The sequence below is a fragment of the Chamaea fasciata genome, unplaced genomic scaffold (assembly GCF_029207755.1).
Source record: "Chamaea fasciata isolate MVZ Bird 193981 ecotype frontalis unplaced genomic scaffold, bChaFas1.0.hap1 SCAF_4, whole genome shotgun sequence".
Classification (NCBI taxonomy): Eukaryota; Metazoa; Chordata; class Aves; order Passeriformes; family Sylviidae; genus Chamaea; species Chamaea fasciata.
Genome location: NW_027094089.1, coordinates 42,003,326 through 42,147,504, shown reverse-complemented (window position 1 = coordinate 42,147,504; position 144,179 = coordinate 42,003,326). Strand labels below are relative to the sequence as shown.

The following is a 144,179-nucleotide window of genomic DNA, read 5'->3' as shown; positions in this document are numbered from 1 at the left end:
TACTAGTTTAATCAGTGCATGTGCAAACCACCAGAGATAAAAAGTTTAGCCTAATTTGTCTCACTAAATTGTAATGCCTCCAGTAAACAAATCTTGGCTTGAAAGGAAACCAAGAAATCTAAATAAACACCCTCCACAAAATGTTTCTCTCCTCTTTGTTATACGTAATACTGCTGATGTTTTATAAACTTTGGCTTTTGATGCAAGCAAAACAGAAACCTATGCACTGTATGTTTTAGCAATTACATCAGATAGTTGCTTTCAAATATTCATGATTGCTTTTAAGCACGAGTAATTTCATACTATTACAGAAAAATAATGCAAATAATCAAATGGCAGAATGAAATACTATATTACAACAACTGTGCAGTATATGATCAGAAGAGATTAATTTTAATTTCCCTTTCTATGATTTTGAAATCAATACAGTTTTGCAGCTCATAGCATGCAGAATTTCTTAACTTGGTATAGCTTTATTGCTGTTAGTCTTATCTTCCTCTCACTCAAGAGAACAGTTTTGCCACTCACTTTGAGAGAAGTAAGTTCAAGCCATTAAGCTCTGCTTCCACAAATGTGGAAGTGCTTGGCATAAAAACATGTACAAATGTGTGAATCTTTGCAGAGTAGAGACATAAGACAACAAATAATCACTGGCTTGAAAGCATCCTGGGAATAAATTAATTCAGACCACTCCATGCATTTCTGCAAAGTTAAATCCTTGAATGCAGAGGACTGCATTTAAAAATCCACAGGTCTAATTCTGCAACATGCAGTGGCTCAGTTTTTGAAGGCTATTTCAATGTCTATATTTTGCTTATTTTTCTAAAAAGGCCTATCAGTTGGATAAATCTCATTAAAGGGACTTGCCCTTATAAGGCTTCCAGGATCCAGACTTTCTGGGCAACTCAGATTAGAATCTGATCTCAATAGCTAGGTTTTTCAAAATACATCTGTGTGTCATTACTTATAAAACTAATCCCAGCAACTTGAATCAGACCTTGCATGTGAGGAAATGAGACTTTATTTTCAAATACTTGCTGGATTGCCCCCTAATAATTTTCTTTTTTTTATGTCTAGAAATATTTGGTATATGTATCACTGCATAAAGCTTGATCCTGTGTCTCCTGCTCTAAAAGGAGAAGAGATATTTTTAAGCAAAAAGAGTACAGCAGTATCTATAATAGGGTCATTGATTGACATCTTGTTATAACACAGCATCTTTGCCAAATATATATGCACTGGAAGGAAAATATGCTTTCTTCCTAATTAAGAAATTAGAGAGCAAAGATAAAAGTAGAGCATCTCCATTTCTGGAGAACAGAGACATAACTCATGTCAGATGCTGCAATTCTTATCACTTTCTCATTATGCACATTTATCTTGGTCATTCATCTACTTATCAGGTCTGCACGATGGTACAAACATCAAAAAAGCACAAACAGCCACAAAGCCTCTAAAGGAGCATGACTTTGTACCTGACCTTTGAAAATATATCAAAACCACTTGATGTTCTGTCTCAGAGACAGCAAATGATGTAAATTTCAAAGATTAAAGACAAGCCTAGAGAATATATATGTAAAACTCTATTTTTAACATACTTTTAATGGTCTGCATCTCTTTTTTCATTGCTTTCCTTGGTAAGCCAGCCTCTCAAATGTTTTAAAGCAAAGTCACAGCTGTGCCAGTTTACACAAACTAAGGATCAAACCCATGCTCATTTCTGAAAAATGATCAGGTCTGGATCCTGTCGTTCCAGGGCATTAAGAGAACCTGACTACACTCTGGGAACAGCACAACTATATCAGTGACAAGGTCGGAGCAGATCCTCTCCAATGACCTCAATACTACTGTGTGTGGAAACACCATAGCCCTTTTCTGTGTGCAGAGCCTTTGTGCAGAGACCATTGTGGCCTGGCTACATGGATGATCAGATAAAAATAAAGGTTTGTCTCTGTTATCTTTGACAAGTGGTCAGCAGGTTCAATAAATCAGAACCATATCCTCTAAAAAAATCTAGCTCCACTCCCAGAGCAAATTGACAAACTGATTTTTGTAGCGGTTCTTTGTAAGGATGACTGTCAGAAGGGCAGTGCACAGGGCATAATTAGGAGACACTAGTCTGAGACTTGTTGGTTACTACTACTGGGAGCTGTTGGGAAGCAAAGGAAATGGCTGAGCTTCAGCAAGCTGGTGTCCTTGTATCCATGTTGTACATCCTTTGATCAGATGCTGGGGGAAATGGCAGCTGAGTAAGGGCATCGGGCTTCCTTACCCTATAAGGCACAGGCAAGGTAATGTGGAATGGTAGAAGCCACTGAAGCAGACAACTGTCCACCCTCTCTGGATTACTCCTCACATCTCCTCAGGGTCTCAGCTTGGGAGCTGGCAGCCAGAGGAATGTGCTAGGTACAGGCAGTTCTCATGGACACTTGGAAACTTTCTGACACATTGCTTATGAGTACATTTCTACAAGTTCATATGAATGAGAAAGAAGAAAGAGAACACTGACCAAGCATTTTTCTTACAATGAAATTAAATGTGAGTAAGGCACCTGACATGCATGCAGCTCATTTCTGTTTTTGACACAAAGACACACAGTGATTATGAGACCTCAGACATCAATTTAGATTTCTAGGTATGAATTACAGAGAATTGAACTGAGTGTTGAAAGCAATCTAACAAACGTAGCCTTTTTGTGAGATGTTTAAGAATAGATTATAATTTTCCAAAATTATAAGTAGCCTAAATTTTGCAATGAATAGTTAATTTAGTTGATTTAAAATAAAAATACAAGTTGCCTATTTACAGCTTTTGCTGCAAATGTCATATCACTTGACATTCTGTGTGACACCTTCACTGAATGGCTTCAGCACGGTACTTGTAATGAACACCTAAAACATCACAAGGAGTTGGAAAATGATTAGAAAAGAGCAGGCAAGGTCTCTTGACTTAGGCTTTAACTTCCAGGCACTGCAAAAATACATGTACCATGGCTGCTTTAGTATTAAAAAATGTTGTGCCACAAGTACCTAGCTAAAAGGATGGTTGTGTTCATGGTCCTACAAGAAACAATTTCAGATGGGAACAGTGTCAGTGGGAGCTCCAGCTTAGACCCCTTTGATGTGATCTTCTGAAGACATGGAATGACATCAAATACAGCTGTTGTTAGCAGCTCCCCAGTGAGTGTCATTAAACAATATGGGATGTATGACCTATAATGGAGAGATGAGGATGGAACAATAAACATGAAGGAAAAAAGAAGGTAAAGTAGTAGTCTCGGAAATCACAAAGAAAAGGATAGAGAAAGTCTTTTCCCTTGATCTGAAAATCACAGAACAGGACTTGTCAATGTCTCCAGCCTAACAATGCTGCCTTGCAGGAACAAAGTTTGTAAGAAAGTCCATAACCTGTAGAGCTATTAACACTCAGACTTTATTTTCCTGAGAATGATAGAAAACGTCCAAATAAAAATGTTTGTACTTTTGCTACAGGGATGATTGGCTATGATAATGAGGATGCCATTATAATGACATGCAAAATAGGTCACCAAAAACCTACCCTTTGGTACATATCACTGCATAAACCTTGATCTTGTAGAATAAGGCTATCAGTGGCAAGTGAAAGCAGACAGCACAAAACTCTTATGAAAGAAAACCTGGGTTTCTGTTACTGTTCCCATGAGACCACACAGCCCATTGTTTCTGTTTTTACTGGACTCTCGCTGGGGCTCTGCAAGGATTTACAACTTTAGCACACGATAATCAATTCAAATACTCTGAAAGCATGACTCTGAAACTATCCAATCAAAACCAAACTGACAGCGACAAAGAGATAAAGTGTGTTTGGAAGCTGCACACTGACATTACCAGAACTAGAGAATGTAGTTGGGGCATTGTGCCACCAGGCAGAATCAAAAAGTATGGGCAGAAGATAGGCCACTAATGCACACAGCAGAAAGAGATTAAAACTGAAAGAGGACAGGTTAAACATCACTATTTTACAGACTGAAGGCTGTGCAGATGGTTAATGATGCTGAACCTTTTACACCACTTCCCACACGTGTATAATGGGCCTAAAGCCTAGGGGGAAAAAGGAAACATCCCTGAGATTGTAATATAGCACCAAGTTCTCCTTTTCGCCCATGTTTGTTGGGTTTTTGTTGTATTGACAGAGTGTATCACATACAACCTATTAGCATTTTACAGAAAACACTGAACCTAACATAAAAGTCCAGTAAGTTATGCACAGAATATTCTGAGAGGGTTCAATGAAGAAAAATATACTTTAAAGTTTAATAAAGAGCAGTTTGTTTAGGTTTTTTTTAAGAGAGACTTACAGTCCCAAATGCCTATAAGCAGATCATTCAAACCCCAGAATGGAAAATGCAATATAAATTCATGATTGGAAATTTATGTAGTTGTATAATCCTTCTTCAGTGATGGTGTTAATATGATCTGCTGGTATTAAGTATGAAATCTTCTGTGAATCTCAAATCTAATTTGGGGGAATTAGTTTATTACTATTTTTGCACTGCTGTAAAGCATAGGCTGCATTTCTTAATTTTCTGCTCCTAAAATATTTACCTTCCTGGAGGGTTAGGTCACAGGGTAAAATAACTTGTAATGAAGAAGGTGGTTGTATAAGTAATAAATTTAAAAAGAACGGGAGTGAAAGCTGTCATCTAACAGATCTGCTTTGTAGATATGCAAATCAGAACAATTGAAATAAATTAGTAACTCCTGCAGCTTTATACAGCTACCAACTAACGGCAGCAGACGCTCACACTGAGACAAGATTCACAATTCTTCTAGGCAGATCATTGGCAACATTTATTCAATCAGAACAAGATCTGTTTGAGTATGAAATTTTAAACACACAAAATTAACGCCTAGAGATCACTGTAGGAATATATAAATATTATTTATAGAATATACAGAATTTAAAAGTAAGTGTTATCTTGGCTAGTGACAGAAGCCCTCAGTTGTGTTGCGGGCTGCCAAATGGTATAAGCAGTATAGACAAAGCATGATGGGGCAATAGATCACAGTAATAACATTTGCAATAAACAATAACAGAACAAAGCAGACATCTATAAAAATCCCATGAGGAATTCGCCTTATTCATAATTTTTCTTTACATTTGAGAAACTGTGTCAGGAAAGCCATTACAGCCAATGGCACCAATTAATTTCGGCAACTTTTAATGACATGTTTCTGGGTAAAAACCTCAGATAATACCCAGGCTCATGACTGATAGAAGCCTGTGTTTGATTTGTACCAGACTGTTGATTTTTTTAGTATTTTTAAAGAGTCCCAGTGCAGCCAATCAAGCAATCAACATGAAATACTCAGATCTTCTCTTGTAGAGTACAGGAAAACAGAAAGACAATGGGACTTCCTTCATAAAGTCGACAGAATACCAGTGATTTTATTTCAGTAGCTCTCCGGGTGATGGATGACCCAAATTTTTATTCCAGAAGCAAATGATAGCCAAAAAGAAACCCTTGATTCTCTCGCCATTCTGGATATTTTACATCTAGAATGTCTGTTGAGATGCAGAGGAGATAAAAATAATTGATTTTGAGAGGTGAACATGAGAATAAACTGATTTAATTTTTTGTTTTCTGGTTTTCAGCTAACCAACAGGTTTCAAGCATGTAAAAAAATTCCAGCTTGGATTTTTTGTTTCTCTCTCCCACATAAACATGTGGAGAATTTAGAAAATGCAAACATAATTCCCAGTTATTTTTCAGAAGTGTTCATCAACATCATTCTCTTATACTTTGAGATCAATTATAGAATTAAACTGCCTGAAAACAGAGATAGGTGCATCTTTGCCGTCTACTGGGCTTCGTACACCCATTGTGATAGATTCTTATATCTCCATCACTGTAACAGTAAGAGGTACATAACCACTGTGATATTGCAATTAATTAATTACTGAAATCTCTCAGTGAATACAGGGAAAATCATGCGTTTGTGAACCGATTCCACAGGGGAGCTGAGCATGCAGGAAAAGTGTTCGTACATGTAGCCCTCTCTATGAGTGTGAGTGCTGGGGGTGATGCCTGGATCCCACAGCTTTCAGCACGAAGAGAAACACAGAGAAAGTAGCAGGGGCTGGTTTTCTTAGCTACCTGCACATCAGTGAGGGCTGTAATCATCCCTCGCTGTTCTCATAGATAGCCAGTCAGGCCAACAAGCAGCTCTGAGATAGGGACGACAGGCCTGTGAAATCTGGTTTATTGCAGTGTCCTGCTGGGCCGCAGGGAGCAGCACACAGCCAAAAGACCTCAGAAAATGTCAGAGGGCCTGGGCAAGTCAGACTGCCCATGTCCAAGGCTTCTGATGCAGGCTTGGATTCATATCCCTCAGCTGCCCAGGCACTTCCTGGAATCTCCACCGTGACCTCTCTGTAGATGCCTGCCTCCATATGCCTCCTAAATTCCCACAGAAGGAATGTGTGCCCTCACTTTCTGTGGAGAACACACCACAGGATGGTCCCCTTGAAACTTAACTCTTAGGACACCCTCACAGTAATGTTTCTAGTTATGAACTCAGTTTAATTTCTGAGATCTGTGGCTTTGACATTTGATGATTTTTAACTGCCAGTAAAGATTCAACAAGAGCATGGATCTCACTCATGAAATTGCCTCGAGGGAGTTCCAATAGCACAAATTTAATTGATTTACTTGGAATATTTTCTGAATGCTGGAAAGTTTTGAAATACTATAAATAAGAAGACCTAGCATGAGCAGCAAATAACGGATCGCAGTAATGATCTTTGGTGCATTGTACTTCTCAAGATTAGTACTGATACTGGTACCATACTACTGAGACAGTACTTGTTTTATTTTCCTCTCGCTGCTGATTAAGATTTCAAACTTCAGATAGAAATCATAATAAACTGTTTGGCTAAGCCCCCTCATCTGGACAGCCAGGAAGGATCATACCAGCTCAAAGAAAAGGGTAATCCTAAAAAATTTAGTACATGGTGGGGAGTTCAGAACTGCAAATCCTACGAAATGAATATATCTCATTCCCTCCATGCCTTGCATGCACAGTAGTAGAATAACCCCTTTTAAAAGACCTCTCTGTCACATTATGCTGATCCTAATCAGTACTCCCAAGCTCTTGGAAATCAAAATAACTCTCCCTAAAAAAAGTAATTTCCTTTTACTGTTTTCATTCATATAAAAAACCCAAACTTGTCTATAAGTCACTCCCAGCCTTAAAAAGTTACAGTCTTCCCTCCACAAACAAGCAGATTTTCATATTTCCTTTGGACCAAAACATTTTCCATGAAAGTCTTTGTTTAATACTTCTTTCATTACAGGAAATCCTTGTTGTATTATCTCTCACAGGGGTCACATCTAGTATCAGTACCTAAAATAAAACTGTCATATAGCTATAATTTCACTTGAGGTTAAAATTTGACTCTCTTCTACAAGATTTTTCTTGTCCCAAGCATTGTCCCTTTAGCATTTCCTTAGTGCCTTCTCTTTGAAGAATAATTATCTACCATAGAAAAACAGTATCTGCTCTCAGGTGTATCAAATATGAAATATTCAAAGGCTACGTGTATTAATTAATAACTATGTCTAATTTTATTGTCAGAGCTATGCAAAAGAATACCCCAGGAGCAAGCAGCAGTTCTCATATTAATTACTGTGTAATGACCAGAAAAGAGATTTTGGAAAAAATGCCACTAGATTTCAGATACAGGCATCTTATTTTTCTTTCTTGTTGCCTTTGTGGCAAGTACTGGGAATAATCAAACGAAAAGTTAAATAGGTCACAGATGACTCAAGCAAACCTGTGTTTGTTTTGTGAAAAGACGGGTGTTTCATCCCACAGCCTAATTCAGTAGATCTATCTGCTACAATTACAGTGCTTTGATCACTCCAGAACAGGTGGTGTAGTGTGGGGTGTAGCTGTCCTTTTCCAATTCACTCTCCTTATCAGGATACATGTCTGTTGATTTGTGGGAAGCTGGCTGGTTTTCGTTCCTGACAAACTCCAGTGATTAAAATGTAGTGGCTTGCTCTTGTTCCCCTGATAAAGGTGACAGCTGCAGAGTTTTCAGTGTTAGTGGATATGGTCCATGCAGATTGCTTTTTAATGAAAGCAATATATTATCTTACCTAGAGGCCCTGCAGCCTTACCTTGTTAATGTACTCTAGCTTGGCACCACATTCATCTATAAATTAGTTGTATTAAACATGCTTCTTACTATTTATCCAGTCTCTAAAGAGTTGTGGTTCTTTTGAATGGTGTTTTTTGTTTTTGAGGGTGCGGGTTTTTTAGTTTATTTTGTTTGTAACTCAGCTTCATACCTGCTCTAGCAGCACCATCATACACACAATGAACAGTGGTGCAGAGTTTTCAGAAAAATATCCAGGATTAAATAGTACAGTCATAGACACTGTGAGTCCGTACTTGATGACTTCACACTTAGCCATTAAAATATGCACTTAAAGAATGTGGAAACAACAACATTTGATTATAAAAGTCATCTCTCAGAAGGTTTTACTCTTCAATTTTAAAATCAAGGTGATTGGGGTAATTATAAAATAAAACAAAACAAAACACAAGGTTAAGCTAAACGAAATTGTGGTTCAATTCTGTAGTCATATCTCTTTTGAACTGTCTGAAACACAGCAGATTGAAAATTCCAGTTGCATTGTATGCATTAAGAAAATACTGCAGGTCTCTGGAACACCTAAATGTCAAATTCATTATCACCAAGAATAGTCTGTTCTTCAGATATAAGCAGTGTCACTGCCAGTAATTTATATTATTTTCAACAGCCTTCGTCTTGAACTAAATTTCAAAAAAGGACTGGAATAGTACTTAGGGACCATCTTCTGTTTTTCCATTAGAAGTATTTTTCTAGCAAAAGATAAATATATTAGCTGAATTTCTCTCATAAAATACACATAAAAATAAAGCATTTGAATTATATTTCTGTTACTTATTTCTAAATTATAATGAGACTCTAGTACATTGGTATAATCCAACGGTGATCATTACATTATTTTTACAATTCTTTTGTATTTATCGTAATTAAAAAAATAAGAAATGATTTAATAATTCCAAAATATGTGAGCTGCTAACTACTGTGAGAAGATTTTATTAATCTTAAAAACTAACTATGCCTGGGTCAGTTCAAAGATTTTTCAGTGGTGGGCATTCGGCATTTTGTATTTGAAATACTGGAATTTAACTCCTTTAGAATGTCTGTGTGTCTTTGCTCTGTTTGTATCTTTTTTAACAATGTATGTACAGTAGGCAAGATAAGTAAGGGATTAGTAAAGGATTAAAGGAAAGCCTTTGATTTATATACACTCTGAACACTGCCTCCACAGTTAATTTTTTGAAACTTTGCCTTTTGTTGGAAAGATAACAAAATAGAGTAAATTTTTATTTCCTTTGTCTAAACCAGCACCCTTCTTATCTTCCCATTTCACTAAAAAAATTCCTTTTCTAGATATTTTATAAAAATAAGGATACTCTCTGCAGCAGCTTTGATGTGAACTATTTATTTCTTTTCTGTCTTGCTTTTGTTTACATGGTAAATTTTAAAGTCATCTGGACTTGTCAAGTTTTCTTGTTTCAAGTGAATAAATTGTCATGTTTTTGTTAAATACCTAGCATACACTGAGCCTGTGAATACAGAGATAAAGACAGAGAAAGAAAGCATGTAAACCTGTAATTCTGAGAAGGGCCATAAAGCCTTCTGGTCACTTAACCCGGAAATACCAATTCGCAGCTGGGGTGGGAACTGCACTTTCTCATGCTCCCTTTTTTTCCTTTTTTTTTTTTTTTTGGCAAGGTTTCTTTCTAAAAACAGATTAACTTTTTTCCCTCGACAAATATGTGAGAGGTATTAAAGATACAAGTACACTTCATGCAACCTTGTACTCTTTTACATTCCCTTTGAAATCAACAAAAAGTCTCCACCTTCCTAAGCCACTTCAGGCATGTTTTCTTCCTGTCCTGAAATACAATTTATTTTTGTTTCCTTTGTAACCATCTAAAGTGATGATTACACCATGCTGATGTCTAAATCATATGTAAATAATTGAGGTTGTGGTCAAAGGTCTAATTCTTAAGCTGGTAAATTAATAGTATGGGTGAATTTGTGTCTTCAGAAGCCAATTTGATTTTTGCTTTTGTTGGGAACAGTGTCATGAATTCATACAGGTACAAACCTGAGCAGCACTAATTTAACATTTTATGCCCTCTGCAGCTATGTAAGAAGGCTGCTTGCATGTACTATGCATCATCATTCAACTGCTTAGTACTCAAGTTAATTTTTTGAATGAGTGCCCGTTCTAGTAGAATTGGTTCTAATAAAATGGAAAAATTTTTGTAATTGAAAATTTTTTAAGCATTCACTTACAGATTTCTCTTTCTATTTTGTATGATAGCATTAGTATTGCTGTCGCTCCACTGCCATATTTTGTGGACAGTTCATAGTAAACCATGTGTTTCACAAGTCTAAAGTGGCATTTTATTTCATTTCAGTAAATTCTTGCATTTCTTTCTCATAAATAAAGAACTCAGTAAGTGATCAAGTGATCAATAAAGAGCTCGTAAAATTATGTATTATGAACTGCAAAGTTTGATAATTGTGTAGAAAGCAATCGTATGAAGCACTGGCATTCCCATCCCACTAGGAGATATTACGGGCCACACAATATATTCTAAATCTTACCTTTTGCTTGCTTACATAGTGTCTTGAGGACACAGCCTCGAACCTTTAGGATGCATTCCATCCTCTTTTTGTTCATTGTCCGTGCCTCAGGGACACACAGCCAGCAAACCAGACAAAACTATCTGGGCCTCCCCCAGCCTCCATCAGGGAAACACAATAGCCAGGCCTTGAATCTACTCCTTCTGTCACAGAGAAGGCTAGAAAGATGAAGCGATGTGATGCAGCAAAGACAGAGGATATGACTCCACCATCAGGGAAAAGAAGGGAAAAGTACAAAGGCTCAAAAGGGGAAAAAAAATTAGTTTTCATTTTGTGCCCACTAATCATTTAGATAACTGTAAAAGTCCACAAAACATACAGAAGCAAACCCATAGAGTGCTGATTGTAGCATTTGTTCTTTACATATAACCAACCATTGCTTTGCAAATTGGTTCCTCTGATATTTTTTGCCATAAATAATCTATTTAAAGTAAACATCAGATATACTATATGGGCTGTTCTCCACCATCTTTTTTGTATATTGCCATTGCACAAAGAGATTTTGATTGACAAAATAACACACTGGTATAAAACAAGCAGAAATGCCATGTCATAAATCACAACAGAAAGAAAAGAGATTATCAAACAACTAAATAATGCAACCCACAGCAAAACATACCAGTTAATCATACAAAGCAGGGTAAATTAGATAACACTGTCCATATAAAATTACACCAATTGGCTCCCACAACAGCCTTTAAATGTGACATGTTATTTGACATGTATGCAATTAGGGCTTAAAATCAATTTTTTCTATTCCATTTAAAATAAAAAATGTACTATTTCCAAATCAAATGCTACCTTTTTAGTCAAGATGGACAAGAAATAGTAGCAGGTTAGCAGCAGCATCTCAGCAGCATAATGCAAGCCAGAAAGGGATGGCTTCCCTGAATGGTGTGAAAGACCAGACCTCAGATCATTATTCAAGAACCCTATTCATGCTTATTTATTATTCCAACCTCTTTCCCCCCACTGAGGGTTTATTGTAAAACCAGGACCTACTGAAAAGTAAAAACTCTAAAGCAAGATTATGTGGATGACACATGAAATATCAAGGAAGGCTTAGCTCCTTCCAGATAGATATCCAGGTCAGAGAGCCATAGCATCTCTGGTGTTCAGCCCATGGGAAAGTGACAGAAGTGACACCCTGGTACAGCACTGAGCATGGAGCTGGGAGGAGGTACATTGCAGATGTGATGTTTCAGGGTGTCTTGGGTTTTGTAACCAAAAAAAAAAAAAAAAAAAAGTTTATTATATTCCATCTATTGAAACCCAGTTGGGGAGATTTTTGTCTACTGTAACTCCAGGAGGGAGGGGGCAACTGCCTTCTCTGATAACAAGTCGGCTGTTAAAGACGGGGTGGAGCAGTGTTGCTTATCTCTGCTCAGATGGGGCAGTGTAGCTTATCTCTGTTCATTCTTCCACTATCCCCATGGGGATATCTTCTGTTAATGGACCATTAAAGCTCACCAATGACATGACACATTACCTCATACCATTGCAAGATGCTCTACCCAGGGAGGAGGAGCCAAACCATCTTCACCTAGATAAAAAGAGCCACAAGTGTCACCAGTCATTGGGTTTTCCACTGGATTCCTGGAGGAAGACTGGACCCATCTCACCATTACTGGACCCTTTTTTCTACGGGACCATCTCTACTCCAATAGAACCACATCTGCCACTCCAGGAGGACTTACTCTGGACTGCTTCCAACTCCCTGACCAACAGGGCATCAGGTTGTATTTCTGACTCTGTCAGGGTATTCTAGGATTTGTTTGTTTTTTTGCTTGCTTATTCTTCTGTACTACAATATTTGTATTTTTATATCCCTAGTAAAGAACTGCTATACCTATTCCCAAAATCTTTGCCTGACAGCCTTTTAACTGCAAATTTGTAATAATTTGGAAAGGGGGAGAGGGCCTTACATTCCAAGGGAGACTCCAATCTTCCCTGGCAGATACCTGTCTATCTAAACCAAGACACAGGGTCGTCAGATTCACATACCTTCTCTGCCACTGTACTTTTATCAGAAAACTCAGAGCAGCAGTGCTTTGCCTCCTTACCCAGTTTAGAGAAACATTAGAAACATTGACTTGTTTCAGTGAAAGTTTGAGCATGAAGGTCACTAGAAACTTGTTCTGTGTCCAGCATCACTGGGTGATAATTGCCAGCCTAGTCCCAGCCTCCTCATGCATTTTGGCTATCTGCAGACATGTGGGCACATCAAATGGCTCCATGGCTTCAGGCTGACAAATGGGTGACATGATGTCACCTGAAGATTGCAGAGACATGTGGGTGCAAATAAATGGTCTAGGTTTCTGGCTTTTCCTTACTTTCACCTGTTGTCTTTCCAGCCAAAAAGAGAGCCTTTCATTCTCCATGTTCACATTCTGCTTGCTTGGCTCTTCCAAAAGTAGTCCATTCTCTCCTCCATGGCTATTCTGTCTTCTCCTGACTCCACTTCTGCCACAACTGCTCAGACACCCTCTGCCTAGGGAGAGGAAGGTGGACAAGCATGCTTACAGAAGGAGCTGACAGTAGGTAGTGGACCATGCAAAAACAAGGGACCCGCAAAGGATCCTGTGCTGCAAGGAGCCACAAATCCAGTTTTAGATCCCAATCTCTGTAGAGTTTATGTTGCAGGGGCACGTTGGCATATCCATGCTGTGCTGTGGCATGCAGCAGACTGATGCCCCAGCTGGCTGTAAGTAAGTTCAACTTGGTGATATCTTCTCATGCTTTCCAGAGACGGATTAGCTGCACAGCTCTGGAGAAGATAGGTAACTTTGATCTCAAATTCATAAGTTGTACTTTTCCTCATTTTTGCGTCCCTAGAAGACATCTTCTGTCTGGCTTCTCCCTGTTTATCCAAAGCAAGTTATGCTGACAAAACAATTCTGAGAGTTTGAGGACTCCATTTGAATCATTATCATAAAGTCAGCATCATTCTCTCTATCCTCATTGTGTCTGGCAGAGAAACTAAAACTTTCTAATCCCCAAAAGAGAAAGATGACAAAATTATTCACACACACAAAAATCTTTTTAAAATAGTCAGCTTTCCCTTATACTTAAAAAGATGTACTCTATAAAGATCAGCTGTGCACTAATGTTGACATTTCTTGTACACTTTCCTACAGAGAAAAAATTCTCCAGAAGTGCACACTATACATAGCTTTTAAATAATTCAATGGCTACTTTAAGACACTCAAAACCAATATTATCTCCTTTATGCATAAAAATTATTGTTATTGGAATAGGAATCCTATAGGAATAGGATTATATATGTATGTCCTGGTGATTTTATTTTTTTTTTCTTGCAGTCTATTTATTACTTTGACAATTTTAAAAAAGGTGAAAAGGAATCAGTTTACAATTTCCACACAAATTCTTTTCCAGGTCATCATGAAACTTTCTGCTTATTTGAGGAATCAAATATAATATATTGCACCTGAAGAGAGCCCCCAAAACTGAGATGGTTGCACAAGGTAGAAACCCAGTGAAATGTTAAACATCACAAGTAAATAAAAATAGGGGGCCTTGCCATTCATTCTTCCTTCCCTTTTTGTGTTTGTTTTGTCTCTGGATAGCGGGGCTGTTGCATCAGGAATTAGTTTTATGATAAGGTAAACAGTACTTGCTTATTAAATACAATTGGAACAAGTTTGAACTATACGTAACAACTCTTCACTCTTTTATTCCTCTAGAGAACATGAAATCTCCAGAAACGATAATTATGAAAACAAACTGCTCTGCAGTGATGACTGTAATCATGATCATACTTTAAGACTGGGTATTACAGTGGTTTCCTCTCAAATGCTTCTGTGCACTATCCTGTTGGCATTAATGCTGTGCTGTGGAATCAGACTCAGAGATAAAACGAGTTCTAGTGATGAGTGATAAATCAATTCTTCACTGCCTTTCCTTTGATTCTATGTATGATTAAAAAATGCTGCCTTCTTAGAGAAAGCTCTTTCTGTATCTTTTTAACCATTTTCATTCAATACACTTGATAAGCAAAGGACAAATATTCTGGAGAGTCCTCATTTCAAACTCTCGATTTATGATGGTTGCAAACAAATTACTTTCCTGGAAAATCAGACAACACTGAGAAAATTACACCCTTTGAGGACAGTTTTCCTGGATACACAGGAAGCAATTAAATCTCACTGCATTTCTCTTACTTTCTCTTTGAGGCCTGCCCGTTCCAAAAACATGCAAGACCCAACTATGCCTTAGTATACGTGGTTGAACCACCGGACGTGCTTGCACAAGTCGCTGGACATGATGGGGAAAGGCGTTTTCTCAGACTGCCCTGTTGCAGGGCAGGAGGACTGGGGGGGAGACACGGAAAAAGACATCTGCTCACACTAACGCGTCTCCTGGGTTGCTTGGCCTAATTTTATTTTTGCAGTGGACAAGCACGCTACCTCCGACGGCAGGAACGCTCCAGCGCACCCTTTAACTCAGGGACAGCACGTGAAAATTCTATTTCCTTCCTCCGCTTCTCTCGGTCCCCGCTGGCAGGCAGCGAAAGAAGGCGACGAGCGAGAAGGGCTGGGGGGCAGAGCGGAATGTCCGAGGGGCGGGCGGGCTTCCTGCGGCACCCGGCGCCTCCCGCGTTCCCGTGGGACGGGGACAGCCCCGCCGCCGCCTGGCCTCTCCGCGGGGAGAGGGCCCCCTCTGCTGCTTTCCTGGAGGAAAGGAGCTTCCGGGGAAATGGGCGCTCCCGCACACGGCCGGCGGCGTTGCTTCAGGACGGAGGTTGGAGCCTCGCGTCTCACCTGCTGGGGGGGATGCCCGAAAGAACGTTTGGCATGTCTTCTTTCCAGCGCGGCTGACTGGGAAGAAAGAGGTGATTAGGTCACCTCGCAGGATATTTTCACCTCCTCTGCCCAAAGCTGCCCACCTGGCCGTGCCTCATTCTGGCGCTCTGTCATATGAAATGGCTGGGCGTTCTTTCCCCCCCTTCGTAGCTGCTGCTACAAGAGCCTTGATGTGAAAACACGGTAGGGCACTCTTCACGTATAGGCAGTTCCTCATCTTAGCTATGAAAAAGTAGGCAGTTTTACAGTCCTTATTTATGATGTTAGCAGGAAGTCAATATACCATACAATCAATACACAATCAATTTTCATAACTGGAGGCAGGCAGAAGGGCAGAACTCAGCAGTCAGCTTCCCAGTTCTGCAGTGACAAATGACTATGTGGCAGTTCTGCTTATAAAACAGTGCTGGCAGATCACATAAAAGATCAGGTCACCTACTTAATGCATGAGAAGGGAACTGATCTTACCACGTTAAACCAGTTCTGGCCCAGTCTGCCTTCAATGTTGTGATGGCAGCTGTATTTACTTGAGGAGTAACACAGCTTCTTATTGAACCTCCTTGCTTTGCCACTGTCCTTTGATGAGTTTATTTGCTTCCAGTCTCTGCATGGGCATCTCATTGCTCATGGCTATAGTAAGGAAACCCACAGAAAAGGTTCAGATAGGATCTTACCAAATATTGGAAATGCACCCTCTCCTCGCTTTTACTCTTTGATTGGCAGCTGCAGACAGTGCTGTAGGAAGCTCAGAGACTGACAGGAATTGAAAGTTCATCATACCAAATAGCAAAAGAGCAAAAGTTGAGAGAATCTAAACTCAGATAAAGAAAAAAAACATCACATTATGGAATACCCTCACCTCTCTATCTCCTAGAGGCTACTCGAGATATTCTCTGGGTTTTACCAAGTGTGCTATTTAGGCCTGATACATTCATGAAAGTACAGCAAGTGTAACTGTAGAGACAGCCCCATCTGACTACAAGTATGACAAGCTTGTGAAGACTTGTGGTCATTGCATAAGCAGAAACAGAGCTGAGAAGCTGTTGTGAGAGAAGTTGTTACTATACTTGTGTCTTTTTTAGGTAGCAGTGAAAGAGAAAAGATGTTTTAGATTGGGTCACCTGTAATAACTACCTGGGTTGTCAGGTACTGGTGTAAAAAACAGCCTTAAGAAAATTGTGGTCGTCCAAGCTGATTCTTCTACAAGTGGACATGCACCAATTTTTCTGGCTAGCAGAAGAAGTCAAACCAGGACACTACCTTTTCCTCCATGGCTAAAAAGGTTGTGTTGCTACCTGAGAAAAAAGAGGAGTTTTCTTCCAAAATATGTTTTGCTTTTCTGTCATTAACAGTAAAAACAGTCTGCTTCTACTGAGATCCTTTGTGGTTTTCATTTTGTAATAGGTTTGGTTCCATGCTTTAAACTGCTCTGATAAAGGTGATAAATTCGGGTGTCATTTGTCTCTGAAACAGATCAAAAGCAGCAAAGCAAGTTCATCTCCAGCAGAGTCCAGTGCACATTTCAAAATACAGCATGTTGCCAAAGGGTGTTTCAGAGGCCTGAACAGGCATGTTTCTAGAAGTGCTGTCAGCACTCTCTCACAGCAGACACAGTGCTAACATTTGGCACCACCCCTCAGTTCCTTGTTCATTATTTCATAGTCCTCTCTTCCAATTTCTTTCTTTTTCTGCAGTTCTGCTTCACAGTTTCTTTTCTGACACCAAGTTTTGTATTTGTCAGTGCATCAATAGAACCAGGACTATAAAAATATTCTGCTTGGCAGCCAGCCTTGGCAGTTCCAATCAATTAGGAAGTCATGATGGGATGGAGAAGGCAGCCCAGGCCCAGCATGCATAAATGTTCTCGTGGCCCAAAAATTCTCTTGGCAACCCCAAGCGATTCAGGCTGCTTAAATTACTGTGTTTTCCAGTGTGTCTGTGCTGGTCCATTTTGCTTGCCTCATACTTCTCAGGTTAGTGGTACCTCAACAATTGTTTCTGTGGTGCTGACAAAGCATCTACTTACCTTGGGGCCTGAGGGTGAGCAACAGGGTTATCATAAGAGAGGTGGTTGACAGATCTCTGGTGAACATTGCCTGTGGATCAGTATGGGTATCCTGAGGCATAAGATAGGAGAGGAGCTGCAGAAGCGCATGGCTTTCTGGATGGCTTTCTGAGGTTATGGTCAGTCTTCACAAAAATGGAGAAGGTGGCACTTCCAGCTCAACTCCACTTGCAATCTGTTCAGCTTCTACAATGAAGCATGGTGCAGCCCAGACAAGCCATGGAGAAAAGCCCCATAGGATTTACATTAAAAGAAAGAAACAGTGGTGGTGGTCCAGCCAGCAACTCACTCTTTCCCTCTGACTGCTCACTGAACAATTCCTAGCACAAATTTTACTGACATGTAGTGCAACACAGAGTAAATTAATATTAGTCATTACTCGGAACTGTGCTGGTATCTACTGCACAAGTGACTTACAATCAAGATAACTTAACTGTATGTTTACTTACTTGTCTTCTACAGACTCAGCCACAGGGATAAATGGTGTTTCTGACAGCTACCCGTCTGTCCACAACTGGATGCATGCATTGCAACATAGTGTTCTGTTAGTTCATCTCAGATGCAGGGCAGAGCAACACGGAAAAGCCAGGACCAAAACCAACTACATTACCACTGCAGCTATGGATTCCTTTGTTTCACTTGGCGGCTGATGCACTTTGCCCAATATAGGTTCAATTTCCCCCTAAATGGGGGTTGCCTTACCTGATACCAGCTCTTGTTGGGTAAAGCAGAGTGTAGTAGTGATTAAATCAAGAACAGAAGAACTTGAATTCATCTGTTGGCTCAAAAAAGAGTTTAGTTTTGAATTATCAGTCTATTGCTAGTAAGAAAAAGAAAGCATTCGTTCTCAAAGCTCTGTCTGTACTGCAGCCAGTGGGTACCTGTGTGCAGCACTGACTGTATACTGTACACAGAGAGCTCTGTGTGTGTTACATACTCGTGGTAATAGCCGCTTCTTTCTATCAGATGCTAAAATGTTAGTTTTGGAAAACCATTCTGCTGGAAAAGGTGCTCCGGTTTCAGCAGCAATCTTCCTTGGCAGAAATGGTGGTTCCAGACACTGTTCTTGTGGACATATTAGTCTCAAGTTACGGGAACGGCCAGACATGACTGCATCCTGATCTTCAGCTCCCTTCCTCAATCTGGTAATTTCAGGCAGCCCTCCTCTGTTCTCAGTACAGTTCCTAGAGTTTCCACCTCCAAACAAGCCTTAGACCAAAATTATTATCACAGGTTCCAGGCAACAGATTCAGATACCCTCTCAGAATAACTGCAATGGGAGTTCATCCTCTTGGTTGCTGGTTACTAACTGTAGGCTACTTTGTGGCCACCCTCTGTTAAAATTCATAACAGACTTGTTCAGTGAAGTGTTTTCCCAGTTTAGCTTCTTGCCCTTGAAATGATACTTGAAATGATACTGAAAATGTACTTGAAATGATTTTTTTTTCTTTGTTTTAACACTGGCCTTTTTGGCCACTATTAACTTCTTTTCTCCAGTAAAGAAAGTCTACTTTTGTGTCCTTATACTACATGTATTCAAGTTCTCTCTTAGGCACTGCTTAAGTTTTGTTAAACCCTGTATTGCTTACTTGCCCAACAGATACGCAACCCTCATTTACCTTTTACAGTAACCAAAACTGAAATTATTGATTACCTGTTTCCTTCAGGACACTGTGTTAAACTGCTTCACTTCCAAACCAGAGAAACTGCACACTGCAGAAAATCCCCCAGAAAATGTAAAAAGGTCAGTGGTGCATTTGATGACATGAGTGCTTATGAAGCCACATAATTCATCATTTGTTACAGCAGAACTTGTTCCTAGGGGGATTAACATTTGCCAATAAATATACCATATGCTGGATTCTGTATGGAGGTTTTTTTAAGCTACTTTACTAAGTCATTAAGGATCTCCCATGACAACTATGACTAAAATGGGCCAAACCCACCAGGGTTCCCTAGACCAGTGAAGCATGTAGGTTAAAGGATGAAGTCATGTCTCATTCATGTACCAATTCTTCAGTGAGACGTTTACAATTAAATAGTTTGGTTGTGACTTGTCTTTTGGGCAGAACTATTACTCCTCTGTGAGGATGTGGACTTAACCCTTCCTTCTCTCCAGAAGAATGGAGAAAGAGCACAAACGAAAGTAAAGTACAATTTGAGCAGCTATTACTGTCTAGTGAGGTTTAGATTCCAACATGAATCGTGGATATTGAAGAAAGGTTATTAGTAATTTCCTATTACAATTGAATTGTAACTTATTTTCAAAGTCAAAGGACCAAATAAAAGGAATAAAACCAGTTTTTGAAGGTCTCTCACAGGGGGCTCTTATATGTTCCAATTTCATGCTGTCATGGTCCTTCCTTAGCAAAGTTGCCTGAAACTGCAGAGAGAGAAAATGGGCTTTCCAGCAACTGTAGCAGGAAGCTCTATGAGACAGACACAGGCATGAGCTCACTCACGGTCTGTAGCTGCCTGTACCAACCAGCTGGGAAAATCCTTTTGCAGATGGTAAAAAAGCATCAAATTGCTTCTTTGGATCTCAGCTATCTTCCTGACTCTTGTGCCAAAATAGTTAATATTTCCGTTGCCTCCCGTCAGCCTCTCCCATGTTACGCTCTGCCAGTAAATTGAACAATGGCTCTTTAAAACACACAACCTGCCTTTGTGCTTGCACAGACTCAAGCACTCACACAAAACGTGTTTGCTTTTGATATAAAAACACTATATATACACACCCAACACTGCGTGTGCTGAACTAAAACCTGAATCACATCACTGGAGGCAAATTCTTTGAAGAATTAAGTATGACTGGGGGCAGGTCCACAGCATGTGAGAAACTCTGAAAACCTCTGGAGATGAAAGACATTACTTAATTTTAAACACTGGGAAAAATTCCCAGTATAGCTGGAAATTAATGACAATATTCCCAAGGAACTTCTTTAGAAGGAATATTTGGCTCATGTGACAAAAATACAGATGGTTAAATTTTATCATGATGCGTACTTTGTTAATGACTAAATAAAGGAGGAGAAGACATGATGAAATAAAAACAACAGTTGTTTAGATTTTCTAAAGTGATCTTAAAATGTGTGCTCAAAATCGATGCAATTCTAGTCTTTTGCTTTATTGAAAAAGTCTTTCCCCTGTTTTAAGTTTCTGTTTGCACTAAGAGAGATTTCCTAAAGCAAACCATGCACTAGCAAAGTAAATTCCAGTTCAAGTAAAAATCATATTATATAATTATCTAATACTCATGTGAGTGCATGTCCTATTTGTAGAAATATTTATCTGGCTTCTTTTGTCTGGCCACTATATAGAATTCATTCTATAACTAGTGAGAACCAGCACAAACTTGACATTTCTGATAGGAAATAGAACGAGAACACTATGTGTCTGTTTATCTATTTCAGCTTATTTTCAAATGTGAAAAACTTTCAGTTAAGCCAAACCCAAACAATTAATAACCAGGTAATACTTGTTGGTGTGATTGATCAAGAAATGGCATTATTTCAGTGCTACAAAAGAAATGGTTCCTAGAACTGGCGGGTGGGACACTTTTTCCTCACTAAATTTAAAACAGTTGCAATAGCCAAAATGAGCCAAGGCCACAGTCATATATGAAGGTGCTATTTTGAACAGAAAAAATGAGCGATCTGATTAATTTTTTTTTTTTTTTTTTTTTTTTTGCCTTGCCTTGCCTTGCCATGCTTTGGAAGCTTCAGTGTCTCTCCTTCTTCTTCCCTATACTTTAAATAACTTTTCATACCACTGTGTTTGAATAGATAAAAGCTGTTGGTACCTGGTAACTTCAAATGAGTGCTGTGTAAGCAATCCATTCCTCCTGCAATCATGGGTGGTACACAGAAGAAATGATAGATTTTCTCTGTGCGTTTTGGAATATAGAATGCTTGAGAGTCCACATTATCCTGGCCATTACAGAATGGATTTGCTCCAACACATGTCAGGGAAATGACACTGAATCGGCTTTCAGGGAAAAACTGTCTGACAGCCCAACTACTTGCAAATCATTAAGCTGCCAGTTTTTCCTTTCGTATCAATAAGGTAAGATAGAAAGCAGAATGAAGTAATTAAGCCACATAGGCAGTTAGCAAATGCAAGTTCTTGAGAGCAGAGGATGTTGATTAGCTATGGGACCTGTAAGAAGCCATCTCATCCAGGTAATTATGAGGCCTCTGAGAACTGCTGGTCTGTTGCCTGGAGCAGTACCATGATTTTTGACTGCTAGATTTTTTCCAACAGTCATTGCTACAGCAATTGTAGACTTCTAAATCATTATTTCGACTCATGAAACAGTAAAGGCTTGAGTTCATCATCCACAGGATGATCTCACTGCTCTGCAGGTGTCAGGCAGAGATCATCTCTGCTGTCTTTTCAGCCTTCTGTAACACAGGTTAATTACAAGAACTGTGGCTATAAAAGAGAAGGTACTTCTCAGTATTCTCACCACCAAAATTTACATCATATTAAGAAGTTTTGAAATAATTAAATATCATTGTAAGCATGTCCATTTTTACAACAACAGGTTCCCTCTGGTGTGAAGATGGGGTCTCAAACATCACTTTTGTTGTCTTTCAAGAAGGCAGCACCCCTAAAAGCACACATGCACATGCTTCTGTGCTGATTTTGTCAAACCATTTGTGTTTACATATGTATTTCATTAACTTAGAGTAAAACAAAATGATTACCATTAAGTCTGCCTATATTCAGAAATATTTTGTACTTGCTGGTATGAAGTTATTCATCTGCCTCCTGTCATATGCACGTCCACCCAAAAGAAAACAGAGCAGAGCTGTGAAGTCTCATTATTATTCATATTTGTCACTGTTTTGGAAACTTGCATAATCTCATGTTACCTTTACCTTGAGCATTGCTTGCCACTTTCAGCACTATCTTGAAATGTTACACGCTCTGTCTCCCTCTGGTGATCAGCAAGTCTGCAGGGCAGCCAGACTCCCCATGATGTGTTTCTGTCACTTGTAGTCTGCACTGTCCATTTGCCACTCAAAATCCAAAGATTGCATGCAAACAATATCTGCATTCTTACCCACATACCTTATACAGTTTGCTGAAAAATACTCCTGTAATACTTCAGTGCCTGAAGCTAGAGAAAATGTTAGAGAGTATGGTTTAAAACCTGGAGCATGCTGCACTCAGTGTTTCATAAAATAAGCATCTGGTATACAGAAAATAATACTCTGAGGATAGTTACTAATTGGATTATCATACTACTGACATATGATTTTGTAGTTACTAAGTTTCAAATAGAATTCCAATACAAATGGTTTGAACTTGTCTTCTAAAACATTTGTATGTAAAATCTTTCCAAGACATATTGAATCAAGGTCTAAATATTGTGGCTCCTAAACAGACTTTTATGTGAAATATTTCTTAAATAGCTCCCTACTGCCTTGCACAACATACTTTCAGTATGAAGTTACTATTTGAAGTTGCTGCTTTGAAGTCACTGTTATTCTGAATAGGCAGTGTTTGATGGACATATGTTCTGCTCCATAAATCTAGATGCAGAACATAAAATGCCAGAGAAAACTGGCTAGTTTAACAGTACCTGCCAAGTTATATTTTGTGTTATACCTGTGTGACATCTTAAATTCTTCTGATGTGTTTCTATACATTTATTTACCTATAAACATACATTTAAGAGTGTCTACCTATCCACATCCATGCACATACTTAGAGGACAAGGGTAGAAATGAGAAGTTAATCTCCGTAGAAATGGATTTCTCCTGTTTCTGAAATTCTGTACTCTCTTTACTGTCAGAACAAATTCATTGTCTTACCCTACCTCACTTAATAGTCCTGAAGACTGTGGCTTCCATCTGCTTCAAAAGGAACAGTTACAGGAGAAGCATGAGGAGGCCTCTTGACTGCCAAACACTTATCTAAGAGACAGCAATGGAGATCTCCATGTGGCTTAGCTGCTTTGGTCTTAGTCAACACCAAACTCTCTTTTCCTTAGTCTCTGCTGGATATGATCCAGTCTTAGTTTTAAAGGCTGTTCAGAACAGATAACAGACACTTTAAACACAGAGATTCTGGTCTAAAAATTTCATGTAGAAGTGCAAGTCTCTCCTGTCTTTCAGGAAAAAAGCTGAAATAGGCATTGAAACAGCTCCCTATAGATGCCTACTATTTGTCATGTGACAAAATTCTTTACCCAGCAAACCCAGAAATTTTGAAAGAGCAAATGCACTATGTTTCTAGTCGAAGACTTTCACAAACACAACCTCAAATTAAATTGAAACATACATATGCATTTGATGTACAGATTAATATTTTGTCTATTTAACACTGCCTAATGAAATATGTGCCCATTTAATATTTGTTTTAAAAGTATAATAAAAAGCAAACTAGGAGAATATCTGGGGTTTTTAATTGCTAGAGCATAAAAAGGTTTTTCTCCCTGTTTCTTTTACTGTGGTCTGTTACAGCATATGCTTAGCCTGTTCATATAAAAACAGCAAGGCTTTCAATGTGAATATCTACAATGGGATTTCTTTGTAGTAATCTGTGTTCTTAATTTTTTTAATGATTCGAAGTAACTTTAAAGCACCTACCTTCAGTACTATAAGGTTTGTGAAGACATACTGCTATTCTCCTAAAAACTGGCAAAAATTATCCTCAGTGCTGACACTGGATGTCACTGGATGGCAATTTTCTGCCACAGAATCAGAGTTGCTTATGAATACATTTGACTATTTTCTATTCCATACTGTAGAGGGAAAACATCTTCAGAAAAGCCACTTAGGAGAGTATGCCCAGGAACATAACAGGTAAACACATTTACGACATTGAGACATCCAAGGGACTTCTAGGTGAGACCAGTCAGCACTTTGCCCACAGTTCTGTTTGTATTATTTTAAAATATAAAAATTTTTAAAATTTTAGAAGCAATGCATGTAAAATTATTTCTTGTAAATGCATTCCCAGTGGAGACAGAAATTACTAGCTATAGATTTTGAGGATATTTCTTTCTTTTGTTAAGATTTTAGGAAATCTAAGGACAACTGTGATCTGTAACATCATTTGTAAGGGGTACACAAAGGATTTTCTCACTCTCAAGTGTCTCAGAAAGTAGTTCACACAAATGCAGCTGCTTCAGACACGTTTTTGGGATTTAAATCTTCACGGTAAGAGGAAGTTTATTGTCTCCTCTAGGTGAACTGTCAGATGTCATGCTCCAGGAAATAAAACGATTGGCTGATTTATGTACTTCTTAACTTGATAAATAAAGGACCTGGAATAACACAGATCTAATCAGCATCCTATTGTATATTGCCAAGTGAGTTCTTCTTGAGCAACATCAGTGAATCATCCCTTGACACCAGCAGGAAACAGTAAGCACTGCAGCATGTGAGTGCACTGCAGAGTGGGGTGCCCAAGAGATCTAGTAGTACCTGCAGCAAACTCACCCAGTGGCAAATTCCAAAAAATTCCCTTTGAAAACCAGGAAAAACTGCCAACAGCCTGTTTTACACATGGGCTTTTACGGTGCAGGTCTTTTTTGCTCAGGCCTTGATCCTATTGCTAGTAAAGGAGACAGTTTGTAGGGCACCAGCACTCCTGCCACTTTGCAAGTGTTAAGGCAGTGCAAATCATAGTGACCATTGCTCAGTGAGAGGCCTGAGTACCTTACGAAGCAGCTAATGCTGATGATGCAACTCTTTTGTCCTCTTTTCCTCCCAGAACGTGCCATTATCAGCAGCAACTCTGGCTTTAAAGAGCCCTTCACCAGTGTGCCCTTTTAATGTCAAAGAACTGACTCTATCACTGGAATGGCAAAACATTTTCCTGTGCTCCTAGGAGGACTTTTTTTTTTTTTTTTAAATGTACCTAAGATGCTTTTTTATACGTATGTCCAGCAGGAGAATGCCAGAATCCATGTTTACCAGCAGGGAAGGGAATTAAGTGTGCCAACTACAGGACAGGATCTCCATTCTCTCATTCCACACTTGCTCTACTAACTCACTTGGGCAGTGGCAATTTCCCTTCACCAAAACGTGTACCTTTAGCTGCTGCTCAAGATTCTTCCCTTTAATTAAAGCTGGACTGTTCAATTACCCTCTGTAAACCACCACAGAATCATAAATGTTTAGGTCTGGAAGGGATCACTAAAGGTCAGCTAGTCCAAGCTCCCTGGTCAAGCAGGGGTCCCTAAAGCACATTACTCAGGATTGCGTTCAAACATGTTTTGAGTATCTCCACAGAGGAGACTCCACAACCTCTCTGAGCAGCCTGTTCCAGTGCTCAGTCATCCTCACTGAGTAATGTAAAGCTTTCCACATTTTTCAGGTGGAACTTCCTGTGCTGCAGCCCAGAGTCCCTTGTCCTATTGCTTGGCACCACTGAGAAGAGCCTGGTCCATCCTCTAGACATCCTCCCTTCAGATATCCATAGAGACTGGTAAGAACTCTTCTCAATTGTGTCTTCTGGCTAAAAACTCCCTCAGCCTTTCCTCATATGGGAGGGGCTTCAGTTCCCGTCTGTAGCCCTCCACTGGACCCACTCCAGGAGCTCCGTGTCTCTCTTGTGCTGATCCCAGAACTGGAGACAGCACTCCAAGTGAGGCCTCACCAGGGCCAAGCAGAGGGGCAGGATTTCCTCATTTGACCTGCTGGCAGTGCTTTTACGAATGCAGCCCAGGATTCCATTTGCCTTCTTGGACACACTGGCTCTATTTTTGCTGTGCCACTACTGCATGTACAGTGAAACCTGACAATCTTGTAAATAAACCTTTGCTTATAGATCCTGATGACCAGTGAAAACTGGACATTGCACTGAACAAAAGGATTTTATCCTAAAAGATCAGGAGTATATTTTAGAAGCTGTCACATTTGGGTAGACATTTTCAAGAAAGCTTACATTTAAGTCACTTAGTTGATTCCTTAGCAAATCTGTAAGTGAATCTTATCTGACCTGTGCTCTCAGAAAATAAATGCTATATCATGGACCACTCACAGAATTGTTGGTTGTCTTGACAGTGCTATAAGTCACGAGGTGTGAAGACCTCAGAGTCTTCCCTTTTAAGTTGATTCTGTTACAATAGAATCACAGACCCATTAAAGGAGAACAGCCTGAAAGGGATCTCAGGGGGCCATCCAAGTCCAGCTGCCTGCCTCATGGCATTTCTGATGGTTGTTGCTGGCATGTCATTTCTGACAGTTTCTTCTCCCACCTGTTCTTCAAATCCTTTAATTATGACTCTCTCCCATCTTCCCCCGGCTATTGTTTCCAGTGCTAACATTACTTGTGGAAAGTTTTGCTAACGCATGACCTCCATACCCTTTGGTACAGTTCTATATTTACTGCTTCTTGTTCTGCCCCTATTAGACAATGTGCAGATCAACAAGGAGGGGCATTATTTCCATCCTCCTTTTTAGCAGTGTACTGGAAGACAGTAGTCTTAACATTTGCATGCATACGCAAGCACATAGGTATATGGCCAGGCCACAGCTTTTTGAACTGCAATGCCCCTGAATTTGTCTAAGCTGCAGTTTTTCCACACCCTATCTAAACATAAGGCTATGTTCGTGTCTGAACAGGAAATTGGGCAAACTCCTTTTGGGCCTTTTCCCCTCACTTCCAGACCCACATGATTTTCTTTTCTTGGAGCAGTATTGCCTTTTGAAAACAAAGATAAAAGCTAGCTCTGTGTTCTAACAGCATCAGAATTTCTTACCAGTTTCCCAAATATACCCTGAATAATTATTTTCCTTCCTCCTGTACACTGCTTGCCAGTAAGCACACTGGCAAAACACCTAACTGTTAGAGTGGGAAAGGAAGTGACTCTGCAGCTGTTCTCCAGGAAACAGATGGCTAGAACTATTATTTACAGCTGACCATATATGGTAGACAAAAGCCATTCACACTACTAAATCTGGAGTATCTGGAAAAGTGGTGACACATTACTAAATGTGTGCAAAGAAGACGGGTGGTTGTTGCTGTACGTTGGTGTACATAGCACCCTTCTTTACTTGGAAAAGCTTGCGTGGCATATTAAGAACAAATCTGATTTCTCCTGTCTAAAGTCTCTGATATGTGGACCAAAATTACATATTGAGTGGCTATTATAATGAAGAAAAAATGGGTACAAATAGTGAATAGTGTGTCTGATGTATGCAAGAAGGTGATAGGGCAGTGATATTCTACAGGAGCAGAGGATGAACTGCAGGTAATCCCCTGCCCGGACTTTTATATTTGGGCATACAGTGCTCACTGTAGTTCTGGGTCTGGAAGATATTTTGGTTGCAGGGCAAGTGCTGTACTTTTCCTGCACAACTGTTTGCTTACTTCCAACCTCAAAATGCAAAGAAAAGAAGTTATACAAAAGCTAACTAAGTAACAGCGCATACTTGGATGTACAGCTGGAAAGCCATTTCCGAACTTATAATAGGAAATGAAATATATTTTGAGAAATGATTCCTACTATGTTATTGAAAAACCATTTTATGACAATTAAGCCTTGCAGTTTGATGCTACGACTGTGGTAACTACATTTTAAACAAATCTTCCTGTTGATTTTTCAACAAGTAGGAGTTCAAAAGGCTAAGAAATATTGCAAGCATATGAGGAGGTGAGACTTAGTCTACATGCAAAGTTGTCTCACCTTGAGATCCATTCACTAATCCATTAATTCATACCTGGCATGTGATGTGCTGACATTTCTACTTTAGTTTTGACTGTTGCATGACAGTCATTCAAGTTAATTCATTCATTCGACAGTCAATGTCAAATATTCTGACATTTCTTGTGATGGCAGGTGATGAAACATGCAACAAATCAGCTCTAACAGAGCATATTTCTGAGACAGTTACCATTTCGTTATAAATAAGTGGATGTTGGAGGGGTTTTTTTTTACTGTTATGCTGTCAGTCTCATTTTGTTATGCCACTGATCTTATGCCAGCTTGATGTTACAAAAAGGTTTCTGAATGACAGTTACAGTGGAATGAGTATTAAATCTAAACTAACTAGCCTCTTCCATCCACTTCATACAAATATGCTGACTATAGTTATTTATTAATACCTTACTAAACCAATGTGTTTGACCTCCAACTTGGGCACTGAAAGGCAAATAAATGGAATAATACGAAAATGCTACTCTACTTATGCAGGACAAAGCACAGCCCGCCATTCTGTTGATGAAATTAAAGCACCATTCTTGCAGTTTTGATGCTGCATGTGTATCCACATGCTGCTTGTCTCAAATAACCAGAACCAAATAAGTCAGCCAGCCATGAAAAAAAATCACACAGCTCTTAGCAAATTATTTTAATTTTTCAAAAAAGGAGTCAGACATAACCTGAAATTGGGAATTCATTACTGCTCTCTGGCACCCTGTTTATCACCTTTGGTACAGAACTGAAGGATAAACACTGAGAGGCTTATTCTGACATCTTCTGGGTGACAGATCACAAAAAGTTATTCTTTGTATCTCTGTATCTGTACCTGCCCATAGGTACAGTTTTACTAGGATACACATTGGTTCACTAGCAAATCATTGACTTTGATCAAAAATTTCTGAGTGGATGGAGGAGAATCTTTTATACAAGAGCTGTAATCATAAGCTGCAATCATTTATATTCCTGCTAAAATCGTTGGGCAAGTAATATTTTCTGAAGATGTTTGGTGGAAATTCCCTGATCATCTCTTCTGCCTGTGGGAAATGCTTATGCTTTGCTGACAGAAGCCTGACTTAGACTCATGCCAGAAGGGATTTGTTTGGAGGATTAGAAACCAAACAGAAGGAGTAACGGCACCTGTATTTAATAGCTACTAAGGATACAAATATGCAAAGCACACAGGCATCAGCCAGCTGAAGATCACAGAATCACCATTTCTCTAATAGGCATGACATCACAGTGTACCATGTACAGGCTTTGGGGCCCTGGGTAGGAAATAGACTACAGATTAGGAACAATAAAATCATCAGTTTATACAACATGAGTTCACCCTAAGCCTTCCAGACACTACTTTTCATGCTTACATCCAGCTGGTCTCTCTTCTGCATTAGCTTGCCCCAAAATATCTTTCTGTTACAATGTGCTCAGGAGCCATGAATATTGTTGATCACAGACCCCAAACTTCTCCTGGCATCATATTATCTCACATAGTAATCTACATTGCCCTAGGACACTTGCATAATTTGCTTCTCCACACACTGTATAAGAATATACTTTGGAAATTGCTACATCGCTGAGAGCAGATATCTTTTAAATTCCCAGTCTACAGAGTAAGCCATTTCTTACTTCCAGGGTTTGACAATATTTACATCGTGGTCCACTTCAAATCCTTTCACTGAAATTCCATTTTATCTCCTGCTTCAGCTGGGTACTACAGACTGGGGGAGACTTAACACATCTTCAGTCAAAGATCACTCCGCAGGACTGCTACTTCTGCTCTCTCATGAACACACTCTCTTCACATTCTCAAAAACGCAAATTGCCAGTTTGTTTTAAGCCCCTCTGCCAGACACAGAATCTCTCCTTTTTAGCTCTCTTTCAGCACTCTGGCTATTGCAGCACATGTGTCTCTTCTCATTTTGCTTTCAGATTTTTCATATGCACAGGGATGACAGGAGGCCCAGCTAGAGGTATTGCTGTTCCTGGCTCACAGATATTTTTGGAGGTTTGGTTGTTTCTTTAAACAGGTCAGCTAGAGTGCTAGGTTTATCACTTTAGCTAAAACATCAGAGTGCTGCCAAGTGGCAGATAACAACTGTGGAAAGAATTTCTGAATTTCATTTCTGCAAGTACAGGCTTTTATTTTTTAATATTGTGTGGGCTTCGGGGTGGGTTTTTTGTGTGTATGTCTGTGTTGGCCTTTTTTGTTTGTTTGTTTTTGGCTTGGGTTTGTTTGTTTTCATTTGTCTGTGATATTTTGTTTGTTTGTTTTTCTGATGTCTCAGTTGGCCCTGTATTATCAAGTAGTACTCTGTGCTTACCCAAAGCCTACAAACAGGGTGTCTCGGGCATTCAGCCATCTTGGTCCATGCAAGATGTGTGGCCAAATGTGACATCACTCTGAAGGCTGACACAAAGAAAGACATTTATCACACCAAATTAAAGGCATCCAAATAGTAAGAAACTATTCCAATAGCTTTGCTGTCTCAGCTCCCCTGAAGCAAGTAGGAAGGGACTAGCTCGTTCTCCTGGCAAATAAGACATATCTAATTGGTAGAATGAATCAAATTCAGGAAGTTTCTCTCTCCTCATTGACCATAAATGAAGCCCAACAAGATAAACACACACACACACACACACACACACACACACACAAAAGCAAGAGAAACTGCACAGAAAGCAACTCCATTGTACTTAATTAAAATCCTGATGTGCAGAGATTTTTTTAGTTACTTGTTCTGCATTTGCAGGAATTTAATTATCACAATATCATAATTTTTATGTCCCTGCCCACTACTAGGAGGCTGGAACTCAATGATGTATAAAGGTCCTGTCCAGCCCAAACCACTTCATGATTCTATGACTGTCTTTGTGACAAATAAAAAATTTCCTTGGCAAATTTTCTTTGACTTCCCTGTGTTCTATTAGAACAGTCAGCAAAACAAATCTTCATGAATTTGGATCTTTCTCAGCAAACTGCATCAGTCTTCAAACGGAAATAAATCAACATAATCAAAATAAAGCAAATATATACACACATATTTGCTATAAATAAATGTGACAAGTAAAGATTGCCTAGTAGTCTGCTTTTGGATGTTGTGCTGTTGGACAGATTTGAAGAATGTACTCATAGTTCACCAGAAACAAAGTGGATTAATTCATTTTCACTGAAAAGTTAAAAGAACATTTAATAAAGGGATCATGACAGCTTTGAGAGAATGTGGATTAGAGTTTCAGTAGATCATGCAGTAACTTCAAAAAAGCTGAGCACACTGCCAATGTTTGCCAAGCAGCAGTAACTGGTAACCTAAAACTGCATTTACACTTTTTATTTCTATGTCTTTTAAAGCTGATAAAGGACTACTAAACATTAAAGAAACTCTTGACACAACTAATTGACTGAAATCCAGAAACTGGATGGTATCTAATTATCAAATGAACATCAAAAAGAACAATAAGAAACTTAAAGCTCAGAAGAGGAAATGAATAATTCAAAGTATGCACTCAGTGTGTCCTATTAACACCGTATTTATTTCCTTTTTACAAAAAATAGAAATAACAACAGACAAACCATACTAAAAAAAGAAAATCAATGCTTTTGCCTTGATCTCACTGAGGAGCTGTGCAGGCAGAGTCCTGGATGAAACTTTGACAGTATATGCTGTTGACAAAGGGAAATAAAGATATATGACAATATATTCATGCAAGACACAAAGTACAAAACGTGTTCTGTGGTCTAACATTTTGGAGCTTGCAAGTGTCATAACAATTTTCAAATTGTTACTTCTGCTCACCTGTGCCTTTACACAGCACAGCTTACAAACAAGTTACATATACACATATATCATAAAAAAAGATTTGTATATGGTCTAACTGATACAAATTAAGGCATCCTAACAGCTGCTGTTTTGCTGGTGAGGGGTATGTCTCATATTAGTGTTTCAACAGGCTATATTTCAGATATTTCAGACTAAGTGAGACATCAAGACATGGTTCAGAGGAAGAATTCCTGCAGCTCTGGGTCTTCAGTACCCTTTTGAGTGTCAGATTTCTGGATTTTCCAGTTGATGTCATCATGCCTGGAGAAAAAAAAGGAGAAAATTATTCAGTGGTAACACTAAAAATATAAAGGGGTTGGCAATGTGTTTATTTACCCCATTTTGTTCCATTTGTATGTACTGAAATCTGAATTCTTGTTTCTCTCTGGGCTTATTTTTCTAGACATATGCTACATAAAATGCTCTTTAATATTGTGGATTTTTTCTGAATTATAACTTCCATTCTGAAATCAAACCTGAAAACCCATGGGATGATGAGGAGCTTTTAAAGTCACAGCATTAATTAGTGCGCTGTTGTCATGTTCTGCTAATAATGCACAGAATATCAAAAAATTCCTTGTACTTTAGAGAAAAGTATCAAAGTGACAGAAAGATCCACTTTCTGTTGATCCAATCAACATTAGACATATACTATTGGTTTCTGACTCTGCCTGTAATTGAATTATCTTGTCCCTGTTAATAATCATCAGAGAGAAATTAACCTGTCTATCTATTGTGTAGGAGATCTGAATGACAGCTTGCCAATTAGAGTAGAAAAATTAAGCACAACATATTTGTAGCACTAATTTTCTTCACTTCCTTTCATATAGTCTTGCTCTGAATTCCCAGTATGTTCCTCTTCTCTTCAATTAACCTTCCAATTGATTGTTGACTAAGCATCCTCACTTTTAGTTATTACTGCTGAAGAGTAAAACTCCTACAATACAACCATGACTAGCTGGTTTGCTGCTGCAAAGGACAGGCACTAGAGTGAGAGCAAGAGTCGGTATGAACAAGTCTGCCTTTAACTCACGTATTGGTGAGCCTGGCTCTTTTAAGCCAGAATAGCTTTATTTCAGCCTAAAACCATCACAAAGAACGAAATATTCCCAAGAAAATTATACTTATGGTTAGATAACCTGGTGGTTACTTCAGGTTTACTGGAAGCTAACCTCATGGACCATACTTTTTGGTCCTAACAAGAAGTGCATGAGTGATCATTCTATTTCAACCCCTCCTTTATTCATCTAAATTACAGTTGTCACATACCCAAAGCAAGAGCAAAAAGCACAGAATTGAGCCAGGCAAGACAGACTTTGCAGGACTGAGTCTGAGGAAGTAAAAGAGGAGCTTAGCTCTTTGCCATAGCTACATGTTGGCATTTTACGTGCATTGCTGTTATCATAACGTTAACCATGTATCTTTACTGAAGGATGTTTTCTAAGGCTAAGATTTACTTGCTGCATTGGCTTAGGCTTGCAGTGTTGCAAGAGCCTGCGGGTGAGCTCCCCATGTAGAGGCTCACTAGGCACACCCATGACCCCCTTGGGCAGCTCTACAATTGCAATGTGACCTCAAAGAGGAAAATCTTTAGCGAATGCAGATATCTCTAGGTGACAATACTGAACAGACATGCCTTCTACAACTGTGCCTCCTGGCCTGGAGAAAATATTTGTATTACCAATATTGCTAATTAGTAACCAAATTTCTAGTTAAATTTCTAACATCTTCTAGTGCCTGTATCACCACTAATACATCCTGTCATGCAACAGGCAGTGATGCATGATCACAACAGCTCACAAGAGAACAAATGTAAATCTTCTGTGACAAAGTTACTTTCACATTTACCCTATACTCTACTAATACAAATGGTTACTATTTTGTTAGATATAGATAAGCATTCTTTTTCTGGAGCATATATTTGAAGTTGTAATTCATCCAATATTAGGCCTAGCAGTGGGGTACATATTAGGTTAGATTCACTTGCTGTTTTAGAAGCATACCCATTTTACTATCTGACAGATATCTGATGATGGATTCTGCTGAGTGCCCCCATATGGGAAGCATTCTTTTCCTGTTGATAGTTGTACCTAATACAGGGTTTTATATTGATATGGTGAGTTACCACTTTTTTTTTGTAATGCAGATCTCAGATGATTTAAAGTGTGGGAAAGAACTGTTCATTGGCATACATGTAAGATGGAAAAACTACTACAAGTATTTGCTTGGAGTTGTAATGTGAAAAAACTAGCTGATCCTTCCAAAAGAGGAAAAAATATCCCAAACCATCCTGCACATCCAAAATTTCCTCCTAGGCTTTAAGAAAAATAGGGTGTATCAAATTTTAAAAGGCCACTAAAAATTTAGCACAGTCCTCTACTATTATGATGTGACCAACCTGAAAAAGTAAACTACAAAGTCTGAATGTACTTTCAGGTATTTTGAGTGAAAACAAAAAAACAAATGAACAGAAGATGAAGAAAAAGGTGTTGGAAACTAGTTGACAGGAATGTCATCTCATTGAAAGTAGATTTTGTATACTGACTTCAGATTTCAGAAAATGCTAATGGAATTCCCTACTATAAGGGTGTAGTGTGAAAATGGGCTTGGGACAGTGTTCAGAAATATAACTATCCAATATAAAAATCTGTAAAGGTTTTAACCACCAAAGACTGCCCTGTTTTCAAAAAAGTTCTTTTTTTTCAAAACAGTTCTGAAATTGTAATTACGTAGTCTCCCCAGACTATCCAGGGAAAATTCAAACAGTGTCCAGGAGCTTGTAGTGCACACAAATGTGATGTTCTTTTAAGATTTAAATGTCACAACTACTGGATATCATGTAGTTGATGAATGACAGGCACCCATTTTGCTATTCAAAAATCACAACATATACAAAGGCTAGCTTAGAAGCTCTGAGAACCTTCAGGTCTGTGTCCTGATTTCTGAAAAGTAAAATACAACTTCTTACGTGATATTTGGAAATTTCATGCCACAGACTTTGGCATAGAGTTTGCTCACTTCCTAATTTGTGGGTACTGTATCAGCCTCCTCAAGCTGTGCCATTTGTGCACTCTGCTCCTTCTTTCCTACTCTCCGGTTCTCCATATGTCCATGGTAATGGGGACAGCTTTAAGACATGGTGCCTGGACCAGCAGTGCCTGAAGGGATAGCCAGGAGTTCATGCCCAACCATCACCCTCCCAGCAAGTGACTCCACAGACCTGCAGTGGCAGCCAGACTTTCTCTGTCTCTCACTTCTGGGAGAATGCCACATCACCAGGGATTTCTCACACAAGAGCAGCTACACAAGGCAAGTGACAAATTACAACTGCCTACATCTGGGAGATGGCTCTAACATAAGGATGTGATTAATAATTTCATATGACTTTAAGATCTGGACAGGCAGCTGGATGTTTTGACTGGAAGCTGCCCACTGATGCTCCTTCAAACTGCTGCTATCCAGTTTTCTGCACAGAAGTTTCCTTCTTTGTTTTCAGGAGAGAATGAAACCTCTTGGAAATCCTACAGTTTCTGGTTTCACATAGACTGTGCAAATGTCTTCTGAACAAGACTCACATTTCCAGTACAGAAATTGAGTTTTTATGTAGGGGAAGGTCCTGGCAACAGAAAACTAGTGAATAGAACCCTCTTCCTCCATGTATTAGATATTTAGAAAACACTAACTTGAAGGTGACTTAGGGTCTTGAACTGCAGAATAACTAATATCAAACTAACTTTACATCTCAGTTTAACAGAAAAAGAGAAAAGGAATTTGTGAGTGTTAAGAGTTAAGTGAAAATGACAGGTCATTTTTAGAGAGCATTCACTTATAAAATAAACATTTTATCAAGTAGTGTTTTTTCCAACATATCTTCATGGAATTGAGGGACTGGTCTCTATCTGGCCGAATAATCCTGATGGAACAGGATTAAATTAAGGAGTTTGAACACTGTCAGAGTTAATCAGACTTTTAAAAAACAGATTTAACTTCAAAGTCTAAAAAGTAAGAAAAATCTAATGAGTAAGAAAAATATGCAAAAATAGAAGAGCACTTAGACTTCAAGTACAGCATTCTGCTTCATGTTCTCTATATTCTCTGTTTAGAGATGAACTGTGGTCTTTTTGCTCTTCTCATGAGAGGAAATTTAATTTCCATTCTCATCTGGTACTTGACTTTTATTCAACAGAGGCAGAATACTCAGCCAAAGTCTGCTATACACCCTGGTGGATTTATGAGCATGAATACTTTCTGTATTTGCTTGGAACTGAAATCCTGTAGCCAGTTCAATGGTGACATCAGCAAAAATCCATCATAAATTTCTACTTTTCTAGGAGTTTAGATGTTCATCTACTTCCCCTCTTGTGAATTGATTTCAGTGTTTCAGTTACAATGTTAGCAAACACATACAATTTGAGAAAAAGAAGGCAACAGAGATGCTAAACATTACCATGCATAAGCACATACCAAGCATAGTTACACAGTTCTTCATTCAGCGTGCTAGAAGAAAGACTGGTGTAGCTGAAGTAAGGATCCTAAGGAAGTACGATATCATATCAATTAAGAGCATGCACAGAGCTTCTCACATGGATAACATGAAAATCTACTAAAACATGCAATCAGCCACAGTAACATTTTAACAGATTTCTTTTTGCACCTAAATCTGTTACCTCTTTGAGATATATGCTGTGGTCCTTTGGGTTGGTAGGAAAATTTAGTCTTTACACAGTTCTGACGCTGGCAGCAGTAACATGCAAACATGGTCTTTTCACAGAACAAGCATTTTACATTGCAAGCATCAACACCATTAGAATTACCTCATGCAGTCCTTCAAATTTCTTAGAGAACTAGAAAAACTGCTTGCAGCCTTGCAACCTATCAGAACATCTTTGAAAACAGACTATCTTTTCCCCTGTCACTATGAAATCTGAATCACCCATTAAAAAAAAAAGCTACTGTGTTATAAAAATACTTTGTTAAATTGGCTGTTCAACTAGATGGTGCATGTCTTTAAAGACTCAAATCAGTGGTTCATATTGTGATTCTGAGTAAACTTCAAGAAATACAGTCCCACTTCAACTTAGCCCTTTAGGTCTCCTTTGATTACTTCATTCAGTTTCATTTAATTTCATTTCAGTCTGCCATAGCTTTATTGGTCTAACAGCACCCACTAATATGGACTATTCACTATTTCCCAGTTCTTTCTTTCCACTGTTTCTTTTGCCTCCTCTTTGCCTAAGATTTTCCTGTATTTTTCTCCCATTACCTTGTCATACTTTCTACAGTATATAATTTACTACTGCTGCTCCTCCTCCTATTGGCAAGCCTTATGAGGTTTTTTTCATCTTGAAATTATTCTTTCACCTCATGTCTTTCCATCTACCACTTCCCTCTCTCCCTGTCTTCCACAGAGGATTAAATCATCTACCATTCTCTCTCACTCACCTCTATTGTATCTCCAGATGCTCACAGTACTCTTCACCCTGCAAACATACTGCAGCCACAGTATTTCCTACATCTGTCCCTTCTATTCAGTACAAAATCACAGAATCACAGAATCTACTAGGTTGGAAAAGACCTTTGAGATCATCGAGTCCAACCTATGACCTAAAACCTTGAAAGATCTATTTGTTCCAAGTATTTTCTCCTTCCTTTTAAATAGGAGGACCAGCCTTTTAACTGCATCCTCTTTCCCTTAGATTTCCAGAAAAGGCACTCTGTTCACTGCAGAAGGGGGAAGATCTGAATCCAGTATGTTTTGTGACAGGCCAACCATGTGCTCTGACACAAGAAGACTCTGTGCTATGAGGAGAAAGTGGTCAAAAAAGAAGACTTGCTGCTGACAGCTTCATCACCCAGAGCTGGCTGTAGCTCCCACAGAGGCAGGACGGACCATTTCTGCAATTTTTCCTTGTTATTTTTCTTCTGTTGGCCTCATCAGTCTTTATATGATAGGACAGGGCTAGTCCTTCAGTTGTTTACTCCTCAGAAAACCCATGGTTTCAAGACTGGCATTCTCATTGTGTGTTTTGTCACTCACTGCAACACCAAACATCATTTCCATGTGAATCATTTCTCTGTGGAAAGCTTTTAACACATTTTCAACACATGAATATGCGAATCATGTGCCCTAAGAGCACAGACTCTATACACAAGCAATACCTGCCACTCCTAGGAAAATTCTTCCAAAACTAAAAAGTGGATGGGCTTTCTGCAGGTCAAATAAAATAAAGTATTTGTGTGCATCATTTTGCAATGGACAGGCATATGGAAGAAGCTGTCAAACTTATGTATTACTTAATGAGACAAGAAAAAAAATGCCCCTCCTTCTTTCAGTGTACTCACTGGCTTGTTTCTTCCTTTTGAGACAACTGCTGGATTTCCCTTGCTTTCTGTTGTCTTCCTTCCTAGTGAGGTAAAAGGCAGCGTTGAGGACGTTTTGATGAGGTTTGCTGTTTGACAATTGTTGTTGTTATTTTGGTTACCACTTAGTGTCTCCATTATGGACCGGAAGGCCCCAAAAGGCCTTTTCGGCTGGTCCCCTGCATGCTCCCCAGAGCTGGCCAGAGCCCGCATGAGTCCTTTGCTCCGGTCTTTGTCCTTTTCCTCATTTAGTTCTGACTCTGCTAGCTCCACCTGCACCACAGGCTCCTCAAAAGTTACTCGAAGTTTCAAATTTTGAGAGGTTCTGCGCTTTGAAGATGGAGACTTGAGAGCACTCTTAGGGCTGGTGGCAACCTTCTGGGCAGTGGCACTGTCTGTGCTGAATGGAGAGTTGTCTCCACAAAACTGGTTCTGAGGCACCGTACCAGACTGGTATGGGGCTTCATTATCTGGATCGCTGCTCTCCGAAGTAGGGGAAGGACTGTGGCCATCCATGGACTTGGAGACCCTGATACCAAAAGGGAAGCGCCATCCTGCTGTGGAAGTGTGCTTCTTAAGCATCATGTTCAAACTCTCTGTGCTCTCAACACTCTCCACTATAGGCTGAGGTCTTGGTTTGTCAGTTCTTTTCACAGGGGTGTTCTTGTGATCCTCAGAATTACCTGAATCTGTATCAGACTCACTGAGAGACCGCTGCATCAGTTGCCTCAGTCGGGCTAACTTCAACTCCCTTTTCTCTGGCAAAATCTTCTTCACGTTCTTGGAGGATGCGTGAGCGTCCTGAAACTCCAAAGTCAGCTTTTCCTGCATACAGACATTTTCAGAAATTTCCTTCCCCAACAACTGGCGCAAGATTTTATCTGAGTCCTCATCTTTTATCTTAGCTCCAGCGCGGCCACATGTGCTTGTTCCCAAGCTGCCAAGAATCTGAATCCCATCTTGGGTGTTCAATTTACTTTTTGGTGGAGACAATTCATCTGCTTCAGATGGTTTCCACTGGGGTTTTCCAGAAGCAGGAGATGATGGCAAGCTTAAAGAAAAAAAGAGGAAATGTCACAGCAAAATTAGGGCATATATAAAATGTGAAACTGGCATTTCCAATGTGTGGGTCTGTCTCAGTTTATTGTTACTTATCCTTTTCATTGGTACTCACATGGAATTCATTGCTGTGATGCCACAGCAAAGATTACATAGAGAAGGATGTAATACTGTTTCTACTCCTATGTAGAATTTGAGTATCTTCGTTTTCTTATAAAAAAAAAACCTCCTTAAAATCAAAACTTAGAATGGTTATTCAAACACCAAACATGACTTTAAGAGGAAAATTCTAGAGACACTACTCCTATTTGTGTGAGTTGACATGCAAAAAAACGCCACAAGGCCAAATGCCTACTATACAAGTCACACCATAATAAAAAAGTAGCTTATTCTAAGTCCTGTGAAAGTACCACCTCTCTGCATAGCAATGATTTCATAAATCTAACCTGCATCTGGTATTAATAATAACAACCATGTAAGACCCCATAAAAAGTCAGGGCAATTTGCACTCAAAACCTTTTCAGACATGAAATGCTGAAAAGCAAGAGAAAGGTGACATGAATGTATTTCAATGCTAATAGAATAATAAATTAAATTTAGAACTCCAACTGTTTTACAGAAGACAACAGGAATTTCAACAATGCTGGATTTGTGAAGAATGTATATTGCAGAGACATTTTCTCATTACACTTCACATTCTTACTTTAAAACACTTTTCCTCTAAGCAAGGACAAGGTGACAAAATTTAGGTTCTGGTGAAGCTGGCAAGTACCTTCTGCTCTGATGAGTCCATAGTTTTCACAGTGTAAAAAATTCACATGCGTATACTAAACACCTCATTTTCAATTAATTTTACACTTTTTTTTTTTTCCCCTGTGGCAAATCTAAACACTCTGAAGAACATGCACTTATCTACAGCGCACATTCCGAATAAAAGGGATATGTTCTCTGAGATCTGCTACTCTCTCCTTGGTTGATGAAAACATCTATAAGTGAGTTCCAACTAGAAGGAAAAGTAGTAGCCAACTATGAAGTAAAATAGAGTGTAACTTTTAGACTTGCTCATTTAACTAAAATGATGTTGAAACATACCCTTTTACAGGAATAATGAATGATGAGGGATCTGCTTTCACCTGTTTTTATCTGACACTGAAAGTAAAACAGTCCTGGTGCACACCAGAACTCACTTGCGAGACCACTTGGAAAGATCAGGCAGCAAAAATCACAGAGACCAAATGAGCTGGAAAACAGCTTTTGGTCCCATTGTCCCTGTTGGGTTGGCACACAAGGAAGACAAAGATTCCTAAAAAAAGGCAAAACCCCCTTTTTCCAGTGTGGTTTTCTACTTCAGCAGGGGTTTGGAGTTTACAAGTTCCTTTACACAAATGTGTCTCTAATCCTAATGTCTTTGTTATCTACAACTGCAACTGTTTGCACTTCTCTGAAGCAGTGATACATGAAATTCAGGGCCATGGAGCACTTGTACAGAAAAATGCTCAGGATTCTGTGAGAATTGAAAAAAAGCAGTCACTGACCCTAGAATTTCATACTTGATGACCCAAAGCTCTGATCTTCAATAGCTGCAGAAGCCTTTATGCCGGCTCTACAGTTCCACATTTATGTAGCTCCCTAACAACTCTGAAACAGGGAGAAGCACTGTATATGGCTTCCAGAGAGGAAAATAGGTTAAAAATAAGGATAAACCAAGCTCTATTTGCATGTCAGTTACTTTCTTTCTTTCAATATCATCTTCAGATTTCTGTGAGACTGAAGTCATGTTTGCTTCATCTGCTTCCATGCAGATCTCTCAATGTCAGAGAGATCCAGCCTTCTGTCTTCCTCTTTAATATCTGAAATTTGTGTTTCTGTGACTTCTTGACAGGATACATAGGTAATACATAAAGTTTCCAGAGTTTTGACTTTTGATACAAGCTACAGCAGATAAAAGATTTAATGAGTATAAATTTTGCTTTATACTCATTAAATCTTTTTTTTTCCTAACTTTTTATAACTTACTGCTAAAGTAATGTATGATAGACCAACAAAACATCAAACTTTACTAAAGTGGAAAACCCTTTCCTAGGGTTTCTAGGATCTTCTGCTGTTCATCTAATTCAAAATATACTACATTCCAATGTAAAATCGGCTTTCAGTCTATTGGGAAGCAGGGACTATTTAATTTATACTCAGCAATTTCCAATATTTATCACCACTACTCGTTGTCAAGTTCTAGAAGCTCAGCTTCGAGTCCACGAGGCAAAACTCACACATTTTCTTTACAGAACACATCTACTATTTAGCCAGATCACTGCTTCTCCTGACAACTGTTGTATTTTGAAAGTATGCAAATACAGGCTGCAGTACAGTTCCAGCCACCTTACCTTGGGGAGGTGGGCAGTGACTTGCCCTCTGAAGCCCCTCGCTGGGCTTCTAAAAGCTGCTGGAGTTGGTTCTGTAATGTCACACGTTCCACAGTCTGCCTGCAAGAAAATGTAGGACTGTTTACCTCAAACTGTAAAACTGACTGCGTAAGTAAGTTTCAGGAAAACTGATACTACCCTTTCAACTTCGTATTAAAGAAAGAAGTCCTCTTCACCTGTACTCTATGTACTGAATAGAGAATTTATAAATAAGAACACAGAGAGTTTGTACTTCTGAATCTCTGCTGACATTTTGTGATCGCTGTACAAGAACAACTGAGAAAAACATGTCAGATTATTTATTATACTTCATATAAGGACAAGTGCATGATCATAAGCAACAGTGAATTGAAACTGAATGACTCACAGACACAAAAATATGGTAAACTTAGGGCCATTTTGCTTCTTGTTTATGGAAAAGAATAGAAAGTGCAAAGATTAGGCAGTCACCTCCTATGTTTGGTGGATGGCCTTTGCCATCTGAGCAACAGCTCAGGCAACTGCTCTCTCCCTTTCTATTTGCAAATGAACTCAGAGAAAAGTTTCTGCCCACTGGAAGTGATTGGTCCAAACTACAGCTGCAGGATGGTATTTGATGTCTGTACCACATCTGCTTGTTGCACAGCCTTTCCAAGGGTCCTACTCAGGCTCTGTATCCACCTTTATCCCTGTGCTATACCCACCCAAGTTTATCACTTTCACTGTAGTGTTGTGATCTACACTGTTTTCCAAATAACTTCAGAGACCAGCACTTGAAAAATTGCAATAATACCTAGAAACTGTTAGTAATGTGAGAGTGATATATATCCACAGTACAAACGCCATTTTCTGTTTATCACCTTTGATCACATCTGTTGTCCTGCAACATACCTATTTCCCTAGGAAAGTCTCAGTTGAGCTGCTTATAAACTGCAAACCCTCAAGTAGTTTTACAAGAATTGCAGATCAATTTGCCACAAAAAAGGTCTTCTTTTCCCTGCTTCCATACCATTCAGACATTCCATTCTTACATCAAAACACTGGTTTTTCTTGACCGCCACAGATAGCATCTGTTAAGTGATCTGTAATTTCCAGTGCATCTAAACACTGCACAGACAGAATTATTAGAAAACTTCTAGAAAATTAGATTTAGAGGGTTTTGTTCCCTGGTCCTGACTAAATCACCATGTGAAAATTACTTTTTATCTGCTTCCCCGGTCTCTGTTTCTGTTGCTGCCTAAGTAATATGTTTTTAGTACTTTTATTCTTGTTGGATATCCAGAACTAAGGCAGTTCCCTACCAGTGAGCTGGACAGTTTCCTAGCTCACATGCCATCAGCAAAAGATTTAGCTGTGTTCAAAATGCAGTCCTTACAACTGGCAATGTCAAAGCCAGAAAGAATCCAGATCACTTTTTAGACTAGAGGTTGTACTTGCAGGGCTGGCAGAAAAAACGTGTTTTACTTTTAATATATCAAAGTGAGCTTGAAAAATGCAATAGAAATAAAAGTGTGGTCTTGACATTACATTTTACAACACAGCCATTCTTCATGTAGATACTGTTTTCCTTTAATTTTCCATCTTCCTTCCTCTGATCTACACACTTCTTTACGCTATTTTAAAATTGCTCCTACCATTTGTCAATATTAGCTTATATTGCAGCTCCCTGGATACTCTCCTATAAGAGCCAGTGAAATTCTTTTCAGGTTTTGATGCAATGAATCTGTTTTCTTTTCCTTTTATCATTCCTTCAATTTCTTTTTTTTTTAAATAATGGACCTAAGTTTTTAATGTTTTTAGCTTTAGTGGAGATCTGTGACATGTCTTCTTGAGGTAGTGTTCTGATTCCACTTCAACAATTAATTGTGCTAAAAGAGTTCAAGTTTTCTCCATTTTCAGAGTTTAACTAGTCAGTACATAAGTCATAGACACCCACACATCTTGACAGCACCATCCCTCAATATAAATAACATGCACATAAATATTCTAAGATAACACTGGAAACAGGGGATCACAACTTCTTGGAATAGCAATAATGCAAAGTATTAAAGCCAGACTGATTTAGGAGACAAGATCACTGTAGCTTCAGGGGTAAGAGGGTATACTTGTTTTATTATAATTGATGGCCAAATTCTGGGGACCTTAGCTTAGCCAATGCTCCCAGTGAGTAATGTGAAGGGACCCTTTGGTGTCTAGCTAGACATCTGGGGATCCCAAATACCTCCTTAGGAAATCAGGGAGCTCTGTACCTGCAGAGGGAATGGGCTACGCTCTGCAGGAGTATCTCTCATAGCATGTTTTCTTATTTCTCTTTTTTTTTTTTTTTTTTTTTTTTTTTTTTTTTAATAACACAGGAATGACTACGCTATAAAGCAGAACATAAAATGGCTTAACTAAGTAAAAAAGAGATGAGTATTGCAAAGCTTATACCAGGTTTCTTATTATATGTCTATATAACATATTCTACCCCCCAAAAAAAAACCACCAAAGCAAAACCCCCAGCAACTTGCACACAGTTTACTATACCACTACAGGGATTTTTTATTCAGTTATTTTTACAGCTATTCCTAAGATGTTCCAGGAAAATCATGGATTTCTTTAATACAACACAGAAAAGTGCTTACAATGGAGAATATTAGACTATTTTCTCAACTTCATCATTTGACTCATGGCTTGTTTTGGTCTTTGCTGTGACAGATATTTTGGCTTGATAGCATATCAAAAGAATCAGTAGGTGTCTCACTCATTAATTGATATGCCCATCTAGGTCCACAAATTAGGACAGTACAATCTGGAAATACACGTCCATTGTCAGACAGCATTTAAAAAGAAGTCTGTGGAAGCACTCACTTTTATGTCATTAATTCTGACATGGTTTCTTCAGATCAGGAAAGCCCAAATAATCTAAGTTACACTGCATGTAGGAATTTTCTACACTGGCAACTATGGATTTTTTTAGGCAGGTGAAAATCAGTGAAAGAACAAGATGGTAAGACCTGTGAAGACCCCAGGAACTAAAATGAAAGCAAATTATTTTGTATAGTCTCTATGGGAAACTTTTGTGACTATCCCAAGTATTTTCTTTAGCTCAGGAAGTCATACTGTATTGAACAAACTTCTGTAATTAACAAGAGATTTAAAACAGGCTTGCATTTTGAAGCCAGTAACAGCAGGTCTTTGTGGGCTACTTTCCTTTCTACCTATGGAAAGAATTCCTTGTTTTTTTCCCTTTTGGGGGAAACCCTTAGTTAATCCTCTTGTGAAGATTTGACGGAACATTTGTAATTTCCACTTATTTCCTTCTTCCAAACATAAAGGCTTTTGCCCCTGAATGGAGACTTAGCTCAGAATATTTTTCTATACTCCTCTGTATTTGTCATCTGAGCTGCTTTGGTTCAAAGAGCTGAAAGATGTGAAGACTGGAAAAATGTGATGTTATTGTTTTAATTTTGTGCCTTCTGTTAAGGAATGTCTCCAAACATTATGATGGCTTGGAATAACTTCTCTCTACAACTCCTCTGTGTTGCTTGATGACTGGAAGAACTCAAAAGGAGAATAGAAGGTGATACATCATTCTTTGAGTTAAAACTTTTGAAGATACAGGTCTTAATAAGGGCTTGTCTAAGAGACTTTCTGCACTGCTTTTCTTCTTCCAGAATATCAACCACCCCAGTCTTCCTGTGGCTGGGGAAATAGTGTTACCAGATGAGGCTCCCTTGTTTCATTACTAAGGCACTCAAAATAAAGAGGATTGCATGATCAGCTCATGCTTATGAAAGCTGAGGGAAAGCTGGGAAGCACATAAGAGCCCTTAGTGTTGATATTGACTGTTCAGGTATATCCATCATGATACAATCATACCTCTTCTGTCTCTAGAACAGTGTTCATTAAGCCTGGGAGAAGTAGTTGTTGAAAATCCAGGAAAGCCAGCTCAACTGCCCAGGTTGCAGTTACTCCTTTGTAACAGCTACATTATGTACGTTTGAAAGAATTAGATAGCAAACTTGACTTCCATCTGTTGCTACCTAATGTCTTCAGGATCTTCAGAACTGCTTTCAGGATTTTCAGAGGTGTTGCAGCCAGCATGTTCTCCTGCTGTAATAAAGGTCCCCTTGACAAACTGCTCCATAGATATATTTTGTATCACTTTTCAGAAGCCTAAGGACTGCAAACAGGGCAAGAGTCTTCTTCCATCATCCCTTCTGGCTCCTGAGCATGAACCTCTGAACATGGTCCATTGCATCTATCAAAACCACTTGTGGCCTGAGGCCTGCAGCCCAAACAGCACGCAGAAGCTGCTCCTTGAAGCAGAAAATAGATTATTTCACTGGCTCAGTAAACTGCAACAGGGTTGCACAAGAGACATATCTTTGTAGAAGAGGGAGAAAAGGCTGCTGCTGCACTTACTGAAAGTAATCTGAAGCCTGAAAAATAGGCTGCTGAAGGGAAGCAGATTCAACTCCAGCTGAAACAAGCAAAGAAACTCATCAGGAGCCAGATAAGAATAATTTCAATGGCTTCCTATGGATGCAGTCTGTGAGACAACAGGGATACTTGGCAAAGTGTTAATGGTTTTGTCATGAAAGTTACAAGTAGACTATTCCTGTGGGAGTAAACAGCATGCTGACTCACATAACAACTCCTTTTTTTCCATGTAAGAGGTAAAACTTTTATCAAGTACTGGGTGAGAACAGAAAAGAACTGAAACATGGGTATTCTGTGGTTCCCACCTCTGCTTCCTGATGTGTGTGTGGTTTTTCTTTCCTTTTTTTTTCTCCTGCTGAATTATGGGGAAAATATATTTCATTATATATTGATATAAATCAGATGCTAATGCTGTCTTCTAGGGAAATGCCCTATGTTTATTTTTTTTCCTTTATGTCAGATGACTTTATTTTTCAGCAAATGGACCAAGTACAATCAGGTACGTTGACATATGCAGGGAACATTGTAAGGCTGTAAAATTATGAAAATTGTAAATGTTATAATGATCCTCAGTTCAGTGTTTGTATTTTTCACAGTATAAATCTAAAAGCATGAAGATATTGCAAAGAGAAAATGTAAAGGTAAAGACAGGTAGATCACTTCCCTGTTATTGTCATGGGCAAAAGTGATTCAACATGGGAGTTTTAACTTAATTAGCATAAATATTTCATCACTGGTTCAGATATTGGAAACAAATTTTCCAATTTCCCCTTTTCCAAGCTCAGCTTCTCTCCCAGATTAATCTGCTCACCTAGCTCCTCTTCACCATTCTCAGGCTTCACTCCAGATACCTCTCTTGCCCTCTTTTCATTGCTGCAGGTTACCCCCAGTATTTTCAGTAAGCCAACATGCAGCACAGGTCAGGGTTCATGTCTAGCAGTTTCTCTCTGTTGGTACTTTTTCCCCATCCTTTCCTGTTCTCTAGTGTGGGTCTTTGACAGGCTGCATTCCAATCACGAAATCACTGGCTCTGAGCTTGTCCATGGCCTGCAGCCCTTTCAAGTGATGTACCTGTTCTACCATGGGTACTACATGGATCATTTTGGGTTGTGTCTTCTCCACCTTGGTGCACCTCCAGCTTCCCTGGCCTTGCTCTTCCCTCTGATTCTCACTCTTCTGTTTTCTTTGCCTCTGTGGCATTTTCTGCTCTTTTTTAGATATGTTTTCTCAGAGGTGCTACAAGAATGACTGCTGGGGTTCAGCTGTGTCCTGCAGTGGGTCTACTGCAGAGAGTTCTGTCTAACAAAGGGAAACCCCTCACTTGTTCTCACTGAGGCCACTCTGCAGCTCCCCTGCTAGCAGAATATTGTAATTTACCCAATACAATTAGCTACACATTTTTCACCATAAAATGATATAGTCTTCTTGAAACCTGGGGTTATCAGAAGTCATTTTCATGGACTGTGATAGCTGACATCTTGATTACATATCTATGCTGGAACAATGTCAGGTCAGTGCTGATGATTTCTAAAAGTCTAATGAGGATACTGACATGTTAAGCCACAGTAACTGCATCTACAATTAAAGCAAGCAATTAGAATCATTTGTGTTTCAAAATAATAGGCTCTTTACAGAATGTTTAATAAAAAACATACAAAAATATTAAAATCAGTTCATATGAAGAAATATAGGATAGAAGATATTTCCTGTAGGTTTTGGCGACTTTCCAAGACTAAAAAAATATCCTTCCAAGTATTGTTTCTACTGTTTCTACCAACATCAATACACAGCACTGAAACCTGTATATAAAAGCATGCTATATGAACAGAAATAATGATCTGTAATGGAAAAGGGAATGGATTTCTTCATACATACCCTTTTCAGGTATATATGTATGTATGTATGTGCCACTTCCTTCATGTCTGTACAACGAACTGCCACAAAAAGGACAGTTGAAAAACTGAGCTCCTAAAGGTGAAGGGACAAAGACTTGAGAGCAGGAAAGACTGGAGAAATAAAGTAGAAATATGACTTTAAAATGTCATATATAAGAAAATAGACGCTGCTAAAAAACTGAAGATGAATTAGGGTATTTAAGATCAATCCTTCTTGCTAACAATGAAACACTTACTCCTTCAGCTGCTTAGTCAGCTTGACAACCTGAGAGGCCAGTGACATACACGTCTCCACAACTACTAAGTAGCGGGAACACATGGTGTATCCATGTCGCTCTGCACTCTGTGAGGGTTTCTCTCCCAGGTGGTTTTGCATGGTGACATTTGCTCCATATTCAACCAGTGTCTGTAAAAACATAAAAGGGAACACCGACATCTGTAAGTGTAAATCTCTGCTAGAAATTCTGATCAGCACAAGAATGGTTGGACAAAAAGCACTCCAGAATGAAATGCTTGAAAAATGCTAGTCTAAGCCAGTAATTTTTAAAATTAATTCACTGAAAAATCTGTTTGCCACTTGTATTCAAGCCATATACCACTAAAATCTACCACTCCGGTGCAGCAGTAACATAGAAGAGTGAACTGCAGTTCAGAAGGGCTATAAAGAGACTATATTTTTTATATTACTCCTTCCTCTCTCCTTGAAGTTCTACTAAATTATTTTGTTTTCTGTTCATTTATTTGTACAGTTTAGCATCCCTTGTAACATTCATACAATGAGTGGGACTAGCAAATGAAAAGAGGGGACTTTCATCTGGCCACCTATTGATTCTCTCCTGCATCATAGTAATAAACTTTTGCAGATGCACCTATGTATGCATTACAGAACATTGTGATAACTTTACACATGGCAGACCTAGAAAAGAAGGTACAGAACATCTGTTCTAGATCACATCCAGGTCCAGAGCAGTGTGAACACATTGCTAGCCAGTTTATAGTGGGTGGTGACGAGCTGTAATGGCTTATCAGGTCTGTTCTTGGGATCTCCACACTGCAAGGTATTGAAACACACACTTAGAATCTCATTTTAGTAATTTCTTTGCTACAGTATTTGCTGACTCCTTTTGTTGTTTAGCTCTCTATTTTCCACCACAACAGAATCCCTATGTTTAATACACTCAATAGGGAAGTCTCAGTGTCCTGACTCCTTGACTAAGTAATGCTTAGATATTGAAAGATGGGGCAGATACTTTAGGTCAGATAGGCACAAATTTCTTATTGCAGATAAAGAACTGTACAATGACTTTATCAATCTGGTTGGAATTTGGGGGGGGGGGTTAGGCTTTTTAATGCTGAGAGAAGTCTCATTGCTTCGCACTTGCTGGGTTAGTCATTATTTTCTTTTGAAGACATACTGAAATAAGTATCAGCTTTTAGTCTTCAAGAAAAATAATATCTTATTCTCTGATGTATGTCCCTGTGTTACTCCCAGTACCAGCAGAGAACCCTAGCTTGCTGCTGGAGAACCATCCAGGTTGTAAGCAGGACATTTGAGTCATTCTGAGACTAGAATAAAGAGAGTTCCATGTGCAACAGAAGTTCTGTCTGGCTGACCTCAAAGACATCCAATAAGTGAAGCAAGATTTGAGACCAAGTTTTCCTTCTTTATGATCTGTTTGTGATAATCAGTTGGGAGCTATTTGCATTATTGGAGTAGGTAAAATAGGACCTAAATATTCTCAGCAATGCTTTGATACACATTGATACCAGCCCTTAGGAAAACTTGTGAACCTATACAGCCAGAAACTACAGCATCATTAACTTTATGCATGCACATGCAGAAGAGGAATTGCATGGTTGAGCTCTTGGGTGACTTATGCAAGCAGAGCTTGTAAACCACTGAGGGTTGGGGTGGCTTGGCTGACCACAAACAGCAGACACAGAGACCTCTACATCTGCTGACAGAGAAGTGGAATGGGTGGTCTGTCTGATCTGCTAAAACCACACAGAAAGGAAAGTCATGAACTCTTGCACAGCATATCAATAGATTTGGCTTCATTTGCCAAGAAAGAAAACAAAGGAGAGTTATGACCTTGCAGAAAGTAATCACATAGTTTGAAACACGATAGGAGAGACATAAACACAGTGAGTAAGCAGGCCAGAGAACCACTGACAGCCTGTGATTCCTAATTTTTTATGCTGCTGCCTATAGTTTCCCTGTTTCCTTTATCACGTCTTTCTTCTTACTAGATTATGCACTGTACATTATTTTAAATTAGACTGTAAGCTTATTCGGCACAGGACTTATTTTGTTTCACAGCACAACAAAACATCAACTACACTTAAGACTGTGAGGTGTTAGTGAAGTGATATTACTGACATTGTGTATTTTTATCACCACTAGATAATTTTAATTACTTATTTCTCATGGCCTCACTTCAACAAAAAGCACTTGTTGAATTGCATATTTATCTAAAATAAAAAAAAAAATCTTTAGAATTCTAAGCCATTTAGTAAGGTTTGTTCTTCACAGGGAAAGCAAGGCTAGTCTCTTTGTTTACTTTTATCCATGAAAACAGCCTGCAGATGTCACCACTGTTCAAAATAATCAACACCCATTTCTCCTTCAAATGGACTGCAGGTCTTCATGAGGCACTGTTGAGATAGCAACCTTAAACACACACTCCATGGCAACCCTAAGCACACCCTCTTCCACAACAGTGCCCTCCACTAGTGAACCATATACATTTCTTATATCCATTTTTTTCCAATTGATCAGAGCAATTGGCTACAATACAATAATAAATCCACTAGATTCAGCATGGATGTGGTGGTTTGTTTATTTTATTCTCATATAAGTTTCTACAGGATCCATTCCTCACATCTTTAAGAAAAAAGACACTTCCCTTCAGTAAGAAAATGCAGAGATGGTCATGTTCTCCAAATCTATTTGACTGTCTTCTTTTCAAGTCTATTCATTCAGCTCAACCTGTTTGTTTTGTTTTTTTTTTTAACAATGCCATACTCTAAAACTGGCTTTTACAGAGTTTTGTCTTCTTGGTGACCAAATATATAAATGGACTGCAATAATAATAATAATAATAATAATAATAATAATAATAATAATAGTTTATATAATCATAATAGCTCTGCAGCTGTAGATCTGACATAACAGTGTGCACAAATATACTTAGCTCTTCAGAGCTTAACCTCTGAAGAGGTTAGCTAATAAAAATTCACTCTGTATTTTTTTTAGGGTTGGACTAATATAAATGTTCTGTATTTGCAGTGGCCTGAAGGGTGACGTGGATTGCTGCATGTGTGGTAACAGGAATAACATGTGTACTGATACATATCTGAGTCCTCTGAGAATTACTGCTCCTTCTTAGACATGTTTTCCTCCCTAACTTGACTTAATCACTTTAATTTTTATTTCTTGCCTTTCTGCCAAGGGGTTATTTATTCTTTTATCCATTCTTCTCCAATGACTAGTTTGTTTATCTAATACCTCTCTGTGATTTCCTGGAATAATTTTATTATTATTTCTTCTTCAAACAGCTTTAGCTCAAAGTGCCGACAACACAAACACTGAAATGTGCTCCTGTGATTAATGGTTCCAGAAAATTTGATGGACAGAGGGTGCATCTGCAATCAACACAAAGTTAAGTTGCTTCACCTTCAATAATTTAACAGAAGCTCTGATCAAGCAGGGACATTCCAGTGACTGGAAGTTGCCAAACTTGGCACCCATGTATAACAAGGGTTTGAAGAAGAATCCAGGGAAGAACAGGCCTATCAGCCTGATCTCAGTGCCAGGCAAGTTCATAGAGCAGATCATCTTGGCTATCCTCATACAACAAGTACAGGACAACCAGGGGATCTCACCCACAGCATGGGTTTATGTCTTGGTTTAGATAGACAGGTATCTGCCAGGGAGGGTTGGAGTCTCCCTTAAAATGTAAGCCCCTCCCCCCCTTTTCCAAATTATCATAAATTTTCAATTAAAAGGCTGTCAGGCAAAGATTTTGGGAATATGTATAGCAGTTCTTTACTAGGGATATAAAAATACAGATGTTGTAGTACAGAAGAATAAGCAGACAAATAAACAAACAAGAAATCCTAGAAAACCCTGACAGAGTCAGAAATACAACCTGACACCCTGTTGGTCAGGGTGTTGGAAGCAGTCCAGAGTAAGCCCTCCTGGAGTGGCAGATGTGGTTCTGTTGGAGTAGAGATGGTCCCGTTGAAGAAAAAGGGTCCAGTAATGGTGAGATGGGTCTGGTCTTCCTCCAGGGATCCGGTGGAAAAACTGGATACCTAGTGGGACTGTGGCTCCTTTTTATCTAGGTGAAGATGGTTTGGCTCCTCCTCCCTGTGTGGAGCAGCTTACAACAGTGCAGTGTAATGTGTAATGTCATTGATGAGCTCTTAATGGTCCATTAGCAGAAGGCATTCCCATGGAAGTAGTGAAACAATGAAGAGAGATAAGTAGCACTCCACCATCTGATAAGTGACACTGACCCATTTGGGCAAAGATAAGCAATTCTGCTTCACCCAGATGGAATAGAATAATATGCTCTTTACAAAACCCGTGACTGTTTATGAAAGGCAGGTTCTGCTTTGACCAACCTGATCTCATTCTATGACAAAGTGACCTGCTTGGTAGATGAGGAAAAGGCTGTGGATGTGTTTACCTAGATTTCAGTAAAGCCTTTGATACAGTTTCCCACAGTCTTCTCCTGGAGAATCTGGCTGCCTATGGTGTGGATGTACTGCTCACTGAGTGAAAAATTGGTTGGATGGCAGAGCTCTGAGAGAGGTGGTGAGTGTATTTACATCCCAAATGTGGCTGGCCAGGAGTGTTGGAGCCGGTCCTGTTTAATATAATGAACAACATGGACAAGGAGATCAAGTGCTTTGTCAGTAAATTCACAGATTATGCCAAGTTGGGCAGGAGTGTTGATCTGCTGGAGGGCAGAAAAGCTCTGCAAAGGGATCTGCACAGACTGGATCGAAGGGCTGAGGCCAACCAGACAAGATTCAACTGTACTTGGGCCACCCCAAGCAGGACAACAGGCTTGGAGCAGAGTGGCTGGAAAGCTGCCTGGCAGGAAAGGACCTAGACGTGCTGGTTGACAATGACTGAACATGAGCCAACTGTGCCTAAGTGGCCAAGAAGGCCAAGGGCATCCTGGCCTGAGTCCACAACAGTGTGGTCAGCAGGACCAGGGCAGTGACGATACCCCTGTACTGGGCGCTGGTGAGGCCACACCTTAAGCCCTGTGACCAGTTCTGGTCCTCTCACAACAAGAAAGACATTGTGGTACAGGAGCAAATCCAGAGAAAGGCAGAAGAGCTGGGGAAGGGCCTGGAGCAAAAGCCCTGTGAGTTTGAGGGCGCTGGGGTTGTTTAGCCTGGAGAAAAGGACACTGAGGGGGGACATTGCTCTCTACAACTGCCTGGTAAGAGGTTGTAGCCAGGTAGGGATTGGCCTCTTCTCCCAGGTAACAAGTTAACAGGATGAAAGAAAGTGGCCTCAAGTTGTGCCAGGGGAGGTTTAGGTCAGCTATTAGGAAAAATATTTTCACAGAAAGGGTTGTTAAGCACTGGAACAAATTGACCGTTGAAGTGGTAGAGTCATTGTCCCTGGAAGTGGATGCAAAAAATGGTGTGGATGTGGCATTTGAAGACATGCTTTAATGGTGAACATGGTGGTGATGCTAGTTTGGTCAGACTTGACGATCCTTGAGGCCTTTTCCAACCTTAATGGTTCTACAGTTCAATGGCTCTATGACCAGCCATTCAGTTCAACTCCATGACTTTTCTGCCTGCATTGAACACAGGTACTGGAGGTATCCAAACTGGTTTCTTCTAGCTCCTGTAAGTACTGTAGGTGTGAAAGCCTTCTCATCTGGACAAATTACTATTTCTAGCACCTCTATAAAAAGAATTATATTGTTTTCAGTGGCCAAGATGATTCACTGAAAATTAGTTAAAAATCAGCATCACTCTTCATTGTAATAGCACAGATTCATTCCACGATAAGTCTGAAAAGGATGGTTTACTCAAGGTGTAAATCATTCAACAAACCTATCTTTTATACTTCCCCTGAGCTTGAGAGTTACAACTACTCAATGGAAAAAGAAACAGAAGGAAATTATCAGAGTAGTAAGAAAAGTATGCATATCTGCACTGGCTGCCCTTTTGTAACACAAAAACATACACACTAGCTGCTTATACATAAACAATATAATCATGCTTTCATCTTACAGTACAACTTAGTTTAGGCTTACAACAGCATACTTGAGAATAGAATCAAAAAACCAGAGCTCTTCAGTATTTCAGTCTGACTCCTACTGGTTTAAAGTCCTTCATTCTGATATATTTTAATGTATCAATAATTATTCCCACTTCGATTTCCCATAATTTTTTTCAAGCTTGATGTTTAGGGGTTTCTGCAATAGCTATCACTCTACCTGTATGCATCCTAGATAGCCATGTTGAGCAGCTATGTGAACAGCAGTATTTCCATCCTGGTCAACTTCATCCAGTGAAATCCCTTGTTCTTGCATAAACTGAAGAAGCCACAGAAGGATTTTCTCCTAAGGGCAAAGAAATGTCACAAAAGATAAAAAATAATGAAAAGATAAATTTACTAGAGGAATACTGGTGCTGTCATCTATTATTAATATTACCTAATAATCCCTTGTTTTCAGTCTCCCTTAATTTTGTAGGCTTAGTGCATGGAACTCTGGTTTGTCTTTTGGGGGGTTTTGGGTTTCTTTTTGCCCCACAAGGAAAAAAGCTGAAATAATTTATTTTATAAAAAGACATAGTAGGAAAAATATGAGTAGTGTAACATATTCTGAGAAATTGTACATAAAGATTGTGCGTGCCTCTGTGTTGATGATGAAACCTGAAGAAGAGTAACACATAAATCCATCTGAAAATAAGGTGGTGAAATTTAGTCAGACTTCATAAGCCTCTCTGGAAAATTAAAACAAGATAATGGTCAGATCACAGAGCTGAGGAGATTTTCAGATCTATAATCATTCCCCATCTCTGTGTGGTCGTGCTAAACAAGAAGCAACACAACTAATACCATTAAATAAAGCTACCCTAAGAACTCGGTGTATTGACTCACAGACCATTTATATGGCCAGCATTTTGGGAAGGATGCGGAGACCTGGACTGCAAAAATTTGCCACTGAAAGTCTGGAAGCCAAAACTAAGGCAGAAACTTTTTTTTTTTAACATCACTTTTTGTGTGTGTATGCAATACACATTTATTCGGGTATTCTTTTCTAACAGTGGAGAGTTATTTATGTGCACTAAGCTTCTTTGATTTCTTTTTTTCTCTGAGGAGTTTATTTGGAAAAAAATTCTTCCCTCTAGGAACTTCCCACGCCACTCCAGATTAAATTTCAATTTGCCAAAATGAATATGATACATATTGAAAATCTAGACTAAATCTATAGATTACATAGAAAAGAGGGATCCATTAAAGCTGACTAGAGCTGCTTTCCCAGTTTTTCTGTCTGAAAAGGTGAAAAGACTAGATTACTTCCTAGCATAAAACTTTTTTATTTAAACATGTACTTTTCGATATCTTGCATTGATATCTATAATGCTACACTGACTCAGAGCTCCAGTTCAAAGTGGCCTTGTGGATTCTAGTGCTGGTGAGGCAAATGCTGAGATCCCCAGACTTTACCTGTAGCACCTCAGTACCTTCAGTGACACACAAGTACATAATCACCCAAAATTAAAAATGTGGAAACTAAAGTAGACCTAAATAAAACAGCACTGAAAGCACATATAGGACTGAGCAGTAATTAAGTAAAAAAGAGAAAGAATAAAAATGAAGAAAGAAAATTTAAAAAAGGTTGTATATAAACCTGCATTTTTTTGTGTAAAAGTACCACAGAAATTTTAATCGCAAGGAGAGGAATTGTAATCAAAAAGGAGAGGAATTGTCAGGCCCTTGTAGAGCTACTCCTTGGATGATTCTGCCCATTCAATAATCTGGGTCTCTGCTCACTACTTCAGAGGGCTACTCGTCTGATACTTAGCTTCTTCATATCTTCACTTTAGCAGCAATTTTGTTCTTATTACAGGGTAAGGGCATAGATATTTTGACTTTTTGGCTGAATGCTGAACTCAGCTGACAACCAGCATGGAGAGATGGCTACAGATCACATAATCATTTAAAATCATTTTTGAGCCATTTTTCAATATGTCAGTGGTGTTGGCCAGAAAAGAAGAAGGATTATACTACTCCTATGAATAGCCCCTATGTTTTGATAATTAAAAAAATATTTTAGCAAAACTTACCTGCAGATTTGGAAGACAACTACATCTTTGAAATCATTTATTTCTTTGGAATGTGATAAGGACCAGAATGTTAAGCATGTTCTGTAATTTTATGATCACAATCAGCATGGAGCAAATTATGCTTTCTAGTCATTTATCTTATCAACAAGGAAATCAAGTAGCTGGTGGCTTGATTCAGTCGTCTGTACTTAGGACTACCTGTGCACTGAGTGATCACAGGCACAAGGTCATAGTTCTACTCTAACAGTTTGTGTTTCAACAAATTTATCCTTGACCAAAAAAACCCAAGAAAACAAATGTTTTTCACTTAAAACTAGAGAAAACAAAGCCTTCATATATCAAAATATGCCACATTTCACTTTATTAACACTCGTATTGTGTATTTGCAGGGAAAATGTTTTCAGGAATATATTTATAGTCTTTGGTTTATTCAGACAAAATGAAAGATAGTAAGAAAATTCATCAGATGAAGACAATGAAAAATAATAACTTATTTGTTAAGTAATAGGAACTGATGTATACTAGTAAATTATTCAGTATATCTGTTACTTTTAAGACCTACAATACTTTAGCATGCTGAAGAATACTGACTCTACAGCTAATCCTAGCCCCATCACTTAATATAAATTAAATAAATGGCCTTCCCAGTATCCCTTCACAGTAGAGGAGTAGAAGTGAGTGAAAACAACACATTACCTTTGTAAAAATAACATTAAACAGGAAGGTAAATATCCTGAGGTGTAAAACAAGGGTGTTTTGTTAGGTATCTGCAAATCTGAATGTCATACAATCCCTCCCACTGTGATCTCCAGAAGTCTACCACCATCAAGGCGTGCACAGGATCCCTTCTAAATCCTCAGCTGTGCTTTAGGCTGGTTGCCCAAAGTCTCCCTAGATTCTCTGGAGTAAAGAAAAACAAGCCCTTGGCATTCCCCACCCTCTGCCTCTTACTTGTGCAGTCCATACTACCACAACATCCCTGATGACTTTCCAGTCTCATGAAGCCCTAAGTCAGGACTAGGACAATGTCTATCTAGGACTGCACCACCACCTTCCTGTGACATGGTGACTGGGCCAGACACAGCTGACATGCCCTGTGTCTCAGGGCTCATAACTTAGGGCCAGCATGAAAAGGCCTCCCAATCATCACAGTTTGTCTTGCATGATCTCATGCTTAAAGAAACCCTTGCTAGGAGCTATGCAGACCAGGCTATAGGCTGAGTTCGAGCTTTTGTTCTCTTCAATCAGATTAATTTATGCAGTCCCCCTCTCCCACTGGAAAAATAACATGTTGCTGACATGTCCTTGGAGACAGGCCATGACTGTAGTTTGATGACCTTTAACACAGGAACTTTGCTATGAACTCCCTTCTGCTGCCCATTCAAAATTATAGTTCTTGAAGAAAAATATGGCATGCATGTCTAATGCCTGGGGAAACAATGGATGGACTGACTCTCCTAGAAAAGGACTCAATAACAGGTCTTCATTGTAAAAATATTAGTCTCGTAATTCTGCCAAGATCAGTGTTTACATGGATTATCTCTCGTGTAAGTAATGGTAAAATAAATTAAAGCTTCCAGGACAGTGCCAAGTAAGCATCTAAATTTCTCAGTGTTTTTTTCTTAACACACTTGGGTAAGATAGTCTGGCAGCCCTTCAGCCTCAATATTCCCTCGTGTTTGAAGGTTGTTTATGGATTATAAAAAAAAAAAAGAAAAAAAAAAAAAAGAAAAAAAAAAGAAAAAAGAAGATAATTGGCATTAATATGAACTTTCCTTAGCATTCAGCTAAGAAAATTTGGCAGCAATTTATATATCACCTTTTCAAATTTCATGGGTGGCTGATTGTAGTTGGTGTTTCTTAAGTGGTAGAGTTTCCATTCTGCTTTGAAAAGAATCTAGATAAGGCGTGCCAGATCTGTTTCTAGCAGTAGATAGCATAGCTCACTGAAAAAAACCCAAAACGTCACTGGCTTTAGTTTACATAAATATTTTTAGAGATGAAGACAAAATTAAGTTAATCAAGTGAAGATACGAATTTAAGTTCACATGCAACTTTCTCTTTCAAACTTTTTCTTCCCAGTAGCAAGCACTTTTTCTCTAATCCAGTTTTGATCTGGCTCACATATTCTCTATCCTCAGTGCTAGGTATACAGCAAACTTGCTAACATTAGCAATCTGTACATCCAGCAGGGTCCTATCGCGCACCAGTAACACCTACAGAGTAGAAAAGTGCAGAAAAAGGAGGTCTTTGCACAGCATGAGAACAAGGTGTCTGTGTGCCTACAGAGGCAGAAAAGGTAGACTCCCAGCTCCATAGCCTTCCAAACCTGCCTACTCTCCTTCCCTGCTCCTCTAGTAAATTCATGTTTGGACAGAAGCAGTTAACAGCAGAAATATGCTGCAATAAATGTATAGCATTGAATGAGACAACCATACACAGCAAAGAATGATTTTCTTAGTGGCTACATTTTTTTTCTCTCTTAAGAAGAGTAAAAAGCATTAGCACAAAAATCAGTGAGGTTTGGTGTCCCTGCCAATGTATGGGGGGTTGGAACTAGATGAACTTTAAGGCCCCTTCCTACCCAAACCAGTCTATGATTCTGTGATTGTGTGATTCATGTTTAATGTCTGTTGAAGAAACTGTGGAATATACTGGTCCATCTGCCAAAGAGATTAGAGAAGAATAACTGATCACTATTCCTCCCACAGTAGATTCTGGAGAATGTCGCTTGAAGAGGGGTTATTGCAAGATCTAGTCAGGGAAAAGCAGATATTGTAGGAAGAGAATGTAGTGTAATTAAGTGGCATATATGTCCCTCCAGATATTAGCAAAGCAGTGAAATGCTGTACTTGAATAGTGCATCATTGTTGTATTAATAGACAAGTTAGCTGTGAAACAGGATTGATTTACAATTAGCTCAGCTGGCTAGAGCATGGTACTGACAACACCAAGCTTGTGGGATCAAGCCCCATATAGGCCATTTATTTAAGAGCTGGACTACATGATCCTTGTGGGTCCCTTCCAAATCAGAATATTCTGCAAATCTACAACGTATTTTTGTATGTAGTTTTCAATGGAAGTGGCTAAAGCTAGACAGATGATGTTCAAGTTCCACCACACTTCACTGCCAATACAATGAATTCTTAAATTGAAAAATTTTGTTGCTCTTCTGATGTGTCCTGTGAGTCCTCTAGATGACAGCTGATCTCTGTAGACATTCTTGGGATTTACTGGTTGGCCTAATATGCCAGCTAATCTTCTCCTTGCCATTATTGAAACCTTATAAAACAAAACCCAACCAACCAAAAAACAAACAATCAACTTTGGAGGGAAAATGCTGCAAAAATTATACAGGCTAAGTTGGGAATGGTTTTGCTATACTTCAACTAATTCAGAACACCTGTAATTAAAAGCCACAAAATTACACACATACTTTAATTTAAATTTATGTATAAGCATCTAAGTAATCTATTTGTAAAAATAAAAGAAAGTCATACCTGGCCATAGCAACCTGCATAATGAATAAGGCTTGGGTGGTTTTTTGAGCAACTGAGTTCTGCAATAGCTTCTGTTTCGCTCACCATCCAACGAACACACTCCAGCTGACCATTCTAAACAAGCAAAAAAAAAATCTAAATACCAGCTGTTTCCATTCTAAACACAACTACTAGAGAGCAAAAAACTGATCAGAATTATTTAAAATTCCAGTTTGATTAAGAATTTAAAGAATAAGTCTTCTGTCTTTTTCTGCAAAAAGACTGGCTAATTTATCAATTGGTTCCTTTACTTCAAATAATACTTTGTCATTCACACAAGAGGCTGTAAATGTGCTGGAGTTCTTCCTGTAAGAGAGGGTGCTCCAGCACAAGTGTTTCTAACGATGACCTCCACGACTGGACTTGTCCTGGGTCATTGCAAAGTTCTGTGAGAGCCTTTAAGTTATCTGGCTTAACTAAATCTTGTGGCTCTTGATCCTTATTTCCAGAGTGGTTTCCAACACTGATACAATGATATTTATTTTTCTTGCTCTTCCTTTATACCACTGTAACCCCCATAATGTGAGGTGTGCACCTATTTCCCACAAAAGTGAGAAGTATCAGAACTTATTGATTACATATTGTATACTTATCTTGAAAAAACACGAAAGAAAAAATTGCTAAAATTTTGTAAGACTTTAAACTGGCAGACTGTAACTATACAATTTGACAAGGGCCAAGATTTTGGAGCATTTCATTAGTGCAACTAGGTATCAGTTTAATTTTCTAATCATATGGCTTCACCCGGAAAAATAAAAAAAAACCAACAAACCAACTCTGCCACCTGCACTAGGGCCCTGTAATGATGCCTCAAATATGCAAAACTGCAGGCTGGAATCCATAACTCTTCTCAGTTTCCAAACTTTTCCCAGGCAACAATTAACAATAAATGCCCCCAAAGAAACAGAAACTCTTGCATTATGTTTCACCCCTTCTCTTCTTTGTCCTTAAAGTATTTAGAGGATAAAAGGAATGACATTCAACTATTCAGTCTCCCTAATGAACCAGAACCACTATGGTTAAATCATCAGCCTTCCTGCACTATCTTTTATTTTAGTGTAGTAACATCATGAATTTTCATATTTTCCTACATAATAGGTTTTCCTGTAAACTTGGACATTAAGTTTTTCAGATTTTAACAGGTTGTTCTGCAACATATATATTTTAACTTTGATGCAACTGCTTTAGACAACCAGGAATTTTCACCGCGAGGTGCTTTTATGCTTTGTAAACTTGTTCTCATACTTGTCTTACAAGATTATACCAGTATTTGAAAAAAAACCCAAGAAACTGTTTATGCTCTCTGAAGAAACAACTGAATCAAAGTTAAGTGAAAACTGCCTGAAATATAACAAATAGTCTTTAGATTCAGTAGACTGATTTAAAAATTAATGCATATGCATTGACAACAATGTAAAAATTGTCATTGTTATACACTGGATATTACATCTTGTGTAGTAATCCATCTTACTTTGCTTATGTAGTGCCAGCCAACAGGGTTTTGTTTGGTTTTTTTCTCACTTATAAAGCTTGAAAAATAACATCCTGCTGGGTGCATTTCTTACTGCCATCACAGGAGGAAGCTTAATGACCTTTATGTTATGTTACAGTAGAGAAAGGGCCTGTTACCTTTATTGCTAATCCAGCTGGAGTAAGCTGCTCAATGTTTCGTTCATTCAAACAGTCTTCACCCATCAAAGAAGTGAGATGCTGTAGGCATTCTGCATGTCCCTTAGATGCTGCTACATGCAACAGATTGTTGTCACATTCATCATGAATCTTATCCAGATTATCTGCTGCTAAATGTGGCTGTTAAAAAAAGCTGTATGTTAGTAACAATAAGGATAGAAAGATACATTTATCCTCACAGCCTCAGACACAAGCCAAACAGAAGGAGGTTTCTCAATAGGCGTGTTCTTTTACAAGTCAAAATCCAGAGCCTTTCACTTCACTGTATAGAACCTGGGTACTAGTAGCATAAGTACAGAGGTGGGATCTTCACTGGCTTGATCCATTGTCAAGTTTCTCTCCTACTCGGGCAATTGTCATGCAACAATGCAAGACCTTAAGTGTCTTCAAGTCTTTGCACTAGTCTGATCAACAACATAGCTGCAAAGATACCCACATTTTAATAATTTATGTCTATTTTGAGTTTTCCTTTTTTTTTTTGGCATTATATTGATGAGTAATTGAAGAGAAAATTTTCATGACTTCCAAAAGACATTCCTGATCAATTTTGCTCATCACAAGAGTGGTAGCTTACACTAAGCACCGTTTAAAATGTAGTTAAAGCACATGACAGAAGATTTAATGTGATAGCTTGTTTCCGTGAAAAAGCCTGTTGGGATATTTACTCAAATTTCTACACCACCATGATGTAATACATTATTTCTGCCCAATTCTAATTTAAAAACAAAACAATTGGATTGAGAAACTCCAAAAGAAAAACAGAAGATTGAATACAGAGTCAAGGAGTAGCAATAACAAAGTTCCTAGAGTTATGCAGTCTTGCCAGAGTATTGTTCCATGAGTGTACTTCATAAAGAGGTTTCAACTGGTATGGGAAAAAAAGCATATTTTCTTACCTCTGATGTCCTCTTTTTTACCCCCAATTCCTGTTTCAGGATGAATTTAACTTGCTTTTATTTCTTAATGGGTAATCTAATATTCTCTTCTGCCTCTGTCTAGTTTTGAATATCTTCCTTTGTTCTTGCTTTTATGTTAATGACATGCCTTTGTGCTTGAGCTAGACTGCTAAACAGTGAAGCTAAACAAAAATCTAACAAAAACAGTTTTTATACACATACCGTGCCTTCACCAGCTGTTCCATGTGGAGAGCACATGCTCTGCATCATTCTGCTAACTTGCAGCTTTAGAAACTATCATTGACAGTGCCTGATCCCAGTGCTGGAATTTACTAAAAAATCCTTCATATGGGTCAGAGGCCAACGAGGCTTTACAGAAAACTCCTGCCTGAGAATGCTGCTGCAACAAGACAGCATAAACACTCCTGAATAATAATCAGAATACAACAGAAGCCTCTCTGTTCCCATTATCAACCTCTACATAACAACAGTGGTAAAACAGCAATAATTGAGCAAAGTGACTCACAAATGTGAAAGGCAAAACTCAGTTAGGATTTAAATTTGATATTTAAGTAATCCTATTAGCTAAAATGTCTGCCTTCTTTATAATTTCAGTGTACTGCATAAAACAGCAATCTTGGCCATGCATACATAAAACTAGTATCTTGGTTTTGCTACATATTTTATTTAAATATTAATACTTTCCATTTGGAAGCCCATATGCTTAATTTCTAAGGAGTCTAAAAGATAAAAGGGCAGAGGTTAAAAATATGAACTTCATCGGCCCAGCTGGCTTAATAAAACAAATAATAGATTCCCTTTTATTCTATATCTCATGAAAAAGATGATACTTACCAGTAAAGATATTTGGCCTTCCTTTACAATGTTTAAGATGCTCTTAATTTTTTTCACCTCTTCGCTCCTCTCTTCTGGGCCCCCTGCACTGCTCCAGTTCATACTCAGCTCCTCTAGCTGCTTGCCTTCTGCCAGTGCTGCCTGCAGGTGGAAAGTCCTCTGGTGGCAGTTCAGCATAGCCTTCTCAGCTTTGTGCACAGCAGAATCAGCAAACGTCCTGCTGAGGAAGCCCTTGCCTTGGGCTTCAGATTCATGGGCTGAGCTACACTTGACTAAAGGCTGGGAAAGCTCTAATTCTTCTGCTGAATGCTTGTGCTGATCAAGGACAATGGGTTGTGCTTTTCTCAGCTGAGCGCCCTTCACAGGAGACAGCACACAGAACTGTGTCCCGCCAGCAGGCGAGCTCTCTGTGCTCCCTGCGGGACAGACCTTGACACTTAGACCATTCACAGCTGAACATACACTTAGAAGTTTTTTCTCAGGAGCTACCTTGGTAAAAGGAACAGGTTGCTGACTTGATTTAATATAAGGCACGTCCAAAATTTCATCCATATCGAGGTCATAGTGCTCCAGCTCCCCAAGTAGAACAGCAGGCTCAGTGCTTTTGCTTTTTAGGCTCTCTACTTCTCCTGGACTCTGGCCATCATTTGGAGGTGCAGACTGAGAATCACTGCCTTTCTGATATTCTCCCTTCTGGTTCTTCTGGTCATCACTTTCATTGTTCTCAGAGCTTTCTGGCTGGTGCTTTAATGGAGAAACCCTCTTCACTGGTCTGAATTTATTGCACACATCTGCAATTCCTGTTGGTTTCTGCGCATTTCCAAGAAGAGTTGAGACCCCACAGTTCCAGCTGCTGCTGGAAACTAGAGAAGTAGAGGAATTTGATTTAGCAGTGAGTGGTACCTGACATGTGACATGATAGCATGCTTTAAAAATATACCTGGCCAAACACCAGAAGCAAGAATTATATTACATGCCGGATTCATAACTAAATGGAAATAATGGCATCTCTATCAAAACTGAAGAATTCTACATTCCTAAAAGAAACTTTCTTCAAGGACGTATAATGTAATAATTACAAATAATTAGTTCTAACCAAGTTCTATCTACGAACACAAGTTGCCCATGAGCAAACAATGTGTGCTTGTGCCCAAGAAGGCAAATGGTATCCTGGGGTGCATCAGAAAAAGCATTGCCAGCAATGGTATAGAGGTGATCCTCACCCTTTACTTGGCCTGGATAAGGCCACATCTGGAGTGCTGTATCCAGTTCTGGGCTCCTCAGTACAAGAGAGACATGGAGCTGCTGGAGTGGGTCCAGCAGAGGGCTGTTACTAATAAGGGACAGGACCATCTCTCTTACCAGGAAAGGCTGAGGGAGCTGGGCCTGTTCAGCCCTGAGAAAATACAACTGAGGCAGGACCTCATCAATATCTATAAGTACCTGAAGGGAGGGTGTAATGAAGGACCAGGCTCTGCTCAGCAGAGCCCAGCAATACCAGGAGAGGCAATGGGCAGAAACTGATGCACAGGAAGTTCCACCTGAACACAAGGAAGAACTCCTTTACTGTGCAGGTCACTGCACAGTGGAACAGATTGCCCAGAGAGGTTTTGGAGTCCCCCTCACTGTAGATATTCAAGAACAACTTGGACACAATCCTGTGCCATGTGCTCTGGGATGGCCCTGCTTGAGCAGGGAGTTGGACCACATAACTCAGTGTGGGCCCTTCCAACCTGATCCGTTCTGTGAATAATAATAGCCTAGTGGCATTTACAGGGGTCCTGTCCAACTGTGTTAGTTTGTACTCTGCTCTTCATTGAGAGGTACCATAAGAGTAGGATGATTTTCTGGGAAGGCAATTAAAGAGTTAGTCAAAACTTTTTAGTGGATTTGTTTTAACACCAATAACAACTCAATTTTTAAGGTCTGTTTCCTCTGGAAGATGTATTTTTCCTACAAGAACTAGAAATTCATGAACATCATCTGAGAGCTGGGATTGTTCAGCTTGGGGGAGGAAAGTGTCAGGAGGAATGTCGTCATTAAGAAGAGGTAACAAGGCTCGTCTCCATAACAGGACAAGAGACAACGAGCACAAAGTAAAATATAAGAAATTCTATCTGAATACAAGGAAACACTTTTTAATTGTCTGGCTGGTCAAACACTAGCATAGTTGCCCAGAGACTTTCTGAAATCTCCATTGTTAGAGATACTGAGAATGCACTGGACACAGATCTGGCTCAATCAGCTCTAGCTGCCCCTGCTCAAGCAGAGTCATTGAACTAGATGATATTAAGTGGACACAGCCAACCTAAACAATTTTGTGATTCTCTGATCTAAAAATTAAGCCTACTTATTGAGATGTGATGTTCCTTCTGAACTCTCTGTGTTGAGCTTCTCTGTCAAATGTGCCATCCCTTATATCTATAACCTGTGTACCCCCCCACCCACACCCACATACACACCTATAGCTCTGGATCTTCCAAACAATTATTTCAATGCACTGCAGGATAGTTTGACCAGTGAATCTGACTTAAGAGAAAGAAAGGAGCTCAAGTCAACCAAACTCTTAATCCTACTGAACTTGAACTCAATCCTACTGAATTTGCACTCTTTCATAGTCCCAGCTGGTGATATTGATGGTCACAATAAGTGGAATTCTGGCAAAGAGTTTTCTTTTGTTATTTTCAGTTGAGGGACAGCACTAAAACCCCAAAATCATTTAGGCAGTTACTATGCCCCTTTCAATGTACACTAGGAGTTAATGCATTCTTAAAGTCAAGAATACTGTTTAAATAAAGCAGATTTATAACATGTGCTAACTGCATATCAGTGGGATCTAATTTGTGGTCAAAACACACAATTTGCCATGAACACCTTCCTAAGAAAACAGATATATACACTTTCAGTGCAACATTAATATCTGAAGCAAAAGATTAGTATGGCTTAGTAGTTGTGGATGTCTGAAAATTACATTAATACTTTTGGAAGTGCTTAAGAAAACATTTCTGAAGAAGAAATAATTAAAAAAATAATCAAAAGGCATGGAACTTAGTGGGCCAATACAAAGAACGCACTGTACTGACTTATTTATGTATTGTATAAGATTCTAGGTTCAAAGGCCTACACTTTTATGTTGGTTTTATTTACACGTGAAATTTTTTCCAAGTGATACAGGGAAATGGATACCATATGTTTCCCAGCTGTTTTGTTCTGACAGGAGCTATTAAGCACTCAGTATGGAAATGAATTCTGTCTGGGTTTTATGAAAACACTGCTTTCAACACAGGGTCCAGACAGAGAAAAAGGCATTAACATTTTGTTTGTTGTCACTATGTTTAAGCTTACATTTATTTTGTTGCTTCACTTTCTTCATGTTTTAACTTCAATAACATGCACTTACAAAAAACTCTGGTGACCAAACTGTAAAATCAGGCACTGAGAAGAAGCAATGATGTTTGTTACAAATCTGCCTCAGATAATTGTGAAGTCATGTATTTCTCCTTTCTTTCATTAAAGCTAGGGCAGAGTAAGATACTTCCATTTTTCAATTTTTTTTTTCCCAACATCTCTCTACAAACATTATTTTTCCAGGAAAAAAACCCAAACAAAACCAAACAAACAAACAAAAAACAAACAAACAAACAACACAAACTGGAACCAAAACCAATTAGCATTATTTTTACTGACTTAAAAACATCCTCCTCACTTAACTGAGATGATGAATTTCCACTGCTTTTAATAAAGGATCAGAACATAGTATTTAACCATATAGCTGAGGGGATGAAACCAAGTCAGACTAGCAGACAGAGTTTTTCTTTGTGCCATTTACTCCTTGGGAGCTGTATCAGTCCTTAGGCAGTTAGAGCATAGCTTCCCTCTACATGACACTGAAGCCATAGACTGGAGTGGACCAGGACACGGCTTGAATCTCTTTCCTTCTGCTTCCAGATGCTTGTTCCCTGAAGAAGCAAAAGCAAGTGTTGCCTATAGCCTCCAAAGCACCAGCACAGCAGGAGTACGTCGACTAGTCTTAAACAGCTGCTCCAGAGGAAAAGCCTCTTTGCTCATCTCTCCATACTTATGAACTCAGACAGGGGCCATTTAAAGTCTGGGTCAAAAAAATACTGTTTGATTATTTTATAAACAACAGTAAAAGATGGTCTCAGTTTAAGGCAGGGGGCTAGAATGTGGAGCAGCTAGTTTGATTCCAGAATCTGACAAATAATTCTGGCATACTCCTAAAAGGTGATAAATTTTTTTCCCCCAACTAGGTGTCATAATTATTTCCCAAACTTTTATTCATTAATATAAGAGACTTAGATAATCCTACTATCATATTACTAAGGTAAAAGGAGCAAGGAACACAAAACCTGCAGACTTTATTTACGTCAGAAAAGAAGTGTTAGCTGCCCAACAGACCTGACGTGTCTTGGCACAAAAAAAACCCTTTATCTGATGAAAACCTGCAAGAGTCTCTTCACCATATATTGTGCTCCATGTTTTTTTCTGAGGAAGACAAAATACAAATGAGTCCGGATGCTTGCACGCTTATGTACAGGTTTTCTCATCTATTTATTTACCTATAGATGTTCTAGAATATTGGGGGAAAATAAGCAGAAAAGCAGGCAACTAGGAAGCAACTTCTCTTTCAATTTAATCCTCATCTGATTCTATTTTCAGGAATCAAAAGTGATCCTTATTATATGTTTCCAGTTTGAAGCCTCTGTTGACTTCAGATTGTTTTTCAGCCATCTCTATGTCTGGAGCATGGTGAGAGGTAGAATTTTACCTGATATACAAGCCTCTGTAAACTACAGGGTAACTGAGCAGAAGCTCTTCCTTGTGGTATGCCTTCAGCAGAGACTTGAATCAATTAAGACCCATCTTAATTCCAGGTCCATTTAAAGCACTGTAATTCTGACTTTGTATACAGGTGCTGAAGTGTTGACTACACTGGGGAAACTTTCCAAAAAATTCATGGTTGTTATCACCAATGTATCTCCAACACTTGTGGAAGTATGTGGGCTCCATGTGATAGAGGAAGGAGTGTCTCTTGCAAATCGATGGATAATCAGAGCCAGATCTGAATATCTATTTACTCCTTTACTAATATCACAAAATTCATATTTAACTGAATTTTGACTGAAGGTGGCACTGTTTTACAGTTTTAATATATCAATAACCTGTATCAGGAATACATATTAGAGTTCTTTAACATAAGCTCTTTAACATGAGAACCTTAATTAAAGAACAACCCTACACAGATAAGAATGGAGAGGGCTTGTTCCCATTTAAGTGGAACTTCAAGTCACTCTAAAGAAGAAAGAAAGAAAGAAAGAGTATACAGGGTAAATAAAAAGTAATGCTTTTAAATAACAGTGCATCTTATCCAGGTAATTCAAACATTTTACATCTCAGTGAATGAATATTTTTTCTTATCTTGGCTTGAGGAAGAATAACATAAAAGCTGTCATTCTCATGTAGAGAATATAGGAAAGGGAAAGAAAATTTTGAAATTAATACATTTGGTTTACTCTTGTATAGACTGATCTATGGAGGTAAAAGGAAGGTAGAAAGCAAAGTTCTAAAGAAAAATCAGAAGAGGTCATTCTGGCACAAAATGGGAGAAAAAGGAAGAGGGAGGATGCAAGAATTAGGTAGGAAAAGAACTTATATGTAGCCAGCACAATTACTAAAGAAAATTCTTTAGTAATCTACCAAGGAATGATCCAATCAGTATTGTATTATTTCAGACATATTTACCCCAGAGACATTTAGGGAACAAGTCTGTGAAATTGATGCCTTCTAACACTGCTTCCAAACTACCAAGAGCCCGAGACAGAAATTTTCTGTAATTTTATGTTCATTGATTTATTTATTTTTCTCAATTAGGAAACTAATATTTTGAGTAATTTTTCAAATGGCAGTTTCTTTGGGAACGAATAAAGCAGTGTAGAAGGATAACTGCTGGACATTAAAAGTGAATTTGGTTTTACCAATCTGTGAATAAAGATCTAGAGTAGTATATTGCCTTAATTTGAAACATCCATTTAATGACAATGAAACGTCGTCACAGATGACAGAATATACTTCAACAATAACATGGTTCAGTGAAGCTTGTTGAACACAGTTGTCTTGAACCACTTGCTCAAGTGTCCTTAAAAAATTTGCCTGGAAAGAATGCAACCAATTTCATGCTTAATAACAAAAGCATAAAGAACCGATTTCTGTTTCAGTTCATCAGTCTATATTAAACAATGCTGGAAATCAACGGGCACTTTGGCTAACACTTCATTTCAGGAAATATGTGCTAGCAAGGTCCATTTCTAAACCATACTCTTTAGTTTTCTATCTTTGAAGATAAAAAAAATTACAGAATCACAGAATATTCTGAGTTGGAAGGGATCCACATGGATGGTTGAGTCCAGCTCTTAAGTGAATGGCATGTACAGGGCTTAAACCCACAGTCTTGGAGTTAATTAACCTGCTTAATTAACTTAATTAACTTGCTCTAAACAACTGAGATAATGTCCACCTTAGTGGTTATTATGCTACCTAAAAGCATCATCTTGGTGCATGATTGTAGAAAAAACAATTACCCTTAATCACACTTTATTGTGGATAAACCCCAATTTTCCCTACATTTTTTTTCCAATACCATATATCCATATATCTTTCCTCTTGTAATCTGGGGGTACTGGCACATATACTTTGGCTCCAAGGATCCCTTGGAATTTTCCTGAGTCAGAATTCCCTAAATCCAAGAGCTCAGAGAAGTCATATGGGACTTGGATGCAGGACTTGAAGGAATATTAAGTAAGTTTGCAGATGATACAAAATTAGGAGAAGCTGGTTACTCCCTCTGAAGACAGAGGTCCTACGGAGAGACCTCAACAAATTAAAAAACCTGGGCAATCACCAACTGTATGAAGCTTAAGAAAGGAAGGTGATGCATTCTCCTCCTTAGATGGGGTAACCCTGGATGTACACAGACTGAGGAATGAGAGGCTGGAAAGCAGACCCATGGAAAGGGACCTGGGGGTCCTGGTCAAAGGAAAGTTGAATACGAGCCAACAGTGCCCTGGCACCTGTGTCCTGGGGTGCATCAGACACAGCATCACAGCTGGGCAAGGGAGGCAATTGTCCTGCTCTGCTCTGCACTGAGGCAGCCTCACCTCGAGTGCTGGGGGCAGTTTTGGGTGCCATGAGGATGGTGAAGGGCCTTGAGAGGAAGCCACAGGAGGTGCAGCTGAGGTTGCCTGGCCTGTTCAACCTGGAGAAGACTGAGGGAAGACCTCACTGCAGTTCTGCAGTTTCCTCATGAGGGGAAGCAGGGAGGCAGACACTGATCTCTTCTCTGTGGTGACCAGTGACCGGATTCAGGAGAATGGCATGAATCTCTGTCAAGGGAGGTTTAGGCTGGATATCAGGAAAAGGTTTTTCACCCAGAGAGTGGCTGGACACTGAAGAGGCTCCCCAGGAAAGTGGTCACAGCACAAGTCTGACAAGAGTTCAAGAACTGTTTGGACAATGCTCTCAGTCACAGAGTGGCGTGACTCTTTGGGTGTCCTGTGCAGGGCCAGGAGTTGGACTTTGATGATTCTTGTGTGTCCCTTCCAACTCAGAATATTCTGTGATTCTTTGATTCTGAGTCAGGACTGAGACTGTGCTTCTGCATGACTGTCATGCACATCTTGCAAAAGAGTGAGGCAGGAACAGGACCTTCCCAACAATACACTCCAGCAGCCAGTGCTGTCCAACAAAGGGAAGTGACGGTGGCCTTTCAAGGAGGAAAAACTATACATTGGGAAAAAGTTTGTCAGAATTTCTAATACATCCCTTTCCAAAAGTAATCTGAGTGAAACTTAGACAGTCAGAAATAGTAAAAAAAACCCAAAAAAATCTGCTTGAAGGAATTATGCGAAATGCTTCAGAAGAGACACTGACTTCTAAACACCAGTATTTGCCTAGGATTAAAAGTGCTTGGAGTAATTTGAAAACAATGAAACCGAATACTTTCATATGGTACTAACTCATTATCCAATGTTTACATGAAAGGGGGAAAGAAAATCAGAATGACAAAGCTATTTATCAAATTTATCTGCAAACAATGAATAGTAACACTTCCATATTATTAGCCATATAGTTAAGAAATATAATTCCATAATGAGGAACTGGTCCGGTTTACATCTGTTCTAACAATTCTGCTGGTGAAAATAATTGCTTATATACTTTTATATATATAATTGTATATGTATACATATTTATATTATTTTTCAAGTATAAAGTTGAACCTTGCCTTCTCCATAATTTTGTCTTAGCTGTCTTAGTGAACTAAGTATTTTCCTCAGACAAAGATGACAGAGAATTATTTTTTAGACTATGACATGTCTTATCAATGGTCAAAATTAGCTTAACTTTTAGTTCTTCTGAAAAAATAATTCTTGGATAGTTCTACTTTCATAGTCCTCTCTGCTTAAAGAAATGCAACCTCTAACTAAGCAGGAGTCAGTATGAGGTAGAAAGCTGGATCAGCACTTTGTAAAACTTCTGAGTTTTTCTATTTGTAACTACTTGAATTAACAGTGGAATGCAGATATAATACAGTGTGAATGCTTCACACTATAGTATGAAAGATTTATTATATAATCCATTTTCATTAAAAAAAGCATGCATCATCAGTACTTTGGCAACATTATTTTAATGATCTACAGTACAGGGAAGGCAAAGGACTGTGTCAAAAGCAGCTATGAAAAGTCATCAAATGGAGCCTTATACAATGTTGACTAATCCAGCTCTGCTGATATTTCAAGATACTTGAGATACTAAAGTCTGCACAGAAATGTCAAGTAATACACTCCTGTTCAGCACTATGATTAAACAGAGTTAAACAAAAAAAACAATTTCAGTATTCTCTCCTATTCACTAAAATAAGTGGTAAGTAGTAAGAAAACACAGCTTTTAATACTGTTTCCACTTTGCCAATACTACTGTCAGTGCAAAAGACCTCTTTTTTACTCAAGACTTTTAACCAATCTGCAATTAACTTCCACTGGCAGAAACCCCAGGGCTACTACTGTCTTCCAGCAATCCCTGTACTTGCTTCTGTCAACCCTTTTCCAAGGGAATAGATGAGTACTCATATAATTAAAATCATAATAAAAAAATGTCCGCCTGCAGAGGCAACAACAGGCCAAGAGAGATACACAGCAAGTTGTCAGCATCCCACAATCCAAAGGAAGAGCTCATAACCAGTATTTCATCCTTACTATTGGACTGCAATTTACCTTATGACTACTACCTGAATTTTAAACAGAGAAAGAAGAATGGGAGGAGGAATATGGGAGAGAATGGTGGGAGGATGTGGGGAGCAATGGGGGATTAAATGGCAGGGAAGAAGGAGGAGCAGAAGGGGGAAGAAGTGGGTGAAAAAGAAGAAAGGAGAAGAGATAGAGAATGAGGAGGAATAAGAGAAGAGTGGGAAAAGAATAGTGTGGAGCAATGATGTGACAATAGGAAAAGAGAGAGAGAAGGGAGAGTGAGACTAAGAATGGGTAAGGGAAGGGGACAGGAAGAAAGGGAAAAGGAAATGGGACAAAGGGAGAAGATGGCAGGACGCAAGGGATGCGGAAGGAGGCAAGAACCGCCAAGAAGGCAGGAAGAAGTGAGAAGAAAAGGGATAGAGATGAGGAAGGGGAAGGATAGAAGGGTGTAATGGGGCAGGACGGGAAGAAAGAGGGGAACATAGAGGGAAGATGGAGAAAAGGATGGGAGAGGATGGGGGGAGACTGGGATAGAAGGAGATAAGGCAGTTTGAGGCAGGTGGATCAGGAGTCTTCACCCTTTACACTTCCTTCTTGATCTTGCTTGAAACAAGTAATACTGTGTGTGCAATCACTGCTGTGCCTGTGTGGACTGTTATCTGCAAACAAGTATTGTAAGGAGAGCTTTGCTTCTCTTTATTGCCAAGGACAGTAGCATGCAGTGACCTGGCCTTTAATAACTCTGTTAGAAGAAGTAGCAATCAGAAAGTTTCCATTTAAGTTAAACACAAATTTTAAAAAGAAACTTTAATAAAGCCTGAAAGGAAATATAGAAATAAAAGTTGCTGAAGTATATAGCATGGTTCTGAAGTCCTTGTATCATCCCATGAATTCCAGATCTCCTGTTTCTGTTATAAAAGTACTTGATGAAACATTAACAAAGGTTCAATTAAAAGACCAAAAAGCACAATAAACTTTGCGTAGCTCAACAAAAATACTTCTCTTACCAATTGATTTCTCCTCCGTCAGGAAGAGAAAAATAACAGTGAATTAATCTGATTTACAGAGTGAAAAACAACACTGAATGCACTTTTTGTCAGGGGGCAGGGGAAAGGTCTCCAGCTGGTTCTCATCTATATGCCATGATTCTTCATTTAGTTTACACTATTAAACTAAAAAACTCAGCTTTAGTCTTAACTATTACAGTATGCCTTAGAGTAGATTCCATCATGTAGCATCCTTGATACAGAGTTTCAGAGTCTGGCAAAACATCATCCCTCAGACTGGTCCTGGCCATATGGGTAGTAAATGTATCCAACATTTTTTCATTGGCGCCAACATTATTAAGTTGCGTCACCAATGGTTTCTCGGGTTTTCAAGTAAATTGTTGCACATACTGTGGTTTGGAGCTGCTGAGATGAAGCCCTACATTTATCTCTACATAGCCAAATCCTTTTTTTGGAACTTTCTTTCCTTCTAATGAACTGACATCTGTTGAAAAAGAAAGAAACTCATGTTTCCAGAACACTGTACATAGATGAGAAAAAACAAAACAACAGGACACTGCCAAGAAGCCATTGTTGCCAAACTGTACAAGATTAAAAAAAAAAAAGCCTAGATTATTATGGGTTGACAGAAATGGATATCATACCTGATCTGTCTTCATTTTGTGCATCACACCTTCTACATAATTCTGGGATGGTCTTGAGAGAAGTTACAGAATACTGTAAAAAAGGAGAAAAATTTAGAAAGGTATAAATCTATAAACCAATGCTGTTTCTGGCAGCATGATGGTCTTCTTAAGTTGCATGAGAAAAGCAGATGGCACTTGCTTCTGTTTCCCACCTCGAGACATATGAAGCAGACTTTCTAAGCTAGAGCAAAGCACCTCCTCACCTCAGATTTCTCCTTCCTAGAGGACACCATTATTCAAGGCACAAATACAATGCAACAGAATGTGAGATACATCAGAGGTCAGACCACATTCAGGCTTCATCATAAATTTCAAGGGTCTCACTTTGCCCACCTGTGCACCTATTATGGTGCTGCACTGCAAGAATTACCATGTTTAAAAATTAGAATTCAAGCTGTCACAAACCAGTATGTAAAAGGGATACAGAATATCAGCACTGGAGAGATCTGATTTAAGAGAGGGGTATGTATACCCACATGTATCAGACAACAGGCTCATTTCTCTAACCTGGGCTTTGTTAAAGCAAACTTGTATTATTATTTTGATGTGACAAAACACAGGTGATATAGATCAGCATGTCATTCTCCGCATTAACCATTCAAAATGGAAAAAAAAAAACCCAAACAAACTAAAACCCAAAGGGGCCCTAAGTATTTTACTAAACAGAATGTTTTAGTCTATATACTTGTGGAATACCTTTGGAAAGACACAGGATCCAGTGTTATAAAACCATACATTCTGATAATCAGCTGCTTTCTAGCAAGTCTTCCTTAATCAAATGCTAAAGTGTTACAGTAATCTCCACTTAAACAAATGAAAATCATTATGTCTGTGAAAGAAATATCAATTACTTTGCTTATACGAAAAAGACCCAATTAAAAGCAGCATTTTGGAAACTTACATAGAAAAAAAGCATTTAGGATTAGCACAACTGAAATTTTTCTAAGAATACACAAACACTATATGTTTTCAAAGAAACATATTTTTAGCTGGTGTGCTCTTGACCAATGAAGCAAAACAACTACATATACAACTTTATGAACTTTGCACACAAAAAAGAAATGGTGATACATTGTCTTGGGTTTTGCTGACAGTTTGCCATTCAGTGTTTGATATGTTTCTAAAGAACAGCTGGCAATCTCCTTCAAAATAATCTAAATTCAAGTTCATGTGACCAATTGTGGAGTAATGTCCTTTTCTGGTGCAAGTTTAAGACTGTTACTCAAATGACTGTAGTTACTTCACTAAGCCTAGAGAACCTTCCAGGCCCTACTTTTTCCCTTGCTGACCTAATTCAGAGATGTATTGAGAAACCTCAACCACAAGAAGAAACCCTCATAAGTATTCCCAGGACCAACACTGAACTTATTAATTAAAATGTGTAGCAGCATTCCAGAACTACCCAGTGATTCCAATCCGCATTGAACAAGGAGTTGTCTATAAGGCTGTGACTGCTTCAGGATGTGACAGCCTAAAGCAAAAAAGAACAGAGCTCAGACAGGGAGAAGGATGCTACTAAAGACAAATTAATACAAGTTAAACATAGACATGGACAAACACCATGTGCTGTACTTCACTTTAGTTATTGTTTAATAAAGCCTGAGATGTGTCCTGAGTTGAAGTATATTCTATCACCATCTTCATGAACTGTTGAAACCAGGTGAGGCAGTGCTCCCTGCCTCCTCCACTCTGGCTTATCTTCTGTTAATGGGCCCATCAGCACCTTTGCCACACGACTCACAGATAACCCCCTCCTGGACTACCTCCTGTTAATGGGCCCATCAGGCCTTATCACATGACTCACCATCCCATTGTGAGATGCTCCGCCCAGAGGGAGGAACCAAGCATTCCAGCCTGGATATGAGCTGAGACTCTGAACACCAGAGGGGCGCTTACCCACTGGATTCCCAGAGGACCAGAGCTACCAGACCTTTCTACAGGATCACTGCTTCAGGAAGACCACCTCATCTGGACTGCTTCCATCACTACGCTCAGGTTGTATTCTGACTCTGTCAGTGGTCTTTTGTATTATTGCATCTGTTTTATTTTAGTTTCTTTCTTTTTTTTTTCCTATTAAATTGTATCTCTGACTTGGAGCCTCTCATTTGTTTTGCATTCAAACCACTACAGATGTTACGCTATATATCTTGCTATTTCATCACAAAGACTTAGAATGCAATGTTGAACTGGTCTAGTAAGATTATTAAAAGAATCCAAGGAGCATGTCTCCAAGGAATATGGTAGCTTCGTAAAACCAGCTGTTGCAGTTTAAACTATTACACAGTTTGTAATTCAATTAAAAAGAGGCCTTTTGTATTCTATTGCTATGTGTTTTGTCAGGCAACTTCAAAAACAGAAAGCCGTCTTTCTTTCTTTCGTCTTTTTTCCTGTTCTTTCTTGGAAAACCAGATTTTTTTTCTGTTTCAACATTGCTCTGAAATGTATTCAGTTAGCTGCCCCACCACAAAGAATCTATTGAATGTTTATAAATTTGTTATGCATTTAAATAATATTGTTTTGATTTCAATAATGGATTTCCTCCCACTTACCTCTGTCCTCAAAAAGACTTCTGCAAATTTACATTTTTGCCGTCTGTATTTTGTGGTCAAAATGTAAAAAACCAGCTTTTGGTCCAGTAAGCAACTAAAATTACTTTTTCAAGTGGACCTTTCCCAACCATAAAAACAATCTATTCCCAGCTCTTCCCACTAGAACTGATTTCTCACATATCTAGCTCCATTACATCACTAATGTTTTCTAGCTTTTCTTCAACTGTAAATTTCAAGGTTACAGAGGAACATCAAAAGAAGTTGAGATTACAACCCTTTGCTGGAACAGAATTTAAGGCTTCATGCTTATTCAACAAAATTGTAAATTAATTACTTCCAACTCTTCATTCAATAATTTCTTCTTCTTTTTTTTTTTTTTTTTCATACAAAATTAAAGTCCACTTCTCACATTTCACCACTGGAGTAAACATGTCAGCCGAAGCTGAGGGCCATGCCCAAGGGCATAGCTGACAATGTAGGAGCTGAGCACATCATGTTACTTCATTAGTCAATGCCTACTGAGATCCTTGGTGTTTAATTAAAGTCTGTTGTGGTTGATGGTGACATTCAGTAACAAACTAAGAGCTTGTTGCTAAGATAACACATGGAATGGAATTTTTGATTACTGCTTGAGGTCTGGGTTCCTTTTCTGCATTTAAGGCCTGCCTACATCCAAATCAAAATAGTGAATTCTAATGAGGCCCTAAAGAACTTCGTAAGATGGAAGAGCAGTATCAACTGCAAATGAGACAAGAAGCATTAGCAAGCACTCCATGCAAATGCAAGATATTCCCAGCTTTTTCCAACAGACACTGCTAATTCAGGGAAAATGGGGCTTTCCTTATAGTACAATACATTTGTTCATTATGTAACACTGAACTACAGAATCTGAATAAATGCCAGTGCAAACCTTTTAAATTTCACATGGTTTTCAGATTTTAATGCAATGAATTTTAAACAAAACACATGAGAAAAAATACCTTTAATAGGTCTATTCTGCTCTCTGCCACTTGTACACTACTTGCAGACGCACTTGTGTTCTAGAAGTATCAGAAAGGTACTTCTGTTTAATATTTCTCTGCTACTACTCATGATCAGAAAATAACTGACCATGAGTAGCAGCAGAGAAATATTAAACAAAATAGTAAAAACCCAAGTATATTAAGAAACAGAAGTTATTTTCAACATCCTGTTGTATCCTAAATGAAGTAAAGTGCAAAGTTGTATGCAAAGTGTGACTCTCAGACCACATCATCATAAACATGACACCTCCAAAAGCATGAAGGACCACATCCAACTGTTCGCAGTATCAGAACTCAAATAATTTACTGCCACCATTGATCTTGACTGGATAAAGACACTAATGTCTCTGTCCGGATCCTAACTGCACAGCTCTTTGCTTTCATTTTGATACTGAAAACAGGGACCTTCTTCCATTACAGCTGATTTTTTCCAAGTATTTCCAAGTAAACAGTCTCATTTCAGTTTACTTGTGATAGCGGAAAACAAAATGTTTCGTTGATATTAGAAACCTATTAAATTAGTAAATTTACAATGCATTTTCTTAATCATTTCTTAACTGTGCAATGCCACCATATTTCTGAGACATTTATTTGGGAATAGCAAGATATATTGAGAAAAAAGAACAATACTTTGCCTCATGTTTCAGGAAGATTCTTCTCAATAGCAGTGTCAATTTAAGCAGCCTCCAAACAATAAAACAGAGAAGGAAAGAGATTACACTGGTATGATTCATGTGGGAAATATCACCTCCCCTAACCAAATGTCCTTCTTACAGCTGTGATAAGCATCTTTGGAGCACTGGGTAGGTTATTTGTGTTATGTGTTGTACATCTTATATAGACACCTGATATGTTATTCTTCCCTTTAGCTTCAAAGGGGACTTATATAGACACCACTTACACTGTTAGGGGTACAAAATGTCTGTCTGAAACTAACACTTCCTATGAACAACTTAGTGGACATCTGTATTTTGCTTCATTCTGAAATGGGAGACAGGAAGAAAAAAGAGAGATGCAAGAGAGAGCTGCAGCTGGATGGTAAATAAATCAATGTGCTGCAGCTAATGATTGTGCCTGAACATTGTTGCAGCACCCCTCAGCCTGAGGGGTGACCCAGCTCTTCCTGTGGCCAAGGAAGGGTGCAGCAGGCTCAGGAGGGGCCCTGTGCCAAGTAAATGGGAGGCTGGCAGCTTGGGCATACATACTCCTGACCATGCATAGTCTACATCTTCCCTGCCAGGCAAGGATTCTTAAGCAGCTTTTAAAGCTGTTCAAAAATTCCTGATGACTCAGCAACTGTTTACTTAGATTTGAACTCAATTACTGCACTTGCGTTTCACAAACCTTTAAATCAGGTACAGTCTCACACTGGCACCACTGAGCCTGGCTTTCATTCGTACTGAGCTAAGAATGGTCAGAGCAATCATTTATACACTCAGTCTCTAAGAGTTTACAAGTATCTTAGCATGAGCAACTCTGGTTATGATGAGGTTATCTTGTATTATTTCTGTAAAACAAAAAATAAAATCATTCCAATTTTCTCAATTTGCCAGTGCAATATAAATCCTGCATTTCAGTCAAAGGGTTAGGAAACCTTCAGGTAACCATACCAACCGCATAAAACTTAAGGGCAGGAATTAATTTATAGTAAAAATCAGGATAAATAGGAAAAAGGTGAAAGCATAAAACATATATTTGATAATATATCTATCATTTAATGCAACTTAAAGGTCTTTTTTCCCCATTTCCTTTCTGTGAACAGAAATGTTAAGAAATAAAGGAAAATATTCAGCTGGGTTGCTTAATGTCACTGCAGACAGAATATTACTTTTGTTTAATGTAAACAAGAGCCCCAGAAACCTATTCTGCTGTCTGAACTACAGTCAAATATACTATATAATTTAGATCACGAATAGAATCATCTTAGTTTATAAAATAAGCATCATATTTGCATTCCAGAGCCCTGATGGAGTTGGTAGATGTAGCTGCTAAGCCACTCTCAATAATATTTTAATAGTCATAGCAGTCAGTCTTCAATGACTGGATAAAAGTGAATATCACATTTTCTTTGAACAAGGATGAAAAGAAGGGCCCCAGGAACTACTAATAGGTCAAACATGCCTCAGTGCCAGTAAGAACATGGAACACATCCTCCTAGAAATTATGCTGAAACATGGATATCAGAGAGGTGATTAGAGATAGACAGCATGGCTTCACAAAGAGAAAATTGTGCCTAAGATAGTGGCCTCCTACAGTGGAGTGAGAGAGCTACAGATGTCATCTGCCTCAGCTTCTGTCACGCCTTCGGCATACTGTGTCCAAGTGCAACCTCCTTGCCTCTAATTTGGAGAGATATGGGTCTGATGGATAGATGGTCAAGGAACTGGCCATGTCCAACGAGTTACAATCAACAGCTCAATCTCCAAGTGAAACCCAACAATGAGTGGTGTCCCTCAAGGATGCATACTGCAAGTAATAGTATTTAATATCTTTTTCAAGGACATAGACAACAGGATTAGGTGCACCCTTAGCAAGTTTTCTCATGACACCAAGCTGAGTGGTTGATTTGTTGGATGGATGAAATGCCATCCAGAGGGACCTTGGGACAGGTTGTGGTGTGGGCCCATGTGAACATCATGAAGTTCAACAAGGTCAAAATTCTGTGTCCATGTGTCCATGTGTCCATGTGTCAGAGCAATGCCAGTATCCATACACACTCAGATATTGAGAGCAGCCCTGCAGAGGACTTGGCATACTACAGGATGAAGAATTTGACATAAACTGGCAATGCTCACTTGCAGACCAGAAAGTCAGTCATATCCTGGGCTGCACAAAAAGTCTGGCCAGCAAAATAAGGGTGGTAATCCTCCTGTGGACTTCGTTCTTGGGAGAATCCACCAGGAGTATTGCCTTCAGCTCAGGGGTCACTGGGACAAAAAAGACATTGACTTGTTCAGTGTGTCCAGAAGCATGAAAAGAGCCAGGGGGCTAAACCACCTCTTCCGTGAAGTAAGGCTGAGAGAGTTTGGATTCTTCATCCTGGAGAGCAGGAGGCTGCAGAGAGAGTTTCTTATGGCCTCCCAATATAAAAAGAAGGCTTATAAGAAAAATACAGAAAGACTGTTTCCCAGGGCCTGTAGTGACAGAACAAGGGGCAAATGAAAGAATGTCAATTTAGATTAAATACAACAAGGACATTTTTTACAATGAGGGTAGTGAGACACCGCAACAGGTTGCCCAGAGAAGTTGTGGATGCCTACCACACATGATTGTATTTGGCAAACTAAGAGTGGAGGCTGCCTCCATATAGGACCAGTGGCTGGCAAATGCTGAGCCCATCAGAGATGTTGGTAGCACCTGGTTTCTTAAATAACAGATTTAAGAAAGGGTAAAAACCACTCCATAAGAGTAGCTGTGAGAGAGAAACAATAAAATATGAGACATCAAGGCCAGGGAAGAAGTAGGGGAAGGCAGTGTTCCAGGGGCTGCAGCAGAGATTCCCCTGCAGTCACAGGAGAATATCATGGTAGAGCAGATATCCAGCCTCCAACCCATAGAGGACCTCACACTGTGGAGTGTGTAGATGCGCCCCAAAGAAACCTGCAGCCTGTGGAAAGACAGTGCTGGAGCTGGCTCCTGGCAGGAATTAATTCTTGCAGAGAGGAAACCACATAGGAGCACATTTTCTAGCAGGAACTCTGACTCTGTGTGAGACCCATGCTGGAGCAGTCTGTTCCTGAAGTATTATATCTCATGGAAAGGATGCATGCTGGTTCAGTCCATGAAGAACTGTGGTCCTGGGGAACAACTCACACTGGAGAAGTTTGCAGAGGACTGCCTTTAGTGGGTGAGACCCCATGCTGGTGCAGGCATGAAGAGGATAAGGAGGGAACAGCAGTGACACTCTGTGACAACCTTTCTTAGGTTACAATGTAAGATGTACCCAAAAGTATGTATTGTATCACCATCTTCATAAGCTGTTCAAACCAGGCAGGGCAGTGTTCCTTATCTCCTTAATGACTCATCCCTGATAACTCCAGGGGATATCTTCTGCTAATGGGCCATTGAATCTCACTGCACGATTCATAAAAGTACATCATTCCATTGTGAGATGCTCCACCCAGGGGGAGGAACCAAACAGTCCTACCTGGATATAATCTGATGTTTGGAACACAACAGGCAGCCTTATTCACTGAATTCCCAGAGAACAAGAGCTCCATAAACACCACTGGACCTTTAGAGGAAGCTCAAACCCTTCTACAGGATCACTGCTTCAACAGAACCACATCTATCACTCCAAGAGGACTGCAGCCATTATTTAATCACACTGCTACCAACACCTTAACCAACAGGGTGTCAGCTTGTATTCTGACTCTGTCAGTGTTTCTGTATTATTGCATTTATTTTAGTTTTCCTACTAAATTGTATTTCTGACTTGGGATCTCCTACTGGTCTACTTTCAAACTAGTACATAACCTGAATGCAAACCCCATCCTGCCCCACGCCCCCGGGCTTATCAAGGCGGCAAGGCAAAGCCCTCAGGAGTGAAGTTGAGATTGTGAAGATGGAGGGGTGGGGAATTTATCCTTGTTTCTCATCATCCTGTGCTGTTTGATTTGCAATAAATTAATATTGCCAAGAGGAGTCTTTTTTCCCCCATGACACTAATTGGTGAGTGGCGTCCTCTCCTGAAAGCACAAGCTTCTTGATGGAGGAGTGACAGAGTGGCTTGGTGGCACCTGGTGACCAGACAATCTCAACCCATCACAATAAGCCTTGGAGCAACCTGATCTAGTGGAAGATATCCCTACCTATGAGAGGGAGACAGGAACTGAATGACCTTTGAAGGTCCCTTCTGGCCAAAACAATTCTAGGATTCCAAGATATTGGAGAAATGTAGGTTCCTTTTCTCATGTACAAATCTAACAAACAAACCTCCCAACCCCCCCCCCCCACATCCCCAAAATAAACAAACAAACAAACCCCAAAAAACAAAAAACGAAACAAACAAAGAACCCCCCCCCCAAAAAAAAAAACCCCAACCAAACAAAAAAACCCAACCCAAAAACCGCAAAACAAAAAAACCACCAACAACCGCCCCCCAACTAACTCCTCCTTCTTTTCCCTTACTTACATATACATTTGCCTTTTAAAACAAATTCCTATCTTTTTGATTATTACATCTTGGTCAGTTTTGCTGAAATGGGTGACAAGGGTCTGAATTACAAACTTAGTGGGTTAGTGGCTTTCTAAATGAGGTACATTTATACGTGCATCATTTTAACAGCCTTCTTGCTGCCATTATTATTAGTCACTTTTCTGCACTGGATTAGAACCAGAAGACTAACATGAATAATATAATTTGCTAATACAGATGCTATGCAGCTGCTCTTACCAGAGCAGACTAAGGATAAAATATGAAGGTCAGGTATTTCTAAACTGTGTATGATGAGATATGAGTAGAGCACTAGAGTAACTATGAATTCTCTTGTTGATCTGGGTCCTGGCAACAAATCCTTTGTCCTCTTAGCTGCTAAAGAAGGGAGTAAAACTGCTACCTCAATCATTTGTGATGATTTTTTATTTAATGTTCAGCATCCATTGAAAGAACAGCCTATTAAAGCAGGAAGCCTGAGCTGTTCAGCAGAAAAGTGAGTAACCTAACCCACCAGTGTGCAGCAACAGCCACAATGGGAGGGACATGGAAAGGTTACATCTATTATGTTTTACCGTTTTACTGAACTGAGTATAGAAACAGATACCAGGACATAATCTAGCATATACAGTAACATAAAGAAAGTTACCCATAATAAGGTATTCTCTCAAGATGGGCTCATTTTCTTGTAATATTTTGGGCATTTGCCATATTCTGCTTTAATAAAAATTCAACAGTACAATAGGTAAAAAAAAAATTCAGTTCAAAAGGAATTTGTCAGTGAAAAAGCATCTGGAATGTTTTAAAATTAATCAAGAGTCCCAAATGCTAACAGGAAAACCAGGTCCTTTGTAAAAAAAAAAAAAAAAATTACTATAAAATAATGAAAAATGGAAGGAGATGGGGGCATACTTTCATCTGAAAATTGAAGTAACAAATTCTCTTGTAGGATATTTAATTTATGTATTCAAGTCTATTTTATCAAACACTGAACATATGAACAACTCTATTGCACAAAAAGCAGAAACACTGGCAGTAGGAGTAGTATTATTAGTGATAGAGAAATACACCGTACCAGTGCCTCCTACAAAACCACTGAAAATGTATAAAGTAACACAGTAACACGGTCTTTTTGCTTACAATTAGGGCTGTTTTATTTACAGTGAAACTAGGGATCACTGCTGCCTATGATTCCCTTGAAGTCTTTCTATCTCTTCCAGTACACTACCACATCACCCCTATTGATAAAATCAAGCTGTACTGGGAAATGGCTACTGGTGAAAAGGGCAAAGGTGAGAGAAGTACGTTTTCTACAACTGAAATACGTTTGATTAAAAAAGTAAACTTAAAATCTTGGTGTCTAAGGCTAGCACTACCGCACATTTAGCTCATTCAGGATAATACAGGAGAGAAGCAACCCAGAAATGAAACTTATGTTTTAATTTGTCTACAAGTAATTTTTACTACATGAAGGGGAGGAATCAAGTTTTCCAAACTTTTTAGAAAGATTTCATTTACAAAATATCTGATTTTTATTCTAGATTCAACCTATCTAAACATTCATTTATATGAAGTAAAAAGAAGTGTGGTTTCTAACAACAGTGTTGTTTTTTACATCAGGACTGAGATATCTAAGGTTGTGTCAACTTGAACAAATAAAATAAGACTTGTACTTACCGATATATCATCACTAAAATCTATTTCATCCAAATCAAGGTATTCAGGGGCTTCCATTATTCTCCTATGGACATTTTGTGTGAGTCAGCACATCAGTAAAGACCTAATTAAGAAAAGAGAGATGCGTTGTCTTTAGAGAGCCTAAATCACACAGAAGAGTTTTCATATAGTTGCTACATTACTGAAACATTCAACTGGAATAGTAGTGTTTCATCACTTAATCTTAGAACATAAATACAATTTGACCCCTCTACTCTGTGTATTGTGAAGTAGACATTTCAATTTTTGGGAGAACAGCTAAGTGCTACTTGAAGTAGAAGTAAAAAAATACTTGGTTCAGCATCACTCAGCCCCTCCAGAAGTTCAATGCTGGACTTCACACAGGTATAAAGACCTAAGCTTGAACACCCTCATGACCTTGCAACCATAGCTGTGTTAATGATGTGTCTTCTCATAAGGATGAGACATTTACTCACAGCAATTCCTGTTACCGTAGGCTTTCTCTGCCCAAGAAGGCAGAAAAGAAGTGAGAATCCTGTTGTGCACAGACAACAAAATCCTATCACACCTTATCTCTGCTTACAAGCACACAATGCAGCCAGTGCTTTACAGATTAATGATCTACAGCCCTCAGGCTCTGAGTGCACATCCCCCAGAATGGCAACTAATTCAATACCAGAATTATATCACGTGCACTATTTACCAGGGGCATTAAACATTTTCTTACAGCAAGAGAAAAAAGAAGAGCAAATTCTCTTGCAAAGCAAGAGATTTGTCTGGAAAAGTCAGTATTAGATCTGAATAAATTGAAGCATCAACAATCAGAAGATCAAAGATACTAAATCCCTCACTGTCAATCATAACTACAATGAACATGTGGGTTATCACTACAGACAAGCAAAACAGAAGTAAAAGTAGAAAAGGAAGGTATTTTAAAGGAATCTCAAAAACAAAAGCACATCGCGTTTTAAAATAATGTGAATCACTACATAAGGATTAAGTATTATTACAGAAGAAAATTAAATCCTCCAGTACTTGCACATAACAAAGGAAACATCTTAAGGAAAAAAAAAAAGACAAAACCCAATTTATTCATACAATGACTACCAAGAAATATGTTTACGAATAATGAGATCAGCTGTGTAGCCCTAAATAAAATCATTGCATGGAACTTTCACATGCATTTAAAAATGTCCTCAGATACAGGGTCTGAAAAGAACGCTTTTCTGTTAGACAAAACAAAACCTCAGCAATTAATCTCCCTAATAATACACTATCCAAGCACAAAGCTGACCTTAATTCACCTGTTCTTGAGAAGCTATTAGAAAAAGAACCAGTAGGCAAAACTGCAGTACTATGCTGAAATACATGGAAAACAAAATTTTTGTTTCTCACCAAATTACTGAAGCACTATCAGCTATAATTTTCTCATCAAGTGAATGTTTCGGTTTTGGCTGGGGTGGAGTTAATTTTCTTTACGGTAGATAGTATGGGGCTGGGATCGGGATTTATGTGGAAACAAAGTTGATAATTCAGAGATGTTTTAATTACTCCTGAGCAGGGCTTACACAGCCAAAGACTTTTCTTCTCCTTACCCCTCCCCACCTTTGAGCAGGCTGAGGGTGCAAAAGGAGTTGGGACAGCCAGGACAGATGATCCCAACCAACTCAATGAGATATTCAACAGCAGATGACATAAGAATCTGCATAGAAAGCTGGAGGAGAAGGAGGGTGTTTGGAGTGATGGAGTTTGGGTCTCCTCAGGTCAGTCAGCATGATAGGGCCCTGCTCTCCTGGAGATGGCCGAACACCTGCCTGCCGATGTGAAATGGTGAATTAATTCCTTGTTCTGCTTGGCTTGCATGCACAGCTTTTGCCTTCCTGTCTTGGGTTGTAGTATAGGATGTGCACAAAGTACTCTATCACCATCTTAATGAACTGTCGAATCCAATTGTTGGAGCAGTGCTCTTCCGGGGGCCCCCTCCCTCAGGGCTATCTTCTGCTAATGGCCCATTAAATGCCTTGCTGCATGACTCATAGATAATCCCCTCTGCGAGCTATCTCTGTTTAATGGACCATCAAGGACCCCCTGCATGACTCATCATCCATTGTGAGATGCTCCGCCCAGAGGGAGGAACCAAGCATTCCCACCTGGATATAATCTGGGGTTTGGGACAGTACAAGCAGCCCTTACCCACTGGATTCCCAGAGGACCAGAGCTACCAGACCTTTCTATGGAATCACTGCTTCAAGAGGACCACCTCATCTGGACTGCTTCCATCACTCCGCTCAGGTTGTATTCTGACTCTGTCAGTGGTCTTTTGTATTATTGCATCTATTTTATTTCACCTTTTTTCCTTTCTTCCTATTAAATTGTATCTCTGACTTGGAGCCTCTCATTTGTTTTCCTTTCAAAGCACTACACTTCCCTACTAAACTGTCTTGATCTAAACCCAATGGTTTTTTTCACTTCTACTCTCCAAGCAATTTTGTGGTGACACTGTGGAGGACACCAGCATGGAAGAACTGTCTCAGCTACCTACCATTTTCTCTCCCTGTGACTTAGACTTGAGTGAAGCAGTGGGAAAAGAGAAGGCTACAGAAAGGTAAAACCAGAAGTGTCTCTATTGTGAAACTCATCAGAAGCTTTTTATTTTGCACATTCCCAAATGCTAAGTTTATTCTTGGAGGGACCCACTAAAATCAGACAAAAGCATGACAATGAAAGGAAATAGCTATTGTGAAAAGGCATGACACAATCAAGTCCACAAATTTCTGCATTGCAGATTTTCTTTAACAGAAACATAAAATGTCAGTATATTTTTTAAAGATTTATGTGTTTGGTAGGCATTACAGCTTAATTGTGGCAAAGCGCACTGGTTATGCATTGCTGTGATTGGCAAGGCAAAGTTTTGGTAGTGGGAGAATTACAGGGTTGGCCAAGGAGAGAAGATGCTAGAAGTTTCTGCTGTGTCTGATGGAGCCAGTTCCAGACACAGCACTCCAGGACAGACCCATTGCTGATCAGAGCTGAGCCCCTCAGTGATGGTGGTGGAATCTGGGATAACAGATTTAGGAAAAGGAAAAAGTTACTGTGCAACAGCAGCCAGGAGAGAGGAGTGAGAATATGAGAGCAACATCTCTGCAGACACCAAGGTCAATGAAGGAGTGGGACAAGGTTGATCATGTGCCAGAGCCGGAATTCCCCTGCAGCCCGTGGTGAAGACCCTGGTAGGGCAGCTGTGCCCCTTTGGCCCATGGAGGAGCCTGTGGAGGATCCCAAGTCAGAGCAGTTGGAAGCCCAAAGGAGGTCATGATCCCATAGAAAGTCCATGCTGGAGCAGGGTCTTTGCAGGACCTGTGAGCATGTGGAGAATGGAGAACATGCAGAAGCAATTTGCAGACAGGACTTGTGACATCTGTCCAGAGAAGTAGAGATTAGCTGTCAGTCTATCACTGTAACTATTGACATCAGCTCAAAACAAATTATTATCAGTTTTTGAAGTAAGACAAAGGCTGTCTATGCCAAACGTATTTGACAAATTCTGACTGTATACGCCAGCTACCAGAGGGTGGTTGGGCACTGGGACAGGTTTCCCAGGCAAGTGGTCACAGCACAAGCCTGACAGAGCTCAAGGTTTATTTGGACAATGCTCTCAGACACATGGTGTGACACTTGGGGCTTTCTGTGTAGAAAGTTGGATTCTATGATCCTTGTGGTTCCCTTCCAACTTTGAATATTTTTGTAGGATTGTACAATTTTGTATTTACTGTCCTACACAAAATAAAGGACTGTGTTTATCACTACATAAGGTAATAAATGTCTGAAGTAGGAATGAGCATTAAAATATAGGTTTAAAGGTTAAAAGCATATATGAACCACAGAAAATAGAAATAGTCGGAAAACAAACCAAAGTTTCAATGAGTTTCAGTTTTTCACGGCAATTAAATGGATCAAAAGCTACCTGCCTACCACATTTAAAAGTCAACAGAAGAGATAAATAAAGCTACTTTAAACATGTCATGTAAGGAAGAATCAAGAAGTGACCCAGAGCTTTTATTTTCAACAAAATCTAAAGTTATTAAATTAAAATTATTTTATAAATTTTTTAAAAATAACATTTTGAAATATTTTTAAAGGTAAAATAAAATTAGTCACTTAAAAATGATTCAGTTCATAAAAACTCCAGTAAAAAACTCCATAGCTTTAGTAAAATAATTATTATTCCTGGTTACCAAATATCCCAAGATTTAAACAGAAAGATTTCAACCTTTCAAACTTATTTTTTTCACTCCAAATTGGAAAAAGCCATTGAAGCAAAAGAAATTTGCTGTATACATGCACAGCTGACTAAAGGACATCATTCCACCTAGTGATGTACAAGACCCATGAAGTCAGTGTACAGTCCTGCATCATTACTTCCCCAAAATGCTATCTTCCATCTTTTCAAAACTTAAAGACTATGAAACACACAAAGGCTGAAGAGGAAGTCAATAACTAAATAAAAGACATTTTCTTTATGGAAAGCCTTCTGAAAATAGTGTTCAGTTATATGAAAAGAAAGTGCGAGAGATTAATATATTCGCTTCACTACAAGACTTTTTTCTTAACAAAGTAAAATTGAACAGCTCCTCAATTTTGTTATTATTACTAAATAAGATTTCTCATGACTATACTTGGAGTTTTATGCAAAAGGTGTACTTTTTGGATACAATTTAACACAGCATAACTCCACCATGCATAATCCAAACCATACGGTAAGGATGGTACTCAGAACTGTGACTATTTTTAGAGCTTTGTGAGGGCTGAATCCAGCACACCACCAGAAGCAGAAACAATCTGAATAAGATTCACAGGAAGATCATAAGCACAACTGGTCAAATTCAAGGTAGAAATAATTGCAACCAAAATTGCAACTGCCAGCAGCAGCTGACATGAGATGAATAATGTGTTTCCAGTACCAACATCAAAGCAATACTGATGACTGTGTCTAGTTTGCCAGCAGAAACATCTCACATTTAACCTATAAATGTTCCGTACTGTATTTTGGAAGCTAGTAATTTAATATTCCACAAAATTTTAACCCCAAAAAGGGTTTCTGTCTGGCAACTTGACTTGCAGGGAGACATATGCACACACACGTATGTTTTACACAGGTTAAAGAAATCTAGTCGGCTCTCAGAATACACAACTAAAAGAAGAAAACCACATAAGCATCACCCATATGTACTCGAGGAAAAAGTGTCTTTTTACAATTTTGTGAACCAGTTCACCAAGAGAAATCAAGCTGAAAACTACTACATAGAAGTAGGGTAATACTAGGATTATTGGTACAATAACATATTGCATATGTTGCTTTGCAACAGATAGTACTATTTAGAACCAAACTCATCCTTCTCCTTTTCAAATACGAGCAACAGTCACTGTTTTTTTGGGGTTTTTTCCCAACAGATTTCTTCTGCTGCTTTCCCTCTCAGCTAAAACTAGATACCTGAGCTCAAATCCTGTTGCTAACATTAAATACAACCAAATGAATGAGGGGAAAAAAGGACAAAAATCCAATTTCCAGTATAATAGTAATATTACCAAGAATAACAGCAATGAAGTATTAAAAGGAGGGAGCAAATATAACAACTTCTGCAAACAGTAAAAAAAGTCACTCTGGATTGATGTCACATATTACCAACAGATGTAATACAGCTGTTCACAGATTTAGTTTCTAAGGTAGATCAAGCCTTGGATTTTCCCCTCCATACAGTCTCAAATAAACAGTCACACCATCAGCAATCTCTAGGAGCCAGAGTGCCTTTAGAGGACAAAGTAGACTTAACACAGAAATGGCAGGAATGCTTGAGGAGTCAGATCAGCTTTATCACATAACCCATACCAGTGCTCATAGACAAGAACAAGGCCCTATGGGTGAGCATTTTCTCTCAGGCAATTAATTAAGTGAATGAGGAGACTGATATGGGAGGCAGGATATGTGCAAACATCAGGTTCAGGTTTCTTGCTCTCACTGCTCAATGCAAAACCGTGGAACAAGACAGCTGATAGATTTAACATAATGATAAATGGAACAAAATAACTGATTTGTAGTCATGCCTTTGCCACAAGGCTGCAGTGAAATCAGTAGCATCAAAAGCAAACTGATCCAGTGTCTCAGACAAAACCAGTCTCAGTGTAGCACGTGAAAGGCTAAATCCAAGAGGGAGCACAGGGAAAATGTCCTTTACTGAGCCAAAATAAAGTAAGTAATTGAAAATGCATAATTTTAATTTTTTACGGATACATAAAACCCAAGAAAAAATAACAATAAAATATCTGCTGTCAATTAAATATTTATTTCAGTTGTAACTCAAAGAAATCCTGCTAAATGCCACATGAGATTTTATTTTCCACGTCAGAACTACTTTAACAAAATATTTGGGGATTTACTTAAACTTTCAATCAGATATAACGTGAATCAGATGTAAAATACTTCTAAGTTTCCTTCAGCACAGTTAATATTAAAGATTTAGGCTTTAAATACCAGAATACCATGACAGTTGCTTTTCAATTAGGGGATAAGATTACGTTTTTCAATTATAGGCCTAAGATAACAAAATAAACATACGGTCCTTTCCTAGGCATCAGGAGCTATAGTAGCTCAAGATGAACAAGAACTGTGGGCAGAAATGAAAGATTTTACATCTTTAATTTAAGCACACAGTACATGTTTCAACTAATGCTTGAAATCTGGTAAGCATCTGACTTTTATTCCCTACCATTAAGAAATACCAAGATCATAACCCAGAATTTCTTCACTTTCAAACAAATAGAACAGTGTAACATTACATTATGTTAAATCAATTCAGCATGCAATGAAAAGCTCAGCATGCAATTAAAATCTACTGTTGAGGAAGGGACGTCAGCACTAGGAAATGCCTCAAACTGAATTTAGTCCCTCCATCCTCATGTTCTACTGTAACACCTAAATTCTACGAAAAATTAATTTGGCCTTCCATCTCTATTTAAAACACAATGTGCAGAAATCAGTACAGTACATCCAGGAACATTGCCATAACTGGGGGATGTGAGAACTGGACTGCTGAATGAAGGCAAGGAAGCTTAGTTGCTGGGTCCTAACAGAGCTACTCTGGGCTAACACTACCACCTCTCTAGCAATCCCATCACTTCTTATGCTCCCTGGTACCTGCCTGTGTGCTGCCTCCTATTAAAGATTACATCTTCTTTGAGACAGCAATTGCGTGGTCACTCTAGAGTTGTCCAACTTTTCGTATAGCTGGCATCCTTGTCTGTTAACTGAGCTTTGTGGTGCAAGAGTAATCCAATTAAATATAAACATAATGCAAATACACTAGGGTGGGCCCTGGAAGAGGACATATTGGAAGCTTGGTAGAAGATCCCCAAAACAGCATCTTTAATCACTAGATACAGATGGTGCCTTTGCAGGTGATAAATGCAGAAGTCGAGGAGAAAGCATCAAAGACATAGAAAGCACCAAAGACATAGGAAGAATACATTTTCATTAGAATAGAAGAGAATAGCTGAGTTGGAAGGGACCTACCATGATCATCTAGGTATAAGTAGTTGTTTAAATTTAACACTATACATACATGCTGAGAAGGCCGCAGTTTCTAACTCATATTTCGATTATCTTCATCATCTCTAAAGGGGAAATTACTTGGATATAAACAATACATTCTTAAACAACGAATTTCACGAATATAAAGACTGACAATGAAACTCAAATGGAGGTTGATTTTCTTTGCAAGCATACTACTTTAACTTCATGCATTCAAATAAATTGGAAACATGATACGTGGTTAGACTATGTCAGTATTTTTAAGTCATATAAAGATTTGTGATAATATGATATAGTCTAACCTGCATTGTGCAACCAATTTTTGTTACCCTCTAGATTTCCCAAAGTATTTTTTCTAATTATTTGATGTGACATTTTTTCTACAACTTATCACTGAAATTACAAGTCAGATCTTAAATGTAAAAATATAAAGGGAAGGCTCAATAGGAGCGGTAGGAGATATTAAAGAGTTAAGATTAATTTTAAATAGCAATTTATTGGGAAAAAATCATTACAGAGAAACTGAAAAAAATATGTGATTTATTTCAGTGTAGGAATGTATTCTGCAGCCAGGATTACCTAATCCCTTATCGCATTTATTCAGGAATACTCCTGAGTTTAAAAGTTCACAACAGAAATTCATAATAGTATGATACTTCTAAGGCAAGTAAAAATAAAAGCACCGCTTTTTAATCACCACTCAAGTACTATCACTGCAAAAGCTACACTGTTAGGACAGGAAGACAGAACTCAGCAAAGCACAATTCTCCAAGACCAAAAGAAGCAGTTTGCAAAACTTTACTTCAGAAAATCTCTGCATTCCAGACATACGGAAACAATCCACTTACAGCCCCGAACAGTCCTAAATACTGAGCCCAGTTCTGATCTCAGTGTAGCCAGTGTACAGAGGACTGGTTTAAGATAAGAACAAATGTATTTGTTACTAGCCAAACGCAGTTGAACTTCTGGTTATACACCCAGACTTTGAGTACACGTGTTAGGCATATTGGTTGCATATCAAGGGCGGGACTGTCCTGCCCCGCTCTGCACAGGGGCAACCTCACCTTGAGGCCTGTGTGCAGTTTCGGGCACCACAATATAAGAAGGACCTAAGGCTACTAGAGACTATCCAAAGGAGAGGTATGACAATGGTGATGGGCTTTGAGAGGAAGTCACAGGAGGTGCAGCTGAGGTTGCTTGGCCTGTTCAGCCTGGAGAAGACTGAGGGAAGACCTCATTCCAGTTCTGCAGTTTCCTCATAAGGGGAAGCAGAGAGGCAGACACTGATCTCTTCTCTGTGGTGACCAGTGACAGGATTCAGGAGAATGGCATGAAACTCTGTCAAGGGAGGTTTGGGTTGGATATTAGGAAAAGGTTTTTCACCCAGAGGTTGACTGGGCACTGGAACCGGCTCCCCAGAGAAGTGGTCACAGCACCAACCTGACAAAGCTCAAGAACTGCTTGGACAGTGCTCTCAGATACATGTTTTGATTCTTGGGGCTGTCCTGTGCAGGGCCTGAAGCTGGACTTTGATGACTCTTGTGATTATCTACTGACTTGGGATTTTCTACACTTCTATGATTCTATTATGCAATCCCATGAAGTCTAAAAAGAGATGCACAGAGTGCACAATTTCTGCAGCCCAGAAAGCCAAACATGCCCAAACCAGAAGCAGCGTGACCACCAGGTCAAGGGAGGGGATTCTACCCCTCTACTCTGCTCTCATGAGATTTCAGCTCAAATAGTGTGACCAGTTCTGGGGTCCTCAGCACAGGAAAGGATCTCTTGGAGTGGGTCTACAGGAGGGCTATGAAAACAACTAGAGGGATGGAACAACTTTCTTACAAGGAAAGGCAGAGATTCAGAGATGTTCAATCTGAAGAAGAGAAGGGTTCAAGGAGATTTTACTGCAGCTTTTCAAAACTTCAGAGGGGGCTTACAAGAAAGATGGGGACAGATTTTTAGCAGGGACTGTAGTGATAAAACAAAACCTAATAGTTAGTTAGTTAGTTAGTTAGTTAGTTAGTTAGTTAGTTAGTTTAAACTAGACATAAATAATATTTTTTTTGCAATGTGGATGATGAAACACTGGAACAAGTTGACAACTTGTCATCTGCCAACTATTCAAGGTCAGGTTGGACTGGGCTCTGAGCAACCTGATCTAGTTGAAGATGCTCATTGCAAGGGATTTAGATTAAATGACCTTTTAAAATCCCTATGATTCTATGATTTTGAAGAATTCATGTGAAAATAGGTAATAGTATATGGTTCACCTACTCTTCTACTTCCATGAAATAAATGGAAAATTCATCACAACCTCAGACATTTTGTCAAATATATTTAACTTCTACAAAGACTGACACTATGTAGTCTGTAAGATGTGTGTCAGCATACACAGACTGGAAATAAAGCATGCCTATTAAGACACAGTTCCTCATATTTGTTGGGGGTCTTTTCAGCACACTGAAGAATACTTCAGATAATTTCCTACAAGTGTTACCCTAAGGATGACATCTGAGCTGCGGTAACATACAAGCGAGCTTTGGCATTGGTATCTGTGTGACTAAAATGCTACCCATCTTAGTGTAAGGAGTGCCTGTTTGGCTGTTGGAAGCATCTCCTTCTTGCTTTTTCCAATTCTGGTCCATCTAGTTGTCTCATGAACAACCATTACACTTTGTATTAAAAGAGTGATTCTACTCTTTCATTTCCAAAATAACACAGCAACCTAATAAGAAGAAACTAATATTCAGACCACGGAATGATCTGACTAACTGAAAAGTTGTTTTTACTGTAACCCAACTGGAAAGGCATCTGCTCACTGCAAGCCACCTCAGATTTCTTTAAAAACAAACAAACAAACAAACAAACACAAAAACCCCCCACATTCTTTCCACCCAATAGTTTTATGATCCTTCAATATTCAAGCAAAAAGAAATGTGGACTCCAAGCATTCAGCCAGAAATATGCACTTGAGCATTTTGGAGTGAGGCCTAGAAAAATGAAGTTGTTAGTTTCAATTAGCCTCGAAAGAGAAACCTTAGGAGACAGCAATAAATAGTTGTTATTTCAAAACTGCCACAGCACACAATTCAAGCACTGTAAAAAAGCTAATACACTGTCTTCTTGGCTTTGACGACAGGATCAAAACAAATAAGACATCAACTGATCTGTTCAGGAATATTTAATTGGCTGAATTTGATTAATTTATGGTTTTACTCCCTTTGAAGTACTACATGGTCATTTGTTCTTAATATGAAATACCCCACAGGCATGTAAAATTAGTACGCTTATCTCATTGCAATCTTGCAACTGTTTCAGTTATTTCAGACAACTAACTCTTTCTGTATGCTTTAGGACTTACTGATATGCAGATCAAAACCAGATCAAACAACCTTTGTAAATAATGTATGTACATATATGTGTAAAAGCAGGGAAAGACTTGGCAAAACCCTCACTAGAAGACAGAGCAAGAATAAACACTACTCCATCATCCCAACTTGTTTCTACAATACCACAGTTCGTAGTGATCTACTAACATCAGAAGCCAGAGTGGGATAATGTCTGCACTGGACACTGTGTTTGGAGTGAAACACACAGCTGCTGCCTCGGATGTAGACCCAGACAAACTGTAAGAAAAGCAGGTGGTGGGATTTACTTCAACTTCTAATGTCTTAATTTTTGCACTAGAAGTGGAATTGGGTTTGGCTTTGCCACTTACCAGTTGTAAACCGATGCCAGTCAGAAAAGCATTGCTTTATCCAGGCACCACACACAGAGGTACAGCTTCTGCTGAGTGCACTGCAGCAGCATCCTCTCCTCTTCACTGTGACATGCTGTTGTATTTGCACACAGGGACCACAGAGTAACTATAACCATTAACATCTATAAGCTCCTTTCTTATTTAGCAATTTTCCACATTTAAAAAAGAGGCTCTACCTGCAAGGGCAGATAAATGAAACAATGCACTATTCATTCTTAGCCCTTTTTTTTGTTAATGGCCATTAAACTAGTCAAGCATGGAAAATGGCCTCTAGTTCAACTGCTGCTTTCATAACACTTACCTAAGCTGTGGAGTACTACTTCCTCCCAGCCAGTGACCCTTCCTGGGCATGATGGCTGCTCCCTTCACTTGTTTAAAAATGGTCTTTAAATGATAATGAACTTCTGCTTCTTCCTTTATACTGCTCTGTGAATATGTATTTATTGTCATGTTGTCTTCAGTTACTATTTGTTCTCAAAATGGATTTATTCAGTCTTTCAGTTAAACATTTTTGTGACAGCATGACTCTAAAAAAAAAAAGTGCTTCTGCTTAATGCAGAGAATAATAATTCTCAAATCTCTATTACAAGAAAAACAATAATGTCCATTTGAAATTACCTACTTGTAAATTTAAAAACCTGTCACCCAGAGGCAAAAGAAATAGTCACAAATAGAGCAATCTACTTAAAGTGTGAAATTCTTATCACTCATGTGTGAAATGGCTACTTCCCACAAAAAAGACCAGTATCATCCCCATGAAATATAATTTATTTTCTCAAATGAAATGATCCTATAATTTCAAAAAGGACCCTAGATGTTAATACTGCATTTACAAAAAGAAACTGTAACGGCAAAAACTCAAATTATTTTCTATCAACAAAAATCAATTTTTAGAGAAAATTCATTTCCTCAAAGACAAAAATTAAAAAATGAGCAAAGACATTTTTAATAGCTTTATAGATCCTCAATAATAACTAGAAGATAGATCAAGATTATCACCCAAAATAGCAGCACGGAGTGGGTGAAGTTAAACCACAGAACACTGTAGGCTGAAAGGGTCTGCCTGAGTTCATTTAGATCAACTCCTCTGCTCACACAAGGTCAGGTACAGCAGTTTAAATCCAGGACTGCACCCAGCTGTTTTCTGAATATCTTTAAGAATTGTCACTCCAAAATGTTCCTGGGCAACCTGGGCTAGTGTTTGACCAGGCTTACAGCAAGAAAGCATTTCCTTGTGTTTAGATGGAATTTCATGTGTTTCACTTTGTGCCAACAGTTCCTTGTTCTGTCAGCGTGCACTAGAGAAGTCTTTATGGAGAAGAGCCTCACTCTTCTTCACTCTATCTCAACCTGGAAAAGAGAGGGCTAGGGATACCTTATTGTGGCTTTCTAGTTCCTGAAGGGAGCCTACAAGTATGATGGAGAGAAACTATTAATAAGTTAGTGACAGGAGAAAAGCAATGATTTCAAACTGAAAGAGGGTAGGCTTAGATAAGGTATCAGGAAGAAATTCTTCAAAGTGAGACTGGTGAGGCACTGGAACAGGTCATGAAGTGGTGGATGCCCCATCCCTGGAATGTTCAAGGCCTTGTTGGATGGGAGGAACCTGAGGTAGTGACAAGTAGTCCCTCCCCATCACTGAGGACATAGAACCATCAAGGTGGGAAGAGACCTTTAAGATCACTAAGTACAACCGTCAACCCAGCACTACCACTGTAATTCCTAAACCACTAAACCACTTGATGAAGCGCTTGATACAGATCCCTCTTGAACACCTCCAGAGATGGTGACTCCACTAGCTCCCTGGGCAACTTGTCCCAGTGTCTGACCATGCTAACAGGGAAAAAAATTTCTAATATCTAAGCTAAATCTCCTCTGTCTCAGTTGAAGGCCATTTCCTCTGGTCCTCTCACTGCAGGCATGGCAGAAGGGACCAGCCCCACCTCACCACAACCTCCTAATAGAGAGTTGTAGAGACCCATGAAGTTCCCCCTCTCCCTTGTTTAGTCTCTCAAGACTAAACAAAGCCATCTCCCTCAGGAGTCCCTCATAAGACACGTTTTCTAGACCTTCCATGATCCTTGTTGCCCGTCACTGGATGTGCTCCAGCACCTCCCTGACCTTTTTAAAGTGAGGGACCCAGAACTGAACTCCAGGAGAGAAGTCTCATCACTGCGGAATACAGGGGATGAGCACACACTGGCTCATACTAAGCCAGGTGTCAACCAGCACCCAAGGCCCCTTTCTGCTGAGCAGTTTTCAGGCTTCTTCTGCCCAAGCTTGTGGTTCTGTGGGGGGTTACTGCAATCCCAGTGCAGGATCTGGCACTGGGGTTGCAGCTGAACATCCTGCAGTACCCTCAGCCCACTGACCAAGTCTGTTCAGGTCTCTGCAGAGCCTTCCTAGCCTCCAGCACATCAACACAGCCACACAACTTGGTGCCATTTGCAAATTTACTGAAGCTACCCTCCATCCCCACAACCAGGTCATCATTAAAGATGCTAAAGAGGACTGGCCCCAAAACTCAGCCCTGGGGAACACTGCTAGGGACCAACTGACAACTGGATTTGCTCCATTCATCACAGCTCTCTGGATCCAGCCATCCAGCCTGGTTTTTACCCATGGACGTATACAACCACCCAAGCCACGAGCAGCCATTTTTTTTTAGGAGGATACTGTGGGAGATAGTTACAAACGCTTTACTGAAGTCTAGATGGATGACGTCTACAGCTTTCCCTTCAACTACTAAGCAGGTCACTTTGTCACAGAAGGTGAATTAGGTTGGCCAAGCAGGAGCTTCATTTCATAACTCCATGCTGGCTTGGCTTGATTCTCTGGTTGTCCTACACGTGCCATGCAATGACACTCAGGATGATCTCTTCCATAAACTTGCCCAGGACCAAGGTTAGGATGTGTAGCAGGATGCTCTGCCCTGGAATATGGTTCAGCCACTGGACAATATCCTATTTGCAAGGCTATCAGTAGTGGATTGAGAGGGGGAGACATGTGCTGCTTTTGGTGTTGAATTATGCTAAAACCAATCTGGTTCACAAAACCCGAATTAACATCCTTATTACTGAGGCAACTGGAGACACATGGGTGGCAATCAATCACTTTATACTATAAAAATCCATTCCACTCTCATGTGGTTCTTCTAACATATTCCTTCTTGTATCATGTATGAAATTTCGTACCCTAAAGTGGGAATGCCATTTCAAGGATAGTCCTCGAGGTGGAGAGAAAGAGATCTGACCACAACCATTGGTTTGGTAAGTTACATCCATCTCTACTTAATAATTGTTTCTTTTTGCTAGAATTCCTTTGATATAGTGCACTATCCTGTCTTCTACAATATGTTACTAGTAGTTTTAGTTTTTACACCATTCAGTAAGTGATTCTGCTCAAGATATTTTGGCTGATCATTTGTCATTATAAACAATACATTTTCTACATATACACATCTGATGTGCCACCTTTAATTCTGTGAGACAAAGTTATTTAAACTCTAGACAAAAGTCTGGGGCTAAGATTGGACTCAGCGGCACCCAGGCTTCTCTTATGAGAAGTTTAGAAAGCAAGGAGGTCCTTTCTGCACCTCATGACTTAACAGGACAGCTTCTCTAATAAACTTTATCTGAAGCTCCCACCCCCACCCGTGACAGGCCTATAGCTCTCTGGATTATCCTTACAATTCTTCTTGTAAATGGGTACTGAATTTGCTAATTTCCAGTCAGCTGGAACTTCTCCATTAAAACAGGACTGCTGTTAAATAACTGAGAGTGGTTTGGCAAGTTCTTTTGCCAGTTTCCTCATTATTCTGGGATGTATCCCACCATGGCCCATGATCCCCAAGGTCCCTCCCAACCCAGGCCTTTCTATGATTCTATAATCAACAAGTGCTTTCCAACTCTTCTTTCCAGGGCTGTACTCAGGGGATTCTTTCAAGTAGGTCTTGGATGTATGGACTAGTATTGGTGGCTTTTATACTAACAATGACTTCTCCCTCTAAGCATTTATTTTCTATCATTTTGCTAGTTTGTAAATATGTGTGAAACTCAGTAATAGGAAATTTATGTTTCAAACACAGGATATCATAATGCTAGTCATGTAAGATATCCAACACTGAGAACTAAATCCAAGACAGTGATGAGGACTAATTTTGCATTTTTTCAGGTTGGCAGGGTTTCAATGCTTTTTCATTGTATTGTCCTTTTTATATATTGAAGTATTTACCAGAGATAAGAACAAAAAAAGAGATAATGCTGTTTAAAGGCTTTTTAGCATACGTAGAAGAAATACCTATCAAAATAATTGTTTGCATAATCAGGACATAAACAAACTGCAATTAGACTGTACTTATCATTTCATTATGCTGCTCATTATGACCAAGATATCCTGTTTGTTCTGCCTGTTCAACCCCAACCCTTCATGAAAGCAACTCCTTAATAGTGTTTCAGAAGGAAGCTGTAGCTGGTAAACACATGTTCTTATGGGAAATTGCCATAAACCTGACTATATCCCATCTGGCTCTGAAAATATTTCTCACAAAGTCTCTCACATAAAATCTACAACATATGTACAGCAGACTGTGCTTCACATGCTTTTAAGGAACTTGCGAGATTAATAAAGAGGATATTACTCTTGCTTTTCGTTCCAAATGTCTACCTCTTGCAACAGATATTCTGTAATATTTGTTTTGTCTCCTATTTTCATGATTTCTGCACTACCATGAATCTGTAAAAGAGGCTGTTAAAGTTTACAAGTAGACCCCCCTATTGACAGCATCTTACTGTGGACTTCTTATGCAACCTATCCAACACACAGTTTATTGATAAATGCATTTCATTACATTTGTACCACCATTCTTCCAGGGCAATTATCAGAGAAATCAATACAGTAGTTATTTTTTATTTGGTTGCTAAGAGGTTTTGAAATTGATCTGGCTTTTTTTTTTTTTAATTAATATTGACTGATATGGCAAAAGAGAACACTAACAGATCAACACAACCTTCTTACTAATTGTCATTCAGCTAAATATCTATAAGCCATTAGGGACATATAATAAGTCACAAATTTCTGGATGGGAAACACTAACATTAAGAAAAATTTTTAAAAACTTCACCATTTAAAAAATGTAGGTCACTCTTCCCAACCTAAAATGGACAGAATGGTCTTCTCAATTATTTTTCTTCATTACTTCTTAACTGAGCTTTTGCCCTCTTGCATCAAATGACAATTCAGTAAAAGAAAATGAGACCACATTATAGACATGGAAACATTACCAATGCAACCAGAGAAAAATTCAAGAAGTATCTTGAGCTATTTATTTTAAATATAGTTTCTTTGATATTTCAAATCAGAAACCTAGCAATTAGTCTTTTTGAAAAGCTCTGTGATCCAGTACCACCTACTGTAATTATCTATTTTTATCAAAACCAGAATCAGTAGCAATGAGAAGTCTGCCAGGACTACTGTGTGTGTTGTCTCATGCCTCATCTTCTTTTACAACTGTTATTTTTTCCAGAATTGTTTACCGAACAGATGAACAGCCATGCCTCATTGTCTTCTACTCACTGGAACAAAAATGACCTTTACAATTTGTGCAATTTGAAATTATGTGCTTAAAAGACAGCATGGGTAAGAAAGGGAGTGGTACCCTTCTGACCTGTGTAAGTTACTAGATCTATAAAAAGTGCACTTAGAACTCCTCTATTCTGACTTACCAGCATTATGCTCATACTTATGCTGCTTTTGTAGAAATAGCTACAGAAAATGCAGCAGGGAAAGAAAAAACACAGATCTTTAATAAACACAAAAAAACTTATAATCAGTGTCCTCCACGTTGAAGTATCACAGATGGTAGGATTAGTTTTTAAACGACTGTGCTTCCCTTTACCACATGCAAAAATATTGCAGAAGTATTTTTAACTTTTTGGATGTTAGTTGGCCACAATGACTTGCTACTACAGTTGGAAACCAGGCCACAAATGTTCTACCACTTAAGTTTAAATCTATGTCTTGGTTTTGACTCCACACTATAAATTACTAAAATAAATAGGAAAACTTTTCATTTGCACTTCTGTTACTTTCCATCCAGGACTCTACTCTCCAGAAACTATTCAGACTTCCCTTCTCTGTGTTACATGTTACTCTTTTAAAGCTCAGGGTTTTGAGTGCTCTGCCTAAAGGACTCTTAGCTGCTTCTGTGGGTGTCACTGTTAATCAAGGACACATGGAAAGGAAATGAAGGAGCCAAAAGCAGCCTTGTTGTCTGGAAAAACCTCGGAATACAGGGACATGGGTGACAACAGTAGGAAAAATCAGAACTGGATAACAGGAAATGTTTGCAGCTTACTGAAACAGTTTAATTAGAGCCTCCTTTTAAAGCATATGAAGCTGAATGAACAAAAATCAGACTCAAATTAATGGAAAATTGGGGCAATGACCTCAAAGTCTCAAATGTACCCCAAACCCCTCAAGATATTAAAAGCATGAGCCCATCACAACTGTTAAAACAATTTTGTTTTTCTTTTTATATAGTCTATGCAAATAAAACATATTTTATTTTCTTTTCTATGTCCTAGTCAAACTTCACTAGACCTATGGTCATTTGCAAACCCACCAAACCATGCAGACATCTAGGCAGAGTGAATTAAGGTGTTAAGTAGCTAAAGATGATCAGATAGGCCCTAGCAGTAAACCAGTAGGGAGCAAAAGAAATACACTTACTTACTTACTGACTGATCTGAAATTAAGCTTTTTACTCTGTGGTAGCCTCATTTTTGCTCCACAACAACTACATTTCTGTTCACAGCAACAAGAAAAGCATGCCAAAAGCATGCCAAAACCAGATGATTCTGATCTCTGGTTACTATTAACTAATAGGAACTAATAAAACCATTCTGATTTCCAGCTGCTAGCCTTCACAAGTGAAACAATACAAACGTACAGCTTAGGATGACCTCTGAGAAGGACTGCAATTTAAAATACATAAACTGTATGCCCAAACTTCAAAGAGAAGAACCGATCTTTCACTACTGAGCTATCATCTTTATTTTCAGACCCCCTCAGCTCTTCCACCTTCACTGAACTACACTGACAAACTCTTTTCTAGCGATGACTCTTGGGCTCACCAAGTACAGCTGCTACATTTAGCACAATCTATTAACAGGGATTTGAAAGAATATATGGCCAAATACCATACTCTCTTGTTTTTTCACTCAAAAGTTTTATGACAACCAACATTTCTACTCCTAGTTCTAGGAGGATGCAAAAGAATAAAATTAAAAACAGAGAACAGAGGTAAAAAACCCCCGAAACTGAGAATATTTGACAAACAGCAGCTTAGCATGACAAGTAAGTATTTAGCTGTCTGCAACTGAGAAGCAAGCAGAAATGGTGATTGGCTAGACTTGGTTCAAAAATCTATGCAAGCAACTTAGAAACAATGTCAGAATGTTTAGTTTTACAGTACACAATATTGTCATAGGAAAGCTTGTGCTCATGGATAATAGCACTATAATTTGTAGCTTGAGTAACAATTTCAGCAGTGTTGTAAGACTGTTATTCCGTTTTTTCCAACAAAGGAGTTCTTCTTTTACTGCCTCCTTTTCACACACATATACACTGAAACAAGCAACCAGTTAGGATCTCTCCCAGTTTTAGGAAGGGAAGACAGCTTTAATACTACTTAGAGCAAATCAGCGCCAGTTGCAACTGTTTTAGAGATTATTTCTTTTAAACAAGCTCCAATCTTTTCCATTCACTTGTTGCAAGGTAAAGGGGCATTACATCTGGTGAGAAAGAGGAACAAGGATTTCCTGTTTTGTATATCCTACTACACAGAAGAAAGCATTGCCAATCCCAGAAATTGAATTTTGGAATATTGACAAAGTTATGAACCTTATGTGGTCCAGGATGTTCACATGGTGTTTCAATTACACAGATGATTCACTGATATTTATCATAGCCATAGAGTCTGAAAAGGAACTTTGGATTGCTATGTCAGTTAAGCAGTTAGCTGCTACTGATGAACATGAACTTATGTTGCTTGTTATCTAGCAAATCTGTCTTTGAAAAAGTATAGTCTTGCTATTCAAAAGTCAGTTGTTACTCTCACAAATGCTCCTAGGAGATAAGAGTCGATGTCTTACAATTCCAGCAGAACCATGCTGGACAAAGAAAAGAGTGCATTTTCTGCAGCTGTCAGAGTCCAATCTGTCTGAAATCCTGGATCCAACTGTTTCCAGCCTCAGAGCCAAGTTCTCAAAGTTCTGACCATTAATGAAGAATTTCACCCTCTTTGGCTGTTTAAACACACACAGATCCAGCACCATCACAAGTGCAGACCAGCAAAACTGAGTTTTGTAGCAGTACCTTTCTTTGAGGATTTGCAGAAACTCATGCAGAGCCATAAACTGCGGGAGAGTCACACAAAGAAACTACTAAGCGGATTATGAAAGTTTCCCCGAAAGAGATCAGGCACATCTGTAGAACTGTTACGTGATAAAGACACTAATCTCTCCTTTAACTGATAGATCCAAAGAGCTCATCACCAAAATACTTAAGGAGCCACATTCTTCCCTGCAAGATCACAAGTTAGTTAATGCTTGTACAAATCCTTTAAAGCCCTAGCAGGACCTTTTAAAAGTGTAATGCTTAATCCTTTAATGCTGAGGAGAGTGGCTCTTTCCTAAAAGAAAGACAGGTCTAAATAAGATCTTTCAGGATCAGCTGGCAGTCTCACTAGGACAGAAAATACATTGTTGTATACTTGTGAACATATAGAAAAACCAGGAGTGAATATAATACACAATTCTACAGAATATCCTGCTCTACCTAATCTACCATAGAACCTAAAATTCAGATTTACACTGAAGAAGGCAGGATTGGCTCTTAATGTGAAAGATTCACCCACCCACCTGAAATCCAGAGTTGCTACATCAGCCAGTCTCCAAAAATGAACTTAAGTGAAGTCGTAACATATATGCACTTTTCAGTTCAGATATTTGAAAGGCTCCCTTTGAGTCTAGAAAAGAGCAAGCACTAATTACTTCCACTTTCACCAGTAAATGATGTAGAAGTTCTAGCAGCAGATGTAGAAGTTCTAGAAGCAGCTGTGCTGACTCCAAACCACTACCACGTCCATCACCAAGGACATTGTGATAAATATTGTAGGATTAATTTGTGTTTTCTTTTTTATAACATGGTATAAAACCTATATAACTAGTCTGAGAGTTCGTTTGTATGTTACCGTATAATGTTCTTAAGCCTAAGGAATGCAGGGTTGCGGGACGACATTCCTCTGCTGAGAAACAGAATCACCCACCACCAAGAAAAGAGGGTGCCACCCATGGAAGATGGAGCTGAGCATCGCCATCACCGGCCATCAGCCAAGCGCTTAGCACCCCATATCCATCATCCCAATCCCGTCAAGAACATACATCTTAATGCCTGGTTTCTGCAAACCCAGATATAGGTTTCTGTCTCCCCGGAAAAACTATTCACCAAAATCACATCCAGAAAAGAAACCAGATGAATATGAATCCAAGACCATACACACAAAAGAACCGATGAAGTAATAGGTTGCACAAGCCCGGGAACTGTATAAAAATGGACCCTACACTCCCTGAATTTGTGAACCAAAGGGGGATTCTGTGCCACAGGGGGCAGGATCTGCAGTTCTCCCAGTGCCAACTCCCGGGACTGGAACTGCACTTTGGTTGTGATTCTGTCAGGGTTTTCCTATTTCTCAAATTCTTGATTTTTTTTTTTGTTTTTATTAATAAATTTGTTATTATTACTTTTAATTCACGGATTCAGCTTATAATTTATAACAAACTTGGCGTCCAACGTGTGGCCCAATCTTGGGGGTCCGGGGTTCCCCTTTTCCGTACGGGAGGCGCCCCGCTAATTCAGCGGCCCAGCAGAGCGGGATACCTTGTGGCACCGGATTGGACACCAACCCCATTTTTATTGATAAAACCACAGCCAAGGGTAGGATAAAAGCTACCATGGGGGGGGGCTCTCGGAGAACTCGGAGAAGACCCAGGAAGGAGTCTTCTGGAACCGCGCCTAAATATTTCACTCATAAAACTTGACGTGCATGAAGAATACATGCAGAAAAAAGGTATCTTAAGTACTGCGTGGTTGAGTGGGGTGTGGCAGTGCGTGAATGAGAGGTGATATTATCACGAAGCAACTGTGGTCCTTGAGATCGAAGTTCCGAAATCCCGCAAGGGACTCGGTCAGTCGAGAGGGAAGCGAGTGTCTCTTTCGCGTGGGGTCCGGTCCCTTTGGTGGTTGGCCACACAGGGCTGAGAAGGAAGGGGACGTTCCTCGGAGCTCAGGAATTGTTAAACCTTTCAGCCTGGGACCGGGGAAGGTCCGAAGGAAAACAGGAGGATTTGAGAGCCCGCTGTCAGGTGAAAACCCTCAGGTCGGTCCCCTGCAGGACTAGTACCCTTGACAACCTTTAAATAAAGATTAAAAGAAACACGGTACCGGGGAAAAGATCAAGTGTATTTAGGTGATCACGCAAGCTTTTAGGAAAACCCAGGAGACTTGAATGGTAAGAGGTGGTATTATAGCAGATCTCAGTAAAATGGGGCAAAGAAAAGTAAGCTGCAGAAGAAAAAACAAAACAACTGCGGGAGGTTCCGCTGGGAAGTTGGGAGGCGGCATTCCTGAGATTCCAGGGGAAAAGTCACTTGGGATTTGTGTTGGAGCATTGGGAAGATCGTCCTGCGATGTGGAGGAAATCTAAGGAGAAAATGGTGTATTTTTGTGTGGAACTTTGGGGAGGGAAGGAGGTGCGGGGGCAGGTGATTTGGCCCGAATTTGGTTCGTCTGGGGAAAAAATGGATGTGTAGAGGGTGGATTTCATATGTGGATGGCAGATGCCCGTGGAGTTAGGAGGAATGTGGGTGTGCTGGGTTGTGAGAGAGGGCAGACATTGTTTGCGGTGAGAGGCCTGGCTACGGCTCAGGGTGACGCATGGGGACCCCTGGACAGCCTTAAACCGCCCTATTTGGTGCCCCTCCCCCGACCCAGGTGGGATTCCCGGGGCCCCCGCCGCAGCCAGCACCGGAGGCTCCTCGGGCGGCATCGGCTCCCCCACTGCGGCCGCGGCGGCCGCCGGGGAGTTCCAGTCCTCACACACTCCCGCCCCTTCGTACCAGGAGTCGGTGCCCCAGCCGGGATGCGGCACCGGGTCCCGGGCCCCTCTGGTGGGTGTGGCGCCTCCGCCACCTCAGGCTTCCCCGTGAAACATTATTTTTGAAGAATTAAAGACTTTAGTTAAACCAGATATTGCTGAAGTAAGACAGACAGACTTCCCTTTTGATAAGCAGAAGCCGGATTTAAGGAACTGATAAATCATGAGGCCTGTCAACTTATGTTTGTGTATTCTGACTAATCAATAGGCTTCAAGAAGGACAATGAATTAATAAATCAAATACTCCTGGGAAAACAGGATTCAGTTGTCATACAACACTAAAAGGTTAAAAAGTCAAAACAAAGAAGACTCACTTACTTCATCATTTTGAGACCCTGCCCCATAAAAAAAGACCACCGACCCATTTCAAAGAACAAACCACGCATGCTTAATAGCTTTTGGCTAATTACCATACGAAACGGGGAATGGGATGTACTAAAGTCATGAGTATACATTTGTGTTTTGGGTATTCAATACTTCTGTACATAAAAAAGACCCTGTGATCTTCTGCAGGCGCGCGTGTGTTTGGAAGCCATCCCGCACGCTGCCCGGCGTCGTAATTAAACGTACACTTTCTAACTTTAAACTGTTAGAGAGTCTTTTGTCCGTCATAGTTGGATATCAGCATTAGGGCGATACTCATATTTTTTTAATAATTCATTATGGCGACCGCGGCAGGACCCTGCTCTCTCTAGCCGAGGGGGACATCGGGGTGTGGGACCCCCTCTGGGCGCCCCCCAGGATTTTCTGGGTAGAGGGCTTCTGCGACCCCCATGACACCCCCGGAGACAGACCAGAGCCTGCTGGAACTACGGACAAAAAGGTATGCTTAAAAAATAAAATAAAGAACAAATACTGAAGACAGGTACCTTTGAATAGAGGCAGCTTGTAAGTCATAAGGGACGTCTTATGCAAAGCAGAGGCCTGAATGAGTTTTGGAAAAACCTCCGAGGAGTGTTGTAGATGGTTGCTTTGTTTCCAGGTAAAAACTGGTAATTGGTGGCTGCATCCCGAGTGGAGGGGCAGCAAGGGCGGCACCAGGGCCTCTGGTCTTGGGTCTTGTTGGTTTTAAAGCAGTACTAGCTCCGATTACGGCTTGTAGTTTAAAGCTGCACCTTGGTAATGCATAATCTGAGGGGCTAGCCTGAATTTTAAGATGCAAAGAGTCCCATTTTGAGTCGTGGTCCTGCGCGCCGGATGTGTGTGTATTGCAGACAGACCTGTGTCTGTTTGGCGATACCGAGGTTTTGTGATTGTGTGTGCTTAAGTAGAAAAAAAGAATCATTTATGTGCCGTTTGTGTTGTGGTTTGTGAAAGCTTGTGAAATAGTCGCTTTGGTTTGTGTAATTTTGGAATGTGCTACTAATCTCTGTAAGTGTTTTAGGAAATTCCGCAACAGGTAAGAGATTTTAAAACCCCCGCTGATTGGCGGAGGGATACCTCTGTCTGAGAAGGCTGAGGGATTTGGGAAGGCTGTGGCTCTCACGGGAAGGCTGTGTGCTAGCTTTGACTGTTTAACTGATAGTGTGACTTCAATTAGTTTGTTGTTCAGTAGAAAAGCCCCGTGAGTGAATAAGCTGTTTACTGTTTGTGGAGAAAAAAAGAGGAAAAAAAAAAAAAAAAAAAAAAAAAAAAAAAAGAAGAGAACAGGCAAGGGGTTTTTTTCTCCCTCTTTGTTTGGGTTTTGAATCTATGCCTGACATAGCCGGTGATCAAGGGTACTTAGTGTCACCTTAGTAGTCGGACAACAGGCTGAACTTACAGCCTAAGGCTATGTTTCCCAGCTCCTCGTAAAACGCCGAGGGATTTTTGGCGAGTGAACGTTTTTGTTAAAAGAAGTATTCTTATTTGTTTGTGAAGTCTGCAAATTGCCAGAGCAAAGTATTCTTATTTGTTTGTGAAGTCTGCAAATTGCTAGAGCAAAGTATTCTTATTTGTTTGTGAAGTCTGCAAATTGCCAGAGCATGTGATAATATCTTAAAGTGCTGGTGATGTGGCCCTGTAATCCTCGGCTTCGACTGCAGAAGAGCGAAGGACGAGTGTGGGATTGAGCCCCCCCCCGCCCCGCTTTCCTGCAGGAGGGTGTGTGCTGTGTCCTGGCCGAAGCCTGTGGGACTTTGAGACCTTGTTAAAACTTTTAGAGGAATGTATTCAGAATCGTAAGGGATCTCCCCCCTTGGCTGCTTCCTTTGTGAGCCTAATACTGTGCCTGACTAATCAGAAAAGTTTTTGTTTGTTTGTTTGTTTGCTTTTTGTTTGTTTGTTTAAATAAAAAGATGTTTATTCTTTTCTTAATCGTAAGTTCTTTTCTCAACAGGTAGTGCTTCGAGCCTTATTTTGAAAAACTTTTTTTTGCTTTTAACCATAGGTTATTTTCTCAACAGCTGATGCCTCAAGCCTTGTTTTGATTTTTCCTTTTTTTGCTTTTTAACCATAAGTTCTCTCCTCAACAGCTGATGCCTCAGCCTTGTTCTGAAACGCAGATACAGCTAACTTTTTCCTTTTTAAGGTAAACAAGCTGGGTTTTTTTTTTTTGGTTTTTTTTTTGTTTTTTTTTTTTGTTTTTTTTTGGTTTTTTTTGTTTTTGTTGTTGTTTTTGCTCTCTTGTGTTGATTTTAATATATGCCCAGGAATAGGGGGCACAAGAATTGGGAGGCTGGTTCAGAAGAGTTCCCCCTGCCCAAGGAGGAGCTGCTACTGTAATCAGTGGACTGTGTTTCGTGGTGCAGTCTGTCAAGGCTCGTGGGTCCGATAAGGGTACAGGTGGCTAGTACCTAAGAGTGGAATTTGTGATCTCTGCCATACAAAAGAACAGAAAGCTACCCAGATAACTATAAGCCTACACAGCAGTAGAATATTTGAGTTGCTGGAAAATGGGATTACAGGGATCTTAAAGAAACCAGTACAAATTCCTGAAGTTGAGTGTGGTCAGCATATTTTTGTACCAGAGGAATACCTAGTGAAACTTAAGAATTGAGATAAGAACAAAAGGCGTTGGGAAAAGGAGAATTCTAAACATGGAGGCAAATGAGAGCAAAGAGATTCCTAGAGGAAGCCCTTTGGGGTGTATTTTGACACACTGGAAAGAGCTGGTGGGCTATGATGGTATAGAAACCAAGAGGGAGCTGGTTAAATTATGTACACAATGGTGGCCACTATATAAACTGGATGACGGAGTGAAGTGGCCAGCAAATGGTACACTGGACTATGAGACAGTAGTACAGTTAATGCTTTTCCTCCAACGGGAACAAAAGTGGTCAGAGGTGACTTATGCAGATATGTTTTTCAGTCTTCAAAATCACCCTGAGTGGCAAAGGGATTGTGGAATAAGGCCACCCTCTGATCCTTTAGTATTGGCCCTTGAAAAAGACAATAAAGCCACTAAAGGGAAGCCCAAACGGTGTTGCAGCACCTGCTCAATAAATCAGAGGTGCACACATCCCGACAAGGTATACCGAGTAGAGGCTTTGGAACAAGAGACAGAAGACATACTTAAACCACCCCCAAAAAGACAGGAAAGGAGGAGGGTGGTGGGAAATGCAGATTCAGGACCACCAGTAACTCCAACCCCCCCCCCCCCCCACTTCATCTTCCTTTGGAAGGACAGCAACTGAGGTCGGGGTTTTTCCACCCATTCCTGAACCACATCCACCACTGCCTAGCAGTGACAGTGAGGGGGATGAACCTAAACCTCCGTCGTCAGCCCCCAAACTTTCCCCACAAGGGCCTATAGCATCAAGGACTCGAAAAAAAACCACAGAGGTCATACAAGCACCTCTAAGACGAGCAATGACCTCTGATGGGGAAACAAAGCTGATTAAGGTTCCCTTTTCTTCAATTGATCTAGAGATTTGGGAAAAGAGTGCTAAGGGCTATCGAAGTGATCCAATAGGAGTTGCTAAGATAATGAAGTTTATAATTAAGCAGCATTTACCTGATTAGGCAGATCTCCAATTGCTGCTTGATGCCTTAACAGAGACTGAAAAACAACTAGTTTTGAAGGTGGCTAAAGATGTGGCTGAAGATGATCATAGAGCAACACAGGAAGAAGTTAAAGATGTATTTCCCCTTCAAGACCCAGGCTGGGATCCAAATAATGATGAGGGATTGAGACGGTTAAAGAGATGCCAGGAATTGATAGCAAAAAAGCTAGAAAGAGCAATCCCCAAAACTATAAATTGGTTGCCCTATATGCCATCAAACAAGGCCCCTCCCAAACACCTTCTGAATTTCTAGATCCCCTGCGAGACGCAATGAGCCGACATAGCACCCTGGATCCTGGATCTAATGAAGGGACACAGCAACTAATAAATTTATTTTTAGGACAGTGTACAGGAGACACCAGGCAGAAACTCCAGAAGATCCAGGGTCCAGACAGCCGGAATTTAGAAGCTTTGCTGGATGAGGCCTGGAGAGCTTTTAGTAACCAGGAAGAAGGATATAAACAAGTGATGAAGAAATTAGTAGCAGAAGCAAAAGAAAGAGAAAAAGGAAAACATGGGCAAGGTCCACTGAAACAGGGACCACCTCGATTGGGAAAAGACCAGTGTGCATTTTGCAAGAAATTGGGTCACTAGAAAAACTAGTGCCCGGATTTAAGAAAGGGTGATGAACATAGAAAAGGTGGTCAAAAAGGGGAAAAATTAGTTGCTCATGTAAAAGGAGGACCGGAGGGCCCCACCCTAGAAGACCCTCTGGTTATAGTCAAACTAGAGAACAGAGAAAAAGAAGTAAAATTCTTAATAGACACAGGGGAAACATTTTCAGTGCTGAATAAGGCCCTAATACTTGTAACCAACGACTATGTTATAGTAAAAGGAGTGACTGGCCAATCTGAAAGAGCTTACTTTTGCAAACCATTGAAGTATAAATTGGAGAAACAATAAAAAATTCATCGATTTTTATATATACCTAACGCTTCATCTGCACTGTTGGGCAGAGATCTGCTAGAGCAGCTGGAGGCAAAAATAATATTTAAAAATAAAGAAATTATTTTAGAGGTAAAAAATCAACAATATGTAGAATTATTAAGTTTAATAATGATAAGTAAAGAAATTGAAGTTGTAAATGAAGAAAAGAATTTCAGAAAAATAATAGACCAGGTGTTTCCTCGGGTGTGAGCTTCTGGCATACCAGGCAGGGCAAAGAATGCACTACCAGTACAGGTCAAACTTAAAGAAAGAAAACAACCAGTAAGGGTTAAACAATAACCCCTTAAGAAGGAAGACAGAGAAAAAATTATTTCCAGTTATTGAAAACTTTTTGAAGATAAGACTACTGAGAGAGTGTCAGTATGATTTTAACAATCCTATCTTGCCAGTGAAGAAGCCTGACAGGTCACATAGGCTAGTACAAGATTTAAGGACTGTTAACAATATAACTGAGAATTTGTATCCAGTAGTTGCTAACCCGTATCCCTTGTTAACTCATTTAACCCCCAAACTAACCTGGTTTAATGTTCTAGATTTGAAGGATGCTTTCTTTTGCCTCCCTCTCCATGAAGCCAGCCAGAAAATCTTTGCATTTGAGTGGGAGAACCCCAAAACTAGACGAAAAACTCAGCTCACATGGTATGTTTTACCTCAGAGGTACAAAAACTCCCCCACCACATTTAGTGAACAGCTTGCAAAGGATTTAGAGTCTTGGGAACATCCACCAGGAGAAGGACAGTTGCTCCAGTATGTGGATGACCTCCTAATAGCCACTCAGACCCAAGAAACATGTGTAGAATAGACGGTAAGCCTCGTAAACTTTTTGGGCCTGCAGGGGTATCGGGTGTCCCAGAAGAAAGCCCAAACGGTGAGGCAAACAGTAATTTACCTGGGCTATGAAGTGAGTGCTGGACAGAGAACCTTAAGGCAAGATCGCAAAGAGGCAATATGCCAGACCCCAAAGCCTCAGACAGTGAAAGAACTGAGAACCTTCTTAGGCATGACAGGGTGGTGCAGACTGTGGATTTATAATTATAGATTACTTGTTAAACCTCTGTATGCCTTGATCACGGATGGAAGCAGAGATCTTCAGTAGAACAAAGAAGCAGCTCAAGGCTTCGACCAGCTAAAGAAGGCCTTCATGTCAGCACCAGCCTTGGGACTTCCAGATGTAAGTAGGCCATTCTTTTTGTTTTCTCACGAGAAGCAAGAGATCGCTTTAGGGATACTAGCACAAAACCTGGGCCCGTATCGAAGGGTAGTTGCCTACCTCTCTAAGCTGCTAGATACGGCAGCTAAGGGGTGGCCAGGGTGCCTCAGAGCCGTTGCAGCAGTGGCAGTGAACATCCAAGAGGCACGCAAGTTCACCCTGGGCCAGAAGATGATGGTGCTAGTGTCTCACACAGTGTCTACAGTCCTGGAAGCGAAAGGGAGGCATTGGCTCTCCCCACAGAGATTCCTGAAGTACCAAGCTATACTGGTGGAACAGGATGATGTTGAGATTGTGGTGACTAACATTGTGAACCCAGCTTCCTTCCTCAGCAGAAGTATGGGAGAACCAGTGATCCATGATTGCCTGGAGACCATGAAGCCACCTACTCCAGTCGCCCAGATCTGAAAGATACTCTGCTTGAAAATGCCGAGACCTGGTTTACTGATGGGAGCAGCTATGTCATCAGTGGGAGGAGGCATGCTGGGTATGCAGTTACCACAAGCAGAGGGGTAATAGAGTCCAAACCATTACCAACGAATACCTCTGCACAGAAGGCTGAGATAATTGCCTTAATTCGAGCCCTAGAGCTGGCAGAAAGAAAAATAATTAATATCTTCACAGACTCAAGGTATGCATTTAGAGTTGTACACGCCCACGGAGCCATTTGGAGAGAGAGAGGACTGTTAAACTCACAAGGGAAGGATACTAAACACACACAAGAAATATTGAGACTGTGGGAGGCAGTACAATTACCTGAGAAGGTAGCCATCATTCATATCAAGTCACACCAGAAGCTGAGCTCGGATTTGGAAGAGGGGAACATGCTGGCGGATAGAGAGGCAAAAGAAGCAGCAAAAAGTGAGATACCTGATGAGACAATTGAAGCAGCATTAATTCCAGATGGAAAAATTTCTATTGAGAGTAAGCCAATATACAATAAAAAGGATAAGAAACTCATTAAGGCAAAAAAGGCAAGTCATAACCAGGAGGGATAGGCTGTAACAGAAGAAGGAAAACTTGTAGTACCCTCCTACTTGTTGTGGGCATTAGTACAGAGGGAGCATGAGAAAACACACTGAGGAATAGAAGCCCTGTATAACCATTTAAAAGAAAGGATCATGGCCAGGAAATTGCAGGGCACAGTGATACAAGTAACTCGTCAGTGTAGCCTTTGCCTCCCAACTAATCCCAAAAATACTCCAAAGCCTAGAGTGGGACAAATTAGGAAAGGCTGTGGACCTGGGCAACAATGGCAAATTAATTTTACAGAGCTGCCCAGGAAGGGAGGATATCGTTACCTATTAATGTTAACTGATACCTTTTCAGGATGGCCAGAAGCCCTTCCTGCCAGGACAGCTAAGGCCTGAGAGGTAACCAAAGCACTGTTACAAGAAATAATACTGAGGTTTGGAGTTCCAGCCACCATATCCTCAGATAGAGGGCTACACTTTATTTCAAAAATTATGCAAAATTACTTAGCAAATAAGTAATCACCTGGGAATAGATTGTGAATTGCATACCCCATACCACCCTCAATCTAGTGGTCAAGTGGAAAAAATGAACCACTTGATTAAACAACAAATTGTGAGATTGGGGCAAGGAGTAAATTTGCCCTGGCCCCAGGCTCTCCCATTGGCATCACTGCAAATTCGGACAAAACCAAGGGCAAAAGAGAAACTAAGCCCTTTTGAAATACTCTATGGAAGGCTGTATGCAGTTCAAGAAAGAACAACACCTATGCAAGTAGGGGAAGAAACCCTACATAGGTATATGGAGGCCCTGAATAGACAACTTAAGAGAAATTGAGAAATATGTGGCCGGAGCTCAAAACAGAGAATTAGACGGGCCAGTACATGATATACAACCTGGAGATTATGTATATGTTAACTCTTCTGCAGAAAAGACCTTAGAACCACAGTAGGAAGGACGATTCCAGGTGCTTCTTACTACCTTCACTGCAATCAAGATCAAAAAACAGAAAGCCTGGATCCATCACTCCCGAGTGAAGAAAGCCCCAGAAGGAATCTGGAGGATCACACCAGGCGATAACGAACTGAAGCTGAAGCTCACTCGGAACTACGAATAGATGGACTAATAGTTATTATGGACATTATGTGGAAAATTGTAATTATTGCAGTAATTACTGTAACTATAACAAGAGTCAACGCAATACCACGTAGGTACAATGTGACCGAGATAAACAGGTGTCAAGGGAGAGCTTACGATGCTTACTCTCGTAAGGCTTTAAATAAGATGCTAAAAGTCACAAATGCAAGCTTGTGGGAAGGAAGAAATGTGTGGGGTTGTAAGTATGCATTTGTAAAGGACGGGTTCCATGAGGCTTACCACCCACCCATGAGACCCATCCGGATTAGTCCTGAATGCTGTGACAAATGCTTGAGTAAATGTCCTCAGTTTAGACTCAAAATAGAGGGGTGTGCAATAAGAGGGTATGACATTGACTTTAACATCACTCAAGTATGTACTGAGCTTCCTAAGGACCAGACCAAGATTACTCCACCAGTGCCAAAGAAGGCTGTGATCACCAAGGTGCTGACTATCCCAGAAGTAGAGGAACAAATAACTCCTATAATTACCAAAATTGGGCCATATGCTATTAAAAGGACAGGAGTTCAGAAGCTGATAATTAACCCAAAAGGTCTTTAAAACGAGTAGAAATGAGAGTACAGGTAAATGCTTCTCACGTTCGACCAGAAAGTGCTCCATTTCTTGAGAACTCCTTTAGGGACTGGACCACTTGGCTCCAAAAGGGTATGCCTTCTAACTTTAGAAGTAAGAGTGATCTCACTGGATTACTAGGAACAGGATTGGGAGTACTAAATACCATAGATTCTGAAGTACTGATGAATAAATATGCCTTCTAACTTTAGAAGTAAGAGGGATCTCACTGGATTACTAGGAACAGGATTGGGAGTACTAAATACCATAGATTCTGAAGTACTGATGAATAAATTAGCCTCAGTAGGAAATGATTTAGTTCAACTCCAACAACCTTTGCAATCCTCTCTACTGGGCAACAATCATTGGAAATTGACCCAAATACTACCAGAATGGGAAAACACAGAAGAGATAAGGCAATAACTAATGCACTAGGTACAGCTAGTGAAAACATTTTGCTGGCTCTAAGGTGTACTCAGGCACAACTGTAGATGCAATCAGTGGCTGCTGCAGTTATCAGAGAAGATGGAGAGGGAATATTTCCTGCTGAAATTCGCAAAATTGTTTGGGACAATGCCTCTGATATGGAGAAGGAACTTCAGTCTTGGTGGGTATTGGTCAATTTCACCTATAACCCTGAGACTAGTATAGTGACAGCTTTTGTTTTAACCATACACGATGCCTCAGTGGACCTAATATACCCAGTAGTGCCCTTGGGGTTAAACCATGAGGGAGCTGTATTGTACCCTTCTGAACACAGAATGTGGGCACAAGAAATTGAAGGAAAATGGCAAACTGTTAATCTAGAACCCTGCACTGCAAGGAGACAACTAAGATACATATGTGAAGGGACATTAGAAGGTGATAAAGACACTTGTCTGGATACAGACCAAAATATTTGTCACTTTGAAACACATCCAGGCAAACAGAAAACTTCACTGGTGCATACAGGACAGGGGTGCGTCTGTCTAAGGACAGCATGCCCCATCATAAGGGCAGATAACCAAATTGTAAAAGAGACCCAATTCAAATTGTGTGTTTGCAATTTTATTAGAATTAGGGGATGTGATTTTTCCTATCGAGCACCTGTAGTATCACATCAATATATAAAGTCTAACCTAACCACTGTGGAGAAGAAACTGCCTGTGCCTATAGGAATGAATTTGACTCTAGTCACTCAATTGATGAGACATCCTGAATTGAAAGAAATCTTAAAAGAAATTAAAGAAGGGAGGAAAAAGATGTTAATTACAATACACCATGACACAGAGACCATCAAAGGAGTTTTTAAAAGGCTTGAGGAACATGTGTCTCATCATTGGTGGGATGAGCTCTTTGGGTGGTCTCCGACAGCAACTGGTATACTAAATACCTTAGTCCACCCTACAGTTGTGCTACTTATTTTGATTAGTATAAGTTTAGTTTTATCTGTTGTGATACTTATTTGGAATTGGAGGATGCTACAAAGAGTAGCAGCCTTAACCTCACTATCAAAGGTGTATGGACTAGTCTTGAGAGACACTAGCTGTATGACTTGGATAGATGAGGAAGACTCTATATACTAAGTAAAAGAATTTACTCACTTTAAAGAAGAAGTGGGGATCATGAAACATTATTTTTGAAGAATTAAAGACTTTAGTTAAACCAGATATTGCTGAAGTAAGACAGATAGACTTCCCTTTTGATAAGCAGAAGCCAGATTTAAGGAACTGATAAATCATGAGGCCTGTCAACTTATGTTTGCGTATTCTGACTAATCAATAGGCTTCAAGAAGTACAATGAAATCATAAATCAAATATTCCTGGGAAAACAGGATTCAGTTGTCATGCAACACTAAAAGGTTAAAAAGTCAAAACAAAGAAGACTCACTTACTTCATCATTTTGCGATCCTGCCCCATAAAAAGGACCACCGACCCATTTCAAAGAACAAACCACGCATGCTTAATAGCTTTTGGCTAATTACCATACAAAGCAGGGAATGGGATGTACTAGTCATAAATATACATTTGTGTTTTGGGTATTCAATACTTCTGTACATAAAAAAGACCCTGTGATCTTCTGCAGGCGCGCGTGTGTTTGGAAGCCATCCCGCACGCTGCCCGGCGTCGTAATTAAACGTACACTTTCTAACTTTAAACTGTTAGAGAGTCTTTTGTCCGTCATAGATGAATATCGGCATTAGGGCAATATTCATATTTTTTTAATAATTCACCACTCATGGAGTTTTGGCCACCTCGGTGGTCCCTCCCGGCCCTGGCCCACACACACGCGGAGACCCGCTGGAAGCGGTTTCTGCTCCCATAGCTAGGAAAATATGGCGGACCCTTAGGGCGATCTTGTGGTGATATTAATCTGGAAGGGTTGAGGAAAAGCAGAAAATCCAAGCCAGGGTGCTGGTGGCTGCTGTAAGGGAAGCGCAAAAGATAGGACGTCCTCAGGAGTCAAGGAGGACGGAGTGGAACAGTGCCCCCAGGAGGCAACCTCCCCCACCTAAAGGGAGCTCGGATAAACCGAGAGAATTCCCAGAGTTTTTTTTATTGTAAAGAGAAAGGGCAATCCAAACGAGATTGCCTGAAAAGAATAAAGGATGAGGAGATGTTTTAGGAAGACTTAAGGATATCAGGGGTTTTCCACAGAGAAACTAAAAAGCCCCCGGTAAAATGTTAAGACCTCAGAAGAAGTGCTAAAGAGAGTAAATGAATGAATATAGGAATGCGAATCTGTTTCTGTTGTCCTTGTGTAAGCAGAATGTGTGTAGCTGTCAGGGACCTTGTTTGTTTGGCGCTGTGGGAAGAAGGCGAGGAGGATGGCGGGTGCCTTTGCCCGACCCCACACTGCCTCAGGTTTTGCCTCCGGGACCCCACTTCAACTCTTGAGGAGGGTTCAGGCTCCCCCCACCCCCGCAAACGGCGGTGACTCCCCTGTCTCAAGAGTCCCGCCCCAGAGCAAGCTTCCTTTTGGCAGGCTCGGCGCCCTCACTGCCCACCCCCCCCCCGCCCCTTGCCCCTTCCCCCTTTAGAATCCCAGCCACCCAAGCCAAGCCCTACGTCCCTTACCAAAGTGCACACACAAATCCTAGAAAAAAAGGAAAGGGAGAGCTAAGAACAGCCCACACCCGTGCTGCTACGCAGCTGCTGCCTGCGGTGTCTGCCATGCCTCCCGTTCCAATTCAAGCCTTTCTAAGGGTTTTTTTTGGGGTTGTTTGTTTTTTGTTGTTTTTGTTTGTTTGTTTGTTTGTTTGTTTGTTTTGTTTGTTTGTTTGTTTGTTTGTTTTCCTCCAGCAGCACATAGTATGTGAAAGGAAGGAAAAATGTTAGGTTTTTTGGTTTGCGGATAGTTCAGCAAAGGTGGGGGATGGAAAGAAAAAGTCAGGATATGCAGTAATAGATAGGAAATCAGGACGTCTGGTGGAATCGGGTCCTCTGAATGCGGGCTGGTCAGCTCAAGCATGTGAATTGTAAAAATTTGGGAAGAAAGGGGTTTGATCAGTACTCCGGGAAAAGGGTTGGTACATGAAGAGTTAATAAAACAAATCTTGGAAGCAGTAAGAGAGCCTAAAGTAATCGATGTGGTGCATGTAAAGGGACATCAGACAGGCATGCAGTTTCAGGCTCGAGGAAATAACTTAGCAGACATTGAGGCTAGGAAGGAAGCAGTCTTGACAGTGAGTACACCTGTCATTGAGGAGGAATATCATTCAAATCTTTCACAAAAAAAAAAAAAGAAATCAAAGGATACAAAAAGATAGGAGGGGTGTGGGGGTGTGGGAAGAAGGAAAATGGAAATTGCCTGACAGTAGGGAATTAATATCTAAGGAATACACCCAAAAAATCCTGAAGAGATTACATCAACAGACCTGTTGAAGAACACAGGCTTCGGCAGAACATTTTTTGAAATTCTATGGGTGCAAAGGAATTTATGAGCTAGCAAAACAAAAAGTACATGGGTGTGCGACATGTGAAAGAATAAACAAAACAAGGGTAAGACAAGTGCTTCTAGGGGGAATGCCCCCTAGCTTATCACCCATTTGGGCAAATTCAGGTAGATTTCACAGTTACCGAACGTTGGGAGGTACAGGTATTTATTGGTATTAGTAAATCAACTAACATATTGGGTAGAAGCTTTTCCTAGTGCCTGGGCTACAGGACAAATGGTTACTCCATCAAAAATAACTAAGCAATAGGCAGAGGCACTAGGGATTCAGTGGGAATACCATACCCCTTGGCACCCCCAAAGCTCTGGATGAGTGAAGCGAATGAATCAAACTTTAAAAGGACAGTTTTCAAAATTAATGTTAGAAACTAAGATGTCATAGGTAAAGTGCCTCCCCTTAGCACTTCTAATCAAAACATGGAAAAAAATACCTCTAACACCTCACGGGGAAGGTCCTTTTCTCGTCCTTCTAACCACAGACATTGCAGTTCACACAGCTGAAAAAGGCTGGACTCACGCCTCCCAAGTAAAAAGGCTGATCTCCAGAAGGAAACCCCTGAATGGAGAGTTGCCTCCTCCCCAGGTGACTTGAAAATCAAGCCTCAGCGTCATCATCAATAACCGAGAAAGACACGATAAGTTAACTCCTGAATGTCCCTGCTATCCATGCGTCGCTTTTACTTGTTATTATTTGGGGGGCTCCTTGTAAAAGAGGTATTAGACCTTGGGGTTTGTGTACTGCGAGTTATGAGGACGAATTAGTGCGGACCCATTATTTCTTGGCGGACGCTACAAATCTGGGTTTCTTGGAGCTAGATTCTCCATTGTGGTTTCTTATATACAAAATATAAACTAAAAAAAAAAGGGATAAGGGGTAAATTGGATTGTAGAGCCCGAGGAGTATTAATCGAATGCCGGAGAACTAATAAAGTACCCTGCAGGAACGATGCCACAAGGTTGTCCAGGTGGAGCACAGTTAAAAGGAGGTTTGCAGGACAGTCAAACTATGGGTCCCTGGAAGAATACCCCTGCTGCTGAGAAGATAATTTTACCCCGCCATCGGTTGCAACTCGGTGGGCAGAGGCAAAGGCAGAGGAGTACGCCCATGGGGAACCCTGATGATCCTGAGCTCATGTGCCCCACAATTGGCCAGCATGCAGAGAAGATGCCCAGTATTGAGACAACGAGCCGGATAAGTAAGTGCAGGCTTTGTCTCGGGACTGCCAAAATAGTACAAGTAAAAGCAGCGACTCTACCTTACCTGGCACAGTATAACTGCCCTGAAAATAAGCAGAAGGGGTACTGCATCTCTAATGGCACTCGATTTGGGGTGTGTCAAGTAGAAGGGAAAATCATTTGCCACAGCCCAGAAGCATTACCCAAGAGACAGGGGTCAGAGCTACTTCCTACAAAAAGGGGGGGTTTTACACATAAGAGACCAAAAAGAGATACTAAAAGGGTGACAATACTTACCTATGTAATCACACAGTTTGGATTGGAGGAAGGAAGGAAACCACATTCGTGGCATACTTCCAGGTTAATAGACTTTGTTATGACAATAGTAAATTAAATATGTGTATGAAGCATGGAAAAACCTACTGGGTTGGAAGAAATCAAAAATATGATAAATTGTTTCATAATAGTGAACCTATTATGTTAGATCTCGTGAAAGAGGATGCTGAAAGGATATGTCTAAGATATGAGAAAACTTTTTGTTTTACAAGGGATGAGGAGGGATTAGACCCAAAGACCAAGATACAAAAATTAGCTCAGAAATTGAAGAAACAGAAATCAGAAGCTAGACGGAAACAGAACAAGAAAGAGAACATTAAGCGAACAATATGAGCAATTGGAGAAACAGAATGGGGATTGGGGCCTGCCCACCTAAAACAAAAACCTTTTTATTGAATTAATGCAAGAAATAGCAACAAAACTGAGACTGGTAAATTGTTGGATATGAGGAGAATTGAAATTGGCAGAAAAATGGCCATGGAAGGGTGAGAGCTTAACCCTGGAGCAGCTTTTGAAATGGGACAACAAGCAAATGTCAAAGATACTGCCCCGACAAGAGGGGTGGCTATTGGATCAGAGGGTAATCGGAACTATCTGCATTAGCAGAGAAGGAAGGGAATACACTAATGTAGTGGGTTATACCCCGTGTGGTTCCACTTTAACAGTTAATTCAAACAATAAATCAAAAAAACCTGGCAACCAGAAACCCCCACGGGGTATTTGAGCCGTGTAAAGGAAGATAAATGTGAATGGATGGAACACATAAGATTATGTTGGCACAAAAGCTCTGGAGTTAACCCATGCCAATCCTTACAAAACTCGGAGAGATTTTGGAGAGAACCTGAAGGGGTATATATCCAATGGAGGGCTCCAGGAGGTATATACTGGATCTGTAGGAAAAAGGCTTACAGTGAACTTCCCCACAGATGGAAAGGTTCTTGTACTCTAGGGATGATTTGGCCATCATTTCTCACACTACCTAGAGCAGAAAGTAATTTGCTGGGAGCACCTCTGTATGAAATTTTAGGTAGAAAGAAAAAAAAAAGAAGAAAAAAAAGAAAAAAAAAAAAAGAAAAAGAAAAAGAAAAAAAAAAAAAAGAAAAAAAGATAACTAAAGAAAGAACATCCCAATGTAGGAAGAAGTCAAAAATGGGGAAATCAGGAGTGGCCTGCTGAAAGAATAATAGAATACTATGGTCCAGCTACCTGGGCTCAGGATGGGAGTTGGGGTTACCGTACTCCTATCCATTTGTTAAACAGGCTAATAAGACTACAGGCAGTGGTAGAAATTGTATCTAATCATACCTCAGATGCTCTGGAGCTAATAGCCAAAAAACATTCTCAGATACAGGCATTTGTTTACCAAAATCGTATAGCATTGGATTACTTGTTGGCTGAAGAAGGAGGTGTCTGTGGAAAATTTAATGAATCTGAGTGTTGTATTGAAATTGATGACGACAGAGAAACTATCCAGGGTTTGGCAGCAGAAATCAAAATGGTAGCTCATGTCCCAGGGCAGAAATGGAACTCCATACTCCAGGCCTCATGGTGGGACCCACTATTCGGGACTGGAGCCTGGTGAAAAACATAGCCTTACTAATATATTCTGTCGTTCAAGGGATGCAGATAGCAGCACTTCCAACAGATCCAGAGATGACTACCAGGAATTCAGGTCCAACCCCCAGGATCCTGAAATTACTGGAGCTAAGGGAAACAGACAATGATAAAAATAAGGCAGGCAAAGCACTGGCAAAATTTGAGATACGAGTAGCCAAGGAAAATTTTGAAAAGTACTGCATCCTACCAGATAAAGAGTGGGATGAATTCACAGATTAATTTGGATGGAAATAAACTAAAAACTGTTGGGATTTCTTAGATCAGGACAAATAGTAGTCATAACGAAAATAGACACAAATTAATGTGTTGATATAAAAGGGGAGGGATTGTGATAAATATTGTAGGATTAATTTGTATTTTCTTTTTTTATAACATGGTATAAAACCTATATAACTGTAGTCTGAGAGTTCGTTTTTTATGTTACTGTACAATGTTCTTAAGCCTAAGGAATGCAGGGTTCCCGGAAGACATTCCTCTGCTGAGAAACAGAATCACCCACCACCAAGAAAAGAGGGTGCCACCCATGGAAGATGGAACTGAGCATCGCCATCACCGGCCATCAGCCAAGCACTTAGCACCCCATATCCATCATCCCAATCCCGTCAAGAACATACATCTTGATGCCTGGTTCCTGCAAACCCAGACACAGGTTTATGTCTCCCCAGAAAAAACTATTCACTAAAATCACATCCAGAAAAGAAACCAGATGAGTATGAATCCAAGACCATACACACAAAAGAATCGATGAAGTAATAGGTTGCACAAGTCCGGGAACTGTATAAAAATGGACCCTGCACTCCCCAAATTTGTGAACCAAAGGGGGATTCTGTGCCACAGGGGGCAGGATCTGCAGTTCACCCAGTACCGATTTCCGGGATCAGAACTGCACTTCGTTTTTTTTTTTAATCGGGGTTTTCCTATTTCTCAAATTTCTCAAATTCTTGATTTTTTTTGTTTTTATTAATAAATTTGTTATTAATATTTTTAATTCACAGATTTGGCTTATCATTTATAACAGACATGGCACCTTGAATACCACAGGGTTTGAGTGAGGAATGCAAAACAATTATTACCACCTCTTTTTTAATGTACACCAAATTTAGTTTACAAAGCAAGAAAGAGAATGACTTCCTTCACTCTACAGAATTACAGCAATGTAAATATCACCACTGGAGATTTTTTCACTTTCTCAATTCTATGGAAGCCATCTCCCCCAAAACAGTTTATTATTTTGCCATTCTGTAGGCTCATGTCTAGAAAAAATTGTAATCTGTAAATATTTTAAAAATATTTTCCAAGTGCTGTAATTTTTCAAGCATATTGACTAGTTTACACCATTCCATTTATGGGAAAAGAGTATTTATATCTGTTGGTCCTGCGAAACTTGCATTTTCCATGTTTTAGTTGGAGATCTAAAATACACTTAGGGAACTTTATATTACCCTTTACCTGTAATTAAAACATGGGTTTTGCCTTCTTCCCCATCACAGCCATGGGTCTTAACATATTTTAAAATATTAATGAGAAAAAAAGCCCTTTTTTATCTTTTTTTTTTTTTTTTTTTGGTTGGTTGGTTTTTTTTAGTTTTAGTTTTGTTTTTGTTTGGGTTCCAAACTATTTCAAGAGCCAAAATTACAGCAATGAATTGATAGTGCAATATTTTCTTATGGAGGTTCTAGTAAGATTGAATTTATGATGTAATACACTGTATTACCCCACAATCAACACAACCTCAGAAACTGCAAGATCTCAGCAACATGTAAAAAGCAGTTCTGTCAGGGTCTATGAAAGGGATTTTTCCTTTGCTTTTGAATGGTGAAAAACCATAAAGGATATCATATCAATGAGTGGGCTAAACCAAATCAAAAGCAACTGAACCAAAGGGAAAAAAAATTACGTGTCTTATCAAGCCATGAATAATGTTAAATTAGACAAAAAAAGCAGAATCTAGAACAACCAGTAATAAAACAGAACATGCACAACAGTGGGAAACCTGCCATTGACATATTTTGTTGCACTGAATGTACAAAGTGTCAAGTTTGAATTGTGCAGCTAGCAACTAGCTCTAGCTAGTAACTTCCTCTGAGCTTTAAAAGTATTTTCTTAAGCAGAACTAGCAAAAGAATCTTCAAATACATTTGTTTTGAGTACTGCTAATTCAATGCTAACACCAAACCCAGGTTCAAATAATACATTCACATATAGATCTGGAGATTTTCCATGGAAAATTACGACTGAGCAGAACATCAGGAATTTAACAAATCTGTTCTTCAGTCATTTTAGAAATGTGAAACCTGACCAGAAAAGCTCTCTTTACAAACTAATCTTAAAAAACACTCATCGTTTTTTTCTACTTCCTACAAAATTTCAGGAAAAAAAACCCCACTGCTATGCCAAAGTGGGACTCCCTGGAGAAAATGTATACACATTTTTACAATTACTAGGAAAAGTCTACTGCAAATTGAATTTATTACTTTATTAGTGGAAATTCAGCAGCTGAACTAACAAAATCAAGTTGATTGTTGATTCTTTTTAATAACTGCCTCTTAAATCAGTAATTCCATGGCAGAGAAAAAGATTTATTTCATGTTACCTATCTGTACTACCAATGCCAATGCAGGAAGTCCATAAATGTGAATCCTCAGGATGCTTACACGCATCACTGAGAACAGCAAAATGAATGGTTATGCATCTGCAGTCTGAACTTTGAGATGAATACAAGCAAATTGTGAATGCGCATTTTTCAAATGATTGCGCCCATTATTTTCCACTGACTGATGACTGTTGGCAGAAATGAATAATACATTTTGATATGTAGAGGTTCAATAATCACAAGTACAGAGAGAATGTATGTGTATATATCCATCTTCTCTGCATACATAATACTAAAGCTGTATGTTTTCATCTATTTTTTATACTTAAACATCAAATAATTTATAATGCAGAACTATAAAATATCTATAGAACACTGCATCAATGTAAAAGTACAAGTGCTGTTCAGCATTTCTGTCAATCCTCCATTAAACCTAGATTTGAGACCAAACCAAAGACTTACATGGATCAAGTCATGGTCACTTGGAACACTGAGAGATATAAAATGCTGTGTTTTTTCATGTCAAGATTATTTGCAGCTGTCTTCATTGTTTCAAAGAATATTAGTGACAAATAAGTGCATTCCACAATAAAGCCAGTGCTTATGCCCTTAAATTCACAGGGCAACTGCTAAACAAGGGCTGGGAAATCAGCTGACCTGAGTCCTGACGTATTTTTACTGAACCAGTACACTGCTAACGTAGAAGTAGAAAACACATATGTGTAACTAACTTTCAGTAACATTGTCAAATAAAAAGGAATTAACTATTTGAATACTGATAATGTCATACTTTGCATGTCTACATTCCCTATCAGGCTTTGTAACATACCATAAGCCACTTATCAAGACATCAACCGCTACATGTTCTGTATAGAAATACACAAAAAATGAAAATTCAACCATTATATCCTAAATGGTGGCTGAAAGTGTAAAGCCCATGTATCACCTAGAACCACTTAAAAGCAGCACAGAACTTTACTAGAATAAAGAAACAGCATACAAAAAATGCATGTATTCACTGGCCTCATATTTACTGAAGCAAGACTTCGGAGACGTGCATTTTAGGAGAACTAAGCAAAAGATTCAAGAAATTAATGGCTCAATATGGTTCCAAATCATCTTGAGAAGAAACTGATACCTAAAAATATGCATGATATTTTGATTTAACAACTTTTTACTCCAGGTAAAATTTGAAAAGTACTGTGCTGTCAAAGCACTCACAACTTCTAGTCTTTTAGCAAAGGTAATGAATATTGAGCATCTGCAGGGCTGTTTGAGTTCATGAACTACAGCAATAAAAAATATGCCTCTTTTTGGTAGCCTAGTTCTTATGTAAAAATCCAAAAATAATACATCCTAGTAACCACATCCACAAGGAACCAGATACTTGGCCCCAAAGTAAGACAGAGGAGCATAGGGCTTATGGCAACTACCACTGCTAATGTAGGCTCCAGCACTTATGTTAGGATGAAATCAAGCATAGCAGAGTTCAGCCTTCCCAAATCATGCGCTGGTTTGGGGGGAGGTGGAGGATTCTGTGTCAATGTCTTTAATAAAGCAGATGTGACTCATTGCACTCTCCTTTCAAATCATAAACTGAGGTTTCTTTCTCTGAATTAGTGGCAGGAACACTGGGGACAGTAGCACTGGGGCAGCAATCCTTCTTAAGTTTTTCCTCAGAGCAATAATTTCACTTAAATTATATTATTTGATACTGCGGTTTTGTTACACAAATCCTGACTTTAGTTTCTCTCCTTAATACCTTGCATTCTTATTCACCTTATATTCTGCATGTACTGATAACAGAAAAATATGGAACCAATTTAATCAGTATATCATGCCCAAAAAGCTGCATTTTCTTTTCATTGAAGAACATATTTCACTTATAAGTGTTGCTTCACTAAAACCAAGTAATCTAAAATAACTTTGCTTAACATACTTTTAATGTTGAAAGCATGTGTTAGGTCATATTATGGTCTGAGGTTTTTAAAATTATTACTATTTTTACATGGATGAGTAAAAGGAATTTTTCTAACACTTCCTTGCATCTTTCCTTTTCCTATTTAAATTACTCAGCCTAGATTCAATAATAGTCCAAAAGAATCTCAACACCTTGTAGCCCCATAGTGGCCTGTTCAGTTATTTCTAGAAATATCCTGGGAAAGAATTAATGCCAAACAATGCTCTAAAGTTTGCAACATTCAAGTACTGTATTTGAAGTTAGAAATTTAGAACTTGCCTTATTTACATTTCCCTGCCAAAATCCTGCATTCAGACCCATGACGATTTTTTGCTTCATGTGAGCTTTAATTATAAATTCAAGGGAAAACTCCTATGTAAGTACATTCTCTGCTTCAAGGGTCACAATATGCCAAGTGTATCCACCATTTGTATGAAGTCTATGCACCATCCTGCTCTCTTGTGGGAGGCCTGTTTTCTCTGCAACAAGGTTCAAACCACTTTCTTATACCATCTTTCAACTACACCCTTTTATAATCTCTCCTTTTATATTTTTGGGCTGTCAATTTCACTGCAACATCCTTTGTGCCCTGAAACTGACTAGAATATCTAAGAGCTAGACTCCAGCAAATTCTGACACTCCAAAGTTCAAAGCTGAATTTTCTATTGACAAAAGGTGAATTGCACTAACAGTCAGGATCGGGGGCAGGCAGCAGTGGGTAACCAGCATTACACTTCAGTTTGGAATGTGAGCCAGCCTCATGCAGGGCACATCACACACAGCATATATCTGTGCACATAGTACCCACAGACCAAAAGAACCAAACCTCAAACTCAAAAATCCCAAACCTTGAGCTCAAAAAACTCACTCCAGAACTTGCGCTCCTTTTCATTCAGACCAATCCACTTTCATTTGAGACTACTTGATAAATAAAATAAACATGACAGCTACTATATGCATATATTACAGGTATTTACTTTTAAAGCAAAAAGAATTGAAAATACTAAAAAGAATATTATCGTTTCTACTGCAAACTGACTTTCTACTGACTTAGAAATGACACTTCACCACTTACACCTATGCAAATATTTTCATTTTGATAAAATTAAAATGACGAGAGTAGAGATACTTCAAAACTTTTCATACTTTATTCTGTAGACATAAACTATGTTTGCAAAAATTCTTAAAAGTTAAACAGTGCAAACTATTGTAAATTTAAGCACTTCAAAAAAGAACATTTAATTTCAATTACAGTTTGGTGGAAATTCCTGAGAGATATCTATGCCTCTGAAACCAGAATGCTGTCTTCTGAAGCAGTTGCTATTTTCTCATTTGAGAAACAGACTGCAACTGCACCTCTGTAGCTACACAATGCTATCCTATATAGAGCACTGCTATCCAACATTATTTGTATAAAATGTTATGGGCACCACATACAACCAGCACTAGTGTTCAATTGTGCAGCTATTAGTGCTGTAATATAGTGTGGGATGAGGGGGCAGAAATGCCAGTTATGGAACGGAAGTAGTACAATTATTTAAGCTGAAATTTTTTAGTGTCTTCAGAGATTCCCAAAACCCTTCACAAAAACCAGAAAAAAAACCCCAAAAAGCCCAAACAAACAAACAAAAACCCCCAAACAAAAACAAACAAACATATGCTGAAAAAATGTACCTCACTACCTCACTACATGAAAACCCACGACGTTAATGAAATTTACACTAAGCACATTTCTTTGCTTGTACTGATTTTGGTGAAGGGATTAACTGAAGGATCCCATTTCAATGCTTTGCAAAAGGTGATCTGCCTTAGGCAAAGCACACTGAAACTACTCCGAAATATCAGGCGTGCATTTTCATTTCTTGTCTTCCCCATCTAGCACTTAACTAGCCTAAAATTATTTAAAATTTTAGACTGCCAAAGCCCTATAGCAAGTGGAAGATTTCCTTGCAGCTTTTTCATGGATGGTCATCAGTAATGTCCAAGTGTTTCACAAACATTCCTCAATTTGCTCACAGTCTTACAGGATTACAGAATGAGAAAGCATTATTAACCCCATCCAGAAGCTGGGAACAAAGGGGCTTACAGGAAGCGCAGAAAAACACAGCAGAAGGGCCATAACAACAAGCAAGGGAGCACACAGGTGCTCCTGTGTATCTGTCCACATCTCCAGACTGTACTGACACTGCCAGAAGTGGGAGGTAGCTCTCATTGCAGTTCATTTACTGTATATATCTGACACAAAAAGGCCCAATGAAGACAACCTAAATATGAAAGCACGTTTCACGGCTACAGCCATGCAATGTTTCCGGTTGTGCTTAGCAGCATGCAAGGCCACCATCACAGAGACAGAAACACAGGCTAGCTATTCCCTGTAGCCTTGTGTGTATGAATTATAACAATGTTTCTTCTCTTCACAGTGTGTCACGGGATCACAGAACAGCTGAAGTTGGAAAGCAACCATGATCTCTGAAGATCATCTAGTCCAACCCCTCACCCACACCTCAGCTAGTGCCTGCTGCCCAGGACTGCATCCATGTGGCTGTTGAGCATCTCCAAGGATGTAGAGAGACTCCACTACCTCTGAGAAACCTGTGCCAGGTCTTGGCCACCATCATAAACTGTTTCCTCAGCAAAGCTGCTGATAACATCAAGCTGATAGTGCAGTTGATACTCCTGAAGGGTGGGATGCCATCCAAAGGGACCTGGACAGGCTCAAGATGAGTGTACATGGGCTTGAAATGAGGTTCAACAAGATCAAGTGCAAGGTGCTGCACCTGGATCAGGGCAACCCCCAGTATCAATCCAGGCTGCAAATGAAGGCACTGACAGCAGCCCCACTGGAAGGACTTGGGGTGCTGGTGGATGAGAGGCTGGACATTACCCGGCCAGGAGCACTCACAGCCCAGAAAGCCAAACGTGTCCTGGGCTGCATCCAAAGCAGCAGGGGAGGGAGGGGGTTCTGTCCCTCTGCTTTGCTCTGGTGAGACCACACTGCAGTGTCCAGCTGTGGGGTCTGAGCACAAGAAAGACAAGGACTTGCTATATCTGGCCCAGAAGGGGGCCACGAAGATGATAAAAGGGATAGAACATCTCCTGGGAGAACTGGGATTGTTCAGCTTGGAGAAGGCTCTGAGGAGATCTCATTGCGGCCTTTGGTACCTGAAGAAGGACTACAACAAAGTTGGAGACACATTTTATACCATGACTTGTGGAAATAAAACCAGGGGCAATGGTTTCAAAGTAAAAAACAACCAGAACAGTTTGGGTATTAGGAACAAATCCTTTATTGTGGGACTGGTAAGGACCTGGAACAGGTTGCCCAGAGAAGTGGCGGATGTCCCACTTTCTGTACCACACTTTGAGCTTCACAATTTGAAGGTGTTGGAGCTGTACAACATAAAGAATGAATCCTTTTCATAACAAAAATATTAGGCACTGTTTGATCACTACATTACAAAAAGATGTTGCTGCTGTCAGTTCACAGTTCTCGACTATATTTTCTTCTCATTTTGTAAGTGCAAACAATTAGATAATTTATTCAAGACCACATTGTGGCTGAAACCATGCTTAGCTTGCATTCTTGTGCAGCACCCAGTGAACTAAGGCTGCTCTTTTTCCTCATAAAGGTGTCACGGACAGGGGTAAGAAACACTTCTTTTAAAGAATTGTTTGATGAAAGATGAGAAAGTATTTTATTTATTTCAGTTTAACCATTTATCTAGAAACAAAATATTTTCTTGGCAGACAAATAAGGTGCAGCATTCCACCAGGCTCAGCTTCACCATACTCCTCTACAGCATATCTCATATCACAGTAATATACTCCTTGTCAGAGTCTATTTTGTATTCCTCTTTGTCTGAAAGTGCTGCTTTCATGTGAAATGTTTTTGACATAAAAAATTGCACTAATTAATTCTTTTGTCTCATCTTTGTTAAATGGCATGGAAATTGCACAGTAAAAAAATTAAGATACTTGACAGATGTTTTTAGACTATATCCTTAGATACAGACCAATTTTACTGTTTTCTGCATGGTTTGTTTGTTGGGTTTTTGGGGTTTTTTTGGGGGGGTTGGGGGTTTTTTTGTTGGTTGGTTGCTTGGTTTTTAATGAGGAAAGAAAATCAATTTCTGCATTAAAAAATTACTAAAATCTGATGTGTGAGTATACCTGTTGTCTAACTTCACTCATACAATATAGCACCTTAAAAAGAAGGTTCACTGACTTAATTTTCAAGCATTTGGAGTAACTTAAAAATTAATCTGACAAACCAAAAATAACCCTTATTAGATAAACTTTAAAAAAAAATCCCCAACCAACAAAAAAACCCCCACAAACCAAAACAAGCCCTTTGCAGTAGAAGGATCTTCCTTGAAATTTTAAAAAAACATACACATTTCTTCTCTTAATTTCAAATCCTTTTAACAGAGCTGGATTGGGTTTTATATATTACAGTGACCTTACTGTTATTGCTGACATTTCTTATCATTCATGTAATTTCACTTTTTCTCTCCCCATAATTGTGCTCTAGGTTCAATGTTTTGATACAGAACATTTTAAAATGCTCACTTTCTAACACAGATCCTTTAACCCAGTCTCAACACTTCCAAAAATATTTGGCCTGGATATGATGGTTCTTTAAGGCTGAATTCAACAATCAAATTTGAAATAGGAACTATAAGATTAATTTTTGGAGTGGAAATTTGCCAGAAGTCTCCCTGACACTCTATTGTCCCTTCTATAATTCCTTACAGAAGGGAATTAAATAGTGAAACAGTCAGTTAAACTCCATGGAAAAGTAGACTACCTCAGTACAAAGAATAAGGGACGCAGAGCATCCACCAACAATGCTGCAGGAGGCATGAAGTGGGTATGCAGTCGTGAATTTATGTCAACATGTGTAGGCGCATCCACTACAGTGCAAATCTAGAGAGGACAGTTAAAAATAGCAGTGGAGACAGATGAAAGCAGACTTCAGCATGGTTTAATAATCTGTCCAGAAGGCTTGGAAAGCCATCTTTTAAGTCTAGGCTGGCATGTCTTCACATCACATACAATTCAGAGCAATTACAGAGCTGTCTGCATGTCCTGCAATCACACTACTTGACTGCAGTGTAGACACATCCAGAAATAGTGCTATTGTAGATATGTTCATCTAAAAACTGCATTTGCAAAAAGCAAAGCCTAGAAGCATACTGTAAAGCATATGGGACCTGATGAGGACCATATGTTGGAGAGTGTGACCATTTTGCTAAACTCCATTAGCTGGAATTGTGCTAATTCTTCCCTCTACACAACCTGCTTCCGGTGTACCCCTGGAGGACTTCCTTTATTCTCCTGTACCATGTGCTGGTTGGCCTTTCCTGTGGGGATTCAGAGCCAGGCCAGATTAAGCTGAACCTTCAAGGACAGCCATTCACCCAGCTTTACTGTCTGATGAAGAGACACCATACACTCTGCAGGCAGCTGAGGGCAACCTCATGACATGTAAACAGCACTCATTCTTCTCCATTCCAATGCAGTACTGGTGCTGGGCTCTGAACCCCTAACCCAAGCAGGCATATTGGTTACCTACTGAATCAAGGCCAGTCCCTTCGGAAGAACACCAAGATACCAATGCCTTTATCCATTAGTGCTGCTAAGAGGGGCAGAACTTACTGTGATGGAGAAATCCAGAGCAGATAAAATCCTTCAAATTCAGGACCTCCTCTCCCCCAACAGTGTTTTACTGCATGGCAGCAACTCTACAGCTACTCTACTGGCTCTAGCCTCTACTGGCTAAAGACTACAAACCACAACAGACACTACATCCTCTCAAGGATGGCTTACTACCATTTGTCCAGCAAGCAACCAAAGGGACCCACACACGTCCTTAAACTGACAGCATAGTGAAAGATTCACTCTGACGAGATTTTGTGGATATTTTGCTAAATCACAACTAGAAGACAAGTCAAGAAGGAATGCAGTTATTCAGCATACTTCGCTGCTTTACCAGGAAAGTATAAAGACACACAAGAGCTAATGTTGATTCAGACAATTAAAGATCTGGTAGGAATTGGATCACAGCAGCAGGGATTACATGCTGGCTAATTTACTGTGGCAAGAAGCAAGCTAGTGAAATACATGAAGTTTTGGGTGCAGGGATAAACATTCTATGCTGCTACCTGTCTCTGTGGAAACCCTGAGCACACACACAGTTGTGCTCCAATTAATTGTCCAGACCTGGGCATCTCAGCACAAAAACACAGCCAAACCTCCAGTCACCAGGCAGAGCCATCCCAGCAAATTCCAATAAACTGTGAGGAGCTGCTGACTGCATTGAAAAGACGCCCTGAAGACACCTTGACAAATTATAAGGCTGGGCAATCACTAACCATATGACATTTAACAAGGGCAAAAGAGATATTCTGCACCTTGGACAGGTCAACCCTGGCTGTAAAGACAGACTGAGAGGCTGGAGAAGGAATGAAAGGACACAAGGAACAGGATCTGATGATTCTGATCAAGAGCAAGTTGACTGAGTCAACAGTATGCCCAGGCAGTAAAAAGGCCCAACTGTATCCTGGGGTGCAGCAAGCACATGGAAGAATTCCTCTACCTTATGTCAAATTGGTACCTACACGAGCAATACTCTCATTTCATGTCAACAAAAGAACAACACCCCATGTCCTGGGGGGCAACAGGGACAGCATCACCACTGGGCAAGAGAGTGGATTGTCCTCCTCTGTTCTGCACTGGGGTGGCCTCACCTCGAGTGCTGGGGGCAGTTTTGGGTGCCACAGTACAAAAAAATCATTGAGTTGTTAGAGAGTGTCCAAAGGAGAGCAACAAAGATGGTGACGGGCATTGAGGGGAAGTTGTGTGAAGAGTGGCGGAAGTCACTTGGTCTGTTCAGCCTGGAGGAGACTGCAGGGAGACCTCACTGCAATTACAACTTCCCTGTGAGGGGAAGAAAAGGGGCAGACACTGATCTCTTCCCTGTGGTAACTAGTGACAGAACCCAAGGAAATGGCCTGAAGTTCTGTCAAGGGAAGTTTAGGCAGGATATTAGGAAAAGGTTCTTCACCCAGGGAAGTGGTCACAGCACTAAGACTGTCAGAGTTTCAATGTTAATGAGAAGCAAATAATTAATGATGTAAGTATAACCCATTCTCCTGGTGATTCCATTCTGTAACTTAAGATAAATTTTTGGCCATGTCCTAGTAACAAGCACAAATACTGTGCTTTATCCAGAGCACAGCACATGAATTTGCAAAATGGTAATATCCTAGACAATAACATTATTTGGATACATACCCTAAGACTCTTTCTATGTAACAAGAGGGGAAATGAGTACACTTATACTTAAAACTGTAGAATGTGGGTCAGGGAATATGACACAGCTTATTTACTTTACTAGCACTCTTCTGCTTCTCTGTGTGGTATATTCACCAAATATATTTTGCTTCATTTTGTTTGGCGCTTTTTTTTGTTTGCTTTTAAGCATCTTGGAGACAGCTTTTACAAATATTCAAATTAGTGTCTCAACAGGCTGACAACTTCAATATTTAAAAACTTGAGCCCATTCAAAAGCAGCTCCCGGGACCTTCATAAATTCACTACAATGACTCAACTGGAACTGCAGCGTAGTATACAAAAAGGCAGAATATTTACATCTGAATTTTAGAAAAGAGAACATGAGGTACATGCACATATAAGCAGTTAAAGGTATTTCCTAATTCTAAAAAAAAAGAAGCCAGTCAGTACGGCGAGATCCTGCAGAAGAACTACAGGGATGAATAACCCACAGAGAACTACAGCTCCAAATCACAATCACAAGCATGCCCCTGTCATGCACATCACAGATTCACCGAAGACCTGGGGCTGGAAGGGACCTCTGGAGATCACTGAATCCAATTCCCCTGATAAAGCAGGCTCACCCAGAGCAGGATCATGTCCAAGCTGGTCCACGAAGGAGACTTCACACCCTCTCTGGGCAGCCTGTTCCAAGAAAGCTATGCAGCACAGCCTGATTTTTAGTCACAGATACAAACAAGTTGGTTAAAATGGGGGGGTTGAAGGGAAGTGCTAAGTTCCTGATTAGAATTTCATTTTAAATGGAAAGCTCCAGATTGTTTCAGTAACAATAAAACAGAAGGGGGGAGAAGGGGGAGGATTAAAATTATAAAAAGAGGTCATGTAGTACACTGCATTGAGTTCAAAAGATAAGTAAGACAATGGTTTTTTTATCTGGTATAAACAAAAATAATGCCACCAGTTTGACTGCAAACAAGAACTGAGGAGGAAATAGAACCGAAAAGGAAATGTTTATAGCAAACCTCACAAAGCTAACGCTATGTTTTAACCAGAAAAAAAATACACTTTGAAGCGCTGCTTCATAATTCCTTATGAAGTGCAAATCAACCATATGCATAGTCAAAATAAGCTTTTGTAAACACTCTGTAACATACAAGAAAACATACCTAATGAAGGATTGCCCCGACTGCCAAACTATGACAGCTGAATTGTACTTTTCTTTGATAACTCTTAAGACCTTCAGACCTCTGAATAACTTGGAGTTTACTGCAGAAGATGAAATCTCAGTTCCACCCTAGACAGGTAAATAGTAGATGACATTTCTAGCACAAAAATTAATTATTTCCCCCCTCAGTTGAAAACTCTCTTAGGGACTTAAATCAATAAAGTATCTGATGCATACATTCTATCTTCTTGTTTCCAATGGTTCCACTGTGCATATAAACCTATTATAGAACCACGTTTGCATTTAAAGAGAAATTCCCTTGTGTTTACTATGCACCTGCTCCATGTAAGCCTATCTTCTCTACCTCCTTTGAGAAACAACAGATCTGCCAGAAAGAGGGAACGCAGACACAATGCTACTACAAGTCCACCTGCCAAATATGTAAGCACCATTTCCTTCAGTTTAGTTTAGTTATGGTCCTATTTGGACAAGAGTTGAAAAGAATTACTATTTGCCCTTCCAAAATCCAATGTTTCTCAACTTTTTCTAACATATTTTTCATTTTGACAATGAACATTTACATTTCAACTGTAAAAAATCACTGCATTTGCTAAGCAACACACAGGAAGGCACTGGCAAAGAGACTACTTACAGACTTGCACATGAAAAATATAAACTTTTCTTTATTTTACTCGGCATTAATTTTAATTATCATGGCTACGTAGTGAAGGATGAGACATCTTGACATCTCTTGACATCTGCCTGAAAAGAGATGCAGGTTTACTCTACTAAAATTAAAATTAAAAAAATAATTGTTCCCTGCCTCCTTGGTCATGATTCATCGGTTGCCTCTGGAGCTTCATGCACACCATCAGACACAGACAAGGGTGCAGATAAAGCTCTGCTACACACCTCATCTAGTCAGCTGAAACATTTAAACGCCAGATGAGGGAGATAACTTGCTGCATCCCACAAAGGCTGCTGAACTACGGGTCTTTGTGTTCATGAGGTGCAGCATCACTGCTCCATGACACCAAACAATGTTGCAAGTGCCATCAGCCCTGCACCACTGCCAACAGGACTTCTGTGCTGCTGTGACAGATGAGTCACCCCACAAGGCTGCCTCTGGCAGTCTGCTCCCCTTTCTTGCCGGCACCTCCTCGCACATGGAGGCAGCACCACTTGTGTGTCTCTGCTTCAGAGGACAGATGCTACATCAGCTGCAGCAGGGTTGTCATGCTTTCCCCTTCCTGCTTCTTATCAGACAAGTGTCCAAGGACAGAGCTGCTATGGAAGTAGGTATAGCTCTGAGACATCCTGGAAGAGGACTGTGAGAAAAAAAGCTGTGCCAATGCAGGTGGTATTACACCTCAGGTGTATATGGGATGAAGACTTCTTCCACCTATGGAGCCCACATGGGAACAGATTTCAGCTGCCAGGAAAACTGGACAATTGGGAAGCAGAGGGACACTTTCAAGCTCCGCTGATGCCCAGTCAAGAAACAGCTACTAAATATGTAATATTTGGGAATACGGTTTTGCAATTATGAAAAAAAATTACTTATCACTTACAGTACTCTGTGAAAGGACTGAATCTCAAAGGGTACCCTCAGACACCTTGTTCAAGCACTCTAATTTTACACGCAGCTCTTTGTAAACTCAGAAGCTGGCAGCAAAGAACTCATGACATACTGACTTTCAATGTTGCTGTCATCAGTGAAAAAAAATATTAAGACAAGCAGCTTCTAGGTAATGTAAGCTATCTTCTACAGAACTTCCTTACCTGAAAGACTGCCCATCTCCTTATGCCAAAATTACATTAAATCATTCTGAATACCCTGTACTGGACTGCTTCCCCAAAAGAGAAGGACCTTCTTCTTTTTTTCACAGGCTCCTTGATTTTGGAGGTAACTACACTGGGCCAGTACTCTGATTTAGTTCTATTTTACTCACTTTTTCAACAAGCTACAAGTCACACACATGCTTTCTGCAGCACACTTGAATCAATGATACAGACCAGAAATCACCTGGAAAATAGGTGAACCGCCAGTTTAAGACAGTGTAAGTGACTATATTAAGCAGAGCGGTCAGTCTGCGTAAGTCGGTCTTTGACACCAGAAAACATGCAGAAAGTAAGCATACCACACCTGACAAAGGGAATCTTTTCACTATAGGCCTTTTCACACTAAAAGGGCTAACTGTGCTAACTTAGGAATACTTGAAGGAAAAGTGACAATTTTTGTACTGTAACTAGTGATGAGGCAAGTGTCTCTTTGACAACTGAACAGGTCAAATTCTAATTGTTTTATTCATATGAAAAGTGCTTCTCATTGTGTGTGAACTACCACTTAAACTGTTCTTGAAACCAGTTTTTCAGCTTACCTGCTAAAAATATGGTTCAAAAAAATATGGCTCCAGTATTTCATAGGGCAGGTTTGCAGGCTTAGCAGTATGAAGACAGAAGTGGCTTGCCAAGTTCACCAACCATGAGCTCACACATGAGCTAGTTGCAGAGGATTTTAAGGTGAAGAAATTCATGTTTATGGGTGGTAGTAAGGCAACAGGTCATGCTTTTTATGGCTTCCTAGAAGCACGTGCAGTTCACATAACTCCTACAATCAGTAAGGGCAGGACACCATTAGAAGTCTGCTTGCTGCACAAGCACAAGTCTGCATGCTGCACAAGGCTAAATGCATGCACATCATTGAACATAATTTCTAGCTGCAGGATCAGTGCTATTTGCACAAAATATAAAATTATTTTGATTTTCCAATACTACGGTTTTATATCTTTCTTCAGCTACTTAGATAACAGAAAAGGGTCCAATAGTCCAGTGATTTGTTTGCTGCAGAATAATCTTTTAAAAACCTTTTTTTTCCAGTTACCTTTTGCTGTTGGAATGCTGAGGTATAAAAAGAGGCTAAGATGCTAAGATTTTCCATGGAAAACATATGGCACTAGCAGTTTTTTGGTGGGTTTTGGGGTGAGGGGACTTTTTGAGGAACAGTTGTGACTGATTAAAATCTCAGTAAGAGATGTGGCTTTAAGCCAGCCATTGAAAGTGCTTTAAAGGTGGAAACACTGACAGCGAAGACTAAGACCGTTTAGGTGCTGGTTTGTATCCAGTACCATCAGAACCTGATCGTCGAGCTTTTCTTTATATAAATGACATCAGCTCACAAAAAACACCCCTTGATGCGGGTATGGAAAAGGTTTGATCCCTGCTGCTGCAAAAACCCGATTTTGGACTGACCCAAGTATAAGCCTCGGAGCATGTTCCTACCAGAAAACTTGGCATTTGTTACCCCACAGTTACAAACATGCAACTCCTACTTGATTTTCCTCCAGATTTCGGCTTGCCCAGCGGACAGGAGGGTGCTGGCGGCCGGGTGCCCGTCCGGACGCCTGGCTCCGAGGAGAGTACCGGCAGATCTGCGGCCACTGCGAGTGTCAGTGGCTTACACTGCGCTACAAGGGCTCCGCGGCGGCACTTCGCACGGCTGACATCACGTATGTGCTCAGCCCCGATTTCCTGCGGAAAGCACTTCCCCGGAGCGGGCTGGCGGGGACTGGGGCTAGGGCCCGCCCCCCGCCGCCGCTCCCGCCCGGCGCCCGCGTCTCTCGCCGCTCGGCAGCCCCGCTCCGGCGCCCGCGGGGACGCTCGGCGGGGAAAGCGCCTTCAGCGCCGTCCGCGCCCCCGCGGGGCACCCCGGGCTCGGCTCCGCGCCCCCTCTCCCGCCGCCGCGGGGGCAGCGCTGTCGGCGGCAACAAAGCCCTCCGCTCCCCTCTCCTCACCTCACCTCACCCCTCCTCTCCGGTCGGCCGCGGCCGTTCCACGGCAGCCGGGGGTGATGGAGACGGGGGAAGGACCCAGGTGCCGCCCCTCGGCTGCCGCCCCCCGCCACTCCTCGCCGGTGCAGTCAGCGCTCCGGCAGCGGTCCCACTCCCGCCGGCCCGCCCTCCGCCCCTGCCCTGCCACCAGGCAGCGGCCGGCAGGAGCGGGAGGAGGAGAGGGAGAGGGAAGGAGGGAGGCGAGGGTGTGGCTCCGCCCGGCCCTGCTGCGTCACAATGCGGGGGGCGCTGCCACGTGACCGGCGGCGCGGGGCGCGGGCTGCGCGGGTGCCGCGCTGGGGCGGGAGCGGCGGGAGCGGTTCCCCCCCGGAGCCGCCCCGCCACCTCCAGCGCCGACTCTCCGCGCCCCGCGGGTCCTGCGCGCGTGGGGAGCGTTTTCCCCGCGGCGCCTGAAAACGCTGCTCCGGCGTCTCCAGTGCGAAGCGCGTGGCGCCCCGCCGCGCTGAAGGTAATGGAAATGCAGAGCTCAAACCTGGAAATGCCGAGTTTCCATGCGCTCACGTCTGTTTAAAATAAAACTCGGTGGGGGTAGATTTTTTAAAGATTTGTTTTATTTTATTTTATTTTGGTCTGCTATAAAACCTGGAAAGCCTCGCTGCTTCGCTCTGGTTCATAGGTTCACGAGGACAGAGGAGGTGGCATCCTTGTGCACCTTCCCATCGAGCTGGTGCCACCTGCCTTGGCAAGAAACCAGCGTTTTCTCCCGCAGTGCTGCTAGAGATGCTCCTACACGCTGCCGCTGCAGGTGCTCGATGAGCTGGGCAGAAAGACGCCGGTTTTCCCTCCGACACTGCCGGGGTGCACGAAGAGAGCAGTCCTCCAAACAGGTTAGCCCGGGTAACGCCCTGCCACCCAGGCATCTGATGGCAGCAGGAGAAGAGCAGAAAAGTGAACCTTTGGCTGGTTTTTCCTGTTTGTGATTTAGTTTTGTTTCCCCCTTTACACATTTTCCATCCGGTCTCTTAAAGTGTATGCCTTTATATACCTTTCCACCTTCGGCTGCTTTTGTGTGCTTTTACCTTTCAAACACAGAACATCTCCAATTTCACTTACTCTGATGAGTGAGGACTGCAAAAGCCCTCTCTCAGAAGAGAGATGCATATAGGAAATTTAAGTGAATTTAAGCTAGTTTGGCATTTTGGAAAACTACTGCCCACAGAACACACAGCACACTCAGCAGTACCACAAGCATGCTATATCAGTCAGCACATAGCACTGCTCTGGATGAGTTTCTCTGGAAATGGGGAAAACACTTAAGTTGCCAGCTAAGTAGGTCTCCCTTCTTCCTGTAGGGATTTCTAGTGAAAGTGCCTAAACTCCCCTACTCCCCCAATTTTAATTCTGCTTAATCCTGAGACACCCTCATCAGACAGTAACAACCTTAATAAGCTTGTCATCTGAACCCAGCCACTTGGACATGAAAGGAAATATAGTCCTCCATGATACGATGATACGTTACTTGAGCTATCTAGGAGCTGCAGCATCATGCATTTTCAGCTTTTTTAATACACTTGCCCAGAAGTGAAAAGCTGTTATAGTTCTTTCTTTTTTAATTACATTTTTTAAGATGTATAGAAAACAAACTTGAATATGAATTACAGTGATGGATTCTAATGTTTATGTGCAAGGCCAACTATGTGGTGCAACACTATCTTAAACATCTGTGCATATTGAACGAGGAGAAAGAAGTACTTTGGACAAGTCTTCTGCTTTAATGTAATTTGCTTTTAGGAAAAGGATATTTGGATACTGCACATTTCACACTTGTACATATATGGAGATAGTAACCATTTGGGGTATTTGTAAAGCACTTGATTAGGTGGTTTTATCCGGGAATGTTGGTCAGCTGTGTGTGATTAAATGGTTTGAAAGGAACCCAGGTCAGCTCCAGAATACAATGTCGTTTAGGAGTATGGCCTTCCTGACAAACAGTGTTGATGAAAAAACAAACCCAAAAAAACCTTATTTTAATTTAGATTCTATAAAAAACCTTCATATGTCAATACAATTTTTAAGATTAAAGCTTGCCAAGCATCTTTGTATGTTTATATACAATAGTATCTCAATTAGTACTGATAACCCTGTTCTGGTATGTACTTCTGAAATCATTGCTGAAAATACTGTTTAAATAAGAAGTGCTGATTAGGCTGTATGTAAAAAAAACCCTTAAATTACAACTTCAGTTCTTGTAAGAACTTCAGGATGGATCTTTACTGCCAGTTACATGGCCCCATCATTATTTTTTGTCTAAAATAAAATCACAAAATGTCAGCTCTCTTCTTGCTGTGCGTGCAGATACAAACATTTGCTGAAATAGTAAAAAGCTTGTCACTGATAGCCCTATCCCCAATGGAGTAAAGTGATTCAAAAATGTGTTTTTCTAGTATATCTCTCCAGGATCATTTAGTGGCTTGTTGAACCTCGGTACTCCTACATGGTGAAAGCCAAGGCCAGTATTTGTGTCAAGTGCAGAGTATGGCGGGATGCACATGAGAACAGACTTATCTGTGGCCCACATCAAGGGCCTATGGCAGTCAACTTCAATCACAGCATCCATCAGTGATCACATACATTGACTTCAATATGACCACATCATACTTAAGGCACAAAGCCCATGGAGACATTTCCGGCAGGAGATTTCCCATCCCAATGCAAGACCAATGCTGGTGCCTCTATACTTGTTCCTGGAAATGTGCAGCAGTCTTGTGAAGCAAAAGGTGCAGAAAGGAGGCAGCAGAAGCCTGGAAGAGATGAGCCCAGCAACATCCAGTACATTGTCATTTTTTCCAGTGCATTAAGGCTGGGAATCAGTGTTGCCCAGTAACTCTTAATAGTTGGTAACCTTAGGGACTTAATGTAATTAATGCATACAGGCAGCCTGTGAACTTCCAGATGGTGACCTAGGACTGCTGATAATATCATTATCATGATATAGTATCTCCACCAAGGAACATCACCAACAGTATCATATTAAGCTAAACCTAGCAATTACAATGTATCTCCTGAAATAATAAAGAACTAGCTTCAGTTTGGTCAAATGATGAACTATGATAACTCACAGTCATTCAAGGAAGTCATCAGGGCTTAGATGTTCTCTTTAAAAAAAAAATAAATAAGATTAAAAACACACTTAGCTTTAAAGCTAAATTTTTTAGCTTTAAAAATCAGTAAGAGCAACAACTATTTTTAGAGCATGACAGAATTTATGCACTGATTTCAAAAGAATGAGTCCAAACCAGGTGAATTTTTCCTGTCTTTACCTTCAGATTTTGAGTGGAGGTAAACAGGACATAGATTGAGTAAACCACGCGTCTAACTTTCGAAAAGCATCATTCCTAATTTTTCCCACCTTCAGTCTACCCTTCAATAAATACCTAAAATATTTTGCTCAATTTGTAAAAAAAAAAATTTAATTCTTAGAATCACATAAGAATATGGCAAATAATGGTATAGGCACAATTCTGTTAGGTTAGGAAAATTATGACAGTATTGCATAGACTGCTAGAAGTAATGCCTTACTGTTTCACTTGGTTATGACAAACAGTACCACACATATGCTGACAAGTCAACCACCTTAGCGTCATGGAACTGCTACATCTGAAGGAAAATTGAGACTACATAGCCAGGACTGCAATAAAACAGTTGTTTTTGTGCTGTGTTTTTGCATTGTTTGCAGTGCTTGTAATGCCTGAACCTGATGTGTTAGCCCACAGTGGGCCAAACTGACAATAGCAGAATTCAGAAAGCGCGAGTTTGCCTTGAAAAGAATGCAGATCAGTTCCTCATCCATAAGAAGAGAGAAGCTTGAAAAAGCACAAATGATTAGTTCTAAACCATCTTTCAGTGCATATAGCTTTGTTTCTGGGATTGGGCAGAAAGTATTTTCTGCGATCTTAAGAGGCCATTTAGTTGGCAGTATTGTGGGCA

General features: G+C 39.8%; 1 protein-coding gene across 2 annotated transcripts; it reads right to left on the bottom strand.

Annotated features, from left to right (window-relative positions):
* Nucleotides 1-31,821: 31,821 nt before the first annotated feature.
* SNCAIP (synuclein alpha interacting protein) lies at nucleotides 31,822-140,372 on the bottom strand. 2 transcript variants are annotated; one of them, XM_066181379.1, is made up of 12 exons: nucleotides 140,196-140,372; nucleotides 84,938-85,040; nucleotides 74,493-74,565; nucleotides 63,579-64,441; nucleotides 61,768-61,947; nucleotides 60,100-60,213; nucleotides 54,742-54,867; nucleotides 48,502-48,671; nucleotides 41,928-42,026; nucleotides 38,470-39,538; nucleotides 36,592-36,659; nucleotides 31,822-32,388 (listed from the first exon to the last, which is right to left on the bottom strand). In XM_066181379.1, the coding sequence occupies exons 2-12, from the start codon at nucleotides 84,992-84,994 to the stop codon at nucleotides 32,304-32,306; spliced, it is 2,904 nt and encodes a 967-aa protein (XP_066037476.1). In that variant the 5' UTR covers nucleotides 84,995-85,040; nucleotides 140,196-140,372; the 3' UTR covers nucleotides 31,822-32,303. The 2 variants fall into 2 exon arrangements, with proteins under 2 accessions (XP_066037476.1, XP_066037477.1); XM_066181380.1 differs by lacking the exon at nucleotides 36,592-36,659 and having other exon boundaries at nucleotides 32,299-32,388; nucleotides 140,201-140,372.
* Nucleotides 140,373-144,179: the final 3,807 nt, after the last annotated feature.

Excerpts from the sequence above, each read along its gene's own strand:
- SNCAIP (XM_066181379.1), bottom strand. The coding sequence starts at position 84,994 with ATGGAAGCCCCTGAATACCTTGATTTGGATGAAATAGATTTTAGTGAT. Across the intron at positions 61,948-63,578 it reads AAGGCCAAATATCTTTACTG|CCACATTTAGCAGCAGATAA; the intron begins GTAAGTATCATC and ends TTTTTTTAACAG. Across the intron at positions 42,027-48,501 it reads CTGACTAAGCAGCTGAAGGA|GCAGACTGTGGAACGTGTGA; the intron begins GTAAGTGTTTCA and ends ATTTTCTTGCAG.